This window comes from Asterias rubens, chromosome 13, assembly GCF_902459465.1.
Source record: "Asterias rubens chromosome 13, eAstRub1.3, whole genome shotgun sequence".
Lineage (NCBI taxonomy): Eukaryota > Metazoa > Echinodermata > Asteroidea > Forcipulatida > Asteriidae > Asterias > Asterias rubens.
In genome coordinates this window covers 5,901,690-6,045,868 of record NC_047074.1, presented here as the reverse complement: position 1 = coordinate 6,045,868, position 144,179 = coordinate 5,901,690, and the positions used below count along the sequence as shown (strand labels likewise).

General features: G+C 40.2%; 2 protein-coding genes and 1 pseudogene across 2 annotated transcripts; 1 reads left to right on the top strand and 2 right to left on the bottom strand.

Moving 5' to 3' along the window:
- Positions 1 to 31,242: 31,242 nt before the first annotated feature.
- On the top strand, positions 31,243 to 73,746 carry LOC117298659 (NADPH-dependent methylglyoxal reductase GRE2-like). The gene is made up of 5 exons (XM_033781975.1): positions 31,243 to 32,696; positions 41,789 to 41,923; positions 51,093 to 51,299; positions 72,844 to 72,921; positions 73,604 to 73,746. Exons 1-5 carry the CDS (start codon positions 32,450 to 32,452, stop codon positions 73,744 to 73,746), a joined length of 810 nt encoding a protein of 269 aa, XP_033637866.1. The 5' UTR covers positions 31,243 to 32,449.
- On the bottom strand, positions 52,818 to 55,012 carry LOC117298504 (annotated as a pseudogene).
- Positions 73,747 to 98,284: 24,538 nt separating the features above from the next.
- Positions 98,285 to 102,319, bottom strand: LOC117298657 (uncharacterized protein K02A2.6-like). Its single transcript, XM_033781974.1, has one exon. It carries the CDS (start codon positions 102,317 to 102,319, stop codon positions 98,285 to 98,287), a length of 4,035 nt encoding a protein of 1,344 aa, XP_033637865.1.
- Positions 102,320 to 144,179: the final 41,860 nt, after the last annotated feature.

The following is a 144,179-nucleotide window of genomic DNA, read 5'->3' as shown; positions in this document are numbered from 1 at the left end:
CAACGGCAACGCCATGTAGAGTACATTCTTCGTAACACGTCTTCGGCTTCCCTCTCGTCTGGTGAGCTCCCCTCATCACTAGAGCTTTGACTATCCTCTGAAGTGCCTCCCTGAAATGCATTTTCCTCATCTACATGTACATGTATACTGTGGTTTTCCCAATACTCGCTGCTATCGGACATTTTCGCTGTTGATTTTTTTTGGGTTGAAAAAATGCAGCCTATAGTGTCCGATGTTATTCCGCATTCAATGTATATAAAAATGCACGCACACGATCGACCCGATATACTTTGTACAGAGCTTCGGTACGTGGTGTTACGTCACACACGTAGTATGAATGGTTCATGGGTCACCGGCTTTTGCCAAAACTGAGTTTTTCTGGGTCGGAGTACGGCGTTCGATTTGTGTTTTTTTTGCATGAAGGGAAAGGTTTTATTGAATACTACTAAAATATCAGTCCTTATTTTACATTTCTTGAACAAAAATAGCAATAGGCTATAATCAATAATCCATTCTAATACATCTAAAGTATTTTGAATCTACATGTACTCTATTTTGGTAGTCAGTTGTCCTGATTTCCCTCTAACCTTCCTGTATTTAAATCTTAACACCCCTTCATGTATGCCTCTCATCCTTCAAGGTTGCTATATATATGCAATATCAGATGCAATGTTGTATTTAACACAAATCATTAATTGTTATATGATACTGAAAATGTTCTGCCTTACAACATGTACAATGTACATGTACAATGTAAGGGAACCATAATCTTACAAGCCTTGCTTCTCTATGGGTCCCTAAACAGTTTCATGAGTGTCCATATTCATATAATTAATCTCATTAAACAAATATTTGTTTCTTAATTTCCAACTTACATTGCCTTTGATTTGATTTTGATTGTGGTTTTGATACTGTGGGAAATAAACTGATTGATTGATTGATTGATTGATTGATTGATAATTGATACACTATGCATATTTTTTGCAGGAGTGTTGGTCACTGGTGCGTCGGGTTATATAGCATCACATGTTGTACTTCAGCTACTTCAATCTGGACACAAAGTAAAGGGAACAGTGAGGAGTCTTCACAATGAAAGTAAAGTGAAGCATTTGAAGAATCTTTGTATTGATTCCACGTATCCATTGGAGCTTGTTGAGGCTGACTTGACAAACGAACAAAGTTGGATAAGGTACAGTGGCTATTGTATGGTTTTTACACATGTACCGTAATTTTCTGATTATAAACCGCGGTTTATACATTGAGTTTGACATTTTTTTAGCTCCTGCGGTTTATTTGCCGGGCGGCTTGCATGTATGCCGACATATTAATATTGAAGAAGAAAAAAACAGCTTACATTTTTTTTTAAAACTTCTTAAAACAAATAAAAAACAGACAGGAAAAATCATACACCGGCGCGCCAAACTCACTCTGAAAATTCTTTAAAAGAAATTATTGCTACACGGGACGACTCCACCAACCTTGTCTGCCGTTACAAGGCCGTGTCTCGATTTTATTCCTAGATGAATGGGTCACAAGAAGTCCTATTTATACTCTATAATAAATCCATCTGTCCAACAAGACCGTTTTGTCCATATTTATGAACACTTTGAACGTCAAAATGATGTTAGTCCAGCGACTCTTCAAATTGGAAATAATTGTAATCCTCGGACCCATGAGATAATCCGTGATGTGTCACGATATAGTGGGGTCGTGCGCAAGGCAACATCATGTGTACGAGGATAGCTGCAAAAGAAATATAGTCAGGTTGCCCCGCCACACAGAGAAAAAACACATGCTAAGTGTCATTGCCAAATTGCTTACTTCTGGGTACCGACTGCCATGTACAGATGGGTGCATGTTTTTTGGGAGATTCTTTTTTATTTAGAGCAGACTTTGAAACGATCGTCGGATGGTCGGACTCGTCTGCCAACTGCTACACCATTCAAGCGGCCCATGGATGTAAGCAAATCGGGGGATTTGGAGAATAAACTTGTTTGACTGTTTTAACAGAAACAAAAACACACGTTGACACAAGGTAGGACCCCACTTTCGCATGGCACGTCCCCTCTCATTGTGCGCTCCTGACTGCGGTTTATTTGCCTGGGCAGTTTATGCGGCGACACTTAAATATTTTGTTCTATATTTTGGGGAAGTGCGGTTTATTCCCTGGGGGATTTATAACCCGAAAATTACGGTAGGCAGTTTTTGGTTAACATAACCCGAGTTAGTCCCACCAGTGACTATTGACCGTTTTGATTTCCCTTGAGAAAAGCAGTAGTACATGTGCCCTCTAGGCCTTTAATGTCATACTGTCACTTTTGTTCGGTTTTTGAAAAAGACCAAATGTGATGTTTGTTAGTTTATCTTGAGGGATGCAGTTTATAAAACATTTCAAAATTCTGGAGGGTAGGAAAAATCTGTTCAACCTGCTTGGCTTTGTTATCCCATCTTTTGCAGTGTTCCATGAGCCTTTGTGAGGTATGGCGGACGTGATAGGAGTGTACTGTTTGGTTTGGGTGTATGTACACAAACTTACCCAATTCTGGATGTGTTGTAGCATTGTCTCCGCCATATCTCAAAAAGGCTTATGGAGAGGCTCTACCTTGTTTCTTGAACAGTTTATAGACAAAGTTCTGTCAGTTTTTCCCCTTTTCCTCTCAGTCCTACAATGTATCTTTCCTTCTATCTCTTCTCATCAGTTAGTCTAGACCATACCATTTATTAATACTTGCACTTGACCCTCCCTGGATCATTATTAGCTGTTCCGACCTACCTACCGTCGGAACAGGTATTGTTTTCGTCTAGATTTTTATTAGCTGCTCCGACGTAGTGGTCGGAACAGCTATTGAAATCGTCAAGATTTGTATTTGTTATCCCTATTATTATTATTATTATTATTTGTTTCCATCCAAAACCCATAGGTTTAACCAGGGCATTTTGTTAAAGGCCAAAAGTCATACTTGGCTTAGTATAAAAGAGTCAGAACCTATATCATATTAATGCTTAGGTTTTGAAGTTACAGTTAAATGTAATTACAACTGTAGCTTAAAATAATTAGCTGCATGTAATTAACTAAGTTATAATGGCATGAATATTTAATTAGCCTATTTTTAAATCACCATATCTCAAAAAGTATACGTCCGATCGTCATACTCTTTCCGTTTTTATACTTATTGGGTACTGTATAACAATATGAGGGCCTTAAAATCCGGACGGTGTCACTGTGACGTCATGTATTGCACGTTTTGTGTCTATGCACAAACACAATGGCTCTTCAAATTTCAACATTTAAATGGTCAAAAACACAATCTTCAAAATAATTTATCTGTTTGTTTCTTAAATTTGATATTCTGTGTTAAAAAATATACTGATTCTAAAAATAATGGTTTCCGTCCATTAAAACCAATCAAGGTACGTCTTTAATCAAAAAAATAAATTAAAATATTGACGTCATGGGTACAACGTACATGTACATGTAGTACTTCTGATGGATACAGTCACTAGAGTGCATGCAGTAAATTTCATAGGGTTGTTATACTTTCTCATGGTTGGTCCAATACAGTGAGGACCTGTTTGGATTTAGGACTTACTTGAGGGGAGTCTACGACGCTGTCCTGATGTTGGCATCCTTGTATTTGTTTTCTAACCGCGTTCTGGACATTATACTTTGTACAGACTCCATTTGATTTGTACACAACCAGTAGGCATACATTGGAATCCTACGATGGTCCAGGGTTTTCGTTAAAACGAATGTACATTCTAATAGGGTTTTTGTAAAAAGGCATTGGATTGGGGTAAGTTACACACCATCGTGTACCTTTGAAATTTGCTGGTACGAAAAACATAATTTTGATACCGTGACGTCATCACGTGTTAATTTATGCTAATTAGAAGCTTTGATGAGTTTTTCTTTGCAGCACTATATCTCAAGAAGTGTACGGCCGATTTCAATTTTTTTTTCAGTAATAGACTCCTTAGGCATGATCGATTTGCCTTGGATAACCGTGACCCCGATTTGACCTCCACTTCTGGGTCAACCGGTAGTGGGACCTTATTTCAAGAACTACACAACCGATTTTCAAAAAATTCTTTAGTTATAGACTCCTTAGGTCTTAAAATTTGTTGGGAAAAACCGTGACCTCATTTTGACCTCTTCTTCCAGGTCAACCGGAAGTGGGACCTTATTTCAAGAACTACACAACCGATTTTCAAACTTTTTTCAGTTATAGACTCCTTAAGCATTAAAAATTAACTTTGAAAACCGTGACCCCATATTAGACATTCGCATTGCTAGCCGTGACCCCATGTTGACCTTTACTTCTAGGTCAACCGGAAGTGGGACCATATCTCATGAACTACACAACCGATTGTCAATCTTTTTCAGTTTTAGACTCCTTTATATTTATAGGCATTAAAAATAAATTTAAAAAAAACGTGACCCCAACTTGACCTCTACTTCCGGGTCTACATCTTAGGACCATATCTTAAGAACTATACAACCGATTTTCAAACTTTTTTCAGTTATAGACTCCTTAGGCATTAAAAATAAACTTTGAAAACCATGACCCCAAGTTGACCTCTTCTTCCGGGTCAACCGGAAGTGGGACCGTATCTCAAGAACTTCATTGTTTCCGCCTAAAACCCTATAGCGTTTGTACAACGTTTTTGTTTAGGCCCCGTCTGCTAAAGTACAAGGATAAAAGAGTTAAATCATATATCAAATTGAAGCTTAGAACATAAACTTTACTCTAATAAAAAAGTGTTAAAATTCTTAACGTGGTCTTCATTAGAATTTTTAATTTGTATACTTGGTGCAGTCACTTTCATGTTATTGTGAAATATTCTCTTTGATAATACAACAAAGTACTCTACGAGTTGTTGACTTCTTGAGAGGAGGCTATACTATTTTTTTTCCTACCCGCGTTCTGGACCCATTACTGTGTACACGCACAAAGTACGAAGGTTTACGATTTTCATTAGAACGTGCGTTAAATTTTTCCTTGTTTTTCTAACCGTGTTCTGGACCCATTACTTTGCATGTACAAAGTACGAAGGTTTAGGGTTTTTGTTAAAACGAACGTGCGTTATTAGATAGGGGTTTTTGACGACGTCGTCGTCAAAAACCCCTAAAGCCAAAGGCATCTAAAACATGTCAACCCTACTTTATAGTTATATAGGCGTTAGCATTTCATATTTAGTGACAATGGTCGCTAAATAGGAATGATAGAATAGGAATTATTCCGCCGGATCATCCCCATCCCATGCTCTGTTGGCGCACGCACGACGTACGGATGCTGAAGACTACATGTATGTATAGATGTGTAAAACCCATAGATTCATGTTGTGCCGTGATAGCCTAGCGGTTATCGGTCATGGCATCACATTTCAGGATTGCGAGTTCGGACGTCTGTCCGAAATAAAATAAAAATTTATCCCCCAAAACTAATGTGTAGGGTTTTCGTTTAACGAACGTGCGTATATAAATAGGGGTTTTTGACGACGACGACATACCATGATGTCCACAGAATTACACTAAACTTCAACAGTTTGAAGATAATGATAGTTGAAAGCTTCCCTTAAAATATTACTTGCTGTGGTGTTGTAGTTTTCGAGAAATTAGTGACAAAACTGTCAACGTATGACTGGGACCGAGTTGGTTTGGGACCGAGTTGACCGGGTTCGTTTTTGAGAAATGAGTGAAAAAACTGTCAACGTATGACTGGGACCGAGTTGGTTTGGGACTGAGTTGGTTTGGGACCGAGTTGACCGGGTTCGTTTCAGGCGACGAGCGTGGACGACGAAAATAGAACGCCGGGTATTTGGAATCATTTACGGGTGAAGTCACCTTGTTTGTGCCGGGGACCATTTGCCTAAACTAATTCAAGTATTTCGCTTTCTTTTCGGAAATTATACCATGACATACAAAAACTCTTTGGCAGGAATACAAAAGCAGCGATTTTATTAAGCTGACGTTTCTCTTGTGGTTGAGTGGGTCATTTGTATAGAGCTGCTTATAATAAATAGGCAAAAATTTTGCTTTATAAAAATGCAGAAATTGAGCAGAATACCTGGATTCACGACTTGTACAAAATGAGGAATGGTATTGGCTGTGTTTAGCTACTTTTTGTGTTTTAAAAGCTATATGTAGTTTGGTCTGGTCCTGTGCCAATGACTTTTTAAAGGAAGAAACGCAGCGTTTACGTAATCAGGGAATTGTGCTTACGCTAAGCGTAATTAACAGCTTAGCAGGGCATGTGTTCTTGAGCGTCACAATTCGCAACCACAAAATAACTACAGTTGACTAATTGTGCTAAATTCCTGTGAAACTGTCACTACAAAAACAGTGACTTAAAAATTTGATTTGCATTCACAGGACAACCGTGCTTTATAATTAGTTGTGCAAAAGTAGGCCGGGGCGACTAGTGTGCTTAAGTGTTAAAGTCGCGACTTCAAATTATTAGAGAGGTTTCGCAAGCGTGCGGATACAGATACAGATACGGATATGATAACCGTAACCGTTTACATCAGCCATGTGTTGAATTTTGTTTCACAAACTATAGGTATGTTTCACTTGAGTGCGCTCGCATTCATCATGAGTGTTTTTCTGACAAATGTATGACCGATTAGAGACCCTGTGTTTTATACACTACATTTTCTCATATTTTTGCTTGCAAATGACTAAACAAATTCTATCTATATCAAGCACGATGTGGAAGCTATTCCGTGGGAAATATTTTTGATCGAGGACAAAAATACAACTAAAAATCTGCAAAACAGTATCCATTTATCTACGACGTGTATAAGCTCCCGTATCCTGTACGAACGTATATGCAAAATACGATAGTCGCGTATACGCATCACACGAACACACAAAGTTTTGACGTATCGGTACGATTACTACTGTTTTTCTGTACTCCATTATAATCGTGCCCACACGTTGACTACAAAACTAGTCCCGACTACCTGTTTGGTGAAACAGTTGTGTTGCTTACTACTAATCGCAACATAATTAATGTTGCGCTTGCAGCACATTGCGGCACACATCTTGAGAATCCGTAATTTATCTCGATAAGTGTCGTAGTTGGGTTTGAGGTGCGACTAGTCGAGAAGTAAATTTCACTAGTCACCTAGGCCTATCATGATGGGAACTTGCATACTAAAAAATCCTGTGCGAATGGGCCCAATATGCTCTGCTCTGGAAGCAAATATTCAGTGCTAAGCAGAAGCAGTGTTTTCTGCGCTTACGTCAAGCGAAATAGACTACTAAGCAGGGATTTGTTTTGTTTGTGTGCTTCCAAGCTCGCACTTTGTATTCCGTGTTTGCACAGTAAGCAGAAAATGGTGATCATAAGCGCAGAGTTTGGTGGCCGTTAAGAGTTAAGCGAAATCCACTCGTGCTAAATCAAACATCAAACCACTGACCAAATACAAGGATTTTATCCTTAATGTAGTTTTTTGTGACATGACATTGGACTCTTAAATTACTGCATTAAACTCAAGAAACCAACAAATCAAACAATCCTGAGTCAAATATTAGTTTTATTTACATTTATTAAACTTTTTAACTGAACTTTTTGAGATAAACAATTCAACTGAACATTTTGACTAGTAATAACATCTCCTCTAGTATACAGACCACTCATATTACATACCGTCCTCTAGTGACAGTAAAAAATATTTAATGGAAGACAACAATAGCAAATTTGTAAACTCTTTTTGTTTCAGCCTATTCCCTTAAACCATAACTTGAAAAGAGTTATATCATATATCAAATTAAAGACTAGGACCTAAGCTTAATTCCTCATGTAATTTTGTTTTTAAATTCTTGATTAATTAACCACATGACCCTCATTTGCATATTTAATAGAGAAATCTTTGTAACACCATATCTCAAGAAGTACCGGGCCGATTTTTAACCTGTTTTTAAACTGAACATTTGAATAGAAAAAAGGAGATGTTGATAGTAAGACCACTCATCTTACATACCGCCCTCTATTGACCAGTAAAAATATTTAATGGAAGAAAACCAAAGCATTAGTTTGTAAACGTTTTTTGTTTAAGCCTTATCTCCCAAACCATTATACGAAAGAGTGCATTTATTATACCAAATTGAAGCTTAGAACATAAGCTTTACTTCAAATGTATTTTTTTGTATTCTTAATTAGTTAACCACGTGACCCTCATTTGCATATTTCATTGGAAAATCTTTGTAGCACAATATCTCAAGAAGTACAGGGCCGATTCTTACCCTGTTTGTAGTTAAAGACTCCTTGGGGATTGGAGATTAATTTGGAAAAACCGTGACCTCAAGTTGACCTCTACTTCCGGGTCAACAGGAAGTGGGACCATATCTCAAGTACTATACAACCGATTTTCAAACTTTTTTCAGTTTTAGACCCCTTAGGCGTTAAAAATAAACTTTGAAAAACCGTGACTTCAAGTTGACCTCTACTTCCGGGTCAACCGGAAGTGGCACCATATCTCAAGTACTATGCAACTGATTTTCAAACTTATTTTAGTTTTAGACCCCTTAGGCGTTATAAATAAACTTTGAAAAACCGTGACCTCAAGTTGACCTCTACTTCCGGGTCAACCGGAAGTGGGACCATATCTCAAGTACTATACAACCGATTTTCAAACTTTTTTCAGTTTTAAACCCCTTATGCATTAAAAATAAACTTTGAAAAACCGTGACCCCATGTTGACCTCTACTTCCGGGTCTACCGGAATTGGGACCATATCTCAAGTACTATACAACCGACTTTCAAACTTTTTTCAGTTTTAGACCCCTTAGGCGTTAAAAATAAACTTTGTAAAACCGTGACCTCAAGTTGACCTCTACTTCTGGGTCAACCGGAAGTGGGACCATATCTTAAGTACTATACAACTGATTTTCAAACTTTCTTTAGTTTTAGACCCCTTAGGCGTTTTAAATAAACTTTAAAAAACCGTGACCTCAAGTTGACCTCTACTTCCGGGTCAACCGGAAGTGGGACCATATCTCAAGAAGTACACGGCCGACTTTTAGACTGTTTGTAGTTATAGACTCCTTGGGGATTAGAGATTAATTTTGAAAAACCGTGACCTCAAGTTGACCTCTACTTTCGGGTCAACCGGATGTGGGACAATATCGATTATTAACTTAAGTTAGAGACTCCTTGGGCATTGGAGATTAGCCTTAGGTTACCGTGACCCCATGTCGACCTCTACTTCCGGGTTAACCAGAAGTGGCACCATAACTCAAGACACTGTTCAACATTTTCAAATTTTTTTTCAGTTATAGACTCCTTGGTAATTTTAGCACATAATCCGAGCAAAAGAACACAGAACAGCTTTGTGTTTGTTCACAAACACCTAATGTCTAGTTATTATTATTCTTTGTTTCTCGCCAAAACCCCATTGCATTTGTACACGTTTTTTCTTTAAGCCTAATCTCCTAAACTATAATACGAAAGAGTGAGTTTATTATACCAAATTGAAGCTTAGAACATAAGCTTTACTTAAAATGTTAAAAAATGTAAAAATTCTTAATTAATTAACCAAGTGACCCTCATTTGCATATTTAATTGGGAAATCTTTGTAGCACCATATCTCAAGAAGTACACGGCCGACTTTTAGACTGTTTGTAGTTATAGAATCCTTGGGGATTGGAGATTAATTTTGAAAAACCATGACCTCAAGTTGACCTCTACTTTCGGGTCAACCGGAAGTATGACCATATCTCAAGTACTATACAACCGATTTTCAAACTTTTTTCAGTTTTAGACCCCTTAGGCATTAAAAATAAACTTTGAAAAACCGTGACCTCAAGTTGACCTCTACATCCGGGTCAACCGGAAGTGGGACCATATCTTAAGTACTATACAACTGATTTTCAAACCTTCTTTAGTTTTAGACCCCTTAGGCGTTTATAAATAAACTTTGAAAAACCGTGAGCTCAAGTTGACCTCTACTTCCGGGTCAACCAGAAGTGGGACCACATCTCAAGAAGTACACGGCCGACTTTTAGACTGTTTGTAGTTATAGAATCCTTGGGGATTGGAGATTAATTTTGAAAAACCATGACCTCAAGTTAACCTCTACTTTCGGGTCAACCGGAAGTATGACCATATCTCAAGTACTATGCAACCGATTTTCAAACTTTTTTTCAGTTTTAGACCCCTTAGGCGTTGAAAATATACTTTGGAAAACCGTGACCTCAAGTTGACATCTACTTCCGGGTCAACCGGATGTGGGACAATATCGATTATTAATTTAAGTTAGAGACTCCTTGGGCATTGGAGATTAGCCTTAGGTTACCGTGACCCCATGTCGACCTCTACTTCCTGGTTAACCAGAAGTGGCACCATAACTCAAGACACTGTTAAACATTTTCAAACTTTTTTTCAGTTATAGACTCCTTGGTAATTTTAGCACATAATCCGAGCAAAAGAACACGGAACAGCTTTGTGTTTGTTCACAAACACCTAATGTCTAGTTATTGTTTTTATTATTATTGTTCTTTGTTTCCGCCTTAAACCCCATTGCATTTGTACACGTTTTTTGTTTAAGCCTAATCTCCCAAACCATAAATTCAAAAGAGTGCAATCATATCAAATTGAAGCTTAGAACATAAGCTTTACTCAAAATGTAAAAAATGTTAAAAAGTTTAATTAATTAATTAATTACGTAATCTTCATTTGAATATAACTGGACGTAGTCGCTTCTTATGTTATTGTTAAATATTCTTTATGGTAAATGCAATACAGTATGTACCTATCATGAGTTGTGACTTCTTGAGAGGAGTCCACTCAAGTCTCTTTTTCTTGATTTTCTATCTGAGTTCTGGACCCATTACTTAGTGTACAACGCAGTCTCTTTTGATTCGTTTTCTAACCGAGTTCTGGACGCATTACTTCATACACGTAAAAAGTGTGAAAGTTTAGTTTTTTCACGTGCGTATAAATAGGGGATTTTGACGACGACGTCATACCATTGTGTCCACAGATTTACACTAAACTTAAACTTAAACTTGAAGATAATGACAGTTGAAAGCTTCCCTTAAAATATTACTTGCTGTGGTGTTATAGTTTTTGAGATGTTAGTGAAAACATTGTCAACGTATTTAGACTCTGGTGGTGTGGATGACGAAGACCGCATGGGATTCAGAATGATCATCAGGTGAAGTCACCTTATCGCGCCGGGGCCCAGTTGCCTATAAACTAATTCCAGTATTTCGCTTTACTTTCGGAAATTAGACCATGACAAACAAAAACTCTTTGACAGGAATACAAAAGCAGAGATTTTATTGTGCTGACGTTTCTCTGGTGGTTGAGTGGCTCAATGTTATAAAGCTGCTTATAAAATAGGCAAAACATTTTGCTTTATAAAAATGCAGAAATTTAGCAGAATACCTGGATTCACAACTTGTACATGAAGAATGGTATTTGCTGTGTTAAGCTGCTTTTTGTGTTTAGTTTGGGCCAATGGCATTAAAAGGAAAGAATCGCAGTGCTTACGTTATCAGGGAATTGTGCTTACGCTAAGCATATTTAACAGCTAAGCACACATGGAATGTGTTCTTGAGTGTAACAATTCGCAACAAAAATTTTGCTACAGTTTATTGTGCTCAACTCCTGCGAAACATTCACTGCAAAAACAGTGACTTAAAAATTTGGGTCTACTTCACTAGCTACTTACCTGCAGAGCGAATACTACAATTGCATTGTTCCCTATGCCGGCAGGCAAAAAGCTAAGAGTTTTACACACAATAGCGCCCTCAAGAGTCCTATCCCCGCCGCCCTGTGACATGCGCACCACGTCGGCGTCATCTTTTTCTCTTAGCCGGCAAAGGCTGCGGACGTAAGTACGTGATTGTCCGTATTGCGGTAGATTTCTTTGCCCCTTTAAGCTAATAAGAGTGTAGTTTAGCAGATATCCGATAGTAGGATAGTCTGTAAGTTGTTGAGAATTTCTAGTAGAGTTGTTGAGAAATTCTAGAGTGAGATTTAATTATGAGTTATAAGAAATCGGGGAGGACAGAGCTTGTCGACGTAGGGGGGACCTACATCCCTCCGAGACAGCTCGAGTCCTCGGGGGATTGCGGCGATGACATTACGTCGCTGCCAAAGCAATCTCCCAGTCAGCCCCTTCAGCCATCGCCTGCTGCCGGGGCTGACGGATCTGTAACCGGCCGAGCGGGGGACCTTACGCTCTCGCCGTCTCCGCCGGGATCCGCCCGACAGAAGGGGAATCGCCCCGGTAAGGCCAAAAAATCGCTTAGTACCGGGGCGACACCCAAGAAGGGACGAGTTGGTAAGCGGGAGTCCCACATGCCGTTTTGTCCGGGCGCTGTGCCCGGACAAAACTCTCAAAAGACCAAATGCGCCCGGACAAAAAATATTGCGCCCGGACAAAACATTTCGAAAAAACACTTCACGACGAACACAAACCACCATTCAATGGACTGTACCACCTACCTTTTTGTGTGCAGCGACTGGTACCCTGTGCATTTTCTCTGTGTCGCAGGGCATCCGGACTACTTTTTTGACAACAGCGTGGTATTTAGAATTGGTTCCAAGTCTGTGATCGTGCGGTCCTGATATATTATTGGATGAATCAGCGCCCTCTCGTGAATAAACATCCGTCATTAGAGTGAGTTAGAGTGTGGTACCAAATCTACGGCGGAATTCTGCGTGGCTGATGCAGATGAATTACCGCACTCTCAGACTTGAAATCAAGTTTACGTGGTATTAGGAGACCGTTCAGAGATTAAAAAATACCCAGACGCAAATTTTCCGGGTCAACTTGAAATGGGACCATATCTCAAGAACTATACAACAAATTTTCAATCTTTTTTTTAGTTATAGACTCCTTAGGCACTAACAATAAACATTGTAAAACCGTGACCCCAAGTTGACCTCTTCTTCCGGGTCAACCGGAAGTGGGACAATATCTCAATTTTCATCAGTTTGAGACTCTTTAAGGCATTTATAATAAACTTAACGAAACCGTGACCCCAGCATTAGTAGTTTGCCAGTCTGATAGGGCACCATCAATACGGACACACTGAGAACGATTAGATCAAAAATCACAGATCCACGGTATAATTGAAGGTCGAACGCCAAGACTAATGAACTTTTCAACAACATATAGGTGATTCACTCTATCAAAAGCTTTAGAGAAATCTGTTGCCATGATAACACCTGACCGATTTAATTTATCAGTTTCCCTACCTACATCATTAAGTAACTTAACTAAACAATGTGTGGTCGAAGAACCCTTTAAGGACCCAAATTGATTATTGTCCAATGAGTTCCCAATGTCATTCATTATCCACTTAACAACAAAGTCCTGAAATATCTTCGCAAAGAAGCACGTGAGAGAGATCGGATGTGTAGTTGAGTAATAGCTGGGGGTTGTGTCTTTGGCACCGGAATCACAATGGCCTTTTTCCATATATCTGGTACAATTCCCGCTCTGAGGGAGCAGTTAAACACTTCAGCAAGGGGGGTACAAAGTTCGTATGCGAATTCCTTGATCAGACGAGGGGGGAAGTTATCTGGACCACCGCTTTTGTTCAAGTTCAGCTTGAGTAGTCCCTTGTACACCTCTTCAGGCGATACCGTGGGGGAAGACTGCGTGAAGGGAGGAACGCAGGTAAGTGATTTATATTCAGCTTAGGAATGTCTTCAGCTGCGGATATAAAACGATGAATAATCTCATTCGCGGCTTCGAAAGGCGTCAACTCGGGTATGGACATCTGCTTACGAGTATTGTGACCAGTCATCTTTTTAATTTGTTGATGCCATTGTCTGGGGTTGGATTTCTTCAAACGGCTGGCGTTCAGTTTATAAAAGCTCTCCTTGGCTCTTTTGATCATCCTGATGACTTTGTTGCGCAAAAATCTACACACTGCAAGACTACCCCGATGGTAGGCTGATTGAAGATTCTTGATAAGTGATTTGAGGTGAGGCGAAAACCAGGGTTTATCATCAATGTGAGCTGATGTTGTTTTGGTTGGGAAGTGGTTGTCAATGGCAACAGAAAGCGTCGTGTAAAAAGCTGATGCCTTGGAATTAGGCGACGTTGCTCTCTTGGTTTCAGACCAATCTTATCAAGTGTGGCTTGACACCTGGTAGGAATGTTTACAACTTGCTTCAAACCGCTAAGACGACATATTACGTTAGTGTCCAACTTGTTAAAATCTCCTAAAATGGCGGCACCAGCCCCAGGGTACTTGGCCAGCAGGTGATCGACTGTAGAAGATATGTGTTCTATCAGGAGTAAATCGTGGGGAGATGCAGGAGGGTGATATACAACACATAATATCAATCCAGTAAGGGGACGTGGAAGGCGCGGGGGATGGGCCCATGCCCATAAAACCTCAAGTTCAGCCGGAACAAAAATGTCAGTCAAACTCCGGATTTGGACGTCGATGCTTGTATATAGTGCCACTCCCCCACCCCTTCTGTTTGGACGGGTTTGCTCTGGAGATTATAATTTGGAATGGCAAAATAATTACTATCGATGCTCTCAGGAAACCAAAATTCAGTGACCGCTGCTATTTCAATGTTTTCAGTTTGGAGCATCAAATTCAGTTTATCAATACGTTGGACTAACGAGCGGGCATTAATCAGGATCAATGAGGGTGTGTTGGCAGGGTTTTGAGGTACAGTGTTGTTGCTGAAATCGGTAGAGGGTCTTACCAAAATTAAGTTCCCAGGATCCTTCACTCGAGGTTCGAGGCGGTCGTGGTGCTTGTGATGATCTCACTGGGTTCACACAACGCCAATACGTCTAGCGCGGCGTATTCCCGCTCGACATCCGCACTTAGTTTTCTTAGTTTTTTTGGACTTGCACAGATCGAGTGATTTCAATGTCATTCATACATTACTAGGTAGATTAAGTTTAGTGTCACCTGGATTTAAGGCAATGAGTTCCGTTCTGCTATACTGAAGATGATTTCCGAGACTTGGGCGTTGTCGGCCATATTTTGTTGGTTGCCGTGTGTGGGTACTGCACAAAAGCTCATTAGCATCTCCTTGCAGGGTACCAGTGGTTAAGTCGTTGATCACCCCTGCTGTTAAGAATGGCATACAGTACATGTGTGTAGCTATACATGGCGACTGAGATCAATTTTCAACTTGAAAATGGCTGTTTGTCACACAATTCGAGGCAAATGTTGGTCCAAAGTGCTACAGTGGCTGAAGCATCCAAGGAATAAACGATATGACGAACATTTAGCAGGAACAAGACATACAAAATACGTTAAGCTCTTGTAACGCCACTGCTTAAAAAGGCTAGTCTTGACGTCAAGGACTTAGAGAACTTTCGCCCGGTATCTAGCCTTTCGTTCCTTGGAAAGGTTATTGAACGTGTTGCCATGAGCCAGCTTCAAGCTTATCTCAAGAAAAATGAACTGTACAACAAATGTCAATATCTGCCTATCGCCAGTTCCACAGTGTTGAGACTACACTGCTTCGGGTAACTAATGATCTGTTATGCGCCGTGGATAATCGGCATCTAAACTTAAAAGACAGTTCCATGGTAGGCTGATTCCCTATTATGCGAATTCATCTGGCACCTTTCACTTATCCATTTGTGTGTTACTGAGTGGTGATATTCACTTAAACCCAGGCCCTGCAAAGCACCCCTGCACGGCATGTTCAAATCCAGTTAAGAGAAATCAGCAGAGGCTCCAGTTTAACACTTGTAATCTTTGGTGCCACGCCAGTTGTGAATCCATCCTGAATGACAATGTGTCCAACCTGCAAACCTGGATGTGCCGCTCATGTATCTCGATTGAGTTGCCTCATTTCTCCAACTCTTTTTTTGAACTTGAGAACCCTCTAAACCTGTCATCTGTTGATTATACGGGGGATACATCAGTTGAGACGTTGCCACCTTCACCAATGTCTTCAACCGTCACGTCTAAGACAAGTATTAATTGTGTATCCATGAATGCTAGGAGTATCAAGAACAAACTTTCCGAGTTGGAAGTCCTGCTTGAGACAAACCATATCCATATCATTGCTATTTCTGAGACATGGCTTGACTCATCAGTCCCTGATGGAACCATCAGTGGGAATCACACCATCTTCCGTAAAGATCGTCACTCAAGAGGTGGTGGGGTTCTTCTTGGCATATCTCCCGACCTTCAACCTAGTACCATCACTCATCCCAGCCTCGATATGGTGGAGTGTGTTTTTGCTACATGTATCGTCAAAGGCGAAAGATGGTTATGTGGTTTTTATTACCGCCCCCCTCATGATGCAACATCACTGGATTGTCTTGAAAATGCCTTGCTCGCCATGAACTTAAGTCAGTATGCTAATATCGCCATAATGGGCAATTTTAATATAAACTGGATGGAAGACCACACTCTTTTGTTTCAGTTGAAAAATTTCACCTCTGCCCATGGACTCCATCAACTCATCAATGATCCTACTCACACCATGCCTAACAATCGTGCTACATGTACATGTACCTTATTGGACTTGGTTTTTACGACGAATCCATCAAAAGTGACTAACATTTCTATTCATGATCCTTTTTCCACATCTGATCATTCCATGATCAGTTTCTGCATTCGCGGGTCTCCACGGGTCATGTCTAGAACAATGAATCAGCATTATCTTTATGCCAAGTGCAACACTGCGTATCTACGTGAGCTGGTAAGACGTTGCCCCTGGGACACAGCTTACTCTGGAGGTGTTGATGCCACATGGAACCAGTTCCTGGACCTTTTTTTTTCTTGCGTCAATGCGAGCATACGATGCAAAGGTCAACGTAAATGCAGGAAATTTTGGGTCACAAGTGACATTCTTAAACTTGTCTCACTGAAACGGAAGTGCTTTCACAGAGTAAGAACATGTACAAATGATGAACTTCGTGAGAACTTGTGGGGTCAATATTGCTCTGTTCGGAACAGATTGAAAAATAAGGTTAAATCTGCTAAAGCTAAGCATATTAATGACTTATTGAATCTTAAGGACAATGGTAAGCGTTTCTGGTCTTACATCCGAAACAAACGTTCTGTTGCTGAGGTAAGGGCATTTAAAATCAATGGTCTCATGTCAACTGACCCTATTGTAATAGCCAATGCTTTCAATGAAAGGTTCACATCCCACTTTACCAAACCCAGCACATGTAACGATATTACTTCACCTACATTGGACATTCCTAACATGGGTTCTGTGTTAATCTCAACTCATGATGTGGTTAAGAAAATAAAGAAAATGCCTGCTGGCAAAGCTGCCGGCCCGGATGGGGTCACTGTTAAAATGTTGAAATTGTGTGTGATGGAGATCGCTCCCTATCTGACAAAGTTTTTCAATTTTTCTCTTGATCAGGGCATTGTGCCGAGTGCTTGGAAAGTTGCCAGTGTTGTCCCTATTCACAAACAGGCTGACAGGAGCGACATTGGCAACTATCGTCCCATTGCCCTCACCTCTGTTTTTTCTAAGCTACTTGAGAGTATTGTTTCTGATAATCTCCGTTCCCATCTGGAATTGAATGGTCTGATATATGATTTTTAGCATGGTTTCAGGCCAGGCCGTTCTTGTGCAACACTCCTTGCTGACACAATAACAGAGTGGTCTGAAACACTGGATCAAGTCAAGTCATGTGTGCATGTTATATCTCTTGATTATAGTAAAGCGTTTGATTGCATTTCTCATAATATTCTTGTAAACAAACTCAGATATTCCTATGGGATCCACGATTGCTTACTTTGCTGGATTAATTCATTCCTCACAGGGAGAAAACAAAGGGTAGTTTTTCACGGATCTGAATCAGGCTGGTCTAATGTCACAACTGGAGTACCACAGGGGTCTGTCTTGGGGCCTTTGCTTTTTAAAATTTATATAAATGACTTACATATGGAGCTGTCTAACTCCCCTCGCCACTATGCTGATGACACTTTTTTGTATAGACAAATTCAGGGAGAAAATGATACTTTGTCCCTCCAGAGAGATCTTGACAAAATAAGTGCCTGGTCCAATAGAAATTTACTCCTTTTGAATCCAGGTAAATGCAAGTTTCTTTCCATCTCTAGAATGCGTCGCTGGTCATACCAGGCTTCATATTCCATAAATAATATGCTTATTCAAGAGGTCACTGAGCTTTAAACTACTAGGTGTACTTGTTCAAAACAATCTCTCCTGGGATGCGCATGTTAATTTTGTCACAGGTAGATCCTATAGAACTTTGAGTTTTATTTGTCATGTTGTGGGAGACTGCAACTCTAAAACACTGCTCACTTTGTACAAGTCTATTGTTTTACCTCTTTTAGATTATTGTTCTCCTGTTTGGCATATTTATCGTGTTAAACACGAGACTCAACTAGTAAAGGTTCAGAGGTATGCCACATGGCTAATGCTTCATCAAAGGAGACAAGAACAACCCTACAATAGCAGGCTTATAGAAACAGGGCTTTCTACCCTAAGTAATAGAAGAGAATATCTGTTATTTGCTTTTGTATGTAAACAATTAGTTGCTCACAATCATACAGGTGCCTTGTCATCCTTTTTATGCAAAATCTTGGTTAATGCTAGACACAAAGATAAACTTGTTTTTCATGATTTATCAGCCCGTACCGATTTGTTTAAATTTTCCATCCCCTGCCGTTTTGCTCGTGGCTGGAGCAACTTGCCTACTGACCTTGTTAACGATTTCATATGTGCCCCCTTACAGGAATTTTTATCTAAGCTCAAAAACCATTTTGATGTATAGACTGGCTTTTTAAAGTTCATGTTTTGCTCGTTTGCCTTTTTTGTTTCTTGATTTGTATCATGTTCTATGCTTTTTAATTATTTTTATAATTGTTCAAATTTTTCCACCCCCTGCAGTTTTGCTCTTAGATAGAGTTACTTGCCTGTTTACAATGTCATTTCATATGTGTCCCCTTATCGGAATTTGGTTATATTGCTCTTTAACCATTTTGATGTATAGACTTGCTTTTTTTACGTATATCATTTTATGTGTGTTTATCTGTGTATGTCTATGCTTGTTTGCCTTTTTAAATTGTTTAGTGTTTTGTATTATCTTCTGTGCTTTTTTATATGCCCCCTCTTGCCTTAATGTATTTTTAGGGTTTTAGGAGACATACGCCTTTTGGCGACAGTTTTTTTTGGTTTTACTTTTATGCTCTCCTGGGCACCCCACTGTTGTTTTACTTTGTTTTCTTAAATATTTTTAATGTATGTACATGTGCTTGTAAATGTGATTGCCCGAATAAATATTATTATTATTATTATTATAATCACGATGAAGCCATCCTTGTTCTATTAGACTTATCCGCGGCATTCGATACGGTGGATCATGATATTTTACTCGACAGACTTCGGTTAAGATACGGTGTCTCTGACTTGGCTCATGACTGGTTTTCGTCATATTTGAAGAATAGAGTGCAGTCCATAACTGTCGACGGTGAGGTCTCCGATCCAACTGGACTTGATTGTGGTGTTCCACAGGGTTCCCTTGTTGGCCCTGAAATGTTTGTGCTTTATTCTGCGCCAATCGAAGACATCATCAGAAAACATGACCTATCAAGTGTTTGTTACGCAGATGACACACAGCTTTATGTCCTGATTCTGCCATCAAATCGCGACAGTGCCAAGACCATAGTTGAGAAATGTATCGAGGATATTCGCAATTGGATGGTTTGTTACAAACTCAAGTTGAATGACTCAAAAACTCATGAAGTTACTTCATGTGACATCGCGATTTGCCAAAAATGTGTCGGATGTTAACATCAACATTGGCAATACCATCATCACTCCATCAGAAAAAGTTTGCGACCTCGGTGTCCTCCTTGATAAGCATCTTACCTTGAGCAACCACGTCAATACTGTGTGCAGGAGTGCATCTTTTGCAATCAGGAGAATTGGCAAACTACGTCGTCATCTTGATAAAGCAAATACTGAAAGGCTTGTCCATGCTTTTGTTTCATCTCGTTTGGATAATTGTAATAGCCTGCTCTATGGACTTCCTGACAAAGAACTCAATAAGCTTCAAGGCATTCACAATATGGCCGCAAGACTCATCACTTTAAGCAGGAAACGGGATCACATCACCCCGATTTTATTCAAGCTTCACTGGTTACCAGTACGTCACAGAATCACCTACAAACTTCTCCTTTGACTTTCAAGGCTCTTACCGGTCAGGCTCCCGCATACATCTCGGAACTCATTTCATTGTATCAACCATGCCGTCCACTTCGTTCCTCATCACTACACCTTCTCCAAGAACAGTCTTCCAACATGGTCTCTTACGGTAGTAGAAGTTTTTCAACGGTTTCACCAAAGCTCTAGAACTCCTTGCCACTTCAACTCCGCACTCCACAAACCACAACTCAATTCATTTCGTGTCTAAAGACTCATCTTTTTAAGACTGCATATGAACTGTGATCAAATACTGTATTTCCATTTTTGCGTTTTTTGTGCTTGGCGATGTCAGTCAATCATTATTTTGGTACTTTTTAACTTTTATTGTTAATGTTAATGTTATTTTATTGTTTGTTAACTTTTAATGTAGCATTAGGTATTTAGATTGTCTATTTTGTTGCTAAAGATTTGTAATGTTTGTTAACAGCGCTTCGATGCCGCTGCTTTTTGCGCTTTATAAATACTGGCTATTTTATTATTAGGGGTTTCGGCCTAACAGCCGAAATGCCTATTGTAATCAAAGAGATTTTTTTAGCTGTTCCGATCCAGTCGGAACAGCTATTGTTTTCGTCGAGATTTTTATTATTTTTATTATTATTATTATTATTCTTTGTTTCCGCCTAAAACCCATAGCAATTGCACACGTTTTTTTGTTTAAACCTAATCTCCTAGACCATAACTTCAAAAGAGTGAAATCATATACCAAATTGAAGCTTAGAACATAAGCTTTACTCTAAATGTAAAAAAAAATAAAAATCTTAATTAATTAGCCACGTAATCTTCATTTGAATATAACTGGATGCAGTCGCTTCCATGTTATTGTTAATTATTCTCTTTGGTAAATGCCATACAGTATGTACCTATCATGAGTTGTGACTTCTTGAGATGAGTCTGCGCGTTTGACTATAACTGGATGCAGTCACTTCCATGTTATTGTTAAACATTCTCTATGGTAAATGACATACAGTATGTAACTATCATGACTTGTGACTTCTTGAGAGGAAGTCTACTCATTCTGTTTTCCTACCATCATTCAGGACCCATAACAATCTAACCGAGTTCCGGGCCCATATACTTTGCACGCGACAAAGTACGAAGGTTTAGGGATTTCGTTCAAACGAACGTACGTAATTGAATAGGGGTTTTTGACAACGACGACACACCATCGTGTCCACAGATTTACACTAAACTTAAACAGTTTGAAGATAATGATTGTTGAAAGCTTCCCTTAAAATATTACTTGCTGTGGTGTTGTAGTTTTTGAGAAATTAGTGAAAAAACTGTCAACGTATGACTGGGACCGAGTTCGTTTGGGACTGAGTTGACCGGGTTCGTTTTTGAGAAATGAGTGAAAAAACTGTCAACGTATGACTGGGACCGAGTTGGTTTGGGACCGAGTTGACCGGGTTCGTTTCAGGCGACGAGCGTGGACGACGAAAATAGAACGCCTGGGATTTGGAATGATTTACGGGTGAAGTCGCCTTGTTTGCGCCGGGGACCATTTGCCTAAACTTATTCAAGTATTTCACTTTCTTTTCGGAAATTATACCATGACATACAAAAACTCTTTGGCAGGAATACAAAAGCAGCGATTTTATTATGCTGACGTTTCTCTTGTGGTTGAGTGGGTCATTTGTATAGAGCTGCTTATAATAAATAGGCAAAACTTGACTAATTGTGATCAATTCCTGTGAAACTGTCACAACAAAAACAGTGACTCAAAAATTTGATTTGCATTCACAGGACAACCGTGCTTTATAATTAGTTGTGCAAAAGTAGGCCGGGGCGACTAGTGTGCTTAAGTGTTATAGTCGCGACTACAAATTATTAGAGATGTTTCGCAAGCGTGCGGATACAGATACAGATACGGATATGATAACCGTAGCCGATCACATCAGCCATGTGTTGAATTTTGTTTCGCAAACTATAGGTATGTTTCATTTGAGTGCGCTCGCATTCATCATGAGTGTTTTTTCTGACATACGTATGACCGATTAGAGACCCCGTGTTTTATACGCTACATTTTCTCATGTTTTTGCTTGCAAATGACTCAACAAATTCCATCTATATCAAGCACGATGTGAAAGCTATTCTGTGAGAAATATTTTTGATCGAGGACAAAAATACAACTAAAAATCTGCAAAACAGTATCCATTTATCTACGACGTGTATAAGCTCCTGTATCCTGTACGAACGTATATGCAAAATACGATAGTCGCGGATACGCGTCACTTGAACACACAAAGTGTTGACGTATCGGTATCTGTATGTTTATCTGTACACTTGCGAAAACCTCTCTATTATTTGAGTCGCGACTACTGTTTTTCTCTTACTCCATTATAATCATGCCCACACGTTGACTACAAAACTAGTCCCGACTACCTGTTTGGTGAAACAGTTGTGTTGCATACTACTAATCGCAACATAATTAATGTTGCGCTTGCAGCACATTGCGGCACAAATCTTGAGAATCCGTAATTTATCTCGACAAGTGTCGTAGTTGGGTTTGAGGTGCGACTAGTCGAGTAGTAAATTTCACTAGTCACCTAGGCCTATCATGATGGGAACTTGCATACTGAAAAATCCTGTGCGAATGGGCCCAATATGCTCTGCTCTGGAAGCAAATATTCAGTGCTAAGCAGAAGCAGTGTTTTCTGCGCTTACGTCAAGCGAAATAGACTACTAAGCAGGGATTTATTTTGTTTGTGTGCTTCCAAGCTCGCACTTTGTATTCCGTGCTTGCACAGTAAGCAGACAATGGTGATCGTAAGCGCAGAGTTTGGTGGCTGTTAAGATTTAAGCGAAATCCACTCGTGCTAAATCAAACATCAAACCACTGACCAAATACAAGGATTTTATCCATGACATTGGACTCTTAAATTACTGCATTAAACTCAAGAAACCAACAAATCAAACAGTCCTGAGTCAAATATTAGTTTTATTTACATTTATTAAACTTTTTAATTGAACTTTTTGAGATAAACATTTCAACTGAACATTTGACTAGTAATAACATCTGCTCTAGTATACAGACCACTCATATTACATACTGCCCTCTAGTGACAGTAACAAATATTTAATGGAAGACAGCAATAGCAATTTTGTAAACGCTTTTTGTTTCAGCCTATTCTCCTAAACCATAACTTGAAAAGAGTTGAATATCATTTATCAAATTAAAGACTAGGACCTAAGCTTAATTCCTCATGTAATTTTGTTTTTAAATTCTTGATTAATTAACCACGTGACCCTCATTTGCATATTTAATTGGGAAATCTTTGTAACCCATATCTCAAGAAGTACTGAGCCGATTTTTAACCTGTTTTAAAACTGAACATTTGACTAGAAAAAAGGAGATGTTGATAGTAAGACCAATCATCTTACATACGCCCTCTATTGACCAGTAAAAATATTTAATGGAAGAAAACCAAAGCTTAGTTTGTAAACATTTTTGTTTAAGCCTTATATCCAAAACCATAATACGAAAGAGTGCGTTTATTATACCACATTGAAGCTTAGAACATAAGCTTTACTTAAAATGTATTTTTTTTATTCTTAATTAGTTAACCACATGACCCTCATTTGCATATTTAATTGGAAAATCTTTGTAGCACAATATCTCAAGAAGTACAGGGCCGATTCTTACCCTGTTTGTAGTTGGGGATTGGAGATTAATTTGGAAAAATCGTGACCTCAAGTTGACCTCTACTTCCGGGTCAACCGGAAGTGGGACCATATCTCAAGTACTATACAACCGATTTTCAAACCTTTTTTAGTCTTAGACCCCTTAGGCGTTAAAATAAACTTTGAAACACCGTGACCCCAAGTTGACCCCTACTTCCCGGTCAACCGGAAGTGGGACCATATCTCAAGTACTATACAACAGATTTTCACCTTTTTTCAGTTTAAGACTCCTATGCATTACAAATAAACTATGAAAAACCATGACCCCAAATTGACCTCTACTTCCGGGTCAACCGGAAGTGGGACCATCTCAACAACTACACAACCGATTATCAAACTTTTTTCAGTTATAGACTCCTTGGGCATTCAAGATTAGTTTGAAACAACTTTGACCCCATAATGACCTTTACTTCCGGGTCATTGCAGATTAGTCTTTGGTTGCTGTGAGCCCATGTTGACCTTTACTTACAGGTCAACCGGGAAGTGTGGCCTTATATCAAGAGCTACAACACTTTTTTGAAACTTTTTTTTCAGTTATAGATTCCTTGGGCAATTAAGCACATAATCCAAGCAAAACAACACGGAACAGCTTCGTGTTTGTTCACAAACACTTAATGTCTAGTTTATTTTTATTATTATTATTCTTATTATTATTAGCTGTTCCGACGTACTGGTCGGAACAGCTATTGTTTTTGTTAAGATTTTTATTAGCTGTTTCCGACCTACCGTCGGAACAGGTTATGTTTTCGTCTAGATTTTTATTGTTTTTATTATTATTCTTTGTTTCCGCCTAAAACCCCATTGCATTTGTACACGTTTTTTGTTTATTCCTAATCTCCCAAACCACAAGGTCAAAAGAGTTAAATCATATATCAAATTGAAGCGTAGAACTTAATCTTAATTCTAAATGTCACAAATCTTAAATTTATTTATTAATTAACCACGTGACCCTCATTTGCATATTTAATTGGGAAATCTTTGTAGCACCATATCTCAAGAAGTTCACGGCAGATTCTTACCCTGTTTGTTGGTATAGACTCCTTGGGGATTGGAGATTAATTTTGTAAAACCGTGACCTCAAGTTGACCTCTACTTCCTGGTTAACCGGCGGAAGTGGGACTATATCTCAAGTACTATACAACCAATTTTCAAACTTTTTTCAGTTTTAGACCCATTGGGCGTTAAAAATCAATTTTGAAAAACCGTGACCTCAAGTTGACCTCTACTTCCGGGTCAACCGGAAGTGGGACCATATCTCAAAAAGTACACGGCCGATTTTTAGACGGTTTGTAAATAAAGACTCCTTGGGGATTGAAGATTAATTTGGAAAAACCGTGACCTCAAGTTGACCTCTACTTCCAGGTCAACCGGAAGTGGAACTATATCTCAAGTACTAAACAACCGATTTTCAAACTTTTTTCAGTTTTAGACCCCTTAGGCGTTAAAGATAAACTTTAAAAACCTTGACCTCAAGTTGACCTCTACTTCCGGGTCAACCGGAAGTGGAACTATATATCAAGTACTATACAACCGATTTTCAAACTTTTTTCAGTTTTAGACCCCTTAGGCGTTAAAGATAAACTTTGAAAACTTGTGACCTCAAGTTGACCTCTACTTCCGGGTTAACAGGAAGTGGGGCCATATCTCAAGAAGTACACGGCATATTTTTAGACTGTTTGTAGTTATAGACTCCTAGGGGATTGGAGATAAGTGCAAAAAAACTTTACCTCAAATTGACCTCTACTTCCGGGTTAACCGGAAGTGGGACCATATCTCAAGTACTATACAACCAATTTTCTAACTTTTTTTCAACTTAAGACCCCTAAGGCGTTGAAAATAAACTTTGTAAAACCGTGGCCTCAAGTTGACCTCTACTTCCGGGTCACCCGGAAGTGGGACCATATCTCAAAAAGTACACAGCCGATTTTTAGACTGTTTGTAGTTATAGACTCCTTGGGGATTGGAGATACATTTTGAAACACTGTGATCTCAAGTTGACCTCTACTTCCGGGTCAACCCAAAGTGTGGCAATATCGATTTTCAAACTGTTTTCAGTTAGAGACTCCTTGGGAATTGGAGAATAGCCTTAGGTTACCATGACCCCATGTCGACCTCTAATTCCGGGTCAACCGGAAGTGGCACCATAACTCAAGACACTATTCAGCATTTTCAAACCTTTTATGTGCATTTTAGCACATAATCCAAGCAAAAGAACACGGAACAGCTTTGTGTTTGTTCACAAACACCTAATGTCTAGTTTGTTATTATTATTATTTGTATCCGTCAAAAGCCCATAGGTTTAACCAGGGCATTTAGTTAAAGCCAAAAGTCATACTTGGCCTAGTATAAAAGAGTCAAAAGCTATACCATATTAAAGCATAGGTTTTGAAGTTACAGTTAAATGTAGTTAGCATAAATTAATTAATTAATTAACTAAGTTATAACGACGTGAATATTTAAATAGCCAATCTTGTGACCACCATATCTCAAAAACTATACGTCCGATCGTAATTTATTTTTCAATTTTATACTTTTTGGGTACTGTTTAACTATTCGATGGCCTTAAATCCCGGATGACGTCATGTTTTGCACGTTTTGTGTCTGTGCACAAACACAATGGCTCTTCAAATGTCAACATTTAAATGGTCAAAAACTTAATAACTTCAAAATAATTTATCTGTTTCTTTCCTAAATTTGATATTTTGTGTTGAAAAATATACTGATTCTAAAAATAATGTTTTCCGTCCATTAAAACCAATCAAGGGACGTCTATCATTAACGAATAAATTAAAATCTTGGCGTCATGGATACAACGTAGTACTTCTGGATGTAGTCACTAAACTGGGTGCAGTGGCTTTCATGTTGCTGTACACTGTCTCTATGGGTGTTTGCAATACAGTGTGGACCTGTTTGGATTGAGGACTTACTTGAGGGGAGTCTGCGATGCTGTCCTGATGTTGGCATCCTTGTATTTTTTTTTCGTTCTGGACATACTCCAATGGATTTGTACACAACCAATAGGCATACATTGGAATCCTATGATGGTTCAGGGTTTTCGTTAACATGAATGTACGTTCTAATAGGGTTTTTGTAAAAGGCATTGGATTGGGGTAAGTTACTTACCATCGTGTACCTTATGAAATTTGTTAGTACGAAAAACACAATTTTAAAACTGTGACGTCATCACGTGATAATTTATGGTAATTAGAAGCTTTAATGAGTTTTTCTTTACAGCACTATATCTCAAGAAGTGAACGGCCTGAATTCAAAGTTTTTTTCAGTAATAGACTCCTTAGGCATGATAGATTTGCATTGGGTAACCGTGACCCCGATTTGACCTCTACTTCCGGGTCAACCGGAAGTGGGACCATATCTCAAGAGTTACACAACCGATTAAATTTTTTCCTTCAGTTATAGACTCCTTAGGCATTCAATTTTGTTGGGGAAAATCCGTGACCCCATTTTGACCGCTTCTTCCTGGTCAACCGGAAGTAGGACCATTTGTCAAGAACTACACAACCGATTTTCAAACTTTTTCAGTTATAGACTACTTAGACATTAAATATTAACTTTGAAAACTGTGACCTTATGTTGATCTTTATTTCCGGGTCAACCGGAAGTGGGATCATTTCTCAAGAACTACACAACCGATTTTCAAACTCTTTCAGTTATAGACTCCTTAGGCATTAAATATTAACTTTGAAAACCATGACCCCCATGTTGACCTTTTCTTCCGGGTCAACGGGAAGTGGGACCTTATTTCAAGAACTACACAACCGATTTTCAATTTTGTTTTGGTTATTAACTCCTTTGACATTGGACATTCACATTGGCTAGCCGTGACCCCATGTTGACCTTTACTTCCAGGTCAACCGGAAGTGGGACCATATCTTAAGAACTACACAACCGATTTTCAATCTTTTTCAGTTTTAGTCTTCTTAGGCATCCAAAATTAAATTAGAACAACCGTGACTCCAATTTGACCTCTATTCCTGGTCAACCGGAAGTGGGACCATATCTTAAGAACTACACAACCGATTTTCAAACTTGTTACTCTTATAGACTCCTCCGGCATTTAAAATAAACTTTGTAAAACCGTGACCCCAAGTTGACTTCTTCCTCCGGGTCAACCGGAAGTGGGACCATATCTCAAGAACTGCACAACCGATTTTCAACTTTTTTCAGTTATAGACTCCTTGGGCATTCAAAATCGAGCTTGAGTTACCGTGACCCAGTATTGACCTTTACTTCCGGGTCAACCGGAAGTTGGATCATATCTCAAGAACTACACTTTTGTAACCGATTTTTTAACATTGGTTAAATTTATTCCAAATAATGACCATGATGCCATGTTGACCTTTAATTCTGGTTTTAAAGCTCATTTCGATTCAGTATCACAATCTCTAGTTTGAGATTGTTCACAATCTCTAGTTATTATTATTTTTTATTACGGCCCTATTCCCATAAGGTTTGTACACAAATTTTTGAATGAAATAATCTTGTACTAAACATTGTCCATCGTTACACATTACACTCCAAATTGTAGCTTATAACTTAACTTAGTTATTTCAATACTTGACGTCACCATTGCGTCATTCTTACCTGTTTTACAGATGTTTTAAAATTTGTTGCGAGCAGACGACTCGTCATTTTCGGTGCCGAGTTGCCATACTATTCCTTAAGTACACGTTAAATAGATTGTGACGCGGCACGAAATTCACATAAATTCCGAACAAATCGACAGATTAATGAAATCCCAAACACGGAAATCAGTCTATAGCTGCATCATTTCCCAATAAATAGTGTTGTTTCATGTTTCCCCCCTTGTGTTGACGATAAGTTTTTCTGGTAGTCTGACTCTTCGTCATGGCGAGTTTTTATTTCCCTCATCCAAATGTGTAAACTAGCGGGATGTCACGCTAAATTGTCGAACCCGCGGATGTTTCGTACTAAGCGATGGAAATCAACCAGCGGTGGGAACGCTCAAGGTGATGTACACCGGTTAACATCACTCATGTATACCCGCCGTGCTGTGCAGCCGTGGTACATTATACCATTACATAATTGTTGCACGCTGTGACGGGGTCCATGGCGTTTTGTACACCTGAGGGGGAAAATGGCACCCGAGGCAAAGCCTAGGGTGCCCTTTGCCACCGAGGGTGTACAAAACCCATGGACCCCAGATACAATGGCAACAAATGTTTTGTTATAACTTTGTATAATTGTTATTCCTCTTCTCAAAGTTCTGTTGTCATCTTAAAACATTATTACGACGGACTATTCATTGTTTAATAAGCAGACGAACAAGAAACAATTCCCTCGAACCCGCGATTGTTTCGTACACAGCGCTGCTGGAAATCGACCAACGTCGGGAACGATCAACCACTTTTCGTGTTTACCCGGCTCGTCAAGCCATGTAACATGTGCTTTTGTTGCGTGTCACATGATTGGTTCTCGACCTATCAAACTTCACAGTTTGTTACCGAGGTATACATGTAACAAGCATATTTGTTGCACGTCACGTGTAGGTTCTCGACCAATCAAACTTCCCAGTTTGTTACTAAGGGAATCAATGTGTGGTGAAGTGGTTTAATCCCAACGAGGCCTGGTTCTTGATAATTTTACCCAGACGAAGTCGAGGTAAATTATCAAGAACCAGGCCTCAGCGGGTTTAAACCACTAGTTGAAAACCGATTCAACACACTTTGATTCCCATTCATAAATACCTTTTCGGTCAAAAAACATCAACACTTTTGGTCAAAAAGTAAAACAAATGCAAAAATTATAATTGTTCAATGATTTTGTTCAACACAACACCCCTCCAGCTATGAAGTGGTAAGGCCCTCCGCCGCCCTCGGGTAAACAACTCCTTATAAGGGAATGCTGTGCGCGTCGCGTGATGTGGCACAACTGTCCCGGCCGTTGCTCTGGACCAGTAGGAATGAAGAAACTGTCTTATAAGCACAGGTGCAAGCTCGCGTGTCACGCCCATGTTTCAACACATTTTACTGGTCATAAACAAAGGTTTATACACACCCACGTGACGCGCTCTCCACCAATAGGAATAGCAAAACTGTGTGAGGTAGTTATGAATGAGGTATAACAATTTTCCATGTTTACCAATTAGAAAACAAAAAACTTGGTTTGTGTATTTGTCGTTGTTAGTGGATTGGTCTTGAGATCCCCCCACCCCCAGAGGTCTGTCGATGTAGGACTATACGCAAAAATAAATTTTATGCCTAAAATTTTTATGCCTAAAACAAAGGCATGTCTGAGCAATATCTCGAGAAGTACATGTCATATAATCCCCAAACTTGGTGTACGGATTGGTCTTTGTTTGTGGAATGGTCTTTGGATCCTCAGCACAACATTGCACAACACTGGCTTAGATTATTTGTGGGGGAAAATTGCACTCTGTTTTACATTTGTCATATTCCCAGAAATGGACTGGCTTGCAGGGCATTTGTGTTTCCAGTCATGCCAGTCACAACTTTTCTTATAAATCCTTGATTTGAAAAATCACAAAACATGTTGGATAAAAAGTGTGAAATGGGGCATTTTAGCCAAACACAGTGATAATCCGTCTTTGTTCACAACATGGTTTGAGAGCAACTTTTCCATTCCTGGTATAGCTTCAGAGGATGCTGCCATCAAACATGTACTTACCATCAGCTTTGCCTCCACCTACAGTGTCAGCGCAAGATGTGTATAAGAAACTCAAAGAACTGAACATTTTTAAGTGCGGTGGACCAGACTGTATTCCGCCCCATTTTATTCATGAATTTGCTTAGGCCTATCAGTTGTGTTTTTCTCTGACTGAAATTTTAAATTGTTCTTTACATGAAGGGGTGGCACCTGATATATGGAAATCTGCTTATAATGTTGTTCCCGTTTCTAAATCCCAACCACTGAATAGAGACAATTTGCGCCCAATATCTCTCACTCGCATGTTCGCTGAGGTTTTTGAAGATTTTATTGTGAAATGGATTATTGAGGACATCAATGACTCCATTGATACTCAGCAGTTTGGTTCACGAGCAGGCCTATCCACAACACATTGTTTGGTGAAAATCATGGATGACATTTTTTAAGGTACTGACAAGTCTCTTTGCTACTGACTTTTCCAAAGCGTTCGATAGAGTCAATCATACCATTCTTGTTCGTAAATTTATTGACTTAGGCATGAGACCATGTATAATCCCTTGGATCTGTTGTTTTTTATCCAATAGAACCCAGGCTGTTAGATTAAATGGAGAAATTTCATCTTGGGAAACTTTAAGGCTGGGGTGCCGCAGGGTACTAAGATACCGGTAGCTCCAATCGCTTTGCTGGTTATGGTAAATGATCTTATTTCTTGTACGCCTGATGTTTCTCACTACAAGTATGACTTGACCTTGTGCCAAAGCTACATGTACATGTACATTTGTATGATAGTGCGCCTCAAACCGCTCTCATGCAGCAGCAACTTGACTGCCTTGACGCATGGTCAGTTGATAATATGATCATGAAACTTAACCCTAGTAAGTGTCAAGTCATGATCTCATGCTTTCATAGAACACAAATGGACGTGCCTGTTTTCCATATTGGTGACTCTGTTATTAAACAAGCTAATTGTATTAAATTATTAGGCATTCTTGTTCAAGAAGACTTGAAGTGGATTGCCCAGGTTGGGAAGTATGTGTACCAAATTCAACATGAAACTTTACTTTCTTCGCATGCTCAATTGTTTTATTCTCCCTCGGGCTGACCTTGTTACCATTTTTTATACAGTATGTCAGGCCCACTCTGAAATATGGCTCCTTTTGTTTGGTTTTGTGGTTTGACTAAATCACAAAGCGAGTGCCTTGAGGGGCTGCAGAGGAAAGCTTTTTGCATTATTCTTTCTACTGACACCGTTAACTCTAAACCATATAGTGAAATCTGCCAGACATTTCAAATTCCACCTGTCATTGCTAGGCTTGAAAAGCTCAGCCTTAATTTTGGGAACACTTTGCTGAACTCCAACATTCACAGTGGATGGCTTCCTCCAAGGAGGAATAATAACTTAAGAAATTCTAACCAGTTGTCTGCTATCAGATGCCGCACTAACCGCTACAAGACTTAAGCACTATTCCATACCTGGTTAACCTCATCAACAAACAATAGCTTGTTTTATTCCTCTTGTCGGGAATTCAACCGCTGTGAATGTCGGCTTTTAAATCACATCTTTATCCAATAGTTTGTTTATTTTTGCTGTCTTTGATTTTTGTTCTTTTTTTTTCTTTAAGTGTTGTTTGACTGGTTAGGGACTGTTCTTTGTTTTTTGTGCAATTTGGGGTCTTTTGCCCTGGTGCTTTTGGGGTCTTGTGTCGTTTGTGCATGTTTTCTGCTTGTTAATCGTTTTACATGTAAATATCTTTTTATTGTATTTACATGTAATAGACTAATAATTGTAAACTTAAGACAGCAATTCAATTTTTTTTACTGCCGGTTTCTTTTTTTAATTTAATATTGTTGAATAAATAAACCATTAATTTTGTTGACTAGTGTTTCAGTGTTTTTATGGGTCCTGAGGTATTTGTAATACTCGCCAACAGTCTACAATGTACTGTTAAAACCTAAAAATCCCTTTAGAACTGTACATGTCTGCTTTGTCATTAAAAATAAAATCAATCATGTATTTTGTGTACCAATTTCTAATCATCAGTGCAGTGAAAGATTGTGATGCTGTTCTCCACCTTGCAAGTCCTTTCCCAACAGAAAATCCAAAAGATGAAAGTGTGTTGATCATTCCAGCTGTAGAGGGGACTCAAAATGTTTTGAAGGCATGTGCCCTGTCTTCCACTGTCAAACGAGTGGTGTTAACAAGTTCAGTTGCATCTATATGTGGTGAGTTTCATACTGATTATGAAAATGAATATTGCTCTTTTAATACTTGAGTTTTCAATTCAATTCAATTCAGTAACGGGTTATTGTTGTCATGGATTATACATGTAATTGTGAAAATTAAAATGTAACACTGATTCATAACCATAGAAAATACACAAAATAATTCTTAGAAAGTACATACTGTGTACATGTGTGTTGTAAAGAAAAGACAAAAACTTAAATCAAGTTTTGAACACAAATGAAAATACTCATGGGCTACACTGTAACTGCAGTACAGCGTTGAAGCCACGCCGGTCTGCACTGGTCGGGTGTAACTGGCACTAGCTTTTGCGGAGCAGCACACAGACTGAGGGCGTAAAATGCCTTTTTTTACATGGTCCTCACTGAGAATTATGTCCCCTGTGAGATTTCACTGACCGAGCCATTGCAGTGCGTATATAATCTGACTTCACAGCCTTCGAACGTGTTATTTGATGCCAGGCACCTGTGTGTATTTGGCATGGGATTACAGACAGTGAATACACACACTGTGCAAAGAAGCTGCCATACTGGAAAAACGACTCATTTACTAAACCTGGGAATACAGGTCATGGTGTGACCTTTGAATCAGAAACACTTTCCAGTGAACGAGGAGGAAACAGCAATGGATCCGGTTGTTGGTTTGACAGACATAACCAAGCTCGAAAACGGATAGGTGTAATGAAAGAACCAACCAAGCTGTAAAGGTTCAAGCCATAACCCTTGCTGCATGCTGCAAATGCCAGTGCACAGAAGCACCACCAGATACGGCAACTTCATGTGGCATACGTACCCTGCCAGGGCTACTGATGCACCATTGTTGAATACAATGGCTTTGCATCTACAACAAATGCAACAACAGTCCATGCAATTGCTTTACAAAGGAATGCAGGATGGATTCAAGCAGCTTGCAAGATCAATGGTGAAACCTACAGTGACAACATCACTGATAGAGCCACCAGGTAAAAATCAGTGCCCATCATGAAAGGTGACATTGCCTAGCTCTGCTTCGCTAGATGGCGACCCAGATCTAAAAGCTCTGATCTAACTTATGTCCTCAAATGAGAACACTGAAGTGCAGTCGCGACTATTTAACCCATCAGATCAAACAGTAAGCAGTTTTAAGTGGTCATTGTGCAAGATTTCAGCGATGGGGATAAAACATGCCCAAAGGTGAAACCTGACCAGGCCAAAATGATAAACACCATGTGGAAAACAAAGATGGCAGATGCCGATGTACTCTTATCCAAAGAATTGCGGTACAATGGTAGGAACTAGAGTAAATTCCACCACTTAACAAGAAGATCTGAAACTGCAGAAAACACGGGGTATTAAGTAAAAGGCCTTGGTGCCTTTGCTGCAAGCTTTCAACATCAAAACAAGATTGACAAAACAGCAGGGGATCCACTGATGTCACTCGTAAGTAAATGCATGTGGATGCAATTGCGAAAATAGAATTAGCTGTTGCAAACAACTTACCAACCAAATGGACCGAGAGTATAAATGCAAAAAATAGTTAATGGCCTGACGTTTCGACCCTAGCAGAGTCTTTCTCGAAGGCTGAATGACAACACAACAAACATGAACAGGTAACTAAGTGAAACATAAGCAGTGAAGTGGAAATGGGTACCACCTAAGGGACCATGGATAAATTATGTCACGGGAACGACCGCGTCGCGACGCGTTCCTTCGCGTGACAAATCGAACAAAAAAAAATCTACGGAGTGGAACGCGTTTTCCTCAACCACCGGGTCTCGAGGAAGACCCACTGTATAACAAAGGAACAATGGTGATGGCCGAAAACCACTGTGTAGTTATAATCGGCTTATCTGGGTAGATAAACCCAAGTTGTTTCCACTGCAATTTACGTCTACTGTCGTTTCAATAAATAAACAACAACCAAATATCCATGTAAATTATAATAATTGTATCTCCGGTCTAGTATATGTTTTTACTAGTTTTTTTCAAGTTACAAAAAGATTAATCCTATGCCCTTTTCATGCAATAAGTCAAAACACAACCGCAGATTAAAAAATATAAAATACTGCGTCTTTGCACGACCGCCATGCAAAATAATCCCCCAAAATACAACAGAATAAAACAAAATCAATAGGAAAAACTTCTTACATTAAACAGTAAAACTATACTCTTTTTTGTACATCCAAGGTATCCAAAATGTTTCATGTTTGAACAATGAAGCCAACACGTTATGTAGTTTTTCTTAAACACGCTAAATATTTCCCAAGGAACTGCTGAAAATTCACCACGTTGTTGACATGCTCAAGATACCAGTGACGGCGCCAATGTTGTATGAGTTTAGCTCGGGCACCAACGCTGGTTAGTTTTGCAATTTTCGGACACCAGATTCTCTCGAAAGTCTTAATCTCAAGGGGGTTGTAACTAATTTCGTAAGCTGTTGCTCAATTTTTCCAACGGAGGGCGGATCTCCCGCTATCACATTGTTTAGGAAAGCCCTCTAGCGTTCACTGTTTCTTGCATTATAGTTCGTTGCACGCAAAGTAACAAGACTACTACTAGGCCTGTATATTGAAAACACTGTATGTGAGTGTGTCGCTGGATAGTGTGTTTGTGTACTACGATGTAATTTTGCGTTGTGTTTTGTGTGATTGCGAGCCGGTCGGCATGATTTCGCGGTACCTTTATGAACGAATCTCGTAAGTGTAATCATCTCGCTAAACACGGGTCCTAATGTAACAATTAGATGTAGATACAAAATAAGTTGGCGATGATTTCAAATTTAAGAATAATAGTCACCACTTCAACTTGTTATGGCAGTAGCATATTATTGTATTGGCTTTGGCAAACTCGAGTGTTGGCTGTACATGGACATAATTATTATCTCCAACCCATTGTCTGGTGTATACCTGAGCTAGACCGCAAACACTAATCCTTAACCCCTTGGTGGCTTACTTACGAGCTGCCTTGTCCATGTAATCTGAACAACAAAAGGCACCAACAATAGAGTTCGATAATGAGGGACCTCAAAAATCAGTGAAGCGCTTAATCCATCTTGGGACAAGCCCATGACAATTTTGGGACAGACTCGTTCTAGAACGAGTCTGACCGCGGGTGGCCGCGTTCTTAATTTATCCATGGTCCCTAAGAACCGTGTTCCTTCCCTTGAAACTTACGCGCAGGTTGTTAGTTCAAAAATTAACTCGAATGATCATTCTACCCACAGGACTCATGACAACCTCCCTAGAGAAGAGCGTGAGGCTCTTAAGACTCTACGAGCACGGAAAGATATCATCATCAAGCCAGCCGACAAGGGCTCTGCTGTTGTTGTCATGGGCCGTCAGCAATACATCGATGAAGCCATGAGACAACTGAATAACCAAACTAATTATAAACCCCTTGACACTGATCCGACAGGCACCTTTTCAAAGGAGATTCAACAAACACTGGACGAAATGCATGACCGTGACAACTTCTCCAAGAAAGCTCACAAGTTTCTCTCCCCGGTCGACTGTAGAACAGCCTTGTTTTACCTCCTTCCAAAGGTACACAAACCAGACAACCCAGGAAGACCCATCATATCTGGCAATGGTTCCCCCACTGAGAACATTTCTCTTTTTGTTGACAGTTTTCTCAAGCCGTTGATGCCGCAGATTCCATCATATATTCATGACACTCCAGATTTCCTCCGCAAAATCGCAGGTATTCAGAAGCAGGTCCAAAACACAGCCATCATCGGCACTTTTGATGTAACCTCTCTATGCACCAACATTCCCCAAGATAAAGGGATTGCTGCCTGATCTTCAGCTCTGGCTAAAAGAGTGGTCACACATCACCCTCCATTTCAGACATTGTATCCCTTATGCAACATGTTCTACCCAAAAAAAACTTTTCATTCATGGGTAAGAATTTCCTACAGGTACAGGACACTGCAATGGGCACACCTATGGCACCATCAATGGCGTGCCTTTTCATGAGCCATCTTGAACAGCGCATGTTGGCATCAGCCCCTTGCCGTCCCTGGGTCTGGTGGCGCTATATCGATGACATCTTTTTCATCTGGACAAGCGATGAAGCAAGCCTCAAAACTTTCTTTAATCACAAATTCCTTCCACAGGACCATCAAATTCACGAGCGAACACTCAACCAAGGATACACACTTTCTGGATGTCAAGGTTCACAAATCTCTTTGTTAAACCCACAGATAAACACCAATACCTACATTCCACTAGCTGTCACACCCGACACAGCAAAACCGGCATAGCCTACAGTCAGTCCCTCAGACTCCGTTGAATCTGTTCTAATGATTCTGATTTTATCCACCACTCACAGGAACTTAAGAAACACCTTGTTTCCAGGGGTCATAGCTCTCTAGCAGTCCATCGAGCTATCCAGAAAGTCAAGGCTCGTTCTAGGGAGTCAGTACTTTCCAAAGGACCCAAGAAACAACAGAGTCCTACGGGGAAAGTTCCTTTTGTTGTCACTTTCCACCCCTCACTTCCTCCCATTCGTAAAACAACCAGTTCTAACCATCATATTCTTCACACATCAGATCGACTTCAACGTGCTGTACAGGAAGAACCCATAATTGCCTACAGACGCCCACCAAGTATCAGGGATCTCATCGCCGAGCAGAAGTCCCTCCCATTAATGATGATGTTAATCCCCTTCTACCACAGGGAACTTTTAGGTGTTCCAACATCTCCAAATGCATCGTCTGTAGACAATACATCAGGGAATCGGACTCCTTCACCAGTAACACCGGCGGTATCACCCATAAGACAAGGGGTCATGTCACCTGCACCACCAGCAATCTCATTTATGTCATATCTTGCAGAGTCTGTGGTGTTCAATATATAGGTGAAACAAGAACTTCACTCAAGAGGCGTTTCTATAGCCACAGATCTACAGTCAAGACCCAAAAGCTAGATACACCTGTAGGTCATCACTTCAATCTTCCTAATCAATCCATTTCTGACATGATTTTACAGGGCATAGAGGCACTAGGCAACCACAGAGAGACTGTCCGTTTGAGTAGGGAGAAACTCTGGGTTAGACGCCTCCAGACCATTCAAACCCCATGGTCTGAACATCCAAGAAGGAAACGACTAATAAACCTTTTGTTGTGCCGTCTCCTTTTTCCCTATAGCCTTTTAGCCTGAGCCTCGTTCACTAATTAATTACTTTTTTACCCCACCTCCCCACCCTTGATGTTGTCCTTTGTGTTTCCATCTTCTTGCTTGTGGTCAAGCCAGTCCCTTCCCTTCACCCCCCACCCTTTTTGTCCCTCTATTCATCGTGTACCCCCTGCTTTTTTCTGTATGCTTTCTAACCCCATTTATGTATTTCCACTTCACTGCTTATGTTTCACTTAGTTACCTGTTCATGTTTGTTGTGTTGTCATTTAGCCTTCGAGAAAGAAACGTCAGGCCATTAACTATTTTTGGGATGCAATTGCCTTTAACTTTGTTATCCTTTTGCGACATAAATGTAACTCAAAAACGCTGTGGCTTAATCAAGCTGGATCTAAACGCACAGTATTTACAAATTTGGGCGGAACACATTGCGATCACCAAATTTCTCTTTGGACATGTTGGAGACAATTTACCAAAGCAACTTATCAAAACAGATGGGACAAAAATTGGCCCCTTTACACAGTTGCACCATACTGGAAACAAGTAGAGACAGAGAGCTGCCAAGAAATAACTATTTGAGAACATCATTCTCCACGGTCTCAAAAGGGGAAAACAACTACAGCCCAGATTGCCATCAGCAGACAAGACCAAGAGGCAACCAGAACAAATGGGCATCTGGGAGGATGTACCCTACTGTCTACCCTACAATACGGTATAACCATACATATTAGTATTATTATTATTATTATGAAGAAGTTTATTTTATGCTATCTACGATACATCCTATAGAGCCGGATCCAGACTATGGATCTGAGGCGCTAAAGGGGTGATATTATTTAATGGACAGAATTCTACGTAGGATGTGGGCTGTGCTGAGGAGTGCTATCTTCTGGACTAAGTTGATGCTAATGCTGCCAGGGACACGCTCGATGAATTTCTCCAGTCCCTTCTTTACTAGTCCTAGAGCTCGGATGACCACTGGTATTGTCTCGGTGTTCATACTCCACATTCTTCTAATCTCGATCTCAAGGTCTTTGTACTGCGACAGCTTCTCGGTAACTTCATAACTTTTGATCTACATGAGGGATTTTTACAATCGATACATCGTCGGAAAGGTCATTAAAAAACTCTGTAAACGCCTCACAGACATGACCCCTTTTTGACCTTGTCTTCTGGTTCAAATCAAATTTATTGTATATTTTCTACAAACGTCCATTTTGTGGTTTTATCTACGACCGTACTGCGTTGATAACACCGGTTCCCGTCTGATCACTGATGTTAAGCAAAATCGGCCCTGGTCAGTACTTGGATGGGAGACCAGTTGGCGTCCAAAATTTGTATTTATTTTTTTATGTTATTTTTTTCTTCTCCTATAAATAGCTTCGTTTTTAGTATGTTTTCAAGACGTTTTCACCCAACATTTCTTTTCCGGTTAGTTAGTCTCTTCTTCAGTCGTCATTATGCATAAGGTCCTCAACCACAAAAGCTGTTTTGACAATCTATACATCATATGAAAGGGCTTTAAGTACGTAGTCTGTTTTCAAGGCGTTGTCAACAAACATTTCCCTTCCGGTTAGTTAGTCTCTTCTCTAGTCGTCATTATGCATAAGTTCCTATGCCCTCAACCACAAAAGCTATTTTGACAATCTTCATCATTTGAAAGGGCTTTACGTACGTAGTCTGTTTTCAAGGCGTACTACAAAAATGGGTATGTTGGTGACCTTCTCTTCACCTTTTGACCTTTTTAAACCGGAAGTGCCTGTAAAATGCTTTGAAAAGGCATCATTTAAAGGCTTTTAGGTTGATATGTACACTTTTTGATGCTTTACCATAAAATTATTACACATCGAGAAAACTGTTTGGTTTTGATTTCTTTGCAATTTCTTTGCTATTAACAACACTTTTTTCATTGATTCAAACACTGACCCAACAATAGCCAAACACCTAGTGTTTGTTTCTACAAACACTATATCTAGTTTTTGTTCGTTTTTGTTTTGTTTTTACTGATACTTCTTCTTCTTGTCTACGTCCCTTGTCCGCTAACAGGAACATCTTTCCAAACATCGTATGAACTTGAAACTTCACACATAGTTAGATATTCCTTTTTCTATAAATGGATATATATTTGTTTGTACTTGTTTTATGCCTCTGAATAAGGTCCGGTTTGGATCGAAAGCTAAGGCCATCTACCCTATTTATAATATGAAAGGACTTTACGTACTTCACAAAAATGGGTATGTTGGTGACCATGTAGGCTAAAGCGATTGCTTGCTTTGATTGATACCTTTTTTTATTGTGACTAGTAAAGTGTACAGCAATTTGGCAATGTTAAAGGCATTTCGACCTCCCATTATTTAGTTAGTCTCCTTCATTCACTCCATCAAAGTGCCGACAAGGTTGACAACATTGGGACGGTGGTTCTGACGGATTTTTCCAAGGCGTTCGATATGATTGATCATACCATCCTCATTGAAAAATTTATCCGCTTGGGAGTCCGTAGATCCATCGTCCCTTGGTTGTGTGACTTTGTCAGCAACCGCGCCCAATGTGTACGATACAACCAAGCACTCTCAGAGTACAAGGTTCTCAGTGGAGCTCTCCCGCAAGGAACTAAACTCGGCCCCATTGGTTTCCAGGTTGTTATTAATGACGCTGCTCATGATTTGGGTGAAAAGATTAAGTGCTGGAAATATGTGGATGACTTGACATTTGCTGAAAATCGTTCCTGCTTCCAGCCTAGTGGGCTGCAAGTAGTTCTTGATGAATTTACTGAATGGACCAACACCAACAAACTCAGCCTGAATCCCTCCAAGTGTCAAGCCATCCAAACATGTTTCAAAACTAAACCCCCACCACATGCCGAGTTGAGCATTGCGGGAGTCCCTCTGAACTTTGTATCTGAGGCAAAGGTCCTAGGAGTCTGGCTACAGAATGACCTACGATGGGATAAAAATATCAATGAAATTTCTAAGAAAGCCAATCAAAAACTGTATATGCTCCGACTGCTTAAGAGGTTTGGATTTAATGATGTTGAACTCATAACAATTTATAAAAGTTATGTGAGGCCTGCTGTTGAATATGCGGATGTTACTTGGTCTTCCTCAATTACTGCTGCCCAGGAGAAGACTCTGGAGCACCTGCAAAAACGTGCATGCAGAACAATTTTGGCACAGCGCTATACTTCGTATGCGGATGCTATGCAGCTTTGCGGGCTTGAGTCTCTTGCTGATAGGAGGGTGAAACATTGTCTCAGCTTGGCCGAAGGACTTGCCAAGTCAGAACGTACATATGATCTTCTCCCTCCTACCAGACGGGAGTCTCACGCCCGCAACCTGCGTAATGCACATCATTATTCACACTTACGCACCAGGACATCACGATTCAAAAACAGCCCAATACCCTATTTCATCAGCTTGCTGAACAAGTAGAATATTTTGCTCTGTGAACAGCTTTTAATAACTTTTTTTTTTTTTTTTTAATTAGTGCCACCACCTCTAATCTGTGCTAGATTATTACTCACTTTTTGATTATTAATAAAACTGTCCGTGCTTACTTTTTACCAGTTATCTAAATAGGGCCTTTATATTCCTTGTGAGCAGCTTTTTAATTTGTTCCTTTTTTCAATGATTTGTGTTGTTTTTATATTGTAAATTATCATGCAATTTGGCCTTCGGGTCACAATGTGATAATGTGAATAAAATATACCAATATACCAATATACATACTTGTGAAACAACCCCTTTCACACATCCGAACACCTAGAGTTTGTTTTACAAACTCTAAATTTCTAGTAATTGAATAATTTCACCCACTGCACGAGAAACTTCAGCTCATGGGGGCCACTTATCCAGCAATCGCTCCAAATCAAGGAGGTTTCAGAAGCCCCTGTGGCTTTAATGGAAGCATCCTGGGGGGATGGAAAGGCTTACTTAATGTTTTTATTATTTATAATTGTTCCCTTAGATTTTTCAAAAGATTTTGAAGGAGATGCAAATGAATCAAACTGGCCAGATGTAGATTCACTGGATCCGTACTCCAAAAGTAAGATGCTGGCAGAGAAAGAAGCCTGGAACTTTATGGACAAAATGGAAACTAGGGGTTAGTATGTTATTGGGCTGTTTATCCACAGGTAATTTTAGACCCAGGTACTAATGGTAAATAACGGTGGGAAACCCGTGTACACAAGGTTAAGCCTGGAAGTACAATTGTAAACAAAACATGCCCTGGCTGGACGTTCACAAATGTATTAGCACACATAAGAACAAATAACAGTTTCATAAATCTGTGGTCTGCAATTCCTTCATGATTGGAATGTGACAATACATGTAATACATTTTAAGATTGATATATTCATATTCATCAGTTTCTAATTACTAAGGAAGATTAAGTGCATACTTAATCAGGTTTATGGAACGCGGGAACCATGCGTGCATCCCTTACAGTTTGTTTATAAACAAACAGTACACAAAGTGCAGCTTGGCTTTTACAACGCGATCCCTGAGTAGACAGGGTCATGTTGAGTCGGCAGGGTCACGGTGTGGCAAGTGTTCATTGGGTCTAGCGGACCGCGCCACTACGTCATCGCCTCTGATTGGAGGAAAGTTCCCTACATAGCAACAGCATTGGCTGTGCGCTAAACTTTGTCTTTAGCTTCGCCATTACAACAAAACACACAACACGCCGTTCAGGCTGCTTGTTGTTTTTCCAACACCCATCGCCACCCCTCCACAACGGCCTGGCCTTTTCTCTTTGTTGATTTTCTCCATTTCTATGGGTTTGAGATGTCCGTTTGTTTTTGTTTTGCGTGTTTCCCCTCAAAAACAGTATATTTAATTATATATGCAATTCAGTGTAGCCACTTGTTTATTATACTGAGTTCTATAGTTTTGGTAGTTGTTATGGTGTGTAATATGTTTATTTCATATTCATGTTTGGAGAACTAGGCTCACACCAGAGTTTAAATTTAATTGTTTTAGATGATATGCATTTACTGTTTGCTAACAATTGTTTGGACAAAACATTTGAAAGTTGTCAGTTTAAAAATTAATGTTATAAACAGATAAATAAACAGGACTCGTATACCCAGAAGAAGTAATGGTGTGAAACAACATAATTTCATTCTAGCGTTTGGTTCCGTAGGGCCATAAACAAAAGTAAACACTTAGCTGATGTAAAACAAAAAGGTACATGTACCTTCTTCGACTTCCCACTAGCTGGAAAAATTGTTTGGTTTGCGTCATGTTTTAGAATAACTGTTCTCTTCTTGTCAATGTGTGGTGTATTCCAAAAATGAAGCACGACGGCTCAAAGTGTTTGCTGCACAGCGCTGTGAAATAGACGTCGGAACGACCACTTTCGCAGCCAACTACTGCCTATACTTAGGATCTGCAATTGTTTTGCTGCTGGTCGGCATTGCTGGAAAAATACAAGAAAAAAACTTGTTTCGAAATATATAAACTCACGACTTGGACTTACATGTACTTGCACGTATGTTTACTCTACACATTTCAAGCAAATTGAGGGGGGGGGGGGTGGGGTCGATGTTCGATCGAGGCAAAGTCTGCCTCGATTTACGTCACAAAAGGGTATGGGCGGAGTCGCCCCCCACAACAACTTTTTTAAGCATATAAATCATGACAAACAATTACCAAAAAATTTGTCTACTTAACTCTACTTACCTGTAGAGCGAATACTACAATTGCATTGTTCCCTATGCCGGCAGGCAATTAGCTAAGAGTTTTACTCACAATAGCACCCTCAATAGTCCTTTTCCCTACGCACTGTGACATGCGCACCACGTCGGCGTCCATTTTTATCTTAGCAGGCAGAGGTAGCGGACGTGGATTTTTACTGGCCATAAAATCGGTAAGTTTTTAGCTGCCTTTTGCTTGATAAAGTGAAGTAAGCGGCTATCCAGTAAGAGGATAGCGCGTAGAGTTGTGAATTATCTTGAGTGTTTTCTAGTGAAATTATGAGTTCATATAAAAAATCGGGGAGGACAGGGCTTGTCGCCGCCGGAGGGACCTACATCCCTCCGAGACGGCCCGAGTCCTCAGGGGATTGCGCCAGTGACACTACGTCATCGCGTAGTTGGTCCCGCCATGGCAAATGCCACAAGGAAGGGGACCGATTTCAAGGGAGGAATTCTTGGAGGCATTCCACACCCTCGCGGCCTCAATTATGGCCGACGCGAGGGTGGTGGACAAGGTCCGTCTGACTTGGTCACCCAACAGGTGCCCCACAGTCAACACGGCCATGGTTGGCTTGCACCGACCAGCGGGGACTCTCACACACGACAAGCCATGCTTATTAGGACTCCCCTCCCCCGATATGATGATGGCTGCCCATCATTGCTTGGACACAAGCTATGCTCTGAAATTTACGAAAATAGCGACCCTGGCAACAATGGCACGCCGCACCAATGTACTGGACTTATTTTTTCTGCCGTCAGCCGGGGCCCGTAAATGCCTGGACGACCTCCTGCTCACTGGGGGGGACTTGTTCGTTGGTCAGTTCCAGATGTCCATGGAGGCTGAAGTAAAACGCCTTAAAGCTACAGATAAGATAACTCTGAAGAAGCCTCACACCCTCATTCCCCGTCGCCGCCCACAAAAGGTGGCCTGTGGCTGCGCTGATAACACGGCTGGCTCTCGATACCCACAACCCCAATCTGACCAACCACCTGCCCAGTCGGGCCGTGGTTTTCGAGCGCCTGCTACTTATTGTAGAGCTCAGTATAGTCCTTAGCGTCTCCATGCGGAAATGCTTCGGACGGATGAACTTGTTGAGAAGTTTAGAATCGGGCGCCACACGCCAGCCTCCTTCTTGGGAGTCAGGAAGAAGGTTGACATGAAACCCGGTTGTTGCCTCCCCAGTTGTTTGGTCCTAAGTTGTTGCCTACCCAATGTTTGCCTCTCCCTCCAGTGCCGCCCCAGTTGTTGACTCCCCTGATGTTGCCTCTTCTGATGTTGCCTTGCCTGTTGTTGTCTCTACTGCTGTTGCCTCCTTTGCTGTTGCCCCCCCTGATTGTCTCCCCTGTTGTTGCCTCCCATTGCCTACCCTGTTGTTGCCTCCCATATTTTTGCTTCTTCTGATTTTCTCCCCTGTTGTTGCCTCCCGTGCCCTACCCTGTTGTTGCCTCCCCTATTTTTGCCTCCCCTATTTTTGCCTCCCTATTTTTGCCAAGCGGTTGGCTTGTGCGTAAAGCGCTCGCCTCTCACCAAGGTGACCCCGGTTCGATTTCCAGCCAGGGCCATATGTGAGTTGAGTTGTGCGTTTGGTTCTCTGTTGTGCCACGAGGGTTTTCCAGACTATTTGGTTTTCCTCCCTCGGGAAAAATCAAATACTTTCGATCTTGGCTGTGCTCCGTGGTCAATATGGGTTGATGTGGCTGGCAGCTGAAGGCGCCCTTGCATGCCTGCTTCTCGAACATGTTGCATGTTGTAGCCGCGTCCTTCGCAATTCAGCTCTATAGCTGCGAGTAAGGATGATTAGCCCCCAAATTATTATTATTAGGCACGCCGTGTGTCCTACGCCCCTGTAAACATCTGATAGCTTGCGTATACCCACCGTCTACTCGGTGCGAGCCTATGCAATTGTAGTATTCACTCTACAGGTAAGTAAATTGAAGAACATGTAGACCCCACCCCACAGTAGTGTGGGGGGTCTACGATTGAATACTTACCTGTAGAGCAGGTGCGTAAAAAGAATGTCACAGGGTATCGGGGATAAGACTCTTGAAAAAGCCAATACATCGCATGCTATTGTGGGTGCTATCTTGTCCAACTAAGGTGTTCAGGATTACCAATTCGTTATATCACTCTTATGTCGCACAAGGGTTGTTTGTTTTTTAACTTTGCAGTTTGAAAGCTCACAAAAATGCTCTTAAATTTTAGCAAGGGACCCTGGCTACATTTTGGCTATGTGGAAAGGGCTTAAATGGTTGTCTTATCTCTGTACTTCAGCCATTTTGTAATCCAGCTGTTTTATCCCCATGCCTTTGAAGTGTCCCATTTTTAAGTCACAAAACCACACATCTTCATATACATGAAGCCCTACGATTGCCGTAAGCAATTATTCTTTATTGTTTATTGCAACAAATATCGTAGCAGACAATGAAAATTATAATATTTTAAATCATATAAATAAATAAAAATGCCTAAAGGAACACGTTGCCTTGGATTGGTCGAGTTGGTCTTTGAAAAGCGTTTGTTTTGTAACCGTTTTTTATAAAATGCATATGATTAGAAATTGTTGTAAAAGTAGAATACAATGATCCACACAAATATGCCTCGAAATTGCACGGTTTTCCTTTTACCTCGTCGACTAACACGGTCAGTTCATAACTGTTCATCACAGCAGTTCATGAACCAAGTTCATGAACTGTCCATTCATTCATTCAAAGCCATTATACACTTTCGGTACAGACAAAAAGAAAAAAGTTCACAGCTAGATTTACAAATAATTTACAGGGTTTACAGAAGGTAATGGTGAAAGACTTCTCTTGAAATATTGTTCCATGAAATGCTTTACTTTTTGAGAAAACATTAAAACAATATCAATTCCGATAGCGAGAATTACGGATTTATTTTAAACACATGTCATTTCACGGCGAAAAGTGCGGAAACAAGAGTGGGTTTTCCCGTTATTTTCTCCCATCTCCGATGACCAATTGAGCTTAAATTTTCTAAGGTTTGTTATTTTATATATAAGTTGTGATACACAAAGTGTGGGACTTGGACAATACTGTTTACCGAAAGTGTATAATGGCTTTAACGAACATTTAGTGGACTTTCATGAATTTCATGAAACTTCATGAAAGTCCATTAAAACTTTGTTTGCAGTTAATGAACTTCATAAACTCACTTGCAGATCAACAGGTTAGGTAACACCATGAATGTATGGTTGATTGTAAACGAGGTTCAGCATTACTTTTTTTTAATATAAATTAAGATGAACAGTGATGAACTTTCATGAACTTCATGACCTTCATGACCTCATTACATATTCATAATAGAAATAAAATCAACTAATTCCAGGGTTTTTATGTATAAAAATGGGTAATTCATATGATAACCAAATCTTAGGTTAAAATTTGATGGCACAAAAATATAAGGCTTTCATTGTTCTATATTATTTAACTGTAAGAAGTAAAAATTTTTAATTTAAAAAAGAAGAAGTAATAAATGGACCTTTCCCGCCATGACTAAAAACGAATACGAACAGGGGCACTTACATTTGTAAATAGGAAACCGGGTGTTACTACATGTATAGCAAAGCCGCGCATACAACAATAGTAAGTTTGCATAGTGTGATAATTGTTAAGGTGTATATTCAGATAGGATCTGTATACAATATGTATTGAAATGTAATTAGGAAATAACAGTGCGAGTACCCAGTCTTCACTGTGTGGTAATGAACGGGTTGGAGGCGAGGTCCGTTAACAGGGCCAGCCACCAACCAAGGTCATTACCACGCAGTGAAGACCGGGTACGAACACTGTTATTCCCATTAATAAATACCTTTTTTAGCGAATTAAAAGGCTAAAATTGTCAAAATTCTGTGACTTTTCTCTCGGCGGTGACTTCCAGACATGTTCAGGGGCCATATTTGAGCTTTTGATGGTTCCCATCTCTTTCGTGCGTTAATCACATTACTGATCTTTGAGACCAGTGACTCTTTGAAATAATGATCTGTTCAGCGCCTTCACTGGGGTCAAAGGAGGCAAATGATTGGACGATCGCTGTTCCTTGTGCATTAAAACACGCGCATGAGCTCGGCGTCAGTTTATACACGCGCACATGTTATACGCGCACACTTAAAATTGATACATTTTCAGCGCGCGTACACGTAAGTGCGCGAAGTTGCAATTAAACTAACAGGGATATAAATAAGCATGCGATACAGTGCAACGCGCAAGGTTTACACAATGTATGCTGATTTAGTGGCCACTTATTCGCTATTTTCCAAAGCCGGTCTTTATACCACCGTTAACACTCTCACACGTGACCGGGTTTTGACCAATCAGAGACTTGAAACCGTCCAAGGTATTTATTAATGACTATTAATAAGGGAATCAATGTGTGGTGAAGAGGTTTTCAAGTAGTGGTTTAATCCCAACGAGGCCTGGTTCTTGATAATTTTACCGAGACGAATCAAGAATTGACATTTAAATTCTTCATGAACATTTCATGAATAAAATGTTAATGAAAAATTAATGAAAATTGTTCATTAAAAGTTCATCAACCAATTGTTCCATTTGTTGTTCAAGAACATTCATGAACTGTTCAGGAACATCATGAAAATTGTGATGGCCAGTTCATGAACTGATGTCAATGAACAAACATGAACTGTTCATTAATAATAATTATAATATATAATAACCGTATTTATAACACGCCTTTTGCCAAAGGATACAAAGCGCCAGGTATTATTACTGCAAGGAGTGGGGCGAATTTTGAGATATAAGACCTAATCCTTAAGCACCATGTAATGGTTTACAAGGTGCTGTGGCGCAATATGCTGCCAATCCAGCCAGGAACACAGGGGCGAACCCCTTCTCTTTTCGATAAGTGCACTGGGTTCTTTTACATGCGTTTACACAACACATGGGACCAACGGCCTTACGTCCCATCCGAAGGACGAAGCAATGGTTATGTGTCTTGCTTAAGGACACAAGGTCACGGCTGGGGATTCGAACCCACACTCTGCTGATCAGAAACACCACAGTTTGAATTCGGTACTCTTAACCGCTTGGCCACGACACTTCCACGTGGATATTCATGAACAGTTCATGATCATCTCACAAGGAGGCAATGTAGGCGATTGTCCCATTGCCCCCATGCCCGGGGTTATTTGCCTTTTTTGCCCCTTACCAAAGAGAAAATGCCTTATTCAGTGCCCTTGCACTAACAAAAAAAACCAAAGCATTAGCAGGCCTGAAATAAGGGGATAAAAGGGTAGTGACAAGTTTTTAAATGGCCGCTCAAGACCGGCAGGGTCAGTGCCAGGGCCTTTATTGCACGGCAACGAACCTGCAAGGTTTTAACAGATGTTTTAAGAACGAGTCACTAGTCTTATATTCCCATTCATAAATGCCCTTTTGTTAAAAACATTAAAAAATATACACTTTTGACAACTTTGACAATCAATATGATGTCATCAAAATGGCGCCCATTTTGAAATGACGTCAGCGGAAGTGAAAGCAACTTCAAATTGCTTGAGTAAACCATTTTCTTAAAATAGTGTATTAACCCCTGGGCCCGAGGCACTATTGACTGACACCTTAATTTAAAAACTAAATCAAAACTACAGTTTGTTATACATTTTGCCTTGTGCGCCGTGCCAATAACCTCAAAGGGATGATCGGGATGTCGCACGTCGGAATTTAGAAAGCGGGTGATCGGACGTGTGAAATTTTCAAAATGGGAAAAAAAAAAAAAAAAATTTCATCCAAAACCATTTTCATGAATTAGTGATTAGCGGTTCTGTCGTTAAGACTTTTGTTTGTAATAAAATCATCGAGATTCAACGATCAGTTGAGCACCAAACAATTTATTTATCAACAAACTTTGCCCCGCATCGCGCACGCCCTCAATGGGCAAAAGTCGACATGTTTGAATATGCTTCGAGACTGTACATTGTACCATTCTGTACATGCGTGCGGCACACTGTTTGTCAATTCTTTCTCAGTTTGTGAATGTGCGTATTATGTTGGAGTCTATCAATGGCCAATCACAGCGTGCGGACTGTGTATGCACTGTGCATGCAATGGGTATTTCCGTGCTAGCGGCGACGTCGATGGGTGTGCAATGGTGTGTGTGCATGGATGCACTCGGCATACGAACCATGTGGTCATGTGTACATCGTGTTTTAACGTTTGTTTACAATCGCATTTCTGATGCTGTAAATTTGAAGTCGGTTTTGGCTTGTCAGGAACTTGTTTGATCTTATTAAGGCGCCTTGTCAAAACCTCCAAGCCGTTCCATTCCGCGTGCATTCTGCAGGAGTCCACGATTGGTAACAAAAGAACCTGTAGCAACCGGGCAAGTCCACGGCCACGACAGCTCATTTACATGTCAATAAACATGAATATTTCGGTGGCTCCGCGGAGTGACCGGTCAGCCATTGTGAGGTCCAGCTTATTAGCTGACTGGGGGAACCGTGGAGGAACGTAGGTGGTTAACAATGGTTTTACCTTTGCAGATTAAAAAGCGAAGTAAGGGTGGATGTAAAAGCCATTTCCTCCAATGTGTGATTTTTAATGTACATGACCAAAACATGTGAATTCTAGAAATGGTTTTCTTTATTCCCGGCTTCGACTGACAAAATTTTCAGGCTATACGTGCAAGCTCCGTTCCAAGTGGGCGTCAGAGTAGAGCAGTGACAGGGGACAATTTTAAAACAGTTTTCTTTTGCAGCAATCATGATGAGCATAAAACTACCTACTTATTGTACATGAGTGCGTTTTGGCGACCCCAACCAAAAACTGTTTCGGTTGTTGGTCGTTGGTTCTGCTGTTCAGACTGAACGATAACCGAGTTGTGAGCTCAGAAATTAGTAGCAAATATGTGGCCTGTCGACAATTGGAGTTTAATATGTACCGTGTAGATGTTTTTAACATAAATAAACAACTGTTTGTTCTCACATGACCGTCCTTCCGTGGACTATCCGAGGTCTTAGCAACGGCGGTATTTGTTGTCCAGTCCGCGGCTTGTTGGCGGAGGAACGCTCGGGAGGTTTGGACAAGGCGCCTAAATGCAGTCTAAAAATAGTCTCTTTGCCCTTTTTTGGGCAGGGCGGCCAATAATTTTAGCAGGGCGGCCAATTCTTAAGCAGGACAACCTAAATTTTAGGAGGGCGGCCCGCCCTCCCAATTTACGTGTGTAGAGAGCGCTGTTACTTATAGCTATAAATTGCGTTTCGTGTGATTATCGTGCGCCCGACACGTGGAAGCCAGCCGGTTATAAAAAGCTACAGCTGGTCATTATCAAACGTTTAAACACCCCCACGTGACGCGCTCTACACCAATAGGAGTAGCGAAATTGTCTTGGGTATTTATGATTTGAGCATAGGCTTAGTACATGTGTTCAAATAGCACAAAGATTTCTACACACTGTAAGCTGTTTGTTCGGTACATGTGTATTTTTTATCTTACAATCCTTAAACCTTAATTTTTTTATGGTGGTTCAATAGTTTATAGTTACAGGGAAATCTGCAAATTTTAAATAATTATGCTTTTTTTCTCTTCAACTTTTCACTCTTGCAGGTGAAAAAACATTTGATCTTGTGGTGATAAATCCTGGCTTTGTGTTAGGACCAGTTTTGTCTGGAAGCAGCTGTACTAGCATGGAAGTAATCAAAAGGCTAATGTGTAGAGACCCACCTCTGATCCCAAAGATGAATTTTTCTGTTGTTGATGTTCGGGATGTAGCATCAGCTCATATTGCGGCGATGAAACTCCCTGAGGCGAATGGTAGGCATATACATGTATTTCCATCACATTTGATATAATAAGGGAATCAATTGTGGTGAAGTGGTTTTCAACTAGTGGTTTAAACCTAACGAGGCCTGGTTCTTGATAATTTTACCGAGACGAAGTCGAGGTAAATGATCACGAACCAGGCCTCAGCGGGTTTAAACCACTACTTGAAAACCGATTCAAACACTTTTATTCCCATTCATAAATACCTTTTCAGTCAAAAAACATCAACACTTTTTGTCAAAAAGTAAAATAAATGCAAAAGTAATAATTGTTCAATGATTTCTTTCAACACAACACCCCTCCTATAAAATGGTAAGGCCCTCTGCCGCCCTCGGGTAAACAACTCCTTATAAGGGAATGCTGTGCGCGTCGCGCGTATCGCGTGATGTGGCACGCTGTCCGGGCCGTTGCTCTCGACCAATATGAATGAAGAAACTGTCTTATAAGCACAGGTGCAAGCAGGCCCATGTCACGCCCACTTTTCAACACTTTTTACTGGTCATAAACAAAGGTTTATACACACGACGCGCTTTCCACCAATAGGAATAGCGAAACTGTCTGAGGTATTTATGAATACAAGATAAATTTAGCAAGACTAGTGTTTAAATTATTAAGAGCATTGAACTTATGTAGTGTAGTGAAATTCATTCATACTTGAATATCATTCAATAAGCCATCTAAGAGTTAAGTTTTAATAATGTCTGGTACAATGACTTGCTTAAATTTGAATTCCTCAGACTATTGAGACAGTTGCTACGCCACGTGATTAGGGGCAAGCTGTTGTATAGCAACCTCCAGGATGAGCAAACCCTGGTATATTGTGTCATACACATCCATTCAGAATTGTGTATTGGTGTTCTCCGTCTCTTACGTAAGTATGCAAAAGCTTGTTCCGTGTCACGTGGTGTAGCAACTTTCTCGATAGTCTGGAATTCAAATGTAAGCAGTGCATCTTAACTAAGCGAGTCATTGTACCAGACATTATTTTAGTCTAACTCACAAATGGCTTATTACTTGATAATGCATACTTGAATTTGTTTTTTTAAAGGCAACATTGTTTACATAATGTTTCCCTCAGGTTGCCTGGCAAAACTATGCTTATGTCACCCTTAAATCAATCGGCATTCGTTTATTCTATGATGTATGGCAATATGGCAGCATACACAAATATACATGTAATGCTGTTCCACACACTGATTGGCTAGTTGCAACTTTGTAACATATAAAGGACTACAAATGTACATGTACACACAGGTCGACTACACCGATACATGTGTACACTGCAGATTGAGGACTTACTTTTCATACTATCCAATGGAGGACATTGCCAAGAGTCGAATGGTACCTATCGATGTGAGGACATAACACATGAATCCTTTTTCTTGCGGTTCACTAATGTGAATGTGTATACTGGCCTTCTAGGAAATTTTTTGGGGGATGGTACATGTATTTTCTTGTTCTTGGGGGGGGGGGGGGGGGCAGGCCAAAGGTCTAGACTAATCATTTTGCTGTGCCTACAGAGTCACTCTAGGTTATGACTGTACTTTGGTGGTGCATGAGACCTTAAATTTGTTTAAGTGTCGTCGTGTTTCTACAAAAGCCCTTAATGTTTCTCCAAGTTCTGGTCTGCAATGCGACAGGACAGGACAATTCAATGTCACGTTTTCTTGGAATCTTCTTCAGCAAAATGAATCTCTGCAAGCCCTCGGTTACGTCTTTCTTTTCCTGGGCAGTCCAGGGGCGTCGCTTGAATTGTCGACGCTTGACTTGTCGAGCTTTTGGAGCTGGATCTGTTTGGGTTGGTGGCCTTCCTACAACACACAGGAAAGAAGAGGTAAATTAGGAAACATAATCAAATGGGGCCTATACATAACCTAAAAATGTTCATTTTACCGATGTGACATTTACTCCTCAAGTAAATCAATAAGCAATTTAGCACAAAAGAATGCGATAAAGGTACCTGCAGAAAATGCCTGAGAAGAAGCAGCCATCTTGTTTCATCCTACCGTACAAAATGAGTTGCCGAGATGGGCTAATCTAGACTAATCACTTGACTGTGCCTACAGAGTGACTCTAGGTGATGACTGTACTTTGGTGGTGCATGACACCTTAAATTTGTTGAGAGCAAACGGAGTCTGGCATCTTATCGCATTTTTGTCTAGGGGGGTAAACAGGGAATAGGACCAGCATATGCAAGAGACCTACAAGAGATATAGGCAGTCACAAATATTAGAAACTTACTGGCATCAACACTGTCCTCCAAAGCTGGGTCACGCGAGTCACCTGAATCACTGCTGTCCTCATCGCTGGTGAAGCCTTCTGCAATAAAAAGAAATGAAACTTCTACAGTTAGTTTTGATTGGTTTCTGGCACACAAATAAAAATGTGGGCCAATCCGTTGGGTTGTGTGTGTGGGGTTTGGGGTGTACAGTGAATGATGTTCAAGGGGGGGGGGGGGTGTTAGGTGATGACGGCCACAAGCCGAGTTATCAGGCCCCAAAAACAAAGAGCAATTTTTACATTTAGGTATGATTGCTTTTTGGCGCACACACCTAAACATGTTGGCCAATCCATTGGGGTGGGTGGGGGGGGGGGAGGTTGTACAGTGAATGAATGTTATGGGGGGGGGGGTTACCACAGTTTGAATTAATTTGGAAAGACAAATTAAAAAAGGGTTTGTTTACCTCCAGTAACATGCAACTCCTCCAAAGATTTGCCTCTCTCCAAGCTCAGGAAAAGTCTAGACAGTTTGGTAACCCTCTGGACAGTGTCTGGCAACTGGTAGTACTCACGATGACCCATGAAGTCTGCAAGTGTTTCAAGCTGATGTTCATTCAAGGCCAGAATTTGTGAAACAGTCGCTACATGTTTATGAAGCTTTGTAGACCGCATGCTATCAACATTCTCAAGGCCCGCCTCATTTGCATATGCTCGTAGACAGTCGCTTCCTCGTATATGACCTGAGCCTCCGTAACAACTTCGTGCGAATAAGAACATATTGTCTTGTGCCACTCCAGCTGCATTTCTATTTGCGACCAGAGCCTTTAACCATGCCATCACATCAGTACCAAGAAGCACAGGAACAGTTCTGCCCCTCTTACCAACTATTTCAATGACTTGGAACATTTTACAGAGGTGCCGTTCAAGATCAGTCATCACGCAATCACCATTCACAATGGCTGCACTACTGCGCTTGTGAAAATCTTCCAGTTTCATTTTGGATACTTCCCCCTGTCGTCTGTGGTTGAAGATAATGAGATGGCACAGTGTGACTTCATTCAATTTCTTCCAAGCTGGTGTAATTTCATGGCCCTTAGCAGAGTGTAGGAGCTGCACTTCCCTGTTGCCAGTTTCATGAAGGAACGATAAGATTTTCACCACATCTGCATTTGTGGGGAGATCAGCACGTTTGTTGCGCTTTCCTTGGTACAGTGTTCTGTGGGCATGGGTTGACACAAGTTCTGGCCACTTAATTTCACATAACTGCCTAAACTGTTCGGCCTGTTCCGCTTTTTGCCTAAGATTAAACTCTAAAGCACTTGCTTGCAGTATGAGTGCACATCTCTTGATGGAATGTCCAATCTTGAGTGCTAGAGATGGAACGTGATACATCTGTTTTCCTTCACTGAAGCCGGCGACATCATGAACAGCCTTGACGATATCATTCAGATGGCGGGGATGCACGAATACTTCCAGTGATGCATTTGGTTGTTGGGTGTTTTGTCTCAGTTTATAACAAGACGACCAAGTTCTCGTAGTTTGTTCCGAATGTAGCCATGTTGTGTAACATCGTGGCCAAGTCTAAGGTATTCACGTTTGGCAACTTCCAGAATCAAAGAATCATTCTTGACAATCAGACCAACATTGTCTCGCCTCATAGAACTAAGAACCTTGTTCAACTGGAAAGATACACCAGCAGGGGGTGGTTTTAACAAATCACTCGTTAGCTACTCGCCCCCTAACACGACCTATCCTACTGCTACCATCAGTCTGTGCAGGGAGCACAGGCTTAAGTGGGCACTGATGACGCCAAAGATCAAGACGCACGTAATAGCCATAACAATGTATGCATGGTCCATATGCGTGTGGAGATGCCTCATGATTTGGTCTGTATACTATAATAAGGACACCCTTTCCCTCTTTACGGATTTTGCAATTGTGTCTGTGATTACCAATATTGCGGATGTATAACAGAAGTTTCTTGCGGGCACTAACGTCGGTCTCTGATGCTATCTCTACAACTTCCTTCTCCTCTTTGTGACGCGACTGAAGATGACGGGGTAACTTGGCCTGAGGCTCATCACAGTAAAAGCAATAGTGTTTTTTGTCTCATTTCCTTTGTCCACATGACTGCATGACTGTTACGGCACACTTCTCACTAGAATCATTTGTTTCACATTCTACAGCTTCATTGCTTTGGTGAAGCTCGGCAGTTTCTAAAATAGCTTGTGGGTCATAGTCATTCCAGGAACTGGTGTTGGGGTTGACAGACCTTGAAGGATCAGACTGAAAAATAGCTTGTGGGTCATCGTCATCCCTGCAATTGGTGTTTGGGTTGACAGACCTTGAAGGATCAGACTGGAAAATAGCTTGTGGGTCATCGTCATTCCAGGAACTGGTGTTGGGGTTGACAGACCTTGAAGGATCAGACTGAAAAATAGCTTGTGGGTCATCGTCATCCCTGCAATTGGTGTTTGGGTTGACAGACCTTGAAGGATCAGACTGGAAAATAGCTTGTGGGTCATCGTCATTCCAGGAACTGGTGTTGGGGTTGACAGACCTTGAAGGATCAGACTGAAAAACAGCTTGTGGGTCATCGTCATCCCTGCAATTGGTGTTGGGGTTGACAGACCTTGAAGTATCGGACTGAAAACCTTATGTTTGATGGGCCAGCTAGCAAGGAAAAGATAAATGACATAATTAACACCACTGAAATATGATTAGGATTATGACACCAATTAAATATATACGGTTGAGTGGATCAGCGTGCCCTTAAATTGATAGGCAAATAAGACATTACCACTAAGCTAGTCAGAACTTGTAGGAACACGTTGCCTTGGATCGATCGAGTTGGTCTATGAAAAGCGTTTGAAACCGTTTGTTATGAAATGCATATGGTTAGAAAGATTTTTTAAAAGTAGAATATAATGATCCACACAAGTATCACTCAAAATTGCACGGTTTTCATTTTACGTTGCGAACGAACATGGTCGTGTTCCTTTAAAGCATCCTTTCAAACAGTATATCTCATTGGGGGGGGGGGGGGTGGCACGAATTGGTAATTATGCAGCTTTTACTATAAAGCGAGTCGTTTGCCGTAAACAGCAAGTGGTTTTGCACTCTGTTACATTTAGAGAGGACATTTGTTTGCCTCAACACGTTAACCTTGGAAAAACGTCTCAATTGTACAGAACATAATTTATTATGAAGAAACATAGCATGTTATTAAATTCATATCGATGGAATTAATACATGACATCATCATTTACTCACCTGGTGCTCAAATAAGGAGCGTGTGATGCCATCATCATTGTAACGCACACAGTACTTGATTAGTGACTTCCCTGAAAAATGAAAGGCAAGCGGTTTATTAATTTGTATTTCATTTGGGGGGGGGGAAACATACAACTTTGTGCTATCTTTGAAACGTGCTCTTCACGTGATGGGGATCACAATAAGGGTGTGGAACTGTAATTTCGTGTGTCCACAGTACAAAAGTAATGATATTTGTTTAAATACCTTTGGTTATGGAGGTGATTACAGCTGGATACCATGACGTGTCTGGAGGCCACAGTGCCATTACGCTGTCCCCTTCTTCATATACTAGAAAGAAGACATACAAATTATGTAACATATACGTTATTCATCGAACAAAAGTCGATCGTTTTACTGGAACATGTCATAAGGGTCGCACTAAATACCGACAACTCACGACCCCTCACGACAACAATTTTTAAGTGCACTTTAACAGAATATTTTAACATAAGTCAACCATTAAATATATGCACAAGAGTCATATGCACCCAAATCACTTTCAAACTGTTGAAAAAATTGTATTTGTACAATGTAACTGTAGAAAAGGTGTTTTTGACCCCGAATTTAGTAACGAACGGCAATATCCGCCATGTTGTCTTTCAACGCACTCGGACGATTCTATTATACCGCAGGTGTGATACAATATGCAAGATGAGTATTTACTCTTGTTAAAAATGTCTTTCATGGAGTTTAAAATAATATTATATTTCAGTTTCCCCTTTTAACTTCGAATTCCAGAGTGGCGGCTTAGTTAACAAGAAAGAAAAAATCAGCAGCTAAAACCAAAACGAAAAAATACAACTCAGCCCTCAGAAATTACCTCGCCCCCTGCGGTGTAATAGAATCGTCCAAGTACGTCGAAAGACAAAATGGCGAATATTTCCGTTTGTTAGTAAGTTCGGGGTAAAAAACACCTTTTTTACAGTTACAAATACAATTTATTCAACAGTTTGAAAGTGATTTCGATGCATATGACTCTTGTGCACATATTTAATGGTTGAATTACGTTTAAATGTTCTGTTAAAGTGCATTTAAAAATAGTTGTCGTGAGGGGTCGTGAGTTGTCCATATTTAGTGCGACCGTGTCATAGCACCCTCACCCAAAAATTAACCCAAATATTAATAGTTGCTTCTAGTAGAGTATCGTCACCCGTTAATCGTTTGACCGGTTAGGGATGGTTTTTTCTATTCTGAATCAGTAGCAAACCAATGTATTTACTCAGGTACGAGTTTACTTGGGTATCAGTACACCCGGATACGAATTGACTTGGCTACGAATGAACTTGGGTTAGTATTGACTCGGGTACGATTTGACTTGGGTACGAATTGAATTTGGTTCGAATGAACTTGTGGAATTCCAACTGGGGTCCTTATTATTAGGGGTTATTTCTTAATCACATGCATAAACATAAATTGGTAGTAGTCCAGTCATACTGCAGCTGGACCTGCAAAAGAATTTATTTCAACTGTTATGGGGTCTATAGACACCCAAGTTTAACATATCAAAAGTCCTCCAAAATCCAAGTGGGGGAAAGCCGTCAAATTTGCATAATTATGTTAATCAGTTTCCGCCATTAGCTGAAAATGAAAAAACATGCACATCTTGACAACAAAGAGGGCTAGCATGCTCAAAATGGTGTCTATACCCATGTTTTCATGGTCAAGGAGTCCAATGAAGAAAGGAATAACCTTTAAAAAGTGACAAAAAGTCTTCAAATTTGCATAATTGTGTTGATTAGTTTCCGCCATTAGCTGAAAATGAAAAAACATGCATATCTTGACAACAAAGAGGGCTAGCATGCTCAAAATGGTGTCTATACCCATGTTTTCATGGTCAAGGAGTCCAAGAAGAAAGGAATAACCTTTAAAAAGTGACAAAAAGTCTTCAAATTTGCATAATTGTGTTGATTAGTTTCCGCCATTAGCTGAAAATGAAAAAACATGCATATCTTGACAACAAAGAGGGCTAGCATGCTCAAAATGGTGTCTATACCCATGTTTTCATGGTCAAGACGTCCAATGAAGAAAGGAATAACCTTTTAAAAGTGTTGGAAAGCTTTCAAATTTCCAAAATTATGTTAATAATTAGTTTCCGCTATAAATTGGCTGAAAATGAAAAAAGGCATATCTTTAAAACAAAGAAGGCTAACATGCTTAAAATGGTGTCTATACCCATGTTTTCATGGTCAAGGAGTTCAATGAAAAAAATGAATAACCTTTCAAAAGTGTTGGAAAGCCTTCAAATTTGCAAAGTTATGTTAATTAGTTTCTTCCATTGGTGGAAAAACATGCATATCTTTCATTAGGTGCAGGTGGCAAGTCAGTTTTCACTGGCAACAGGTTCTGTTTGACCATTGCCAATTCAGTTGAGCGAGAGGTTGTCTTCAGCCGATGCACTCTCGGAAAAACTCTGATGAACGTGTTTCATCATTCGTCAGCTGATATACGAATGTTAGTCTCCTCCTGCCCTTGCTGTTGTTTCCATCCATGGGTTCCCAAAGAATAAGGGTGCCATCAGCTAGCTCTGGATGGCGGACAGAGTGGCCAGTCAGCCTCATCCTTTGTTCCCTGATTGACAGATGATTGACGATGCCCTTAGTAGGGCATTGTAGGGCTTGGAGTTGGGCATACGGTCCTCTTAAATATAGTGCACATCAAGGGCCATCCGTGTATACAATTCTTGTTTAGACGCCGTCTAGTGCTCTTTCTTGATTGGCTATCAGAGTCCATGTCTTGACTCGATACAGAAGTACAGACTCAACTGTAGCAACGAACAGCGACTCTTGATGATATCGTTGAGACCAGCTCTCCTCCTGCCCTTGCTGTTGTTTCCATCCATGGGTTCCCAAAGAATAAGGGTGCCAACAGCTAGCTCTGGATGGCGGACAGAGTGGCCAGTCAGCCTCATCCTTCGTTCCCTGATTGACAGATGATTGACGATGCCCTTGGTAGGGCATCGTAGGGCTTGGAGTTGGGCATACGGTCCTCTTAAATATAGTGCACATCAAGGGCCATCCGTGTATACCATTCTTGTTTAGACGCCGTCTAGTGCTCTTTCTTGATTGGCTATCAGAGTCCATGTCTTGACTCGATACAGAAGTACAGACTCAACTGTAGCAATGAACAGCGACTCTTGATGATATCGTTGTGACCAGCTCTCCACAGATGCTCTTGCCAGGAAGGGCCTTCCGTGCCACAGCTCTCCTCACTCTTTCTCACTCTCGGTTGATCATATGAGAAAGCCAAGGTATTTAAGCTCTTCAATGACCTCTAGGGGAGCTCTAGGGTCTGCCCACTGAGTTGATTTATCAACTCAGTGGGCAGACCGTCTATAGCGTTGTCTTCTTCGAGTTGAGCTGCAGGCCAACTCGGCTGCACTAGAGCTAACCAGTTGCAAGCAGTTTTTGTGCCTCATCCACTGTGTCTGAGAGGAGAGATGTCGTCAGCATAGTCAAGGCCTGTAATCACTACAGTTGGCACTCTCCTTCTCCAGCGCTCGGCAAGCATAGAGCTTAGCTCTTCCTCCCTGCCATTGATAGCATACCTCAAAGCAATCCATGACGAGCACGAACACGAATAATGCTAGTGTGTCCCCCTGCAGAGCTCCAGCGGTGATTTCAAAGAGGTACATGTATGTGGTACCATCTGGGGTGACCACCTTAGCCCACAAATTTTTGTAGCTTGCAGTAATTGCCTTTTCTGTACTCCATGCTCGAAGGATCTCAATGAGCTTGCGTCGGTGTACAGTGTCATTGGCTTTCTTGAAGTCGATGAAGGTAATGACGCATGACATGTTCTTGTCACTGACTCCGACCTTTATTTGCCTTAGGGCAAGGATCTGCCCAGTTGTGGTTCTCTTTGGACGGAAACCATGAGTCAGGATCAGACAGTTGTATGTCTTCATGACAAGATAAGACAGAATGATCCCCGGTATAGTTATCTGGTGTAGAGAGGTGGCCCGATTTGGGTAGTGGTATGATGTTAAGAGTTCAAACCAACTCATCGTGGGTAGACCTCCCAACTTGTTGGCTTTGTTCCAGTGGGACATCATGAGTAGCTCGTGTGCCCAACCACAATCCAGTCGATTTAAGTCATCGTTCCCCCCCCCCCCTCATTCTTGAATTTGGTAGTAACTTCGCGTACTGTGGAACTTTGCAGATGCCTCAGTAGGTGCCAACTTGCTAGCCTCATCATATTTCGAGCTCTGTCAGTCTGTTAAAGTCTCGTCACTGAAGTTCTTCAATCGCAGTTTATTAAGAACGGTGTTTTGATCTCTGCTGTAGAGAAATGCAGTGCCTTTTCAGCAGCATGGATGATCTTCCTTTGGGCTTTCCACCATGAAAATATCAGCCACTTTTGACAGTCATGCCCAACAGCGATCCATGCGACGAACAACACCCTTCCAGGAAGTATTTGTTGATATATACAAATATATTTGAGGTGGCACGGTTGGCTTGTGCGTAAAGCGCTCGCCTCTCACCAAGGTGACCCCGGTTCCATTCCCGGTCGGTGCCATATGTGAGTTGTGTTGCGTTGGTTCTGACGGCTTTCCGCCACTTGGATTTTGGAGGACTTTTGATATCTTAAACTTGGGTGTTTATGGAACCCATAATCGTTGAAATCAATTCTGGTGCAATTTTTTCCAGGTCAAGCCAGTATTTCTGATAGATTGACTGGACTATAACATTATAGTCCAGTCAATTTAACTATGTGTTTGTTGAAAAGTTTAAGGAATCGTTAACTGGTCAAACGACTGTATATAGTGATGTAGTCAGTACAGTAAGGATTACATGGAAATTCATTTACACTCGGATCACTCACCATTTCTTGTATTCTCTCGAGAACTGCCATGGGTCAAATGGTTGACTCTAGGGTCCTGGTGGATGCAATGCACTCAACGTTTATGATGCGTGTCCATGACAGCTGCAACCGGCCACGCTACCTGACTCAAATCGAATAAGCTAACCGTCATGCATAAATGAGTTCAGAATTAGAAATGGCCGCCTCTACTACCTACATGAAGGAAACTTCATACCAACAGAGGGCGATGTAACCATCCAAGAGTGCTAACCGGCAACAGAATGGTGTTAACTCACACATACTCCTCTCATAAATGACGTAAACCGAGGATTAGTCCCAAAAGCTTAGATATCTCAGTGGCGTCCAAACTGGCTATAATGCTGCATTTATCACAATTTTTCAAAGCGAGGACGTCCTCGCTGTGCTAAAAGACCTTGATGTGCGAGTGTGTATTCACATAGAAGAGCTCGGTTTCCAGCGTTGACAAGTACACACACACAGGTCGACTACAATGTTCACACAAGTCGGCTACATGAACATCGACTACACACATTCTCAAATATGCATCCATGTGGTGACATCTTTCCATTGTCCCTGTAGGCCTACTTAAGATTTTTCCTTAGACTTAGTACAAAAAGTTTCTTATGAGCAACCCGGTCTTTAGAATCACCCTATATTGAGTCCTTTTATTTTTCCCTTTTTTGTTTTTCCCTTGTCTCCAGAAGGTACCGAATATGAGAGCAGGGCGACTGCACACACAGGTCGACTAACACTATACATTATACACATAGGTCGACTACAATTGAATCCTACTCTTACTACTGTGGATTTTTTCCAAGTGTTGACTGATGCCTATTTTTTTAACAACACCATAGTTATTTTCAGGAGTACGTAAACAATTTGGACAGTCTTAGCTCTGGTTCAGCATCAACCTAAAAAGTCAGTCGCCAACTGTTTTGTTTTATCTTAAGGGTCAATCTAAGCACAACTTACACAGTAGTTCAACTACTTCTGATCTAAATTCAAGTGTGCTTTATGATGACTTCATCACTTGCCAAAATGTTTGAAAACTTCAAAATTATCATGTGAATTGTAATGAATTGTTGCATTGATACAATGAATTGTTACAATAAACAATTCAGTGGAATGATCTAAGACAACAACATTTCCAACTTAAGACCCCAGTATGACAAGTCTTGTTTCTTTCAGTCAAAACTGGAAGTTGAAGTAAAATATTGTTTCTACATATGTTCATGGGTCATTTTGTGTCATTCAACAATTTTTTTTTTAATCAACAAATGAACCGTGCTTCAGTCTTCAGTGGGTTTCTCCTTCTTGCAACCTTGAAGGCTAAAGTACGAGGTTGGTGGCCAATGTATCAGCCAGCAAGAACTCAAGGTGCCAATAGTAAGCAAAAACTTAATGGATGTGCCAAATAAAATAAAAATGTTTTCGATACAAATATGTGCTGGTGCTGGTGCTAGTGAAACAAGCAACTTAGACTTAATAGACTTCTTAGGCTTGGTGGTGGACGCATCTCCCTGATGGCTAGAAGAGCTGCCGACTTGAATGTTTCCATCAATGAAGCATTCACTGCTGAAGCAGGTAGTTGCATGGTTCCAAATACGGATTGCTTTAGGGTAGTATGAGTATCTGATGAGGCATCAACATTTGAGGAGTGTTGTTGTAGTTGTGTATAGGCTGCGACATGAAGTTGATTACAGGAAATATGGTGGTAACTGGATGAGAACAAGGTTGAACTGTATTTAGTAAAACATGGTGGCTTGGTTTTGTAGACGCCTGGTGTGAAGGGTGTCCCATTCAAAACATTGAACCAGTGGTGTAACTGGAGTACCTACCAACAAGGTTCTCAAGGCGCTGAGTATATCCAAACTTTCAGACAGATAGGTAATTGCAGTGATAAATTCTGAGACCCAATAATTTAGCACCTTATGTACATGTATAAGGGTTTACAAGGTGCTACGGCGTAACCAGCAGCCACAGCCAGGAACACCGGGGGCGAACCCCTTCTCTTTTCGATAAGAGCACTGGGTTCTTTTAAATGCGTTACACAACACATGGGACCAACGGCTTTACGTCCCATCCGAAGGACGAAGCAATGGTTAAGGACACAAGTGTCATGGCTGGGGATTTTAACCCAGACACCGCCTTTGCCTACCCAGATACAGCCTGTTGCCAACCCAGATACAGCCTGTTGCCTACCCAGATATAGCCTGTTGCCTACCCAGATACAGCTTGTTGCCTACCCAGATACAGCTTGTTGCTTACCCAGATACAGTCCGTTGCCTACCCAGATACAGCCTGTTGCCTACCCAGATACAGCCTGTTGCCTACCCAGATACAGCTTGTTGCTTACCCAGATACAGTCCGTTGCCTACCCAGATACAGCCTTTGCCTTTGCCTTATACCCAGATACAGCCTGTTGCCTACCCAGATACAGCCTGTTGCCTATCCAGATACAGCCTGTTGCCTACCCAGATACAGCCTGTTGCCTAACCAGATACAGCCTGTTGTATACCCAGATACAGCCTTTGCCTACCCAGATACAGCCTGTTGCCTTCCCAGATACAGCCTGTTACCTACAATGTATCCAGATACAGCCTCTTGCCTACCCAGATACAGCCTCTTGCCTATAACCAGATACAGCCTCTTGCCTACCCAGATACAACCTTTCCTACCTATCTTTCAGCGCTGCTTCTTCTGTATACTTGAACCCGCTTTCTTAGCTCACCGGACATGTCACTACCACCGTTCTTTAGATATTGCACCGTGATCCAATCTACCTTGCATCTCTCAGCGATCTTTATCTGTCTCTTTCTTTCCCTGACTAGGGCTTCCGCTTCTTGAGTTGCCTCTATCGCCATCTCAGTGTCAGCTAGCATTCTTAAGCAGACAGATCTGCGTTGCCTATGCTCAACTCTTTTGTGTCTAGCTTGTTTTTGATATCCTTTAAATTTACTGTTTCTTTCACATTTTGGAGACTGTCAATTTTGTGGTTGAAATATACTTTAGACCTGTCGAACAGAACCTCAGGATTAAACTTGCTGGCTGACGTTGTCTGTTCTTTTGGCATTGTAGCCCTATCTGCCTGCCTATATCTCAAAACGTATGAGCACAAAGCAGTAATGCGTTGGCCTGAACTAATTTGATGGATCGGAACATACACAAGCGACACCTCTCAGTGATTCTGCACTGAAGAATACAATTGCATTGATATATATTCAACGCATTATGTAAAGGGTCACACCCTGTGATCCACCCTGTGATCCGGTCATCCAAGCGAAACAAACTAAATGTCTCAGCGTCAGACCGTTAATGCCGTAATGCTCTAACTTCACTGCCAATCTATGGTGGGTAACTTTGTCAAAGGCCTTTGCTAAAATCAAGCAATATAAGGTCTGTCTTCAGACAGTGTTGATGCACATTCATGGGTGGAACTGATATTAAGTTTAGTGAAAGTAGATAGTTTTTCCCTCTGAAACCATGTTGGTTGTCCAGTAAGATGTCATTCTGGGATGAGTGACTACATGCGGCTGAGGACTACATGCTCCATGATCTTGCAGGACAGGCAGGTAAGCGAGATAGATCTGTATTCCGGGAGTCAATCTTTGGTCCTTTCTTATACAGTGCTGTGACTATAGCGCTTTACTCAAGTCGTCCAAGATGCTCAGGTAATAAGATTTGAAGGTTTAACTGATTTGACAACTGAGTCAAAAGATGTTTGAAAATTTATATGTCAAAAGAATTGGAGGTTCTGATGTTGGGCAGGCTGTCACACAATGATGATGATGTAGAGTTGGACATACATGTACTGTACACTGTACAACAACCCCAGTAGATCATGCAGTTTTTATGATACCAGATGTTAATTTGACGTTTTACCAGGGTTCAGCATTCTTGCCAGGCATTAAATAGCGTGCCGGGCCGACAGTCTATCAAAAAGTTTTGACACTCTTTAGATCTGCCAAGACGCTATCGATATGCTATAAAAAACATTTTCACGATGCACATTGTCACAAGCCTTCCTAAACGCGCAGCAACAATAAATTTTACGGGCTGTTTGCCTACCCAAAGTGACGACAGAAAAACTCACACGGTAGAATTGTAAGTACAATTAAATAAATTTAATAAATAAACAATGCAAAATAATAAACATATACATGATCAATTCTGTTTCATCCCTCACAACCCCCATAAATCAAGGCTACATTACTGATGTTTGACCCCGTAGTATTTGTTACGGCTAAGGTTATTAATAACACAAGGCTTTAACAGCACAATTGGTCACACAATCAAAGGGAAATGCACTTGTCTTTGTTCTTGTTATAACCAAAACACAATAATAAAAGTATTGGCTCGGCAGACCCGTTAATTGTTGGTAAGGATACAAGCTTAACCAAAACCTCGGTCCCACAACAAATAATGGTAGCACAATAATAATTATAAATTACTGAAATACCATCACCACAGTATCTTAGTTATAGTTCATTTCAATATTCAGTTCATCTTGATCCAAAAGATACTTGCGAGGTTCGCTGTCTGTCTTCAAATTATCACACAACACATATGTAGCACACAGGCACAGTTCACAGGGTGGTGGTAGCCCGACTACTCGGTCGCATCTAGCGCCCTCAACGGTAGTGGCTCCAAGGGGTGTCCTCTGTCTCAGGCAACCCGATTACCAATCCCCACTTAAAAGACGTCTAAGAAAAGAGAACAAGAATATACCATACCCAGTTACTTAGCCCTAGCTTTATAAACACCTAAAATCTTGTGAAACACACTATGTTCATCCACAGAAATAAATGCAGCAAAACTTATCTCAAAATGCCAAATCCATTGGTCTACATCGGGTGTTGCCCCTCCGTTTTACAGTACATGCAATTATATTAAATCACAACCTTATGTACATGTACATAATAACACAATGAAATAAATCAACTTACGGTTTCTCATCCGTTGATGATCGCAGAAGCAAAACCAGAACAAAACTTGGGCAAAATCAAACCCACATCACGCAGCAATACAAAACACACATTTCCACACTCCACTCTTACACCCTATTAGTACCCCCATATTACATAATGCAAGAAAAGAGGGGTATAATGACCTGTGAAACCACGGCTAAAGTACCAAATAAAAGCAACAGATTACAAGGAGTAGTGAACAATCTATCCACTAGTGTAGACACTCTGATCTAAGAGAGGGGTATAAGAAACTCTATCAATAGCGAATAGGAGGTCATTGTAACACACATTCACAGCGTAGCTTCCTGTCACTCAACAGCGTCGAAAAAGCATTCGAAAGTTACCACATCGTTGACAATAGCAGCATGCAGCATGAACCCCACACACGCATGGTATGGAAAGCGGCGAATTCACATGTGTTTTCGTTCATAAGATATTTGGGTACCAATCTCAACCTACAACCCCATAAACCATCGCACTCAGGATTTGCCTACCTGACGTTGCAATATTATACCGCATTTGTTCTGAACAGTTGCTTGAAATGGAACGGAAACTGGTTCCACAGCTTTTTTAAGGCTTCACGTGTGATTACGGATGCAGCGGCAAACGGCAAACATTCCCTGATGTGATGATTTTTTTTCTGCAAGTGTTGTATTGTAGAGTTTGTTTGAAACATCGCGATCGCTGCATGCTACTTTTGTTTGCTCCTCTGGGGTGTTTCTTTTCTGTTCGAAAGTTGGAGAATAGTCTCATCTATAAAATAGCACAGCTAGTCAGTTAGCTAGCTAAGCAAAGATCAATGACTCATGTTTTTTATTTTTCATCTGAAATCGGTTTTGAAAAAAATTGCTGTTTTCTCCCTATTTAAAACCTCAACGGAATTTATTTGTCCACCAGTTTTTTTTGCCCAGTGGAAATAATAAATGGTAAGGTCTTTTGTTGATGTTTTTTTTTCAAACATCGATTACAACTTGCCTTTGACCTGTGTTATAGTTTTTAAGATATAATGTTAGTGTTATTATTCATTCATTATCTTTACAAAAATTGAACAACTTATAATACAAATATACAAACAATACAAATACTAAGAAAAATTTCAGATTTTGTTATTAATGCCCCTTCCCTATAGTTTGCTGTTGTCTAGACCCTGCCAGGGGTGATGATAATGTCACCTGCTACTCCTAAGATTGTGAATATTTACATATGAAGGGTTACAACTGGAAGCACCAAGCATGATTGCAGTAGACATGAACATGTATCCGATACGCTGTAAATTTGGGGAGTTTGGGGAATTGTGTAGCATACTGGGTGTACATGTAGATCTGGGATGAATACTTTCATTGTTGATGAGATAAAATTGGCTCAATTGCTGTACAAAATTATGATAAGTTAACGGTAAAGAAACATAAATGCCTCCTCAAGATGACCAGGCTGAAGGAGGTGTGAAGTTTTTTAAAAAAAATCTAAAAATGGTAGTGTTGACAACCATTATATGTAAATCATATTAAGGTTTTTTTATAGATATTTTTTAACTTGCAACCAATGGTGGCATTAGCAGAAGTCTGAACATTCGCTACTGCAGGGTATTTTTGTTACAAAATCATCCTTTTTATTCATAATCTCAGTATTTTCATGTAGATGTTATATACATGTACATTGTAATTAAATACTTGTTTATTTCAATAAGCAACGTGACATTTACTATTGGGGTCACAGTTGGAGATGCTATACATGTATGTACATGTACATGTAATTGTGTTGATAATTTAGTGTTTTGTACCAGTGTTAGTATGTTTGAAAATTCTGTATTAATTTCTGGCCTAAAAAGTTAGAAATTGTCTTGTTAAAAATACTTCATTGATAACAAACTTGGTGTTTTTTTAACCTTGACATAATGAATGCTGAAAACACATGCATCAACAGTCTATCCGCAAACCATGCGTATTAATGAGCTTTGGTTATATTTTATCTGCAGTGTTTGGTGTGGTTTTTCATGCGTGACCTCGGTTTGAATATATAATAAGTCCAAAGGGCTTCTGAAATTCTGTCTTTTTCGGTGTTATCTGAAAAGTATTGACAGAAATAATGTAGCAGTACATGTACATTGAAATAAAGAGCATATCTGTCGCTTTGTATGAAAACAATTTTAATAAGAGAAATTTTTACGTAAAAAATGGCTTCAAAAAGAAAGAAAACAAGTCACAAAAACACGGCAAATTTTCCCAATATGAATGTCGGCAACAGTCCCCAATTAGTATTGGATAGATTATTTCATATTCTTCCTGGAAATGTTAAAAGCCAGACTGGATCCTACCTAGTCCAGTCAGGATACAGCGATTTCCACCGGTCGTCCAAAACCCACGTTACGAAACCATTAAACAGCATGGTTTTCCTGCACGGTGATTGGCTTACGATGACATCATCCCTTGATGTCTGATGGCTTGCTGTTTTTCGTTGGAATGGTTCCCCGACCACCAAGCCAGCGTTAGTCAATAACAAAAGAGCCTGTCTACTATATATGAGCTGAATGAGGGTAATCTCATTCAGCTATGGTAGAAATTTGAGTTGCACGGATTTTGTTCATACATAACGACAGATATGGTCTTCATTTCAATGTATTGCTACATTATTTCTGTCAATACTTTTCAGAAAAGGCTGAAAATTACAGATTTCCAGAAGCCCTTTTGACTAATTATATATTCACACAGAGGTCACGCACGAAAAAAGATGCATAATTTGCAGATAAAATGAAAGGAAATTTGGTGACCTGCGGGTAGACTGTCAAACTCTACATATAACCACATTTTGGAAGAAATATTTTAATGAAAAAGGACTTGACTGTTAATTAAATGCCATTTATCATGTTCAGTTTGGTTTTGTCTCAACAGATCAACATATGAAACAAACATGATTATTTTATCACCCTTAAAGGGAAGGTACATGTACACGTTTGGTAATTGTCAAAGACCAGTCTCCTCACTTGGTGTATCCCATCATGTAACCATAAAATAACAAGCCTGTGAACATTTGGGCTCAATTGGTCATCGAAGTTGCGAGCAAATGATGAAAGAAAAAACACCCTTGTTGGACGAAATTGTGTGCTTTCAGATAAGAATAAAAGACTTCTAGCTAGAAGTCTTTTATTATTTTAGTGAGAAATTACCTCTTTCTCAAAAACTACGTTAATTTAGAGGGAGTCGTTTCCCACGTTGTTTTATACCATCAACAGCTCTCCAATGCTTGTTACCGAGTCAGTTTTTAAGTTATTATTTGTTTTGAGTAATTACCAAACATGTACCTTCCCTTTAAAACTTCAAACTGTTGCTGGTAGTACACATTTTCTATACATTTTGTAATGATGGTCAATGGGAGACTTTTGAGCCACTTTTTAAGCAGCAGTAATGGCCCTTTTTACGGCTCTGAGCATGCAAGTACATGTCCAGTATTGTGCACGTAAGTCGAGCACTGGCACTTCTGGCAAGAACTGTTAAAAAAGACCATCCAAAAGTCTCTCATTGATAAAAAACAAATACAAATGACACATTTCATTCTAGGATGTATTTTACTTTAAGTTTACTGGGTTTTTAGCTGTTTCGTAGAGAAGCGCAGCGAAACAGCTCTTGTTTTTGTTAAAGTTTTTTTTTATAGCTGTTTCGTAGCGCAGAGAAACAGCTATTGTTTTTGTTCGATTTTTGATTAGAATTAGAGTGCCGATTTGCAATGTTCCTAAAGAGCAATTAGTGCAAGGAGGGTTGTAAAAGAAATTTGTCATGATGACGTCATCACCGGTCACGTGACGTCATCTTAAGGGTGTTTTATTTAAATGTGTGAAAATCTATATCAAATCAATCACAAGAGACCGTAGATTTCTGTTTACGGGATTGGGTAGGGAAAAATTGGGTCTTCATTTTATTTTGTGTGCATGACCTCACATGACCTCTACTTCCGGTCGAAACGGGCCAAAAACGAAAGTGCCATGTAACTAAAAAAATAGGCTGGATTGGTCATAACTACTTTGATGCAAAGAGAATTTCAAATTAAGTGGAGAAAATAATTTGAAAATTTTATTAACGAAACAGCTCTGCATTTGTGCACAAACGCAATTATGTCTAGTTTATTATTATTTTTTTAAATTTTATTTGTCATCTTCAGAAATAATTTGTATACATGTAAGTGCTGTTTTGCAATGTTCCCAAAGAGCAATTGCAATGAAATTTTTGGTGATGATAGGTATTGGTGCAATGATCATTACGAAACAAGGATGTCATTATGACATTATCAGAAGTCACGTGACGTCATCTTAAAGGTGTTGTGTTTTAAATGTTTAAAAATTTATAACAAATCAGCCACAAGAGACCGTAGGTTTCTGTTTGCGGGATTTGGTAGGGATAAATTAGGTCTTCATTTTGTTTCGTGTGCGTGACCTCACATGACCTCTACTTCCGGTCGAAACCGAAAGTGGCCCTCTAATTCAACATTGGCAAAAGATATGAAGTTGCTTTTGACGATGTTAGTACCTGGCAAGGGTAGGCAGTTCAAAACAATTACCAATGATGTCACAAAATGCAACAGCGCCCTCTAGCGGCAGGTTAAAAACTCGTCAAAATGGACTTTTTGAAGATGTGTGTGGTGTAGTTTTTTGTAATCACTTCAAATTTTACACACTTGTTAACTGTCAGGCAGCCAACATTTGTGTGAAGTTTCAGATCAATGACGTCATCGGGGGTCACGTGACGCGGCCTTAAAGGTGCACTTTTTGAACTAATATAACTCCCTAAGTAATTATGCGATCATGTTGAAACTTGGTAGGTTGTTGAATATTGACAAGTTCTTTTGAAATCTGAAATGGCGTCATAATGACTTCATCACATGATTTGTTATGATTTTTTTTATTTGTTGCACCTTTAAGTCATAAATTGCTATCTGGACATGGTATAATCCAAACTATTTGTTTAAATATGCTGGATTAGTCAAACTGCTTTGATGCCAAGAGAATTTCAAATTCAGTTGAGAAATTTTGAAATGTTTTTGATTTTTTAAATTTTTTGACCTTTTCAAAATGTACATAGATTTACATTAAACTTACAGGGTTTGAAGATAATGATAGTGGAAAGCTTCCCTTCAAATCTTACTTAATACTGAGGTGATGTAGTTTTTGAGAAATGAGTAAAACAATGTCATGAAAATATGTTTGTAAACGATTAAATCAGTTTTCGTCTTATGAGACCAAAATTATTTTCATGACATTGTTTTACTCATTTCCCCAAAACTACAGCACCTCAGCACGTAATATTTTCAGGGAAGCTGTCTACTAGGCCTGGGCGAATTATTCAAATATCCGGTTAATGGCGAGTAGGTTTTCCTATCCGTAACCGCGAATGCCTTTTTTTTCTTAACTGGATATCCGCATAGGGCGCGAATACCTAGTTATAAACCGGATAGTTCTGTAATTACAACCGAGTAACCGGATATTCTTTTAATATCCGAATATCCGCAGACGTCGGGCGACAACTGATAGGAATGTTTTGTCTGAATCCTTATGAAACTTCTATTAAGACAGCATAAAACAGCATAAATTAAGTATTTAACTATGCTCACCTCCGTGAAGAGTTAAAACAAAGACATTTCTGACGTAATTTGTTCAAAGATTACGAAAGTTTTCCTTCACGTAGAGTCGATCAAAAGAAAAAGCAAATCGCCATCTTTAAATTAGATCCGGTTATTTTTATGAATGAACCGAGTGACACTGTCTAAAACTAATATCAATCCGCCCATACGAACAGCGCTCTCTAGCGGCAAAAAAAAAATATTATTATTTTTTTTTTTTAAATAGCGCCCTCTAGCGGTGAAAAAAAACTATTGGAATATCCGGTTAATTTCGGATAGTTGGCCAGCGGTATCGGAATATCAAAATTTAACTATTCGCCCAGCACTACTTCCTACTATCATTATTTTCAAACTGTGCAAGTTTATTGTAAATCTGTGGACATTGTGTTTTTTTGTCCTACAAAAGTTACATAGACCCTTTAAGTCATAAATTTGGACACGGTGTAATCCAATTTTTTTATTTTTTTATGCCACATTGGGCAAATTGCTTTGAATACACAACAAATTTCAAACTCAGTTGAGAAATTTCAAAACATTTTGACGAAACAGCTATGCATTTGTGCACAAATGCAATCATGTCTAATTTTTTTTTTTTTTTTTTTCAGGTCGATACATAACAACAGCAGGCAATATGTCGATGAAAGAAATGTCAGCAGCTCTTCGTGAAGAATTTAAAGAGCAAGGTACCTGTAATCCAATTGAGCAAGTTGTTTCAGTAGAAAGACGTTTACATTACAAGTACATTGTGCAAGTGCACCTTGTAATCTGAGTTATTTGCCATCAGGGTAACCTACATGTAAATGACCTTTAACTCATCATCTTTGTTTAGTCTAATTGCAGACTTTGTTCTGGTGTCATATTACTAGTGGCATTCTGATTTAAACTGGTTGCATCCACTATGACTGTCATAGGAGTTTGGGACCTTCAAATTTTCAAACATGCTGCTTTCCAAAATGACAGAAGAGGGATGCCCTTGTCAATTGCGCCGCATTTACAATCAATCCAGAAAGGTGGACTAAGATCCGGCATTCTTATCACAACAACAATCTAGATCTGGTGTCATGTTGACACCAGTGCCTGATCCAGCTACATGTATAATCCCATTTTTGATCAACATCAACATGTAGACACTCCGATCCATGGCGTGTCCTGGCCGAGCGGATAATAAGAGCACCAAACTCTAGCTCTGATGTTTTAGTTCTGTAGAGTGTGGGTACGAGTTGTGGTAGTGACAATTTGAATTTGTTGATTGTCATAACATTTTGAGCAGATGAACTGTTCTCTTTTACTTTTTATATCAATATCCAAAGTATAAATTTAACATGAGTTATCTTTTATTAATAAGTTTTATATTTTTTTTCCAAGGTTATCATCCTCCTGGAACGGGAGTGCCCCATTTTCTGTTTAAGCTTGTTGCCTTGTTTGACACTGGAGCTAAAAGGATTGCTCCATTTTGGGGGAAGAAAATTGTCTTTAACAACTCAAAGGTAAGAAGTGTCCATGTTTAAATAAGGGAATCAATGTGTGGTGAAGAGGTTGTCAACTAGTGGTATAAACCAGCACCGAGGCCTGGACTTGATCATTTTACCGAGACGAAGTCGAGGTAAATTATCAAGAACCAGGCCTCGGCAGGTTTAAACCACTAGTTGAAAACCGATTCAACACACCTTGATTCCCATTCATATACCTTTTCGGTCAAAAAACATCAACACTTTTTGGTCAATGGTTTCTTTCAACATAACACCCCTCCAGCTTTGAAATGGTAAGGCCCTCGGAGATGCAGTGCGCGTTTTGCGTGATGTTGCACAACTGTTTCAGCCGTTGCTCTCGACCAATAGGAAAGAAGAAAATGTCTTATACGAACAGGTGCAAGCTCGTGGTCACGCCCATGTTTCAACACTTTTTACTGGTGTTATATCATCCGTTCAAACAACCCCTCGTGATGCCCATTTGCCAATCAGAATGGATAAACTGTCTTAGGTATTATTAATCGACTTTTAGTACACTATTTTATTTTATGTTAATTTGATGGCATTGCTTCAATCCATGTCAGTGAAAACTCTGTAATGTCTTTTACTTTTAGTTAAAATGTAGAACTTCAGATCTTGTCGGACAAGTATGAGGTTTAAAAACACTGAAAACACTGCTTGGTACAGGATCTATGTTTCCTTACTTTTGCTGCGAAGGTTAAAGGCAGTAGAAGTGGTAACAAATCAACTAGCATCAGCTGTAGCTTTCTATTTGAGTGCAGCCCTGATACTTCGGCTTTTAAGGGGCAAGGTAGTTTTGCCTTGACTTTTTGAAAAAATTAAAGGGCACCAAGGCAATTTTCAGAACTTTCAAAGGGCATCAAGGCAATCGTGAAAAAGTTGCGACGGGCACCAAGGCAATATGAAAAAAAACCACAAAGTTCTACAAGTTGCCTGTACAAATATTTTTTCCATTTTGAGGGCTAGTTTTTCATTAACTCGTACAGTTTATTTAGTAGGCTTTAAATACTGGCATATTTTGATTAAGATTAGGATCCTCCTGCTTCAAATTTACCCAAAACTCATTAAGGGAAAGGATTTATCTAATTCAATAACTAAGTTTGAATGCAATAATTTTATGCATCCGTTGAAAAAAAAGAAAAAACAAAAAAAACATGAAAGTGAAGTTTGCGGAATTGCTATTTTAGACAATCTTATCCCCAAATTTATGCACTTAAAAATACATATGTTTTCATCAACAACCATTTCTATGGATTTGTGATTTGAGGATCAGTTTTTAAAAACTGTTTTTGCAATGAAATCTTTGTGTTCAACGATTGGTCGACAGCGACGCTCTATGAAAAACAACTACAGCGTGTGTTATTTGCGCATAAGTATCATAACTGGTGCATGGAAGGTTGTGTTTTGTGTTTGCATATCACAACTGGTGCATGGATGATTGTGTGTTGAGTTTTAACGTCATACACGTGGTGTAATGGAGCTGACTGTGTCATGCTTTTTGGTGTGCAGCTTTTGTGTCGATCAGGGTGAGTCTGTGGGTTTACATCACTGCAGTTGTGTTGTGGTGATTTACAGACATTGCGATGGTTGTTTCTTTGGCTTATTTTCTCTGTCATTTTTAGAGATTTCAGAGATAAATGTCTAACTTGGACATCGTTGAATATAATTTTTGGATTTTTGAAGGGTTTTGCGGCAACTGCCGTCGTGAAGTATCATGGCTGTGTGTGTGCAACTAATCCTGTGTACATTAGGTCTTCATTTTCTTGGTTGACAATGAACATCGTGGCGGTTAAAAAATAACGTGAACAGGGTTGGATCCAGAACGCAACCCTGCCTCACCCCATGCATCACATTGAATTCTTCACTAGTTCTTCACTTTATTCTTCCGCAAGCTGAGACGCTTGCCTTCATGCCATCATGAAAATTTGTAAACCGACTGATGTTTTTGTCTAGACAGTCGAATTTGGAGAGCATGCCCACTGAAGCAGACGGCTTACAGTGTCGAATGCCTTTTAAAAAGTCTACAAATGTTTTTTGTTTTAAACATATATTGCTGGCTCGTTTTGTTTTGCACATTTTTCGCCTTGAGCTGTCGCATGGTGAAAATCATGTCAGTAGTACCTCTGGCAGCTCTGCGACCCTGCAACCCTGGTAGGACCTCTTCAGCAATTGGTTGTTGTGTTGCAATTGTTCCCGCTCTCTTGGCTAGAATGCATCCTTGAAGGCTTGAGGCAACTCAATGGGCCGTATAAATAAAAACTATCATTTGCTTTTACTAGCCTTTTAATTAAATCATTAAAAATAAAAAGTAAGCCTTCATTTGCTAGTAATAATTGGTCAAACTAGTACAAGTAAATGCAATTGCTTGAGGGACTCTTGTTATTGAGATGTAAATAAAACCAACCTTTTATTCAGCATTTACTTGTAGTTTTACAAGATACTGGGCCGTATAAAGGCCACAGCATTAACAAAAGGTCGATAAGTTTAAGATCAGGCTTAAATCTCTATAAATAACCTTTTAGTGGCAAAACACCATTTACTTGGACGAATAAGTAAATGTTCAGAAAAAAGCACAATAGCAGGGTATTCAGGAGTATAACAATAGCGGGCATGGACTCGCAGATCAATAGCGACTAACTGAAAAGCAGGCGGCAGTTTCCACTTATAGTCAAGTTTTTGATGGCGGCAGTGGCTATGATGAGGAAACAGCCAGCCTCTCCTCGCCAGAGCTCCAGAGAAGTCATCTCTTGATTTTACCACCAGAATCCTGCTAGACCATTCTGAAGCAATATTTCACTCAGTTTATTGCTGAAACTTTGGATTTAGTTTTCACATCTCTACTGTGCTTTGGATTTAGTTTTCACATTTCTACTGTGCTGTAGCATTTACTGAATTGCAGACATCTTGGACTGTTCATCTTAACCCCAACTCACTCAAGCCCGCACACAAAAGAGGGATTAATCTCAGTGCATTCATCAGCCACTCTCTCCCTGGATAGTCAGCACAATGGAGCTCTTTCATCTGCTTCTGATCAGTCTTTTCAGTGGGATTTGTATAGCAACTAATGAACTCCAATGTACAGCACTGCCTATAATACATGCACTCAATACAGGCTAAGCAGCAGCCATTTTATTTGACTATAGGGTACTCTGGATCCAGGATACGCCTCTACAGCAAAGCCAGCTGTGTTGAAACTTTCCAGATTCAACTTCTAGTTGCCAAGGATATCAACCCAAACCCTGGACCTGACACCTGCCTCCAGTCAAAGGACCCCATGTTGTGCATGCTTTGCTCATAACCAACCTCGGCTCACCGGAGACCAACTTCTGAGCCTTAACTCAAAGCAGCATCGCTTACTCCTTCAACATGGTTGCACATCAGATCACTAGGAATAAACCGACAGCTGCCAACCAAGAGAGGATCCAAGGGAGGTGTTCACAAGGTCAGACCATCAACACACACGCTAACTCTGCCACCATCCCAGCAATGCAACTTCGCCTTATGGAATTCTCGCTCCATAAATCAGAAAACTCATACTCTCTGTGATACTATGATCCATCGACATTTGTGCAATCACAGAAACATGGCTTACCGGAGACCAAAAAGACAACTACGCCTTAGCTGACATCCAAAACACGCTCCTTGACTACAAGGTATTCCACTCTGCTAGACAACTCAGAAGAGGCGGTGGAATCCTCATATGCCTAAGGAAGTCATGAGAGAAGCAAAACCACTCAGAAGGCGTGCTGAACGTTGTATGATGAAATCTGATTTGGAGGTGCATTGTGGAAACTCTATGGAAACAGCACTTGTTCGAGTCTGCAACGACCTGCTTCTCACAATTGATAGAGGCCTCGAAGCAATTGTTGTCCTTTTAGACTACTCATCGGCATTCAACACCAACCACAAAGTTGCCTTGGAGAGGCTCAAGCATTCTTATGGCATAGATGATCTGGCTCTCCAGCTACTCAGCTCTTACTTTGAAGGATGGACTCAATTTGTAAAGGTGAATGACTCCTTCTCAAGACCATCTCCACTATCGTCTGGAGTACCACAAGGTTCAGTCATGGGACCGCTGGAATTCATCCTCTACACTGGCCCTCTGGGTGGCATCATCAGGGCACATCAAGATGTTCACCACGCAGTATATGCTGACGACACACAGCTTTACGTCATACTCAAGCAGAGTGAGCACACTGCGTCTTTGAAGCAGCTATCAGACTGTGTTAATACTCATCTAAGACTGAAGTACTCCATGTCACCTCACAGTTCCGAACAGCACAACCTATTGCACACATCTCTGTTGTCCACGACAACATCACCCCATCAAAGACGGTTAGAGATCTTGGAGTCGCCCTTGACCACCAATTAACCCTTCAACAACACATCAAGAACACATGTCGCTCCGCTGCCTGTGGAATTCACAAGATCGGAAAGCTTAGACTCTACTTGGACCAAAGTACCACTGACTGACTGGTTCATGCTTTCACTACATCTCACCTCGATTGCTGCAACAGTCTCTACCTCAACCTTCCTCAATCCCACATTGCTCCCCTCCAACGTATACAGAATTGAGCAGCTCGTCTAGTTTCTCGCACAAAGAAATCAGACCACATCACTCCTGTTCTGCGCTCTTTACACTGGCTCCCTGTGTCTCAAAGGATCCAATTTAAAGTTCTCACTCTTGCCTACAAAGTTAAACATGGTCTAGCCCCTAACTTTATCTCAGAATTACTTATCCCCAAAAACAACCTACATCTCGTGTTCTCCAATCATCATCTACCGCCAGTCTACCCGCAGGTCGATCACTAACTTTCTTTGTGATTTATCTGCAGAGTATGCATCGTTTTTCGTGCGTGACCTCTGTGTGAATATTTTAATAGTCAAAAGGGCTTCTGGAATTCGGTCATTTTCAGCTTTTTCTGAAAAGTCTCAACCAAAATAATATACCAGTAAATTGAAACGAAGAGCATCTGTCGTTATGTATAAAAAAAAATTGACGCAACTCAAATTTTTAAAAGAGAAATTTGTACGTAAAAAATGGTTCAAAAACAGAGAAACAAGTCACAAAAACACGGCAAACTTTCCCGTTATGAATGTCGGCAACAGTCCCCAAATAGTATGTATGGAAATGTTAAAAGCAAGACCGGATCATACCTAGTCCGGTCAGGATACAGTGGTTTCCACCGTTAATCCAAACCTCCCATTACAAAAAAATCAACTATTAGACACCATGGTTTTCCTGCACGGGTGATTGGCTGACGATGACATCATCGGCGAATATGGCAGCAAGCTGTTTTTTGTTGGTATGGTAAAAGCGCCTGTCTAATGAGCTGAGTGAGGATCAGCTCATTCATCCCATGGTATAGATGGGCTCTTTTGTTATTGACTAACGCTGCCTTTGTCTGGTCGGAGCACCATACCAATGAAAAACAACATGCTGCCATATTAGTCGGTGATGTCATCATCAGCCAATCACCCGTGCAGGAAAACCATGCTGTGCTGTCTAATACTTGATTTTTTCGTAAAGGGAGTTTTTGATTAATGGTGGAAATCGCTGTATCCTGACTGGACTAGGTACGATCCGGTCTTGCTTTTAACATTTTCAGGAAGTATATGAAATAATCTATCCATATACACTAATTGGGGACTGTTGCTGACATTCATTACAGGAAAATTTGCCGTGTTTTTGTGACTTGTTTTCTTCCTTTTTGAAGCAATTTTTTCTGTACAAATTTCTCTTTTTAAAACTTGAGTTGCAACGATTTTTTTGCGTACAAAAACGACAGATATGCTCTTCATTTCAATATACTTCCACATTATTTCTGTCAATACTTTTCAGATAAGGCCAAAAAAAGACTGAGTTTTAGAAGCCCTTTGGACTAATTAAATTCAAACCGAGGTCACGCATGAAAAATCACGCCAACTCATGCAGATAAATCACAAAGGAAACTTATTATATCGAGTGACCTGTGGGTAGACTGACTGCCCACCTGGAATTCAACTTTGGTCATATCCCCCGCACTCGCTTTGGAAACCTCGTGTTCTTCTTTCCCTGCGAACCTTCTCCAGCAATTTTAAACAAAAGTAAAGCTTGTACAAACTTAAAACTTACTATGTACATACATGTAGGCAATAGTGAGTAGATGAAACCGCCACTTTTTGTGAATGATGACGTCATTGATGACGTCATGGCAAGGTTTTTAAAGTTGAAAAACGTCATTTGCTTTTCGCTGTATCTCAACGAATATGAATGCTATGATGTTCATACTTGGGCATCAGATAGATAAAGACTTGGACAACATTTGAAAAGTTAACGCCAAAATCGTATGACCTTAACTTCCGGTCTTTACCCTGGGTCAAAGTTCGCCTTTGCATTTTTTTATCAAAAAACAACTTTTGAGCTTTAAAGCAAAAGTAAAGCTTGTACAAACTTAAAACTTACTTTGTACATAGGCACTAGTGCGTAGATGAAACTGCCACTTTTTTGGATTGATGACTTCATTGATGACGTCATGACAGGGTTTTTAATTTTGAAAAATGACCATTTGCTTGTTGCTGTATCTCAACGAATAGAAAAGCTATGATGTTCATATTTCAGCATCGGATAGATAAAGACTTGGACAACATTTGAAAAGTTAACGCCAAAATCGTACGACCTTAACTTCCGGTCGTTACCCTGGGTCAAAGTTCGCCTTCGCATTTTTTCATCAAAAAACAACTTTTGAGCTTTAAAACAAAAGTAAAGCTTGTACAAACTTAAAACTTACTATGTACATAGGTAATAGTGACTAGATGAAACCGCCACTTTTTTGGAATGATGACGTCATTGATGACGTCATGACAGGGTTTTTAATGTTCAAAAATGATCATTTGCTTGTTGCTGTATCTCAACAAATATAAAAGCTATGATGTTCATACTTGGGCATCGGATAGATAAAGACTTGGACAACATTTGAAAAGTTTACGCTAAAATCGTACAACCTTAACTTCCGGGTCGTTACCCTGGGTCAAATTTCGCCTGTGTGTTTTTTTCATAAAAAAAATTACTTTTGAGCTTATCTACGGCATAAGTCAAGATTGAGATCAATTTGAACCTTGAAACTCAATAGATAGTTGAACCTTAGTATTTTTAAGACAACACAGGCCTAATCACGTCATAATGACGTCATCAGGTATTAAATGACAATAAAACCATGTTTAAAATGTGTAAAAATCATATGGCGCGAACGTTTTGGGGGGAATCCCAACAGAGCTCTCGTTTGTCCAACAAAAGAGGGCGCTGTTGATTATCAAATCTGTGTACATCATCCCGTGCAGGGGTAGCTAATTGTAAAAGGGTTTCCATAAATTGCAAATTCAAACCTAAAGTCAATCTCACATGAAAATATTGCATTTGTGAAGAAAAAAGGAGTCGTTAAAAACTGTGACACAAGTTTAACTATAAAAATTAACGACACGTTGTAGAAAAATTCATCTTTATGGTTCAATGTTTTTGAACTACGTCATCACGTTACGCCCAACCGAACACCGTATTTTTGTAATTAACAAAAATTCTATGTCTAGTTTATTATTATTATTATAAGGGAAAAATAACCATTTAATACTTTAAAGTAATTGATACAGGATGTTAGTAAAAGGTCGTTTTTATTTATATGTCTATAAGTGAAAGGTAGTTCAGCGAGCATTTTCTTAAAGCCATTATACACCTTCGGAACAGAAAAAAAATAAAAGTTCACAGATTTACAAATAACTTACAAGGTTAACAGAAGGTAATGGTGAAAGACTTCTCTTGAAATATTATTCCATGAAATACTTTTCTTTTTGAGAAAACATTAAGACAATTATCAATTCTCGATATCGAGAATTACAGATTTATTTTAAACACATGTCACGACACGGCGAAACATGCGGAAACGAGGGTGGGTTTTCCCGTTATTTTCTCCTGACTCCGATGACCGATTGAGCCTAAATTTTCACAGGTTTGTTATTTTATATACAATTTGTGATACACGAAGTGTGGGCCTTTGGACAATATTGTTTACCGAAAGTGTCCAATGGCTTTAAAACTCCAAGTAATTGCCTTTACTTACTAGTCCCACCATTTACTTATCCAAGTCAAGTAAAAAGTTAGTCAAGTAAAAGATTATTTATAGAGATTTGAGCAAATGCTCATGCCTGATCTACTACTTATCAGTCTTCTTGCTAATGCTGGACCTTGATAAGTAATTGCTAGTTTTTATTTCTACGGCCCATTGTGTTACCAGAATTACATGTACTTCAGCTTAATCCAAAGGGCCATATTGAGAGACGTAGACTTCAACTGCGATACGGTCCAGTCCTGCAGCTTTGTTGTTAGACAAATCATTGATTGCTCTTTCTACTTTGTCTAGGGATGATATATGTAGATCAGCAAGCTCTTGTCAAAAGGTACGCTTGTGTATTGCTGCCAGAATAGAGTGATCTTGTGTTAAGCAGCTGCAAGTATCGCTTTTTGGATATACATGTAGTGGTGGGATTGCTGAGGTGGGCAGCGTTTGCTTCTGGTATTGTGGCCGAGCTACACCAAACTCAAGCTCTTGTGCTTCTGTTTGGCAAAGTGTGGGTTTGAATCTTGGTTGCAACCACCTAGGGGTAAATGGGTACTACATGTATGAGGCCAGAGATTGTCCTTGTGATTGATTAAGCCGAGTAGCTCATATTAATGTTGCACAGGCTGTATACGCCCCAGGGAGCTGAGATGGTTTAAGGAATAAATTAAGGCCAAGTGACCAGGGGTAATAATGTTGGAAGCGCTTTGAGATGCCTTTCAGGTGTGAAAAACGCTATTTAAAAAATTGTTATTATTGACGACCTACAGAGCAGTGCGAGCCTATGTCTGTCCGGTCGTCCGCATTCAGTTTAAGTCTTTGAGTTGAGATGTTTTTGTTATGTACAAACAAGCCCAGGTGAGATTGATGTGTATAATTGCCAGTCATTTTTGGTAACTTTTAGCTATTTTTTCAAATTCCATTTTTTTTTTTAAAGACCAAACAAAATGCTCCCCACCAACCTCCTACATTTGAAACATCATGCAGTCCGTGCACACCGTGCGAGATAATTTTTTCAGATTTCATTGGCAGTCCCGCGGCGCTCTCGGACCCTTCGAGATTTCACGTGACAGCGCGAGAACTCGGAGAGGATGTGCAAAACTGGCTACAGGTCCCAGCAAGACGGCAGTGTTGGGTCAAACATGGAGTGGTAAGTTTCTTAAACATTTTCTTTGTAAAATAAACCCATTTTTACCAGTTTTTAGAGACCAATTACATGTGAATCTTTGTCTGAAATGTGGTTAAAGTTTTACACTTTTTGTTGATAAGCTTTACACTTAGGGTGCCCCCGACTGTTTCGAGCACGATTGAGACAAACGGAGTCCATATTCTGATAGACGAAGGATCGTTCTTTCGTTTGGTACCACATACACTTCTGCAGGTTTAGCCGTCATTGTTTTTTTCAGTGCCAAAAATTTTGCAAAAATCATTATTTGTGCCGTTTCGTTTTAGCTTATGTGACATCATCATCAAATGTCGGGGGGGGGGGAAGGCCTTGTGTTTTTACTTGTTCTTACGACACCATTTACTTTGTCATGTTTGTTGATGATCTTTGTGACAAAAAATTATGAAATGATGTCATGAAATTGAAAAATATTAAAAACAGTACTTTTTTAAAAGCAACATATGAACAATTACAAAACATTGTGGTTTTAATTATCGGTGGAACATGATAAACATGGATTCATTATTATGGGTTTTCTTTGCACTGCGGGTACTTTGATGATGACTTCCTTGTCTTCAGGTCATGCTTGGGTGTTTGTTGATACTTTGTGAATTGTTGCTTTCATATTATTATTAATAAGACTAGTCTATTTTTGTATGACTAGCCTGACAACATGACAATGCAAAACCTAAGAATATTTTTGGTTAATTAACTTAATATGAAATATCTCTACTCACAATGTTGTGAAAATACTTATTAATAAATTAAAAAATGAGTTCAAATTTTTATAAATCCATTAATTTTGTGTTTCATATTGTGTTTCATTCATATTACGTGGTTATTTTCATCATCGTAATATTTGAGACGGTCTTTGTTTAAGTCTTAACATACGTTAGGCTTTTGTCAAACATGTCATGATATAAATTTCACACAGACGAATTTGAACTATTTCAGTGGTGCATGTAGTCCACATCAGTCCTCTGTCTGTATATCTTAAAAGTGTTAGTCTGTTTTGGAAGCTGTACTCTTGCCTTTAATGTCAGCGACCTTCGTCTTTCTCTATGGTAATAGTAGTACCAAGTGGTGAATAAAGTGGAAAGACTTTAAGACCGTGCAGCAATAAACTAGTTTATTGCTCCATGGTAAGACATGGGGTGAGGAAAAAGAACAACATGATCACAAAAACACTGGTGTTAGCACTAGCAGTCAACAAGGGCAGTCAAGCATAACAAAGGGTGGTGGAAGAGTATAGTGTAAACAGGATGGTCCCTATTCAGCCTTTTATCCAGAGAGTGTCGGGATTATCTTTTGTTCTGCTGTTTACCAGTCCACCCTAGTTTAGAATAACCTTCCTCAAGCCACCAACATGGTGAGAAATAAGGGAGATTTATTTTTATAGAGCTATTCATTCCCTTTTTTTCTTGCAACTTTGTTTTGTATAGGATGCTTGTTTATTTTTAATAACTTCTGTAAATTGGGCATAATTTTTAAATCTTTGTATTTATAACTTTCCATTACAGGCCCAGCTCTCTGGAGGACCTGCCATGGTTTAAAGTCGAGATAGTTGGAGAGTCCATCACCAGATAATCTGTCACATATTATGAACAGTGATTGGTTTAGACCAAATGTGTCAACTATACCCGGTGGCAGAATTTTGTGTATAAGAGACACGATTAAACATTTATCTTCAACACCACCACATGTGGTAGTTCTGCACGTGGGAACAAATGATCTCTGGGATGAATTTTTGGACCCATTCATTCATAAGTTTGACTATCTTTTCAAATCTACCCGTGAAAGATACCCAGTTGCAAAGATCAGTTAGTGGACTTTTGCCACGACATGATAGTGATGCAGTGAATGGTAAAGTTACAACGTACAACATTCACCTTAAGTAGGATTTGAAACTTTGCATGGTGGAAGTAAGATATAGAAAAGTTTGCGGTAACACCATGTAAAAACAATCTCTAAATGAGTTGGGGTGGTTCTGAAAAGAACCGTTGGATTAACTCGACGTTTCGATCAGTATGCTCTGATCGTCTTTTCACCTTGCAAAACTTTGCAAACATTTCAGAGATTGTAAGTTTGTGGATGTTGGCGAGGATGTCAGTAGGCGAGAATTTTTCGCTACAGATGGCCTTCATTTAAATTTTGAAGGAAATGAGCGATTTGCCTCTGTCCTACAGTCCCCTGTTGAATCTATGATTATCCGGGTCATTCCAGGGGCTCCTGGGAAGCGATTCATCCCTCCAGAACTTTTACGGTTAACTGTAAAAAAAAAGCTCAGGAAGTCAACTGTCAATTCGTCAAGTTCTCTCAAACCGCCAGAAACAGCATCACCATCACCATCCCTCTCGAAACCAGTGAGAACTTCGCCTCCCAAACCGCAAGAACCAGCATCACCATTACCATCCCTCTCGAAACCAGTGAGAACTTCGCCAGTGAGAACTTCGCCTCCCAAACTGCCAGAACCAGCATCACCATTACCATCCCTCTCGAAACCAGTGAGAACTTCGCCAGTGAGAACTTCGCCTCCCAAACCGCCAGAACCAGCATCACCATTACCATCCCTCTCGAAACCAGTGAGAACTTCGCCAGTGAGAACTTCGCCTCCCAAACCGCCAGAACCAGCATCACCATTACCATCCCTCTCGAAACCAGTGAGAACTTCGCCAGTGAGAACTTCGCCTCCCAAACCGCCAGAACCAGCATCACCATCACCATCCCGCGAGAATTTTTCGCTACAGATGGCCTTCATTTAAATTTTGAAGGAAATGAGCGATTTGCCTCTGTCCTACAGTCCCCTGTTGAATCTATGATTATCCGGGTCATTCCAGGGGCTCCTGGGAAGCGATTCATCCCTCCAGAACTTTTACGGTTAACTGTAAAAAAAAAGCTCAGGAAGTCAACTGTCAATTCGTCAAGTTCTCTCAAACCGCCAGAAACAGCATCACCATCACCATCCCTCTCGAAACCAGTGAGAACTTCGCCTCCCAAACCGCCAGAACCAGCATCACCATTACCATCCCTCTCGAAACCAGTGAGAACTTCGCCTCCCAAACCGCCAGAACCAGCATCACCATCACCATCCCTCTCGAAACCAGTGAGAACTTCGCCTCCCAAACCGCCAGAACCAGCATCACCATCACCATCCCTCTCGAAACCAGTGAGAATTTCGCCTCCCAAACCGCCAGAACCAGCATCACCATTACCATCCCTCTCGAAACCAGTGAGAACTTCGCCAGTGAGAACTTCGCCTCCCAAACCGCCAGAACCAGCATCACTATTACCATCCCTCTCGAAACCAGTGAGAACTTCGCCAGTGAGAACTTCGCCTCCCAAACCGCCAGAACCAGCATCACCATTACCATCCCTCTCGAAACCAGTGAGAACTTCGCCAGTGAGAACTTCGCCTCCCAAACCGCCAGAACCAGCATCACCATTACCATCCCTCTCGAAACCAGTGAGAACTTCGCCAGTGAGAACTTCGCCTCCCAAACCGCCAGAACCAGCATCACCATCACCATCCCTCTCGAAACCAGTGAGAACTTCGCCTCCCAAACTGCCAGAACCAGCATCACCATTACCATCCCTCTCGAAACCAGTGAGAACTTCGCCTCCCAAACCGCCAGAACCAGCATCACCATCACCATCCCTCTCGAAACCAGTGAGAACTTCGCCAGTGAGAACTTCGCCTCCCAAACCGCCAGAACCAGCATCACCATTACCATCCCTCTCGAAACCAGTGAGAACTTCGCCAGTGAGAACTTCGCCTCCCAAACCGCCAGAACCAGCATCACCATCACCATCCCTCTCGAAACCAGTGAGAACTTCGCCTCCCAAACCGCCAGAACCAGCATCACCATCACCATCCCTCTCGAAACCAGTGAGAACTTCGCCTCCCAAACAGCCAGAACCAGCATCACCATCACCATCCCTCTCGAAACCAGTGAGAACTTCGCCTCCCAAACCGCCAGAACCAGCATCACCATTACCATCCCTCTCGAAACCAGTGAGAACTTCGCCTCCCAAACCGCCAGAACCAGCATCACCATCACCATCCCTCTCGAAACCAGTGAGAACTTCGCCTCCCAAACCGCCAGAACCAGCATCACCATCACCATCCCTCTCGAAACCAGTGAGAACTTCGCCTCCCAAACAGCCAGAACCAGCATCACCATCACCATCCCTCTCGAAACCAGTGAGAACTTCGCCTCCCAAACCGCAAGAACCAGCATCACCATTACCATCCCTCTCGAAACCAGTGAGAACTTCGCCTCCCAAATCAGCATCATCAACAGCACTGCGACAAGCCACACCATTGTTTCCCAAACCAGCTAAACGGTCAAAGCGAAGAACAATTACAGTCCTGGATGATGGGTTTTTGCAGGTTTGGTCGAAACTTCCAGCACTGCGTCCCAACAGCCGCAGCCATTGCCACTTCCCCTTCATGTTTCTTCTGCCCTGCTGAAAAATGTCCATTGCAAAGTTGTCTCAAGCATCCGGCTGCCTCAACCAGCTACACAATACGTGACAAGAAAGCAAGAAGGCAAGAAGAAGAGGCGTCAGCAGCAGCGGACCAAAAAGGAGAGGCAGCGAAGAAATGGAAGATCCAGCTTCTGCAATTGGTTGTTGCAGCAGGGGTAAATACAGGACCAGGGGGATCCAAACGTAAAAAGTTGGCTCCTCGTGGAAAACAACGATGTTGGCCTTGTGCACGGTGTGGAAGGCAAAGCCTTACATACTTTCATTTACAAATTATGCACAATAAAAAAATCAAAATGTGGTTTAAATTCGACACATCAATTTCAGATGCTGATTGCATTTGTAAAGCTTGTAAAACCTCGGTCTCTAAAAAGCTAATCAACCCCAAATACACCCCCCAAAAAACGAGGAAAAAACAGAGGTCAATGTGTGAACTGAATAATTATGATAAGTGCTCTTCACTTTCTTCTCACAGTATGCAGTGCAATACACAAGATGTTGCTTCTTGTTTTACTGTTGAGTGCAATATGGATAGTCCACACACATTTTCACTATGCAAGTATCCTTACAACTTACTTTGGAAACAAAGATTTGAAAATAAATGTGCTGCTTGTCATGTGACAATACAACAGTCGAGCAAGAAGTATCTATGTAATTCTTTAGGTGTAGGACAACCCGCTGCATCTGAAATTTTACTTAGAATACTTGGAGAAAGAAATTTAGCACTCGCGGGTTATCCGTGTTTCACATGTTACACCCTTGTTTCTGGAGAGGTATCTTCAACATTGTCTGTAGAAGAATTGAGAAAATCTATCAATGAATGCTCTTCTACAGATGTACATGTAACAAAAGAAGATCAAATCATTGAACAATGCTTGTTAAAAGTGTATGATCATATCATTAATGCATCTTTTGATAGTGTTGCAGTGCTTTTAATTGACATTGTAGTGACTTATTACTATTTATATTAGTCATGCAACAGCCGTTTATTTTGGTACAGAAAACATGTACATTGTATATATTTGCTACATGCAACAGCAGTTGACTTTTTCCATGTGCTTCAGCTTTTTGCATGGGCAACGCCATCGTGTTTTATGAAGTCAACAGATGAACATGCATCATTTTTTTGCTCCACCTTCGGTTTGATAACTTCAGTTAAGTTTCATTAAAGGGTATTCAGGAAAACCCTATCTGAACATTTCTAACACTGTATACTACATATCTCCGCTCCGAGTATTTTGAGGACGGATTCCGGCACCTTTTTCTGTGGAAAAGCGGAACAATTCTAAGTTCCAATTCGTGCAGTGTGATTCTAAATTTTTGGAGTACGTGCGCTACATTTGTACACAAGTGGCTCTACCACGTTGACCATCGCCGTGATTGATTCTTGGAAGAGTGGATGGTCATCTTATCAGTACTTTTAAGTAAGTAAATAGACAGTGTTTGAATTTACTTCATTGGTGACCCAGACGTGATTTTTTGAGAACCAACCTTGTTTCCGAGGAACATTTGCTTGTGTGTGAATTACATATTGTGTACTATATTAATAATCAACTATGGCCTCTAAGAAGCCTGATGATGAGGCAATTCCCGTGGCGGCACCAACCCCACTTGCTGCTGTGAGTCTAAAGCTGCCCCCTTTTTGGCACAACGATCCAACATTGTGGTTCGCTCAGGTGGAGGCACAATTCCAAACTAGGGGGATCACCACCCAAGCGACCAAGTTTTCCTACATTGTGGCCTCCCTTCCACCAGAGGTCGCACAGGAAGTCCGAGACCTGCTTATTGACCCTCCTCAGGCACACCCATTCGACGTGCTGCGCTTGGAGTTGATTCGCCGGACATCTGTCTCAGAACAAAAAAAGCTTCACCAGCTGCTCATTGCTGAAGAGCTGGGTGACAAAAAACCGTCACAGCTACTACGGAGAATGAAACAACTCTTAGGCGACAACATGTTGGAGGACCGCATATTAAAGCAACTTTTTCTTCAACGCCTGCCCTCTAATGTTTAGCTCATCCTGGCCTCTTCAAGCGACACAGTCCCGATCGCACAGCTTGCCGACCTGGCCGATAAAATTGTTGAAGTTGCTCTACCCGTGGGGCCAGCCATGTCAACTTTGGTCGCCCCGCATTCCGCACCACCGCCCCCAGTTGACATCAAGCCTCCTTCTTCGGATATGCAGCACCTGCAGGCACAGGTCCAGCAGTTAACCCTACAAGTTTCTAAACTGACGTCGCACATGTTGGGAGCTGTCCATCAGTCTCGTTCTTCCAGAGACAGAAGTCGTGACGACGCACACCAGAGAGCCCCCAGCCGCGGCAGCAGTGCCCAACGCCACTCCGCAGGGGAATGCTGGTACCATTGGCGATTTGGTTCGCTTGCCCGCAAGTGCATCCCTCCTTGCAATTTCCAGCCTGAAACCTCTCCTCAGGGAAACGAGTCCACCAGCCGTTAGAGGCGACCAACGCAACTGGTGCACATGAGAGTCGTCTGTTTTTTATCACTGATCATATAACTGGTACACGCTATTTAGTTGATACTGGAGCTGAGGTCAGCGTTTTACCCTCGACCGCAAGGGATACATGTAAATCTAACACATTGATTCTCCAAGCAGCCAATCACACGCCAATTGCCACTTTTGGTGAACGATCACTAACGCTCAATTTGGGTTTAAGGCGAACATACCGCTGGATTTTTATAGTGTCGGCTGTATCTACACCCATCCTAGGCGCTGATTTTTTACGGCACTATGGACTGCTTGTTGATGTTAAAGGTCACAGACTCATTGACACCACCACCAATCTTTCGGTGAAGACCGTTGCCACGGCAACCCCATCAATTTGTCCAATGTTTGCTGAGTCTAATATTTCTGCTCGTTTCGAGACCATACTTCACCGACATGCGGACATCACCAGACCGGTTTACAAAGCATCATCGGTTAAACATACCACGACTCACCACATTGACACCCGCGGACAACCAGTTTCAGCTCGCCCGCGTCGACTGGCTCCAGACCGTTACATAATCGCCAAGCACGAATTTGAGCACATGTGTGAGTTGGGCATTGTTTGTCCGTCTAGCAGTAATTGGTCATCACCTTTGCACATGGTCCCCAAGAAGACACCAGGAGATTGGAGACCATGTGGAGACTACCGTGCTCTTAACCAGCACACAGTTCCAGACTGCTACCCTATACCACACTTGCAAGACCACACGGCAGGACTCCACGGCAAAAAGGTATTTTCAAAACTGGACCTCGTCCGCGCTTACCACCAAATACCTGTCCATCCTGACGACATCCACAAAACTGCCATCACCACACCTTTTGGATTGTTTGAGTTTGTGCGCATGCCTTTTGGGCTACGGAATGCTGCACAGACATTTCAACGCTTCATCGACGAAGTCCTTCGTGGGTTGCATTTTGTCTACGCCTGCATTGACGATTTGCTCGTTGCTAGTGATACAGCGGAAGAGCACGAACAACACCTTGAAATTTTGTTTTCTCGTTTGTCTCAGTATGGCGTCATCATCAACCCAATCAAGTGTGAATTTGGTGTCTCCTCACTCACGTTTCTCGGTCATGTCATCAATGCCCACGGCATCAAGCCACTCGCCGACAAGGTTTCAGTGATCCAGGATTTTCCAGTGCCCGACTCACTACGCAAACTCAGGGAATTCTTAGGACTTGTCAATTTCTATCGTCGTTTTATCCCTCACTGCGCTGACATCATACAACCACTCACCGACCTTCTCAAAACCAAGATGAAGAACCAAGCTATTACACTTCACAGCGCAGCACTAACTGCTTTCAACGCCGTCAAGACTGCTTTGGCTCACGCAACTCTTCTTGTTCACCCCCGGTCAACTGCGCCTATTTGCCTCATGGTGGATGCTTCTGAGGCAGCCGTCGGTGGAGTCTTACAGCAACTTGTCAATGACGTATGGGAACCAATCTCCTTTTTCTCTAAGCGTTTGCAGCCAGCCGAAACTCGGTATAGTAATGTACTTTCGGACGAGAGTTGTTGGCCGTGTACTTAGGAATTCGCCATTTTCGACACAGTGTGGAAGGGAGACAGTTCTGTATTTACACTGACCACAAACCATTGACTCATGCCTTCACTGCCAAACCGGACCGCTACTCCCCTCGAGAGATACGCCATTTGGACTACGTATCGCAGTATACAACAGATATCCGCCACATCAGTGGTGTAGCCAATACAGTTGCAGATGCCTTATCTCGTCTTGAGCTAAACTCGCTTACTGGTACTACGTCCTCCCAGATAGATTTCAGAGAGATCTCCGAGGCTCAGCAGGATGACACAGAGCTTACGACATTACAGTCCACGACTACATCTTTGCGATTTAAATCAATTCCCCTACCAGCTTCCGACAGTACTATATTATGTGATGTATCTACTGGCACAGCTCGTCCTTACATCCCAGAGACATTTCGTCGAGCCATTTTCGACTCCCTCCACAATTTGTCACACCCAGGCATCAGTGCTACACAGCGTTTAATTACTGCACGTTTTGTGTGGCCCGGCATCAATAAGGACGTGCGGCTTTGGGCCAAGACTTGTCTTGCTTGTCAACGGACAAAAATACACCGTCACACCAAGTCGCCACTGGGAACCTTTTCTACACCAGACGCCCGCTTCAGCCATGTGCACATCGACTTAGTAGGCCCTCTCCCACCATCCGAGGGCAACATGTATCTCTTAACATGCGTCGACCGCTTCACGCGTTGGCCGGAGGCAGTTCCTATACCGGACATCTCAGCCGAGACTGTTGCAAAAGCTTTTGTGTCACGATGGGTAGCAGTTTTTGGAGCACCAGCTACAGTTACTACCGATCGTGGTCGACAGTTCGAGTCGACCCTTTTTCAGTCGCTCTCTAATATCCTCGGCTGTAAGCGAACTCGCACTACATCTTACCATCCAGCTGCAAATGGTCTAGTCGAACGGCTACATCGTCAACTTAAAGCCTCGCTTAAAGCGCACAACAACCAACGCTGGACCGAAACACTTCCCATAGTTTTGCTAGGTATTCGTACCGCGGTTAAAGCAGATATTGGCTGTTCTGCAGCAGAACTTGTTTTTGGAACGACCGTAACACTACCAGGACAGTTTGTAGCACCCAGTATGAGCCCTACTGACTGGGACCCTAGCGACTACGTTCAACGCCTTCGCCGACACATGACACATGTTCAACCTACTCCACCTCGACCGCAACATAAAACCACGCATATCCCGCCAGCACTGTCGACATGCACTCATGTTTTCGTTCGAGTGGATGCTGTGAAGAAGCCTCTTCAGCCTCCTTACAACGGACCATATCGTGTCATCAAGCGAACTGCAAAGTTTTTCTTCCTTGAGATCAATGGTAAACAGGACAGCGTCAGCATCGATCGGTTAAAGGCAGCTTTCTTAGAACCGTTGGTTGTCATTCCAAAAGACGCCCCACCTCCGCGGCCTACACCATTACAACCACCTAAACCTACAGCAACACTACCAACAGTGGATGAACGACCACAGCCCCGCACAACACGCTCTGGGAGACATGTTCACTGGCCGTCACGCTATGTCCAGTTTTTAGATTTTGGCTGAACTTCACCTTATATTCTTTGTTTATCATCATCGACCTCTGATACAATCATCGATCTAGGAGGGGGCGAATGTAGTGACTTATTACTATTTATATTAGTCATGCAACAGCCGTTTATTTTGGTACAGAAAACATGTACTTTGTATATATTTGCTACATGCAACAGCAGTTGACTTTTTCCATGTGCTTCAGCTTTTTGCATGGGCAACGCCATCTTGTTTTATGAAGTCAACAGATGAACATGCATCATTTTTTTGCTCCACCTTCGGTTTGATAACTTCAGTTAAGTTTCATTAAGGGGTATTCAGGAAAACCCTATCTGAACATTTCTAACACTGTATACTACATATCTCCGCTCCGAGTATTTTGAGGACGGATTCCGGCACCTTTTTCTGTGGAAAAGCGGAACAATTCTAAGTTCCAATTGGTGCAGTGTGATTCTAAATTTTTGGAGTACGTGCGCTACATTTGTACACAAGTGGCTCTACCACGTTGACCATCGCCGTGATTGATTCTTGGAAGAGTGGATGGTCATCTTATCAGTACTTTTAAGTAAGTAAATAGACAGTGTTTGAATTTACTTCAACATGTATGATTTATTTACTGAAAATATTAACATGTCTCTTGAAAAACATAAAGAATGCAATTTTGATTTAGACTACTGCTTACGTACAGCCCGATGGCTTTTAACATCAATCATGGGTAAATTTGGTCAACTGCTTACAGTTCATCGATTGGATGCACGGCGGTCAAGCACACTCCTTATGTATACACATTTAGATTTAAAGAAGGCTTTACATCAAGCACTTGCTAAAACCTGTTTGCTCAGATCTACAAAAGACAAAGAATCAGCTTCAACTCCATTCACTATCACTGATGCTGGTTCTAACTTTAACCTGTCATTGCAGCACGTCATTCCAGAAATATCAGACAGACTGAAACTACAATCAAAGCCAATATCTGAATACTACAAACAAAATCCTATGGCTGTTGTTCATTTTAAGTATGATGAATTGCTTGAATTGATAGACCCTGCAATGTTTAATTTCATATGTTCTATTACTACGAATGATAAAGAGCAAAGGCGTGCAAGCATTTCAGATTTGTTGACAAGTTCGATTTCTTCAGCAGTTAGTGACCATGATAAGCGTCAGCGATACAGACGTTTAAATATTATTTTGATATTGCATTTCATTCTGAATGAGAGCAATAATTATCCATTCCATATTTTAACTGCTAACTGCATCCGACGCTTATCAAATTCAACCAAACTTAACCAGGCTGGCCTATGTGTTTCCAGAGACACATTGGATAGGTTTCTTGAAGAAGCCAAGGAAAGTAAATCTGTCCAAAACAAACTGTCCATTTTACACCCATCTGCATTCACAATACTTTCTGTTGATAATGTAGATGTTCTTGCATCCTATGCAGCTGTCACCTCCAAAGGTTTGGCAAGAAGTTGGCATGGGACATCTATAATGGCTCAACAAACAAAGCCGTCAGAAATGTTGTCTCGTTTTGACAAACTCTCTGGTAACACATCAGACTTTTCTGTCATTGATATATTTGGGGATGGAGCTTGTTTCTTTCCCTGTCTTGCAGTATATGGTGACATGCAATTGTTAAGATGTACTAGAAATTCAGTTGGACTTCCAGTTGAACAAAAATATCATGATCGAGAAAATTTCACAACATCTTTAATTAGACAAGGAGTGTGTGACACGTTAGAATCTAATAAGGGTATTTTTGAATTGTTACCGGATGCTGAAAGGCAACATCTTCTTGAAATAGATAACAAGGACTCCTATTTAGATTTCACTGCTCGTATTAGAGACAATAGAAAAGCAGGTACTTATGCAGGTCAGATTTGTGCAGCATCTTATGTCACAAAAACTGCAATTAAACTACATCAAAAAATTGGCGATGAGTTTAAAAAAATTGCAAATTATCCAGTCGGTAAATCCAAGCTGCCGAATGACTATCACGTATGTATCTTGTATACGCCAGGTTTAGTTTCTCTTTGTGGGCATTACAATCTTCTGTTTTAAATGACTGTTGTAGTCCTAAAGATATTGTGACTCTTATCACTGATGAGGCAATATCATCGGGCAATATTTTTGCTGACTGGCGATTTCCCAATTCTAAAGATGTGGGTACGCAGTTAAGTCTTCTGCATTATTTCAGCAGTGGTAGTGTAATTCTCTCAGACTTTTTGCCTGATGTACATGAACCGGGTGAAAGTAGTGCAGAAGCTCAAGCACATGAAACAACTGATGCAAACACACGTGTAAAACAAGTTACACATTTGCCAGACCCAGTACCAAAAACACACAAGCCAAGTGTTAGGAGAAAAACTAATGAAGAGTTTTCAGAGATGGAAATTCCTCAACCTTCTGATCTTGAGGCTCCTTTCTATAAGACTTTCATTTTCCAACAGTTATCCTTTGATATATTTAGCCCTTCAAACTCTGAAAAAGAGGCAACTATAGGCTTTGAAAAGCAACTTTTCAAGTACATAATGGAACGTTACCCAAGCATCATTGAGATGTCACATCAAAGTATACCAGGCCTTAAATGTCATTTGTCATTGTACGGCAATCCAAACTGTGAGCAGTCGAAGTTCAGCTATTTGTATGTTTTAAATGAGAAGGCAGACTCTGCCGATACATTGAAAAAAATGGTTGGATTGCTGTACAAGTCTTTTGAAGTAGGCAAGAAGGTAAATCATTTAGTAATTGCTGGTGACGGTGCCATTGTTAAGATATTAACTGATATCAAATATGAGTATATACTCATATTTGGCAGTTCTCTTGGTTGGGTAATACCGTATCTTGGAGACTGGCATCTTTTGAACAATTTTCAAGAGGTACTAATGAAAATTTACTGGGATGCTGGCCTTAAGGATGTGGCCAAGATCACACATAAGCAGGGCACACTGTTGCGGCTCCAAACTTGTGGCAGCTTTAAAATGACGCACAGATTTTTCATGCAAGTGTATGAGGCTTTATACGCTTGTCAGTTTCATTCCTTCCTTCAATACAGAATAGAACATCCAAACTCAGATTTGTTTCCAGAATCAAATGACACTATTTTGTCTTCTTTGCATCACCTTCTGTCCTTATCACTTGGTAGCAATGGATTTCAAAGTTTTGTTGAAAGCAAAAAACAAGCTGAAATTCCTTTGTTTTCACCTTTATGGGAGGAGTTTGAATTATTTTGTTCAGAAATGAGCAAGAAATTTGAAACTTTTCGTTTTGGGCACAAGTTCCTGAGAGAGGATTGCTTTGGTTCTGTTCAATTGTTTCTCGCCATCCGTAATGGGGACTGGAAGAACAGGGTAGCTGCTTTGAAAAATATTGTTCAGCTTTTCCATGCATTTGATAGACAGAACTACTTGCGTCTTATTCCTATCCATTTAAGTCGGATGTATGCTTTGCCTAAACCTGTACTCGATCATTTTGAAAGTGGTGCATTTGTTTCTAGCATTAGGGGTTTTTCATTTTCAAATGTCGCGGTTGATGAAGCCCATGAAATGCTCATTAATAAAGATTGTAAAAATGCATTATCACACAGTCTCCCAACTGATATGCACAAAGTTTCGCAGACACTAGAATTTCAATCAGAATTAATTAAAAATTTCCAGAGCTTGGCGAAGTTAAGAGCAAAGTGCAGCGTGATCTCTCACAAGTTGTATTTTGTCAAGCTACTTGAGAGTGGGATTTTTTATTTTGATCAGTCACCTAGTCTGTTTCAAGCTTTCACTAAGTCAGTTGCTTCAAAGGTGGAGCAGAATAATCTTCTCACATAAAGAGACATTGGACGCGAGTCTCTTAAAGCCATTGGACCCTTTCGGTAAACAGTGTTGTCCAAGGCCCACACTTTGTGTACCACAACTTCTTTATCAAATAACAAACCTGTGAAAATTTAGGCTCAATCGGTCATCGGAGTCGGGAGATAACAACGGAAAAACCCACCCTTGTTTTCGCGCGCTTCGCCGTGTCATGACATGTGTTTAAAATAAATCCGTAATTCTCGTTAACGAGAATTTATATTGTTTTGCTGTTTTCTTAAAAAGTAAAGCATTTCATGAACTAATACATGTATTTCAAGAGAAGTCTTTCACCATTGCCTTCTGTAAACCCTGTAAGTTATTTGTAAATCTGTGAACTTTTATTTTTTTTTCTGAACCGAAAGGGTCCAATGGCTCAACATATTAAAGGATGCAAGTGTTAAAAAACCAAAAATTAGAAAACACAATTTGCAAACCTTCACTAAGAAGAAGCTAACCAAGCGAACCATAAATTGTATTGAAAAGGAGAAGCGGCTGATCACCATGTGTTACAAACGTACAATAGCATACTCTGAAGAAACACAGTTACCTGTTGGGAAGTTGTGTGAATTTCTGGAGATTCCGAGAGCTATTTGTACACCTAATGGAATGCCGTATAAAGGTTAAAAATCGGTGATATATGATTTATTCAATAAGCGTTACTTATTCTTTGTCCCATTCACCTGGTGCTAGCATTAATAGCTGAGAAGGCATGAATATTATCTACACTTCACCATTAAGCTACCAGAAAACATTTTCTGAGTATGCCGACATGCTGGCTTCACGTTGGATTACAAAATATTTCAATAAAGGGTACCATGAAGTCAGAATTTTATTTGACCAAGTAAGAACACAGGGGTTGTCCCCAAAGCTTCTTGAAAGAAGTAGAAGAGATGGAGATCCACAAAGAGAAAGTGAACATTACGATGAAATTCATAATAATACTATGCTTCCAAAGACTAAGTGGATTGAATTTCTTAAGAACAGGATGTAGTAACTTCAATTACTGACTTTAACTCACTGGATTAGGTTAACGAACCATGTGTACATGACTTTAATAAACAACAAGATGGATGCCAACACAACTACAAAACACCCTTTCTACAACCAGTCAATAGAGGGCGCTAACACAATAATCAACTACAGGTTATCACAACTCCTCCTCCTTTAGATAATACTTAACACAACAACTTTAAGGAAATAACAACCTGAACACTAGAACATTCAATCCAAGAGAATTAGTTTCAGAACCAACTTCCACAGGTCTGTAGGAAAACATGCATTAACCTACATGTATTGGCTGGTTCCATTGTTACATGAGGAACTATTATTAATCAACAACTGTTTCAATGGTAACAAAAGAAGAACTGTGTTTTTTAGAGTCACAGATCTGGAAATCCATAGAGTTCAGGTTTGGTGCGAACGCGTGTGGATCTGCGAAGTTCAATGTCTGGTTCTGTGTTCTGTGAGCCAGTCTGCTCTGCTGGCATTGGACTTGGCTCTTCCACTGATGGTGTACTGTCAATCTGTACAAGTGGTTGTTCACCAACCATTTCCTCCCTCTCCGATGAAGGAATGGGCCAATTTGGCTCCAAACTGGGTGTGGTTGACACATATCGAAAACGCATTTGATCAATATGGCGCCTCCACACACGACCATCCTCAAGTCGGACTGTGTACATAAGATGGCCACACAATGATACTACACGCCCTGCCATCCATCTAGGGCCAGGCGCATAATTATGCACATAAACGGTGTCGTTCACATGAAACGAGCGAGGTTTTGCGTGTTTATCATGATGTTCCTTCTGTGCACATTGCTTGTTGGTTACTCGACGTCGTAGATCCGGACGGACCAAATCAAGTCTTGTCTGCGGTCGACGATTCATCAACAATTGAGCTGGGGAAATTCCTGTCGTGGCATGTGGCGTGGTGCGATATGTGAACAAGAATCGTGACAACTTTGTCTCAACAGTACCCTCATTCATACGTCTCATTGCGGCCTTAAAAGACTGAACTGCACGCTCAGCCAACCCATTGGATGATGGGTGGAATGGCGCGGACCGGACATGTTTAATGCCATTCCTTCTCAAGAATTCCTGAAACTCTGCACTGGTGAAATTACTGCCATTATCGGAAACAATAATATCTGGCAATCCATGTGTCGCGAAGGTCTGACGCAGCTTCTCTACTGTAGCCAGTGACGTTGCACTATGCATAGCATGTATATCTAGCCATTTGCTATGTGCATCAACAATTATGAGAAACATTCGTCCCATAAATGGACCTGCATAATCCACGTGAAGGCGTGACCATGGACGCTGGGGCCACTCCCATGGGTGCAGTGGTGCAACTGGTGGTGATTGACGTGAGGTTTGGCATGGCGAACACTGTTTGACTTTACTCTCTATGTCTTTGTCCATGCAGGGCCACCATACATAACTGCGACCCAACGATTTCATGCACGACACTCCAGGGTGCGATTCATGTAACTCCTCCACAAGACGCTGGCGACCCTGTGGGGGGATGACAACACGTGACCCCCACATTATGCAGCCGTCTTGGATGCTTAATTCTGTTTTACGACAGATGTATGGCTGCAATGCTGAATTTGCACATTCTGCTGGCCAACCATTCATCACAAATGATCGCACCTGTGACAATACCGGGTCTCGGCCTGTCCAGAGGCGTATTTTCTCTGGGCTGACTGGTGTTGACTCCATGTGATCCATGACCATGACATAATCCGCTGGAACTGGTACATGCGAAGGTGTATGGGGTAATGGTAATCTGCTCAGTGCATCGGCATTACCATTTAATGACCCTGGTTTGTAGACCAACTGGTAATCATAAGCGGAAAGTGTAAGTGCCCACCGCTGAATTCTGGATGATGCCATGGGGGGTATCATTCGCCCTTCACCTAATAAACCGAGCAACGGCTTATGATCAGTAGATATCACAAACTTCCTACCGTACACATACTGATGGAACTTTTTTACTCCAAAGACCATTGCTAATCCTTCCTTGTCTAGTTGCGAATAATTACGCTCTGGTGGAGACAGGGAACGTGATGCATACGCAATTGGATGTTCTGTTCCATCGGCCATTCGGTTGGCCAGCACTGCACCCACACCATATGGACTAGCATCACATGATAGCACTAACTCCTTCTCTGGGTTGTAATGCACCAGAACTTGAGCTGAAACTAACAATTCCTTAGATTCACGGAAGGCTTTATCCTGGGCTGTGTCCCATGACCAGCGGGTGTCCTTCCTCAACAAACAGTGCAAAGGGGCTATGAGCGACGACAAGTTGGGCAAAAACTTTGCGTAGTAGTTGAGAATACCCAGGTAGGATTTTAACTCAGTTACATTACGGGGGACTGGCGCATCCTTTATCGCTTGCACCTTCTCCATTGTGGGATGCAAGCCTGTTGCATTTATCCGATGTCCAAGGTAAACTACCTCTGGTGCGAAGAACTTACATTTCTCTTGTTTCAGTCGGAGGCCTGCACTTTGTAGTCTGGTAAGTACTCGATCAAGATTAGCAATGTGCTCTGATTCAGATTTACCTGTAACAAGGATATCATCGAGAAATGCCACTGCTTGGGGAATGTCAGCTAACAAACTTTCAATGGTCCGTTGGAAAATGGCGGGTGCAGCTGAAATTCCAAAAGGCATTCTCGTATACTGGAACAGTCCACGGTGAGTGTTAATTGTCGCAAGTTCACGCGATGGTTCATCGAGCACAAGTTGCAAGTAAGCATGACTGAGATCGAGCTTGCTAAATGTCTGACCACCAGACATTGCAGCGAACAATTCCTCCACTCGAGGGACGGGGTATGAGTCAACATTAGCAGCCTGATTTACTGTGGCCTTGTAATCTCCACAGATTCTGATTTGCCCATTTTCTTTAATCACTGGAACAATGGGTGCTGCCCAACGCGAGAATGTTACTGGTTCAATGACACCACTCTTTTGGAGCCTATCGAGTTCATCTTCCACTTGTTTTTTCATGGAGAAGGGCACGGTTCTCGCCTTACAGAACTTGGGCTTTGCATCTGTTTTGATATTTATTTTTACAGGTTGTCCTTTTAGTTTACCCAAGTCATCCCGAAATAACTCTTCATAATGATTCATAATCTCAGCAGTCGAATCAGTGTGCCTGACATGGTGAATTTCTTGCCACGCTAACTTAAGATGGCGCAGCCAATCTCGTCCGAGAAGATTTGGTCCTTGACCCGACACAATGAGAAGTGAGAGTTGAGTCTTCTGATCATTGTGTTCTACTGTAACTGAACACGTACCAACCACAGGTATTTTCTGGCCCGTATAAGTTCGTAACTCGACGTGTTCCCCGGTACGAAGTGAAGGTTTCTTGTGCTTAAATATGGAGTCATAAGTGGTCTCACTCATAATGGAGACAGAAGCACCAGTGTCAATTTCCATTGAGACCTTACATTTGTTTATCAGTACATTTGCGATAAGCGGTGGCTCTTTGTTTTGTGCCGAGGTTTTATACATTGTATAGTTAGCTTCTGCATTCACAGGGTTTTCGAAGTCAGGTTCCATGCAGTACGCTTTATCCGTGTGAACTTTTGACGCTACTGGGGTGTGAGACGATTTACCACCCCGACAAACTTTGGCTAGATGTCCCTGTTTTCCACAGTTGTGACAAATGTACGAACGTACCCTGCAATCAATTGCAGAGTGATCCGTGCGTCCACATCGATAACATTTAGTGAAGTGTGTACCTTGTTTGTGGGGCTGTGCTTGTTGTGGATATGGCCTTGTTTGGTTAGGCCCCCTGGTGCTGGTACTACTAGCAACTTTATTGGCTTGCTGCAGGGGTCCAGCGGCCACTGGTACGGGTAAAGACTCGAGGTTTCTTTGAAGGTCTTTGGCATTCTTCATGGCTAGCTCCATGGCTTGTGAAATTTCCCACGCTTTCTTGAATTTAAGGGAGGGCTCTGATAACAGCCTTCGTTGCACTCGCTCATCCTTTAAGCCACATACTAAGCGATCACGCAACATATCCTCTAGTGTAGACCCATACTCACAGTGTCGTGCGAGACGGCGTAATTCAGCAACAAATTCTGCAGTTGTCTCTCCTTGTTGCTGAATGCGTGTGTTAAACTTATATCGCTGAACGATTACCGAGGGAAGTGGGTTGAAATGATCCTTAGCAATCGATATTAGTTCATCAAAAGTCTTTTCTCCTGGTTTCTCTGGTGCTACAAGGCTTGATATCAACTTATATGTGTCAGCACCACAAACACTTAACAAAATAGCTCTCTGCTTACCAGCATCCTCTACATCGTTTGCTTCAAAAAACTGCTTCAATCGTTCCACATACAGAGGCCATGCTTCACTGTCCTTTTCATCTTGAAATTCACCAATATTCCCAAAGGTATTCATACTGAGATTTCTTCTGGATGTTCTCCCTGTTTAGCAGGATCCCATCCTCGTCGCCAAAATGTAGTAACTTCAATTACTGACTTTAACTCACTGGATTAGGTTAACGAACCATGTGTACATGACTTTAATAAACAACAAGATGGATGCCAACACAACTACAAAACACCCTTTCTACAACCAGTCAATAGAGGGCGCTAACACAATAATCAACTACAGGTTATCACACAGGACAAACAAACAACTCTTGTGTAATTACTTGTCTGAAAGATTTATTCATATTGTGCCTTCTTTGCTGTGCAATCGAGTGCAGAAATTTTTCACATCTGGTGGCTTTAAACCTGATTCAGGTTTCTCAGGAATTGAAGTCACCAAAGACAGACAGTCACACCATATAGTTCACAATCATAAAGAATCTGATACCCAGATTTGGCTTCATGTTAAAGATTCTTCATGTTCAATCACTCATGTTTATTCAACTGATCGTGACATTGCCAGATTGGTCTACCATTGCAAATAATTGAAAAAAATGTGATCATTCAATACAGGGCCAAGCCAGGAGATGTAAAATTCCCTTCATCTTAAAAAATTAAAGGATTGTCTTGAGAGATCCTGATCTGGCTGCTCTTGTTGATAGAGGCTTAAATGTGTCAAAAATAATTCAAGTCGTGTTTATTTGCAGTGGTTGTGATTTTGTATCGTACTTTGTTCGTTTAGGAAAGCAACCATTTTTCAATACCTTTTTCCAATATGCTGCATTTATATGTGGGTTGTTTATTGAAAATGCTGAGGGTACACTTTCCAATACTAATCTCGATGAAGACAGTGATTTTGGCTGGTTGGCATTTTATCCTTTTATTGGATGTGTTTACTTCACAGCTCATCGCAGTTGTCTCAATAAATACATATCTCCCATTGAACTATTTCAGACTTTACATTTTCCAACCAAGTCTGAGTGTCATAAACAATTTTTGGAGATTATCAGAAAGGCTACTTGGAAGGGGACATATAAGGATGAGTTGCTTCCTTCTGATAGTGCTCTGCAATTCCATTGGCTCAGATCATGCTTGGTGAGCACAGTGTGGGGTCTCGCTCTTGAACCTGTGTTTATGTACCCAAATGTCTCTGAATATGGGTGGAATCGGTTGCATGCAGATGATGACACTTTGTCTTTTGAGGTTTTGTGGGACACTGAAACAAATATACAGAGAATCAGAACAAGTGTCAAATTCCTCACCAGGGGTTGCTCATGCTCAAAAAGCAAATGTAAGTCTAGGGTGTGTAAATGCAGAAAAGCAGATCGCCAATGTGGTCCAGGATGTACATGTAAAGATTGTGAAAATGTTGTAGTTGCTACTGTACATGACATTGAAAACACAACTTTAGAGCAAAGTTGTATCAGTGTCAATCAAGATGTGCCTCTTATTGAAGAGCATAATATTAATGATTTAAATGTTGATTTCTTTTAACGAGTGCGATATAATGCAGAATGTTGTATGCATCAACTTTGACGAAGAAAGTGACTCTGAAGGTTGACCAAGTAAATTTAGCAAGTTGTATTTTGTATGTGGTGGTGTTTAAAATAGTTCAGCAATTTTAAAATCCACTCTTCATACTGTATCCATTCCATTAAAATCATACTTCCGTCCTAATTTCTTTATTCCTGTATGTACAAAATATTATTTAGGTCATGTGTTTTTATAAGAGATGGGTGACAAATTATTGTTAACATTCCACTTGATATCATATCTGGTATAACTGCATTATTTTATCAGATTTAATGCACATTAATGCTCATGTACTTCTTTTAACTCATGAGCAAAACTTGTATTTATGTCATAGTTTATTTATTTATTTACATTTTTCCAAGGCACTTGTGCCATTGCATATTCATCTATTTTTATTATGCCATGATAACTCAGCCATTTTTATAAACTGAACAAAACTTATATTTATGTTTATTTTGTTTATACCAAGGCACTCGCCACAGTGTTCATTTATTTGTATATTGCAATAGTCATTCTTGTATTTTTGTTAACCGAACAAAACTGTTAGTTATGTTGATTTTATATGCACATGTACCAGGCACTTGCCACAGTTTTTTTTTATTGTTTAATGCAGTGATCAGTCATGTAGTTTTGTAAACTTATCAAAAAGGTATATTTGTGTTAACTTTATTTGTACCAATTAAAGGCACATGCCATGGTGTTCTTCATGGCATGTGCCATGGTGTTCTTCCTCCATGGTTTTTGGTATCAAATGACTACTCAGGTATTTTTGTTAACTGAACCAAAACTTTTATTTCTGGGTTATTTTATTTGTACCAAGGCACTTGCCCCAGTGTGTATTTATTAGGTGTTCGGGCAATAGCCCGAACAACTCTTTGATTTTGTTCGTTTTTTTAGGTGTTCAGGCAACAGCCCGAACAACTCTTTGATTTTGTTCGTTTTTTTTTTTTTTTTTTTTTTTTTTGGTTTTTCTTATTCTTCTCGCTGTCGATTGTCCGCAAGAAAAAGCATAGATGCGAAGCTTGCATTAAGTTAAAACTTTGCACACAGGTAGACAATAGCCAGTAGATTATTATTTCAAAAAATCATAACTTTTGATCTACATGAGGGATTTTTACAATCAATACATCATCGGAAAGGGCATTAACAACTCCGTAAACGCCTCACAGACATAACCCCATTTTGATTTTGTCTTCTGGCTCAAAAGAGAGGTTGAAAATTTCAAAATTCACGCCTAAAGAACAACGTAAATCCCCCGTTGGTATGTGCATAAACATTACACTTAGGCATACACACAACGTGTAGTGTATTAGCTGTGCGGGAGAGTCACGCTCCAGTGATCATCCATAGAGCGCGAAAAAGCTTCATGTAGAATAGTCTTCGTTCATGGCGTTTAACCTTTTGACCTTGTCTTCTGGTTCAAATCAAATTTATTGTACATTATCTACGACCGTACTGCGTTGATAACACCGGTTCCCGTCCGATCACTGAAGTTATGCAAAATCGGGGTTGGTCAGTACTTGGATGGGAGACCAATTGGCGACCAAATTTTGTATTATTTATTTTTTTATTTTATTTTTTCTTCTCCTATAAATAGCTTCGTTTTTAGTCTATTTTCAAGGCGTTTTCAACTAACATTTCTTTTCCGGTTAGTTAGTCTCTTCTTCAGTCGTCATTATGCATAAGGCTCCAACCACAAAAGCTATTTTGACAATGTATACATCATATGAAAGGGCTTTAAGTACGTAGTCTGTTTTCAAGGCGTTTTCAACAAACATTTCCCTTCCGGTTAGTTAGTCTCTTCTCCAGTCGTCATTATGCATAAATTCCTATGCCCTCAACCACAACAGCTATTTTGACAATCTACATCATATGAAAGGGCCTCACGTACTTCACAAAAATGGGTATGTTGGTGGCCTTCTCTTGACCTTTTGACCTTTTTAAACCGGAAGTGCCTGTAAAATGCTTTGAAAGGGCATTATTTAAAGGCTTTTAGGTTGAAATGTACACTTTTTGATGCTTTACCATAAAAATTATTACTCATCGAGAAAACTGTTTGGTTTTTATTTCTTTGCAATTTGACGAGCTATCAACAACACTTTTTTCATTGATTCAAACACTGACCCAACAATAGCCGAACACCTAGTGTTTGTTTCTACAAACACTATATCTAGTTTGTATTTGTATTATTTTGTGATCACTCTGGTATTTTTGTTTACTCTGCAACACTTATTTTGTTTTCATTTTACTTAAAATGTTTAATTATTATTATTTAATTTAAAGCAATAGCCTATGTCCGCCAAGTGTTATGTAGCACGTTCCTTAAGGTGCATAGAAATGCAATATCATTATTTTGTTATACTTTTAAATGTCATGCATGTATGCAGCTGAGAAAAACTTTAAAATAAATATTTTGTACTATTTACAAAAGAAAAAGAAGAAAAGAACAGTGTCATTTGGTTTCTTCTTGTGTTTTTTATTCTTGTATATTTAATATATTTTATTTGGAGCTAACTACAATTCCCAGCTTTTAAGTGAGATTTCACAGTCAATAGATAGGCAGGGTCATGAATTGAACTTTCATTCATTGGAAAAAGTAAAACGCACTAAAAAAAATGCTTAAAAATAAAAGATTAAGTATTATTTTTTTTAAATAAAATAAATAAATTATAGTTCAGGAAAAAAACAAACGAGACGGATTTCATTTTAAAACTGTCAAATATTTGTGTTCATAGCATTGGATTGGAAAACCGCATTATTTATCCCTGAACTAGCAATTAACCGTTGCGTTTATGCCAGTTTGCTATACATAACTGAAGCTAAACCGGGCTAAACACCGTACCAACGAATAATAGTCGGGCACCGCTTTGTTGTCAACACAAGCCCCCCTGATTGCATGACATGAGCAAGGAATCGTGCCAAACCAATTAGGGTGCCTTGCATTTTGTTACGTAGAAGCTGATTAGTCAGTTGGCACGCTCGATGCACACTCTGACCAATCACGTTCGAGCTCACATTAGACCAACGAGTAATGGCGGATTTTATTTTACCGATAATGTTCGAACTGACGGCGACGGATACTTAGGCCGTGTCCTAAACGGCGACTTCGGCTACAGCTACGGCTAGGACGCGCGCGTCTGCCTATTCTTCAACACTGACAGACGCGCTGATCTAGACGTAGCTGTAGCCGAAGTTGTCGTTTCGGACACGGCCTTAGGCAGGGTTCCCCCGACTGTTTCAAGTGTATTCAGGAACAACGACAGTAGCGGTTGGGTAGATGAATAATGTACCTAAACACACATGATTAAGGTTTGTCAGCACGTTTTCGTTCAATGCTACAAAAGGGACTTTTTCGAAGACCGTTATTTTTGTACAACGATGATAAATTCACCCATGATGTGTGTTACTACAATTAAGCATTTCTCTTTCATACTAGAACGTTTTTAGATTTTTACATGGCTGGGTTTTAACGATATGATTTTTTGAAAACATGTGCCCTCCAAGCTCATTATATATGCAAAACTGTGACTTTTATGAATACGCTGCAAATGAAAAAAAAGACCTTTCCCGAACGGTGCGCACGGACTGCATGTATTAATTAGTTCATTGTACCATACCATATTGCTCAATTTTTACACTCATCATGTATTTGAAAAAAAAAAAAAGCACGTAGAGCCGAAGCTCCGCCCCACGCAGGTTCGACATTTGATCCTGTGAATTTCGCTCCGGTTCTGGTAATTTTTTGTCCATTTTTCTTCGAAATATTTCCTCAATGGTGTTTTGTTTTGAGTATGATGGCAGGCTGCATTATTGCGGATTAAGTTCGTACCCTCAGAATTTGTGTCATGATTTTTGAAAGTGGTAAAAATGGGGCAAATCTGGTGACTAGCTGTCAAAATTGTACGTGTTGGCCCAGATCAACCGTTTCCGCTCGAAACAATCTCGTAACCCTCCGGCCTGGCGGCCGTCGGGAGGAGGGTTACGTTATCGCAACTAGTAACAGCCCTGCAACTGTCATGGCTAATGGAAAATATCACCCATTCTGGCTGGTTATAGATGCAGCTGGGTACGACATAACATGACCAAGCTCAAGAATCTGACATTGATGGGCGATTGAATTGGACTGATTGCGGTATTGACAACTATGACAACAACTAATGATTGATGGATCAAAGTGGAAGACATACAAACTGCTTATTGATTATACGTAATGCATTATTTACTACAATACACAATTTGGGAAGAGCATATATTATCTCAAGTTTTGACTTTTTTCTTAAAATTTTACAAATTTTGGCAGCCATTTTATTAGCAGCCATTATGGTGGCCATCTGTATACCCGACTAGTGACAGCTAGTTATACCCGACTAATTACAGCTGTGGAGCTTGATGTATTAACATTCCATTACCAACCGGACAACATTTAATTTTGCTAAAAAGTGCAAACAGTTGTGTGGCGACCTTTGCTGCTCCAAGCTGTGTGTATGAAACCAGAATATATTTACGTACATACAATGAGAAGATCAGCCAATGTGAGTCACAACCAGACCATTGCTGTGCACCAGGGCCCAATTTCATGGCTCTGCTTACCGTAAGCACATAATCGGCGCTTACGGAAGCAAGGAATTCTGTGCTTACGGCAAGCGTATATCACGGGTTAGCAGCGAATTTGGGCTTCTGCGCGTGCGTACTAGGCATTCTACGCTTATATAAGGCTAGCGCAGAAATTCGGCGCTTGCACGTAAGCGGAGAATCGCGATCGTAAGTGCAGAATTTGGCGGTAAGCAGAGCCATGAAATTGGGCCCAGGTCGCGTGCAGGCGGCAGAAAATAACCCCAAAGAAACCGGAAGAAACAACACGTCCAGGTACGTCACAATTTTTGGCAATATGTTTGCTTCCACCATCGGTTAAAGGTGCTCGTGTTTCTAGCTGGAAGCGTTTATGTTGCGGGTGTTTTTTTGCCGCAATTCTTTTTTTTCTTCAAATTCATGATGAGTGTAAACATTGAGCAATATGGTAGGAACAATGAACTAATTAATACATGATGTTTCAAATGTAGAAGGTTGGTGGGGAGCATTTTGTTTGGTCTTTAAAAAAAAAACCATGGCATTTTAAAACATAGCTAAAAAATATCGAAAATGACTGGCAATTATACACAACAATCTCACCTGGGCTTGTTTGTACATACCAACAACAACTCAACTCAAAGACTTAAACTGAATGCGGACGGCCGGACAGACATAGGCTCGCACTGGCTCTGCAGGTCGCCAATAATAACAATTTTTTAAAAAGCGTTTTTCACACCTGAAAGGCATCTCAAAGCGCTTCCAACATTATTACACCTGCAGCCGATTTCACGAAAGTGTGCGTAACTTGCGCCATGTTGTAAAGTTACGCCACATAACTGTTGCGGGAGTGACCCCCTAAGAAACTTTAATTAATATTCTTTATCCCCGATGCAAATTTAACATCTCTTATATCATTTCGGTACCCACTGCCAAAACATAGGATTCGAACTGCCTCTAGCTACCAGGCAACCTCGATAGTCTAGTTGGTAAGACCATGGAGGAAGGAAGAGACGGAGCTCGAACGAACCGCAAAACCGCAGAGTAACAAAAGAATACCCTGACAATGCCCCTGTCTGACCAGTGGAAAAAGATAGAAGATCTCCAGCTGGACGGCCGATTAACGAGCAGGATTAGATCTCTTTGTACAGAACATGCGGTACCGCCGCTCTGCACCGTTGCCTTCGTGTAAAGTTGAATCATTGGAGACAAGAATTGTGAATATACACATTTTCATTTACCGTTTGTGGTGTTTCACTGAAACATCATGACATATTTTTTCATTTTTTGCGACTTTCCTGTCACTAGCGGTGGTTCAAAATTTGGGTATTAGCACACGAGGGTGGTTGGTATTCAATTGTGTTTTTCGATTTGGTGAGCACAAGTGTACACAAGTTTTATCAGGTCTCAAAAAAGTTGTTTTTCTGTATTATATCCATACGACATACGACACCATGGTTGAGTGAAGAACCAAGTGCGCACGCGCAAACTCATATATGCCAGGTCGCCCATTGTCTGTATAAGGTATGTCAGTGATTACGAGGTGTTGTTAAACGATCGCGGTGCCGCAGGTTCGACTTTTGAAGTCCCTTCGTTCGAGCTCCTTCTCTTCCTTCCTCTATGGTAAGACACTGCTCTAGAATTGCAAGGGTCGTGGGTTCGAATCCCGCCTGAGTAAATTAATGCCTGTGATTTTTTTTCACAGGATTCGGGAAAGTACTGAGTATACAGTGCTGACACACATCGGTGTATGGGTAAAAAACAAAATTAATATTCTTTATCCCCGATGCAAATTTAACATCTCTTATATCGTTGCGATACCCACTGCCAAAACATAGGATTCGAACTGCCTCTAGCTACTGGGAACCTAGGTAGTCTAGTTGGTAAGACACTGCTCTAGAATTGCAAGGGTCTTGGGTTCGAATCCCACCCTAGTAAATTAAAGGAACACGTTGCCTTGGATCGGTCAAGTTGGTCTTTGAAAAGCGTTTGTAACCGTATAAAAATCCATATTGTTGGAAAGATGTTTTAAAAGTAGAATACAATGATCCAAACAAACACGCTCGAAATTGCACGGTTTTCCCTTTACCTCGTCGACGAACACACGTCAGCCATTTATGGGAGTCAAATTTTTGACTCCCATAAATGGCCGACTGTGTTAGTTCGCAGTAAGTAAAATGAAAACCACGCAATTTCGAGGCAAATTTGTGTGGATCATTGTATTCTACTTTTAAAACATCTTTCCAACCATATGCAATTTATAACAAACGGTTATAACTCGTCTGATCCAAGGCAACGTGTTCCTTTAATGCCTGTGATATTTTTTCACAGGACTTGAGAAAGTACCGAGTATACAGTGCTAACACACATCGGTGTATGGGTAAAAAACAAAATTAATAACCCAAGAAACTTATTACATGTCAACAACAACACTCAAACGTGAAGAGTATTGATGTCGTGTCTACTGTTCCTAAACAACAGCAAATCCTTTCAACTACACGTAAATTAAATTAAATGAAAACCATTCTCTCCAAATATTTTGTGAAATTCTTTTGAAATGTTTTGAAGACAAACTGTAACTACCATTATTTGTCATCTTCTGACAGCTAAATTTAGTTAATATCTTCATATCTTGATCAGTTTTATAATACAACTAATTTGTTTGTGTATTGTTTTGGTGCGTGGGGTATGGGTCTTGAATTATGTAACGGTGGTTACTGAAAGATAAATAAAATAATAAGCCTTGTAGTATTTTGCTGCAATCGACTTGTCTGTCTTGTATGAAAGTATTTGATTTGTTTTGATATGGGAGGGTAAAGTTTTTAATGGAAACAAAATTGATTGATTTGAATGTTGTTCGGAACCTATAGGCTAAGTTCATAATGGCAATTAAAATTATGAGTGATGAAAGTGTTTACTGGAATTGTATTTATGGTGGCAATTCAAACCAACAGTCACTGGTTTCGAGAATCCCGAAAATCATGGCTGATATAATGTATTTATTTCCTTAAAAAACGTACTTGAAACCATTGACTGATTGATGTGTTTTTGTCTTGTTTCTGCTTAAAGAAAGAATAAAATATATTTCGGAAAACACTGTCTCGTTGTCGCTGCCCAAGGAATAGCGTAAGCTAACCTACGCAAAACACGGTGAATGGCAGTTTTTTAACTTGCGCAATAAAATACTGACTTGCGCCATGAAAATCGAGGGCGTAAGTTGCAACATTTTTGTAGCGCCACTTTTAGGCTTGCGCTACTTATAGCTTGGCGTAACTTTCGTGAAACCGGTGGAACTCGACAATAATTTGTGCCGAAACTTATGCCATAAATGTTGAGCAAGGGGAGGGTAGGTGTCTGTCGGGCCGCGCCCAATGAAGCAAAACATTTTGTCTGGCGGCTGATATTGTCCTGTGTTTAGAAATAGTGCATTAGGCCTATTGGTAATTTCAACTTGGTTCTAGGTCGTTCCTCCGATGTTTAACCCCGGGGGTGGGGGTGTCTGGCAGGCCCAATGCAGCCAAATTATGAATCAAGGGCCACAACTTAAATAGCATACACCTTCAGCCACACAGCTGGTGTCGTTATTAAATTACGGGCTCTTAATGTTTGAAAAGAATACCACCTCGACGCACGGTGTCGGCCGGGGGCGGAGCTCCAAAAGGGGGAGATTTTAGCATATTTTAAGAGGCTGTATCTCGGGAACGGTATGGACTGGAGTATGGATTTAATTTTTGGCTTGTGTTCATATTAGCCATAGTGGAACAGTTACACAAAGTTCCATGTAAATCTGAGCTAATTTGACAACTGGTCAGTTTCAACCCATAATAGGTTTGTACACTAAATATTTGGGGGAGGGGTGTCTGGCAGGCCTAATGCAGCAGAAAATTTGTCTGGCGCTTGATATTTTTTACTTAGTATCATGGTAATGACCATTTCCACTTGGTTTCATGTGGTACCTAGAATCTTTGATTCAGCCTATTATTTTGCCTCTTTGTTGGGGGTCCATGCGCCATACGCAGCAGGGGGCCCCCGGCAGACATCCATATCTGACTTTGTCAGGTTATCCACTAAACGTTCCTGTACTCAAATATTGGTACCTCGTTCCTTTAACCAAAGTGCTCTGGGCTGCCGGTCTAGAAGCACAAGAGCTTGAGTTTGGTGCTGTTATACACTCGGCCACGACAGAGTGAAGCCTTGCACCACTACATGTATATCCAAAAAGCGAGGCCTGGGGCCGATTTCACAAAGGTCTCAAATTGATCGCAACTTCAAATCAATCGTAGTTGCTAAGTAAAGTGTGATGTCACAATACAAATCTCTATGGTGATACTGAAAATTTGTCTTGCGATGAATTTTATTGCTTTGTGAAATCGGCCCCTGGTTCTTGATAATTTACTCGACTTCGTCTTGGTAAAATTATCAAGAACCAGGCCTCGTTGGGTTTAAACAACTAGTTGAAACCTCTTCACCACACATTGATTCCCTTATTTATGCGCAATACAATTCATACATATTTCCAAACACGATTGGCATGCAAATCCTAAGTGTACACATTTTAACAATGGGTTATATTTTGGTTTTCTTCATTTTAATAGTGTAATCCTATTGTGTCTCTCAGACCTTTTAACAATGGTGTGCTCGTACATGTTTAGGCTCTCAAAAAGCCTTACATATATCTTTATGTGTATCCTTATTTAGATGAAGTGTGATTTGAAGATAGAGCCTCACCCATTACAGCAGACAGTAGTAGACATGGCATATAGCATGATAGAAGGAGGGTTTCTGAAAAAAACCCACCAGTATAAAGGTAAGGATGTCATTAATAACAAATCAACACATGAAGAGGAGAAAGACAATGAAGTAACCCAGCAAGTAACAGATGACAGTTACAAACAGGGTGATAAATAATGCTCGGGCTAGACACATTGGGCCGTATGAATAAAAACTAGCATTTGCTTTTACTAGCCTTTTACTTAAATCGTTATATGAACAAAAGTAAGCCTTTACTTGCTAGTAATTGGTCGAACAAGTACATGTAAGTAAAAGCAAGTGCTTAAGGGACTCTTCTTATTGAGATGTAAATAAAACACCTTTTACTATTGTCCTGTAGCATTCACTTGTAGTTTTACAAGATACTGGGCCGTATAAAGGCCAGCATTGATGTCAATAAGTAAAAGATCAGGCATGAGCATTTGCTCAAATCTCTGTAAATAACCTTTTACTGGATTAAACACCATTTACTTGAACGGATTAGTAAATGGTCAGAGAAAAGCACAATAGTGGGGTATTCAGGAGTATAACAATAGCGGGCATGGACGATCGTAGATCAATAGCGATTAACTGAAATGCAGGCAGCAGTTTATGATGGCGGCAGTGGCTATGATGAGGAAACGGCCATCCTCTCCACGCCAGAGCTCCAGAGATCGGTATTTTTAGAGCAATTAAAGTAAACTTATAGTTGGATCATTAGGCCAAGGGGAAAATAATCCTTTAAAACTGACATACCGAGCCATATGCAACACGGTTGTTTAGGTAAACGTTCAAGCTCCTCATGCAGTAGCTTGAAAACTACAAGTAATTGCTAAAGGATGTTAGCAGAAGGTCGTTTTTATTTATATGATAAAGGTAATCCCGCGAGTATTTACTTAAAACTCTAAGTATTTGCCTTAACTTCCTAGTCCGACAATTTACTTATCAAAGCCAAGTAAAAAGTTAATCAAGTAAAAGATTATTTATAGAGATTTGAGCAAATGCTCATGCGTGATCTTTTCCTTATCGGTCTTTTGCTAATGCTGGAAATTTTACTTGATTAGTAATTGCTGGTTTTTATTTATACGGCCCATTGAAAGTACTATCCTAGTAATTTGACAGGGAATGCATGTCTGGTCTTGTTCCGCATCATGGATGGCTTGAAGGACCTGCAGGTGAACACCAACTATGCTTGATTGGCTACCAATAATTGGCCACAAAATAGATCAAGGAATTTATTGAAAATGTTTAATATCAGTATGGTTTCACAATGCTTGATTGGCGATCAATTTGGCCACAAAATATATAAAGGAATTTATTGAAAATGTATAATATCAGTATGGTTGAACAATGCTTGATTGGCTACCAATAATTGGCCACTAAATAGATCAAGGAATTTATTGAAAATAATTATCAGTATGGTTGAACAATGCTTGATTGGCTACCAATAATTGGCCACTAAATGCATGTAGATCAAGGAATTTATTGAAAATGTATAATTACCAGTGTAATCACTGTTCCTATGTTCATTATTATTATTGTCTAGTAACAATAACTACTGGCACATTGTTTTGTGTATGGATTTTTTTTAACTTTTCAGTATGTATTAGATATATGAACATAACTGACCGGATATGAACATAACTGACCGGTTGGAAGGTTGCTTTTTGACTGAAATCAACTATGCACAGGAAAGCGATTGTTAAATACAGTGATCTGGTTTTAATAAAGCTCAACAATGTAAGTGGTTTCGGCCAAGGTGCCCCGAAGGGTTTAGGGTGTTCAGGGTGTTCATGTGGTTCTGGGATTGCAGCCCTTGCTAAGGATTTTAAATTAACCATATATTTTGTACAAAGACCAGTTTGGCTCTAACTTTCTCTTTGGTTTGAATGCATATTTTTGGCGAGGGCATTTAAAGATTTACATTTACATTACAAGTGGCGCATGACTGGTCTAGAAGTTCATCACCAGCTTTATATTGAACAAAACAGAACAGTCAATTGCAGGATAGAGGAAGCTAAAAAGCAGCATATTTCGGAAAAGCTGCAATCTGCTTCTGATACAAAGACTGTGTTTAAAATTGTTAATGGGCTCTTGAATAATACAAGTAAAGTGTTACCCGCATATGAGTGTGCACAAGATTTAAGTAATGACTTTGCAGTGTATTGCCAAGAGAAGGTTGCTAACATTTATTCTAGTATGAAACATGTTCAATCAAGTGTAACAGGTGGTAATTCCCACAATGTTTGTGTAGCATGTAAACTACCTGAATTCAGTCAAGTGTCTGAAGAAGATGTTATTAAGCTTGTTAACAAAGCTGCCACAAAAAGTTGTATATTGGATCCTGTACCCACTTGGTTTCTTAAAGATAATGTTTCCATATTTCTACCGGTTTTAACACGCATCATAAATAAGTCTCTCACTACACTCATTTTCCCAAGTATTCTAAAGCATACTGTACTCAACCCTCTCATTAAGAAGCGATCGCTGAATCCAGACGAACTCAAGAACTATCGTCCTGTCGCTAACATCAAGTTCTTATCTAAGCTGATAGAGAAACATGTGGTCAACAACATCAATAATCACATTGTTAAAAACAGTTTGGGTGAGGAATTTCAGTCAGCTTATTTTGTGTCTCATAGTACTGAAACCACACTACTGAAAGTCAAAAGTGATACCATGGGCATGATCCACAATCAGAAGGGCGTGTTCCTGGTGCTTTTAGACCTAAGTGCCGCATTCTGCGTAACATTACACGTATAAGAAGGTTTCTAGACGTTGACACATGTAGTAGTGTTACAAGGTCTCTTGTTCTTTCACGATTGGACTATGGCAACGCACTTTTACCATGTTTACTTGGAGCAAACACAACTCAAATTAATAGACTTCAACATCTTCAGAATTGGGATGCCAAACTAATATTTTGTGCATCTAAACATGATCATGCAACTCCTTTTCTCAAAAAGCTACATTGGCTCCCGGTGAAAGAGCGCATTCAATTCAAAATATTGGTGCATGTGTATAAATGCTTAAATGGACTTGCACCACAGCATATTGTAACGAACTGAAACTGTACGCCCCGCCGGTGCGTTGGAGTGGCCCCGCCGGATCTTTGAGGACAACGCTCCACGGCAGCTGGCTTGAACTTTTGGTGAACTGTTCTGTGATTGGACGAACTATCGATGATGTACAACATTGTATAACATAATTATAAGAGATTATCCAGGTGCGCGGACCGGATGTGGTGTTTTGGCGCCTTTTCTATACAATGTATTGTGTATGATTAAGATGTGTAGACAGACCAAATGTTGAGTTCAGTGAGTAAGCATGGAATAAGTTGTTCTTCTCGAAGTATTAAATAAATCAGTGTGTTTCATATTGAACGGAATTTGAGTTCGTTTGTTTTCTGTCTGCGTTTGGCTACAGAGCAAACAAGAACCCTGGCAGTACGTTACAATATCTTGCATTTTGTTTTTCTTTATTCAAACCATGGCTGGGCTTCGCTCAGCATCAGACAAAACCCGTCTGGCTGAAAATAAACAAAGCAGCAAATCTCTTCAATCCGCTGGATATAAATCATTTTTCTTAGCCGCTCCAGGACTGTGGAACCATCTTCCCATCACAATACGCACCTCAATTTCACTCCCTATTTTCAAGAAAGCACTTAAAAAACATCTTTTTCCTTGGTGTCTGGTTATTGCTTTATTGTTCTTTTGTTGTATTATCTGCATTGCTATTGATTGTCTAAAGCGCTGTGGTCTAAATGAAATGGCGCTATATATAAAAATCCATTTTATTGTATTGTATTGTATATTATATTTTTTGTTCAAGTAGGATCTCGTGGACATGGTATTTGAAGATGCATGTAGTCCGAACAATAGTGAGTTTGCTTAAAAGATATATATTCGTTAGTGCAGTAGGTCTACTATTTTGAAAATAAATTTATTTAATTTAACAAGGCCTTTATAATATATTTTGATACTTCATAATGTAATGCATTAAAACCCACATTTTAACTATTGCTGTTACTTGATAGCAACAAAAAGAAAGTATAGTTTTTATGTTTGTGTAACTGTTATTACCATCTTACTGATATATTATAATCATGAAAATAGATGAGTAATTTTAAAGCTGAAATTTTATTTGAACTTACTAATTTGGTTAGTTGTCCATTCAACTACTATATTCATCTAACGGCCCCCCCCCCCCCCCCCCCCCAATCCAACAATGCACAGATTGGGTAGGTACGGGTAACATGAATGGGGCGCCATTTGTCATCTATTCTATTGTTCGGCATTTTTAAGACCTATTATTGGTTTATAGCAATAGTAATTAGATGTAAACCATAATAAGTGTTGCCAGATCTTGTTTATGTTTTCATACCTGTCAATTATTTGTTGTTTATAAGTTTATGGTTTTACAAACCATGAATATGCAATAAACATTTACAAATCATGGTTTATAAACCATGAAGATTTAGGCATCTTAAAAACATGGTTTATAAACCATAAAAATGAAAGCATGAAAATCATGGTTTACAAATAAGGGAATAAAAGGGTAGCGACGATTTCTTTCAGGGCCGTTTATAACCGGCAGGGTCGTTGCCGTGTGATAAAGGCCCGAGCCACTGGCGAGGGCCTTTATCACACGGCAACGACCCTGCAAGGTTTGAAACGGCTGTTAAAGAACGATTCACTACTCTTTTATTCCCATTCATAAATGTCCCCTTTGGTTAAAAGGTGTAATAAAGTAAGAAACTCAGTAAAACATGTACGACGTCCGTGTGTTGCATTGTTATGACTGAGGCGCGTATAGTCTTGGTGCAACACATTCTCAATTTCCTTTCACACACAGCGCGCGACCAACTCACTGACAACACCCACATCGCCCGTAACAAGAAACGTCTTGCACCAAGACTAGTGGGGAGTATCCGCTCGCAACCGGTTACTGGTTACTGGTCATTATCAAAGGTTTAAACACCCCCATGTGACGCGCTCTCCACCAATAGAAACAGCTTAACTGTCTGAGGTATTTATAAATCATGGTTTATACATGTTTGTACACCATAAAAAACTGTGCACTCACAACTCGTTGTTTATAAACCATCAAAAACTGTGCACTCACAAATCATTGTTTATAAACGAGTCACTACTCTTTTATTCCCATTCATCAATTCAATTTAATTCAAATTCATTTAAAAAAACTTCAGTCATCCTTTGCATGCAATTACAACAGTAGACCAGCTCCATATAAAAATATTAAGAGAAATATACAATATACAATAATTTAAAAATATAAAGATTACTTGACAAAATAACAAAGCAGATATGTACAAATGGTTCAAACCACAACAATTATATACAAGTGAATACATATAAAAAAACATAAATTGAACGTACAATATTAAGAACCACAAAACAAATAAAACGTAAACAGTGGCGAACCAGACCTCCAAATAGTTGACATCCCGCACACGAAAACAGTTGAAATCAAGCGCAAAACGTCAACCATTCAGAAGTCTGGTTGCCACTGGAACGAAAGAGAACTTCCTTCCTTCTATTTGTTTTGCAAAGGGGAAGTCTAAGACGTCGTCCTGAAGGAGGGAATTGAAACAATTGTTTGAGTACATGACTATCACTGGTTAAAATCGATTGTGCTTTCCTAAGTACCTGTTGCTCACAGAACTGGGTAAGATCTCTCTGTGGCTCTCCGATAATTTTAGACCCAAGTCTGACGATTCTTCTCAAACTGTTTTTGTTCTTTACACTTACATGTAAGTTAAAATACCAGGAAATGAATGAAAAACACAACACACTTTCAATGAACGAATGATAAAAAAGACTAATATAAGGATAGTTGTGTCAACAGAGAAGGTCTTTAGATTTCGGGGAAAATATAACCGTTGATGACATTTTTTAACAACTAAATTGGTGTTCTCGTCCCATCTGAGTTTGTCATCAAAAAAAGTGCCCAGGTATTTGTATTTATCAACAATTTCTACTGCTTGATCGTGAACAATTGTTGTACTTGTAGGGACATCTACACTCTTTTTTCCTAAAATCCACAATAAGTTCTTTGGTTTTCTGAACATTCAATTCCAAGTAAGAGTCATCACACCAATCAACAACTTCTTTGAGAGCATCACCATGACTATTTTCTGGGCCAGTAAGGAGTGAAATCAGAGCACTATCATCAGCAAATTTAACTATCAATCTATCGTCATGGCTACTTCTACAGTTGTCTACAGGTGTACAAAATCCAAAAGTGGTGACAACACACAACCTTGCGGTGAACCTGCGCTAGTGAATATTTCATTAGAAAGTTTACCATTAACACAAACGCTTTGGGAACGACAAGAAAGAAAGTCAATTATCCAAGCAGTGAGTCACTAAGATGAAAGTCAGTGATAAGCTTTTGGGCTAAAATGTAAGGTTGCATTAAATTGAAAGGTGATGAAAGGCCTGCAAAAAGAATATGGCTTCTCCAGATGAGTGTACAGTTTATTTTACATGAATAGCTTGGCATCATCAACACTACGTTAGACCTGGTAAGCAAACTGTACAGGTTCTAACTGATGTTCTGTAAAAGATAAAACGGTAGACCTTATAATTTTCTCAAAAGTTTTCATTACAAGTGAAGTAAGTGCATAATAGGTCTAAAGTCATTCAGTTCTTTGGGCTTGTATAAATGACTTTTGATATAGAAGAGATTGGTTAAAAGGCGTAATCAAGTAAGAAACTATGTAAAACTTATCCATTTCTTATCCAACTTATCCGACGTGCTTGAGCTCTGTATGTACATGTACATGTATGTACATGTATGTATGGCGTCCCATGTGTTGCATTGTTATGACTGAGACACCTATTTCCGACAGTTTTCGGCTCCGTTCGTGCACGTATAGTCTTGGTGCAACACATTCTTGTTTTCCTTTCACACACAGCGCAGCCAACTCACCGACAGCACCCGCATCGCCCGTAACAAAAAGAAACGTCTTGCACCAAGACTAGTGCGCGTATCCGCTCACAACCTGTTTATCACGTGACACACTCTACACCAATAGGAACAGCTAAACTTTCTGAAGTATTTATGAATATCAGTATAAACCACCAGGGAAACTGACTGGGTAAATTTTGAAATGGTTTTGGGGGTTGAACAAAGAATTGACTAGAGTGGGATTCAAACCAACGACCTCCGGATTAACGTGCCGGCGCTCTACCAACTGAGCTATCTATCCCTATGCTGGCGGTGTCCCTATTTTGTCAATATCTTTGTTCGGGGGTGCCAGTCAGAAGCCATACAACCGTTAACTGCCGTGTAGCCAGGGATCACACCCAAAATTACGATACAACTTGGGAAGCGGCAGCCTGGGGATCACCTTAAGGGAATGCGACTTTTTGTTTCAGATATCAGTATAAACCACCTGTAAGGGAAACTGACTGGGTAAATTTTGAAATGGTTTTGGGGTTGAACAAAAAATTGACTAGAGTGGGTTTCGAACCAACGACCTCCGGATTAACAGGCCGGCCCTCTACCAACTGAGCTATTTAGCCCTAATGTTGGCGGGGTCCCTATTTTGTCAATATCTTTATTATTTATGAATAATATATTTAAAAAAAGGTTGCATCCCCTTTTTGGTGATCCTTTGGTTGCCTCTACCCAGGGTGTGTTTGAGGGCGCTGTTCAGTTTGTGGTTGAATCCTTTGGTTGCACACAATACTTGAGGCTAAATATTAAAAACAATTCAAACAAATTGTTACACCCGTCGTAAGCCAGAAGGTTTACTCCGAGGTGCGCATTAATTTGAAGAATTCTGTATTGAAAAGGATGAAAACGGAAAACACAGTAAGTAGGGCTTCACGGTTTTAATTGTCTAGTACACTCACTGAGCATCACATCCAATATATTTTTGAAACTTCACAAAAATTACTTGAACATTAAAATAGAACATGTCAAAATTCCGTCAATAATGACCTAAATCTCTGCCTGAAATATCCATCCTATAGTGTTCTTTGCATTAAGCAAAACTCCACTCTGTGTCAATAAACACATATCACTAGGCTCAAACTTGATAATAATTAAAACACTTGGACTGCCTCTACTAAATAAAACTAAGCATGTTTCAAACCATCAAGGCTTTCCACACTATCTTGGCTAAATACTCTACCAGTGACCAAGGCCTCAAGAGTTTAAAACTAACGACCTTTAATCTCCCATTCTCACTGAGAGTCTAGAGTTATTGTTCCCTCATACTCTGGTCCTTGTGTACACATGTATATTTACATGATAGCATCTATACTATTAAAAGCGTAACCGTGGATTGAAATTAGAAGGTCCAGTGGCATGGCATCCTTGTGGAAATCAACACGGTTGTGTGTGTGGATTTCAACACGTTTTTGTGGTTTCAGACGTCGGGTTGCAAGTCTACAAAACCCTGACCCAAACTCCCACTTACGAGTCATTTGATTGGAGGAAGTTTGGGCGGTGACCGTGTGTCAACCACTGGTCGATGTTGTTACCAGACTTCCTAGAAATCTTTCTGACAGGTGACTCATTGGACAGTGTTCCGCAGATGGTTCTCCGGATTGGTTCACTCATTGCCCCTTGCTCGCCCACCCGCCATTTGATCCGCCCTTTTTGGTGGGGTTACTTTCGTGTTGTACTAAGCATGGTTCTCCGGATCGGTTCTTTCATTGCCGCGCAGGGTCGAAGAGGCTGGGTGCCAGGACAAAACCGAAACAAATTTGCATTGAATGAAGTAAGTCACCGTGCTGTAAGCGTGTGAAATCGAGCCAAGCCGCCTTACATTCTGGTCAGTGTATGAGTGATGGAGACAGGCCACCTGTTGCTTGGTGAAGGAGGTCACCGTGTAATCACTTTAGGTTGAAAGTGGGTTGCGACCTTGTACTTCCAATAAATCTAAAAAGAGGCCGATGCCCTTACCCTCTCCCCTCTCCCCCCACCCCCGAAAAAGCGGTGGTTAAAAAAAAGTAGATAGATTTGTGGCACACAGCATGTTCCGAAAACTCGCTTTATTTAGTGCTACAACAACGCTATGTATTGTGGGATGTGACGCTCCATAAATCGCGATCAATAAGTAAAGGGTCCAAGATTCTAAAATCGTAGAGTTATTGGAAGTAAAGCAACAAATAATTCAACAAAGCAAAGCTGTTTACTTTCTTCCTTTTCCAGTCGGATTAAACTCTGATATTGGCTGAGACTATTCGAGCCTTTTTAGTCGGATATCTCCTCTGCTATTTAGTACCAATGATTATTGTTGAGGAGGATACTGTTGGTGCGTAGACGAGCAAACTGAGTCAGAGAATGACTTTTATCAGAGTAAGAGTAACTTTTATTAGTATACATGGTCTCTTATACACAAGTAGTAAACAAGGTCACTTGAGGGCGCTATTAACTTTGTCTAAGTCCTCAACTCAACATCCTCCCTTTTTTTTTTTAAACTGGAACAGGTTGCATGAAACCTTTTGTAGCCAAAACAAAAACATTTTTCCTTGTCTTGACTCAAGTTAAAAAACAAAATTTGTTTCAATAACAAATCCAAATTTCTTGCTTTTCTTTTTCCTTTCGAAAAGTTGTTTTTGCTTTTTTTTTTTTACGCTAACAAAAAAAAAAAATCTTGCTTTGCTTGCTTATGAAAAGTTATTTCAAAATAAAATATTCAAAAAGCTGAAATAAAATGATGTTTAAATCTGAGTCCCTACATGTCTTTTCCATATGAACTTCGTGTAGCAGTCCAAATCTTAGACAGTTCAGTTTTAAACAGTTCAAATCGTAAACAGTTCGGTGTCAAACAGTCCAAATATAAACAGTTCAGTTTTGCACATAGTCTTTCAGATATCCTGGTTCCTTACGGATTCTGTCACTTTTGCGGATTGTCTGTTCGGGAATGGGTGGTGTTGTGTGAGGTTTGGGTCCTTGATCAGTGTTCGACGTTGGGTTGACTTTGTAATGGGGGTCAAATCGCGGGTTTTGGCGAGGTATTGGCCTAGTCCCAGAGCTCGTGTGTGGCATCCATGGTGGTGATGTGTGTTTTGGCATTGCCACCTCAGTAGGACGAATTTGCACTCGGTTTCGACGATACATGCCATTGTTTTGTCCCTCAATCATATAGGTGCGATCACCCACAACTTCAACAACTTTGCCAAGGATCCAGAGGTCATGTTCCTTAAGCTCAAAATAAACTGTTTGGCCGGGATGCAGTTGCGGTAGATCATGAGCTCTGCGATCGTGGTATTGCTTCACAGCATTTCTGCATTTTGCTTTTCGTCTCACGACTTCCGGTTCACGGTAATCCTTCTGAAAACGTGGAAGCATGGGGTTTATAGCCAAAAATCATCTCAGCTGGGCTCTTGCCAGTATCTTCACGGGGGGTATTGCCCTGTTCCAACAATGCGATGTTTGGATCAGTCCCATCTTTGCATACTTTCATGATCAGGTGTTTGGCTACTTTCACTGCTGCCTCGGCTTTCCAATTAGCACTGTGATGTCCCGGGGAGGATCGAACATGAATAATTCCCCAGTCCTTTAAGAAATTCTGGAATTCTCCTGATGTGAATTGCGAACCAGAGTCCGTTGTGAGCACAGTAGGAATACCAAATCGAGCAAACTGCTTTTTGTACACAGATTTCAACTTGGTAGTAGTGGTTGTTTGCAAGTGATCAACTTCAATGAAGTTAGAGTAGTAGTCAACAGTTGCTAAGTACTGTCGGCCTTTTGCTTCAAACATGTATGTCAAAGATATCACTTGCAATTTTGTCCCATGGGCCATTGCCATCATCTTGTGGCTTAAGTGTCTCCCTCGGGTTACGAGGTCGCAGCTCTTGACAGGGTTCACAATCACATGTATCCACGAGCTGCTTGATGTCTTTGGCAATGTTGGGCCGAAAAACGAGGGATCGTGCTCGGCGTATCATACTGTTGTAGCCCATGTGAGCGGAGTGCAATCTCTTCATAATGTCACTCCTCAGACATTGTGGAATGACGATAGATTCACCTTTAAGGATAACTCCATCCTCTGAGTACATCCCTGATATCGTAGTAAGGACGCGCTTCATTTGGTACTTGGCACTTTGCATCGGGCCATCCATCAAGAATGAGTGATCACAGAGTTTTTAATGACACGTCCCTGGATGTAGCTTCCCTGACCTCTTGCAGTCTGACATCGGATATGTTAGGAAAGAAGATGATTTTCATAATGCGTGGTCGGAGGTCAGGTGAGTCAATATAGGCATGGCTTAGGGTGTCAGCAATGATGAGCTCTAACCCCTTGAGAAAATGAAAATCCATATCATAACGATGGACTCTCATCATGAGGGCTTGTAGTCGTTTAGGAGCCTGACTGAGTGGCTTTCTCATGATAGATGCAAGTGGCTTATGATCATTCTGGACTGTTACCTTGGTGCCATAGGTATACTGATCAAAACGCTCAAGCCCAAAAACTACAGCCAATAGGTATTTCTCTATTTGTGCCCAGTTCCGTTCAGTAGTAGTGAGTGTACGAGATGCGTACTCTACAGGTTTCCCATCCTGTAGCAGAACAGCTCCAATGCCATCCTTGCTGCTGTCTACTTGGAGTACAATGTCTTTATTTGTGTCGAAGTATGCAAGTACTGGAGTGGCAGACAGCTTTTGTTTCACAGTTTCCAGTGCATTGTCACAAACAGTAGACCAATTCCACTCGGTGTCCTTTCTAGTAAGGGCTCTGATCGGCTCTAGATCGGCAGCAAGGTTGGGTAGGAATTTAGCCATATACTGCACCATTCCACATAAACGTTTCACCCCTTGGATGTCTGTTGGGTGCGGCATATGTAGTACGGCCTCCACTTTGGACTTGTCAACCTTCACACCTTGATGCGTGAAGAGGTGACCATGAAACTGGATTTCAGACTTTCCAATTTCCTTTTTGGCCTCATTTAGCATGATGTGCTGTTCTTTGCACCTCTGGTACAACTTTGCAAGTTTCACATCATTGTCATTGTCTTGGACGGCTTCACTTTCTGTGCGTCCACATCCAGTAATGATGATGTCATCAGCAATCGTGAATGCGCCATCAAGTCCACTCAGTGCATCCATGAGTTTGCGCAGAAAGATTTCGCTGCTTACCTTCAGTCCGAAAGGCAATCTGACCCAGCGAAAACGTTCAAATGGAGTGATCATTGTTGTAAGTTTACTGGATTCCTCATCCAGTCTAACATGCCAAAAAGCTTCCTTTACATCAAGTTTACTGAAAACTTTAGCATCATGTAGCATTGGCAGAACATCATCAACAGTAGGCAACTTATAATGTTCTCTCATGAGTGCTTCATTGAGTCAATGCAAATGCGTAGTTTTCCATTCGATTTTCGGACAACAGCCATTTGACTTACCCACTGGGTAGGTTTGGTGACAGGGATGAGTACACCGCGTTCTACAAGATTGTTCAGTTCTGTGTGAACGTCTCCTCTGAGTGCAAATGGTAATTTGCGACAAGGCAATGTTCGAGGCTTCAGTGTCGGATCGACTTGTAGTTTAGCCAATCCAAGATCACCCAGAGGCTGATTTTTTTGGCTGGTTATGCCCGCAATGAATCGATCTTTGTTCACAGTTATCAGGCGCATGTCAGTCACTGTTTTCAAACCTAGCAAGCAGTTCAGATCATTGGGCACCACAATAAAATCAGCAGTGTGTTGTTCTCCAGTCCGAACATTAGTTATGGGGATGATCGCTACCCCTAGAGGCTTGACTTTTGTGCTGTTCCACATTACTAGCCTCCTTTTAGTAGGCTGAACTTGTTCCTTATGAACAAATCTCTGACAGATAGTGTTGACGTCTGCACCTGTATCCATTTGAAAGCGAATATGGCAGCCATTTACTCCTAATTTGGCTGTTCGAATTTTTCGCTTTTCACTGTTTACATTTGCGAGTTATGCATCATATTCTTCTTCAGAGTCAGAATAACAATCTGCATTGTCATTCACAGTGTATACCTTTGTTTTCTTGCACTTGGCCTTGAAGTGATTTTTGCCTGTTGCAATTGGTACATGTTTTGCCCCAGGCTGGACAGTCAGTCTTTTTCATCACGTGAGTTAAACCACAGTAATTACACTCACACTTTTGAGGCTCAGTAGAGTAGGTCTTTCTGTTGTCAGAGGTTGGCTGATCTTTAGCAGCAGCTTTCCGTGGTGCCTGCTCTGTAGTAGTTCTTTGTTGCGATCCACTGACTTTCTTTATTGAGGGAACATCCCTCGACTCGGGCCTCAATATTTTGCCTTGTGTGTTGGCATTCTCAGCTGCCTTGCAAATATTGATACACAGATCCAGAGTTAGTGTGGGCTCGCGTAGTAATAGCTTTTGTGTTTCAGCTGTTCACGGATTCCAAGCACAATGCGATCTCTTAGGATAGAATCTTGCGAGTCCATGTGATAATTGCAAGTTTTCATTAGGCTGCGAACTGCTGCAATGAAGGATTCAAATGATTCTCCCTCTTTTTGCTCCCTTTTATCAAACAGGAACCTTTCGTAGGTCTCATTTACTTCACCGACTGCAAAAGAGTCAAACTTTGCAAGAATTTCATCGGTAGTACGAACATCTTCGTGTCGAACTGAAACCCATTATAGATTTTCAGTCCTGTATCAGCAAGTGTATGAAGCAACAGTGCAACTTGGTAAGCTTGATCATGAGTAGCAGGCTTTGTGATCACAGCATAGTTCATCCACTTTTGCTTGAAAAGTCTCCAACTTTCTGAGAGGTGCCTCACAGTCCAAAAGTCTGGCGGCTATGGTGGTTTTATTCCACTAACTGGAGGTGCTGTAGCCATGTTGACACTAGTTATGAGCGTAGATAACGTTTGAGAACGTAGTATTGATCGTTGAACTTGATAGTTACACTGAAACAGTGGAGATCACATGTGATATGAAACGTGTATACAATACCGTACGTTAGTCTGGAAATTGGCATCGGCGGATTTCCAGACCGTGCAATTGTTCAGTCCGTTACATGAAAAGTGGAGGTAGTCTGTAAATTGACGTCAGCGGATTTTCCAGACTGGGCAACTTAGTCCTTTACTTATAAAGTGACCTCCACCGCTGCCACCATGTTGCGTAGACGAGCAAACTGAGTCAGAGTGTGACTTTTATCAGATTCAGAGTAACTTTTATTAGAGAGAAACAACAAGTACATGTAACATCAAACATGGTCTCTTATACACAAGTAGTAAACAAGGTCGCTTGAGGGCGCTGTTAACTTTGTCTAAGTCCTTAACTCAACAATTATACCAGCCTCTTACGAGCCATTGGTCGAGTAGCTCGGCACGGCTATATTGACGGTGACTATGGATTTGTTCGTGGAGGTACCTGATTTGTTGAGAAATTACCACTAATGCCAAATTCATCAGGTTATAAAAATGTTTTTGTCTGATTTGCTCTTTGACAAAGACCTCCTGATTGGTAGGCAATGTGGAGACACTTGACTATTATACGCGAGCACGTGAAAATAGCAGTGCGTTATACTTTAGTCGACTAGGTAATTACCATTACATTCGGCTTAGCGGGGAAATACTTGTGCAGTTGAGTTAACAAAATTACTACAATAACAATAACAGAGCCGATTAAATTAAAACTATGCTCAAAAGTCGGCGACAAAATAATCCACATTTATGCAGATAATAAGTTTACTTTGTATTCATCCAGGATATATTGACATGGTCTCATACGCCTCTTTATGTTTATATCCTTTATATTATTATGTACTTCATATATTTCAATCTTTAGCATATAATAATACCAAAAAAGGTAGACACACAAATGAACAACTATCTTGTGACAACCAATTACACCCCTAACACTACCATTTTTCTTACACTAATCAACAGTTTACAAAAAGAATGAAATGAAGAGATAAAAAAATAATAATAATAATGGGCTTACAACACTACATCCACAACTAAACTTTAACATCGATACCAAGAAACATACATTATATCAATAATTCGCTCCCTTGTGGGGAATTACCAAACTGTACACCAAAACATCAACAACAAAACAAGTCGAAATAATTACACTTAAAAGAAGTTTAAAGGGCATGGACAAAAAGAAACAAATGGCAAAACACAGATATAAAAAAAATGGAGACAACAATAAAAGTAAATACAAATAAAGACTCAAAGAAAAAACAATCCAAATAACAAAAGTGTAGAATCTTATAAATGTTATGAATCTTTGGAGCTTAAGATCCTCATTCATTCTAAATGCAATTCCCAATCCAACTATACAAAGTGATTTATAACCTCTGTCCCTCCGAATACGTCTCTCTTAATATGTATGCATAAGGTACGTCGTCAATCTAACTGTAATGCCTCCTGCTGGCATTTAGAGAGAGAGAGGGACTCAGCTTGTATCATGAACTTTGGTAGTTTTAATCACGTTAACACTTGGCTGCCATCTTGATGGAAAGGTACATGAGTAGGGGCTAGACTCTAGAGGGCGCTAGTCCTGTATGTATACATGTGTGAATGTGACACTAACCCAAAACAGAGCTATGGGCGCAGCCACTGCAAGTAGTGGCGAACGTGCGCCATAGCCGGCCGTATAAACACCCTCACCCACATTACATTTCAAAACATTTGTGTAAAGGAGCTTCATCTAGTGGGGTGCCGCGCGTGTACAGTGCTTAAACTGAACTCATAAAAGATTAGAAAATACTCTTGTTTTTCCTCTAGAGTAGAAATAAGCATATTTGGAACAGTCATAACACACTTTTCTCAGTATCAATAATTTCCATGGAATGTAAGCTATCAGAAACTCAAGTTAATTTATAAAATCACACAGAGGAAAATGAACTAAAATCTGAACTAATTTTACACACTTTGGAACTTGTCATGTTTTAGACAACCTTTGGTTACATGTAAAATTCTACACACACACATGTACTAGTTAATGGATGGTGAAAGTGAAAGTTATGGCAAAGTTTGAGGGCATAAATCTTTCCTATCACTTAGTTAAAAACCATAAAAAATTCTTCCATAGCAATCTACATTTTATGAACTTATTAAATTATGGAAAGGAAAATCTACATACCTGTATTGAAAAGGATGAAAACGGAAAACACAGTAAGTAGGGCTTCACGGTTTTAATTGTCTGGTACACTGAGCATCACATCCAATATGACATGGGATGGCGTGGCATGGCTGCATGCTGTGTGTGTGGTGCACATGGTGATCCCATAATACTTACTCACTTGGGTTATTTCCAGGCTTCTGATTGGTTAAAAGTTTGGCTGTTGATGAAACAAAGGGGCGCTGTCAAGCAGCTGTTGAATACACCGATCCAGTAAGCCCCGCCTAGGGGAGCATTTAGGCATGAGACCTCTACAAAATGTTATAGTCCCCAAGCCTCTTGAAAAATCAATTAAATACATTTTCAGACCACTAAACTTAATATTTCTTTTCAATTTTTGGCACCGGAGTCAGTTGTTCAGAATTTTAGCCAATAAGAAGGAAAAAAAAGCCGGCAAATTGTTTTTCTTCCAAAAACGACTTGCCACCATTTTTCATAAGCACTCCTCAATTTTTGAAGCCCAAAGTGACGAAATTCCTCGAAAGTTGAAACCCAGAACCCCAGGTTGTGATAGATTCTTATAATTAAAAATAATGGGTTTACAAAAAATGATAGTTAGCTTGGAGGAATCACCCCCTTTGCAGTGGATAGTCAAAAGGGAACCTGTAGGGTTGCATGATCACTCGACAATAACCAAGCCTCATATCTTGTTAACACCTGCAAATCAAATATCTTGGGGTCATTGCTTTTAAGGAATGCTTCAATTGGTTACACACAATCATGTACATGTAGCACCTTTTCTAGCAAGACTGATTGTGTGACTGTTTATCGTTTGGATTGGCCTAGCTCCAACCATAGAGCAAGTAAACTTTAGAGCAAAAATACATTTTCCCAATATTAAATTGGGCCTCGACTTTAGGTATGCTATTTTCAGCACTACTAGGTTTTTTCAAGACGTCCTCTGACAAATGATGTAGGGGACCAATCCAGGCGCGCACCGAGGGCGCCACTTCCACTGCGCCACTGCTGCGATGTACATGTGCCTTTTTTGTGCACAGAGACATGTTCCTTTTCACTCTTTATGGTAATTAAATTTTTTCCTCAACGACACAATTTCCTTGCCAACCAGGACATCATGATATACTATTGTAGATCACTGACCACAATTATTTGCAACATAATAGGAAACGAATCATCTTGAAAAAGGTGCTTGTCTAAGCGAGTTACAGGCACTGATCCAGGGGCGTGGGGCGTGGGGCGCAGGGAAGAAAAGAAATTGAGAGAGAAAAAAAAAAAGAGAAAAAGGGAAGGGGGCAGGCAAAATGAACTACATACCTGTGTATTTTTTATCGAAAAAAATATTACTAACCCTTTATAGGCCTATACCTGGTACACTGTTCATTGTGGACCACTTTTATTTCATTTACAGACTGTCTGATGAGGAATGTAACGTGAATATTTTAACATATTGGTAATTGTATTGATCAGTGCACTGAAAATGATGTGGGCCTCTTACAAAATGAACTTAAACAAATGGATCTGCCACAGGTGGGAACGCTGATTTCTTTTGTTCCTGTGAATTTTGTCCTTGTTTGTATTTTTTTTTCTTTAAAAAATTTCTATGGGTAAACCTGATTTTAAATTAACAAGTCGGTACGTCATCTCAATAGAAAACTTATGTTCCTCTCTCTCTCTCTCTCTGCATCCGTTTACAATCCTTTATTGAGTGCGATCGTTTAGCTTCCCTGTGTCGACCCCGGTGTGTTGCGTTTTTTTGTTTTCAGGACGAACGTGGGTAATTATCTGTACACATTCGTCCTGGGAAAAAAACATGTCACACAATGGGGATGACCCAGGGAAGCTAAACGAACGCACCCGTTTAATTATTATTATTATTATTATTTAAATCATGTACTCAAAAATCCCTGCTAAAAATGCTTGGATTAGCGCTGAATTCACTGATTCCGAAAGCGCCAAGTTCTTTGCTAACGATAAGCAGAGCCATGAAATCTGGCCCTGCGCATGCCTGGCGGCAATTTTGTCCTAATTTTGTTAAGGATTCCTTTTTTTATCCCAGCACTACGAAAACAGTGGCAATTTCATAGTACGCATATATAGAAGAAAAAAAATGCTGCCTAGGGATGGCGCGGCCTTTCATTCTGGAAAAAAAAACATGCCCCCCCCCACTTGGAAAACCCTGGATCCGCCCCTGTCGCCCCCTAGCAAAGTCGCCCCCTGACATTGTCGCCCCCAGCCAATGTCGCCCCTAGCAAAGTCGCCCCAGAAAATAATTAAGGATTCTTTCGGTAATATTATGGGTTAATTATTATATGGTTGTCCGGGTCCCTAACCCGGCTAACCAAAACAATAACTAGGTTAGGGTTAGGGTTAGGGTTAGGGTAATAATTCCATCAATCTGGCAGCTTTTCATAAGCACTCTGTAGGCTTAGTGCATTACCCAACGTTGATCAGGACTTGTTGATGACCTAAACCTTAGAATTTGCCCCACCCCGGCCCCGCCCCAATCATATTTCTTGACATTGCATAAAACAAAGTTTTGTGATCACTGAACAGCGCCTCTTTTTTGAAAGTCACATTTTTAAAATTCCTCTGCACATCAAGAAAGTCATTTTGTGCTGTCTTAATTTTTATTGGTTCTCAGAATATTTCCCTTTTGGTTGTGATTGGGCTATCATTATGGTTTGCATGTCTGCTGGGGCGAAACACTTTGGTGTTGTGTGACACTTCTGCACCAAACATGGTAATTTTTTCAAAAACAAGAAAAGTGCATTTTGAAGATATCCCTTTAGTTTGAATTGATAAAACACAAAAAGGAGCATGATTAATAAACAATCTGGCACTGTTTCATGCTCTTTAAAGTAACAAGTACAACATTTTTGTTTTTAAGCCATGCTTTGCCACTTAGAGTTCTTGTTTTGTCATGACTACTTTACCTAGTTGTACAGGTATGATTCACATTGCAAGAAGAGAAGTAGTGCGATGAGCATTCTTTACAAGTTGTCTATACATGGCCTTATAACAGTCTCCTTGGTCCCCTACCTGCTACCAAACTTAACATTTTCATCCCCATCAGAACAAACAGGCTCTAAATAAAAGTGCGCAAAAACTGTCTCCAAAGTATCTAAATGGTCATTCACCTGCTTTAGCCTTCTGTAAGCAGTTCCCCCATCCATGGTGGGGTTCCTTTCAATTGTACTGTTGCAAACAATAACAGAGTTGGTTTATTTAACGTGATAAACAATTCAGCAGGTAATGTTTGACAATGTTTTTTGTTGATCGTTCTCAGGGACATATATAACAAAATTGAATTAGTAAGATAGTGAATGGAAAAAATAATCAAACTAGGATGAATAAACTTTTGTCACTGTAATTGCATCTTACTAATTGTTTATTATCTCTATCTCTATGAAAAGTTTTACATTTGGTAACAGGCAGGGACCAAGGAGACTAGGCCCTGTATTAAAGACAACTTGTAAAGAATGCATTGCACTCTACTTGCAATGGGAATCATACCTGTACAATAGGTAAAGTAGCCAAATCAAGAACTCTCAGTGGCAAAGCATTGGTTATGGCTTGTTGGATACCATTATGTTTAAATAAAAACTTTGTATTCAATACTCAAAGGGCATGGAAACAGTGCCAGATTTTTACAAGCATGTATTGTTTTTGAAAAAAATTACTATACTTGAGGCAGGTAGTGTCACAACAGGATAAAATAAACCCAAGTGTTTCTCCCCAGAAGACATGAAAACACCAATAATCGCCCCAATCACAACCGAAAGGGAACACGCAGCCTATTAACAGAGTGCTTAGGAAAAGCTGCAAGATTGATAGAATTATTACTTTTTAATGTTATAAATACAATATGAAGAAAAAACAATTCATGCATTTTTTCACGTTTTTGGGAAAAAAGTCTATTTTTGAGACAGTACTGTTACATCAGGATACACTTGCCCAAGTTTTGAGGGCAAAAAATATGGTAAAAATGTTGATTTTGCAAGTTCGAAAAACATACTTTAATGCACGTTCTAAAAATAGCACAAGGGTGAAATTTATAGCAATAGATTTTTGTCTCAAGTAAATCCAAGGATGATACTTTGTAGAAATGTAAAAGGTTTTATGAAATATTGGTGTTTTTTGGTGGGGTGGAGTTGTAAATATTAAAGGAACACGTTGCCTTGGATCGGACAAGTTGGTCACTAAAAAGCGTTTGAAACCGTTTGTTATGAAATATATATGGTTAGAAAGATGTTTTAAAAGTAGAATATAATGATCCACACAAGTATCACTCAAAATTGCACGTTTTCTTTTTACGTCGCGAACTATCACGGTCGGCCATTTATGGGAGTCAACATTTTGACTCCCATAAATGGCCGACCGTGTTATTGGACGAGGTAATAAGAAAACCACGCAATTTCGAGGCATATTTGTGTAGATCATTGTATTCTACTTTTACATCATTTTTCTAACCATATGCATTTTTATAACAAACGCTTTTCAAAGACCAACTCGACCGATCCAAGGCAACGTGTTCCTTTAACTAAAAAACAGTTTTTCAGACCCCCAAATCGGCCTAAAGTGGCCTAAACACAAATGAACTGCTACCATGGCAACATGTTATGTAATGATTTGAAATGTAAATTTTGTTTATTTGGACCCCAAGTCCCTACCATCCACAAAGAATAAGAAAAATATTATTTTTTTTCCCACCATGGACACATATATGTCATTATTATTTAAAAAGACCCTTAAAAAGCATTTTTTCGGAAAAAGTCTACCCGTGAGGCAGTTCTGTCATAACAGGATACAATTGCCCAAGCTTTTCTCACCATATGAAAAGACCAATGTTGGCCCTAATCACAACCGAAAGGAACATTTTTTGAGACCCCTGTCAAGTTGACATTTTGGGGTAAAAAAATAGGGTAAAAATGGCGTTTTTGCAAATTCTAAAAACATACTCTAATACATGATGCAAAAATAGCACAAGGGTGATATTTAAAGCAATAAATTTTGTTCTCAAGGAAGGCCAAGGATGATACTTTGTATCGTAGGAGGTCCTCTTTTCGAGGTGTCCCTAAAATCGTGGCAAATCTTCCTCTCTGTGCGCGATGTAAACAGTCCCTAGATAAATATTGTGTGGTTTTATTTGCCAAGCAAAGAGTCTCCTCTCCCTTGACCAAAACTTAGAAACGCGTAAGGCTCCACTGGTTATTTGCACTTGTAAACGCAAAAAGTTTGGTATTTCACAATTCATGATGATCAAATCATTGTGACTGAATATTTTGCTGAGCATTCTGGGAAAAAAATACAGAGGCTTATAAGGAAGCCATGTGCCTTATATCATTTTCTAATATTTTGGGAGATTTTTATTTTTTAACCCTCATATCAATATTATTAATATTAAAATTTAAACATCAGCTTGTTGTCGGACTCTGTTATAAATTGCATATTATGACACAATTTTTATTAGTCCGACGAAGAATTCTTACTTTAGTTAACAGTCCGATGAAGATTATTTTATTTAGTTTAAGTTGTCCAACGAGGATCGAGTCATTGTTTCAACTTTCACCTCCTGTGTGGGTGTTAGTTTTTCTTAGTTTTATAATTCTGAGAAACATTTGTTTATAGTGCCACATCCTTGAGAGGAGTGGCCAGAGTCACTGTCCAGGAACTCCTTGACCATAAGACATAGCAGTTGGTTGCCCCCAAATCCTTGAATTGTGCCCGGATTTGATTGTCTTTAGCTGCCCACACGTTTTCTTAAGAACTTAGGCCACTAATTCTTTTCTCATTGGTCAAGCCCAATCAGAATGTTATTGTTTTAATATTTCTGGCCAATCATAGTTTAACTTTCCTGTCCGAGTGCGTGACCAGCTTGGTATATCCTGGCTCGTTTTCCTCTGGATCCTCAGAGCGAAAATCGGAAGAAAGACTTCTTGAAAGTGTTTAGATAGTTACACTTTGCGTAGATTTTGTTTGGAACATTTGTTACTTCCCTACGTACGTTCCTTAATCCCCTTCTTGCATCTTTACCACATGCTCTGTTGATACTGGTAAGCTTTGATTATTTCTTTCATATTGTATAAGATTTATCACTTGTGCATTTGCCGTTTGAAAGATTTTTTCGACAAGGTAGTTGGAGTAAGACTCAAGATGGATGGTACAGTTCAATATGAGTTTAAACCATTATGTTGATTGTTCGACCAATGCTGCTAAGATGTACAAATTCCTTGAGTGTTTTATTGTGTAATCCTTTTTGTTGTTTATCATGTGTACGGAAAAGCTTTAGGAGTTCCGTCTATTTAATCGTATATTCCTCTTACTTTCTATTGCCGATATGATTTAGTTGTATATTGCATTTATTGCTAGTTAGCAGTTAGATTTTACACTCAGTGCTATTCTTTTGCCGTTCGATACGTTTTACTGTTTGATAGAACCTATTTGGTTTATCGAAACACCTGTTACTTTATATACCGTGATTTCACTCATAGCGCCTTCCACATTTGATCATTATGTGATTGAACTATTTCTGATTAGTATTTATGATATACTGTTATTGGTATGTTCCTACATTTTTGCTAAGCAATACCATGGCAATACGTAACTTTAGTTGTGCTGGACAAGCATTGTCCTTAGATAACCCCTTTTCACACTTGAAGATGTCCGAGCACATTCCTTTCCATTTAAGTAGGCTAGACGACTGTTGCTGTTACGCACGTAAACAGTTGTGACCTTTGATCTGGATTGACCACTATCGTGTTGTACACATGCACGCACAGAAGTTTCTTATCGTTCCCTTATGTTTAAGTTTCATGAAGGTTATCAGTATGCACTGGAAGAGTGTTCGTTTTATATTTTGTTGTATGTTCTTTATATTTGTATAAGTCATAGTTGAATTAGTTTATGATGAGTTAAGACTTTTAATAGAGCGAAAATCGGCCTAATGCAAGGAAGACTTCTTGAAAGTGTTTAGATAGTTACACTTTGCGTAGATTTTGTTTGGAACATTTGTTACTTCCCTAAGTACGTTCCTGAATCCCCTTCTTGCATCTTTACCACGTGCTCTGTTGATACAGACTAGCCCACAGGCCTCGCTTGGGAAGTTGACCCGGTTCAACTTTTCGCCAGTCCCGCTCTCCGAAACCCCCCTTCATCTTCTTCCTGGAATTCGTCAGAGTCACTTCTTGGACTTCGGAGCCAATCTGATGTCGACCTCCCAAGACAGAGTCTCTGCCAAGTCCAGTTGAAGCGCGGAACCAGCTAAGACCTATTATATATCTTTGTGTATTTTTGTTGCCATTAAAAACATGCTTCAGTTTTTCTTATTGTTGTTTCCTTTTTCAAACCTGCGATTGTTAATACTTCCTCAGACTCATATATTGTTGAGTATTTTTACTTGTTGTGTCACCTTGGTGAATTGCCGTTCATGCAAATACCATTTCGCACAGTTGTGAACCGTTGATAATGCTGAAGGAGTTAATATGATTTTGAACCATTGCCTTATTGATTGTTTTTATAACTGAATGTATTGTGTTGTATTTGTTGAATCCTTGATATTGAGATATTGAGAACATTTTCATAATAATAACTATAATTGAGAGAGAAGAGAATCTAACTAAATTGCTGTCTGTTGTGTTTTCTTTCTTAGCAAACATTCCGATATTCTTAATCGAACCACGTCGTAGGCTCTTGATTATTTAAAAGAGGTAAAAAAACCTGTGACATTGTTAATTCACATGCCACTGTGTATTTGTACGCTTTGTTATAAATGTCATAATACGGTAGAGCTTGAAGTACAGTTTCAATGCTGTTTAGCATGGGGTTCTTATTTAGTGTACTAAAAACGACTTCCGAAGCACACGAGACAAGTTCAGGTAGATTCAGTATATTGATGATTTTATTGACGACTCACTCTCATTTATAACACAGTTCAAAAGACAGACCCGCAAAAGACAGACTCGCAAAAGACAAACTTGCGAAAGACAGACTCGCAAAAGACAAACTTGCGAAAGACAAACTTGCGAAAGACAGACCCCTGAATAGATTTAAAGTATAAAACAAGGGTTTAATACACACATAATAATAAAGAACTCGTGCACAATACATCACACTGCAGCCAGTACAAAGGTCAAACTATAGTTTAGACATAAGATACATGTAGTAGTGTTTTTACTACTAAGGAATTTGTCCTTGTCTTTCCAGTGGTCCATTGACTGGAAAAAGCAGACATAAACACACACAGCCTTGGGGCATGTGTAGCCATGGCAACAACATTAGAACTAAGGTGCACAGTGTAGTGTGTTGACACTTTTAGGGGCACAGTTGTGATAATAATAACACTATTCTGACCACAGACTAAAAGAAACAAGTCTCTTAAATTTAACTGTAGATGATTTAGAAAACACTCTGGATTACCGAAAAATGCATACAATTAAGACAAGAATAATCAAATACATAAACAAAACAAGCCACAAGCTAACCTGAACACGTCCAGCATCAACTTTAAACTCCTTTCTACATCACGTAAACTCTTATCGGCACCATGCCCGGGCTGATACGCTACAAGCTATAGTTTATAATAAACAAGGAACATCTTATTAGTTAAACACAACACTGACACATCTAATTCAACTGACTTCAGAACAGATTAATATTTGGCATTTTCACTGAAATGAAACTCAAAACATCAACTTATTCCGGATGCAAGAACATAATACATTTTCAGGATTTAACTATAAAGAAAGGTTCTTTTGAAACATACTCAAAAAGATAAGTGCTCCGACTGTAAAACCAATACCATGAAATCATTGACTTGTAAAATGATGTTAAACCTTAAACTTTGTGAATCAGTTAGACATAACAGATTAAAACAATAAATGATCACAACTACAGTTTTACATTAACTTAAATACCAAAGATCAAAACTCACCCCGAGATGTGGCTGTGACGAAGACTGTCTCTAAGCTTTTACCAATTGATGCAAAACACTCATCAGTTCAGAATGACTTTTTAGCCCTCTGTGCGACAGGTTATATACCCTAAAAATCTGCTGGTCAGCGACACCAGACCAATCTCTGATTGGTCTATAGCTGAAGAGTACTGAATATTTATGATACCTAGGGAAGTCTCAAATGCTACCATTGGTCAATTCACATAGTATTTTCCAGAAGATCACCCATTCTGGGGTTGTGCAATTCGAGATTTTACCAACTGAGAGAAACTTTCCAGACCCTCATTTCAACCTTAAAAACTGATTGCCTCATTACACAATGACACCAAACTATGTACCCCAACTCCCAAAATAACTGTCAATGCTGTGGGAAAAGATCCTTGAAACAATGAGACCAATAGTATTTGTGAAGGGCTCTGGTAACTATTCCAATCATCACCCATGATTACCAGTTTGCTAAAAGCCCTTTATTGTGTTCATATAGTCACTGTGACTCCACAGGGCCCGGTGTAAACAAACCATCTGCCCAGACATCAAAGAGTCAGAACTTCTATAAAACATATTAAAGGAGGGCAATTCTATTTCCCGACATAAATATTAAGAAGAAAACACTTAAAAAAATAAAATAAAAATCAGATTTGAAAGCCAGTAATTATTTACACTTTTTATTATGTTTTAATTTCTTGAATTTTTCTTTGGTAATTTTGGTAAAGTTACCATGGTAATTTTTAAAATTTAATAAAAAAATATTTTGAATAAAATGAAGACAACTGCTGGCTATAGAGTCATACGCAGAGGCTCAAAGAACACTTGTAGTCACTGCAGATGTTTTTTCCATGTATTGTCAAGAAAACAGGAAAAACTCAAAACAAATGGGGCCAGTTGAAGTCATCGAAGATCGGTGTGTGGTGTGAACATTTCAATGTCCATCAAGTTTTTATAATATATGTTTGCATACTTCATATTAACAGATGAAGATAACTAGCGCATCGGTTGATATATGGCATCATTATTTTTTTCTTAATTCAAAGAAAAAGGCATAAGTGGAGGATAGTGATACAGTATATACAAGATTTTTTGAAAAAATTTTGCATTTAGGTAGGGTGGAGTTGTAAATATGAGCTAAAACCAGTTTTTCAGACCCCCCAAAATCGGCCTAAAATGGCCAAAAACGAAATGAGCTGTAACCATGGCAACGGGCTATATATGGAAAATGCAATCTTGTTTACTTGCACCATGGAGGTAGAATGCTTGCACCTCAATTAGGCCCTCCACCCACAAAGTATAAAGAAAATCATTTTTTGACCGTGAGCAAACATGTCAATTATTTGGGGCAATTATTTACCTGAACTGACTTAATTATTTTCCGAACAACATCTGGGGGCGAGTTTGCTAGGGGGCGACATTGGCTGTCCACCGGTGGACACTAATATTCTAAAAGGTTTGGGGTTCATTGGTACACACCAATACGTATCCGAAGGAAATAATCCGTGTCCCGTGTCATTGCTAAACTTCACCTAGTCCCAACTAAAACGTTTGGGGGCTCATCGATTTGTCCGGGAGCCCAGCAGGGTTTATTGAAAATATTGAGTGCAAAAGGTTTGAGGTGTGGGATGTGCAGGGCCCCCCGTGGGAACCTTAAAATGTGAATTATCACCCCAAAAGTCCATTTAAATGAAATGTTAAGTGCAAGCAAAATTTCTTCATAGATTGAAATGCCATGGTCCACTGACTATGAATTCCGTACTTAAGAAAGTAAATAATGGTGCCAAGTGTAATAATAATAATAATAATAATAATAATAATAATAATAATAAGACTTGTAATGCGCACATATCCACCCTGCTGGGTGTTCAAGGCGCAGTAAAACCAAAAACAAAACAAAAACAAAACACAACACAAAGAAAAAAAAAAAAAGAAGAAAAAACAGACACAACAAAATTAGTCATTGAAAAACCTGAGACATAAGATAAGTTTTGAGAAGAGACTTGAATTTTGCAGTACAAAGACAAGATCGAAGATTAAGTGGTAGAGAGTTCCAGATGCGTGGCGCGGCTGAAGAAAAAGACCTGTCACCCCATGAGTGTCGAGACATTGGGTTCAATGAGGAGAAGCACAGAACTTGATCGAAGATTCCTTGATGGAGTGTAAACTTGAAGCAGTTCAGAAATATACATGTAGTGGGGAGCCTTGCCATTAAGAGCTTTGTGGACAATGAGCATCAGCTTGAAGATGATTCGTTGAGAGATAGGGAGCCAGTGTAGTTGTTTCAGAATGGGGGTGATAGAACAGGATTTTCTAGACAGTGTCACAATGCGGGCAGCAGTATTTTGGAGCCGTTGAAGTCTGGAAATCTGGTTGTTAGGAAGACTGTAGAGAAGAGCATTGCCGTTGTCAAGACGAGAAGTAACAAATGCGTGAATGACCTTTTCAGTCGCACTTTTGTCCAAGTACTAGCGAATCTTACCTATATTCCTGATGTGATATGATGATAAACGAACAATGTTGTTGATGTGTGGCTGAAGTGTCATTGATGAATCAAAAATAACCCCTAAGTTCTGAGCTTTCAGCGAGGGAGCTATCCGAGCATCACCGATGGAGATGTATGGCACTGAAACCTTAGTTAACTGTTGACGTGACCCAAATAGAAGGAACTCTGTCTTATCATCATTTAACTTCAGGAAGTTTTGTTGTGTCCAACGTCGAATCTCTTGGATGCATTTCTCAAGTCTTGCAATAGATGCATTGGCGTTTTCTTGAGAAGATTTAAACGTGATGTATAGCTGAGTGTCGTCTGCGTACACATGGTAATTCAGATTAAATTTCAGGATGATGTCACGAATCGGTAAAGTGTATTGCGTAAACCACTGCGGGCCGAGTACCGACCCCTGTGGCACAGAGTAGTTAAAAACAACAGGGTTGGATATCGCGGTGCCAATACATACATGCTGACTTCTATTGTAGAGATACGATTTGCACCATGCTAGGGCTGTGTCCTCTATGCCAAGGTGATTCTGGAGCCGAGAGAGAAGGATGTTGTGATCGACAGTGTCAAAAGCAGCACTCAAGTCTAGCAGGACTAGTGCTGTAAGGTTACCATTGTCCATTGCATAGAGAATATCGTTGCTCACACGGACTAGTGCAGCCTCGGTCCCATGGAAAGGCTTGTATGCTGACTGGAACACGTCGGACAGGTTGAAAGTATGAATGTGATCAGAAATACGTGATGAAACTACTCGTTCAATGACTTTTCCAAGATATTTTAAGTTTGCAACCGGTCTGTAGTTTTTGAATATCTCCTTGTCCAGGTTTGGTTTCTTGATGAGCGGCCTGATGTAGGAAACTTTGAGGCTATCGGGGAAACAACCGGAACTGAGGGATTCGTTTACAAGCTTAGTGATGTAGGGTACAAAAATATTGATGTTTTGCTTTATCATGGATGTTGACACTGGATCCAGCTCACAGGATTTTGAAGGAGATTTCATAATAACCCTTTGAATCTCAGCAACAGTCGCAGGCTCAAACACAGATAGTCTACACTCTGGTTGAAGTTGTGGCAATGTCTGCGGCACGTTGTAAGGGACTGATGAAAATGATGAGCGGATGTCTGAAATCTTGGTGACAAAGAATTTCTGGAACTCATTTGCCAAGTCCTGGTCATTGTAAGTGGATGGAAGGACAGGGGCTTTGGGTTTGAGCAACAACTTACCAATTATCTTGAAAAGCTTCTTTTGATCTCCTGAGGATTCTTGTACTGAGATGAATAATGGATGATCTTTGCCTGGTTGATCAAATTCCTAACTACTTTACATTGGTTGCGATATTCTTGTCGTTGAATTGCCAATTTGCAATTTTTCCGCCACTTCCGCTCCAGTTGACGACAGATCTTTCTCGCTGTACGAATATCACCATTGAACCAGGAGACTTCAGTTCGGACCTTGACTGATCTCGTTTTCCAAGGTGCGTATTTATCCAAGATGTCACTGACTGTACTCTCATATTGGCTGACATAGGAATCCAAGCAGTCGTGATCAACTTCTAGATTTGCTAAATGGGAGCCTATATGTCACAGAACACTACGGTAGGATTCACATGTTTCCATTGACGGCTCTTTATAGTAACGGTTGGGACTTTGGGCTTGCACAGACTCAAGTTACACATGACTGCATAATGGTCTGATAATCCAGGTAGAATAACAAAGTTTGAGACAATTGGTGGGGAGATTTCACGAGTTATGACAAGGTCTAGGCAAGGTCTAGTCTAAGACCAAAAGCCTGAAGTAGATGCTTAAACTGGTTTGCATTGGTGTTGTGGATGTCATCAACATGAATGTTAAAGTCGCCTGTGATGATGATTTCCGATGGATGAAGCAGATATTCCAAAATCAAATTCTCAAACTCCCTTAGAAAACTTGAGAAAGTCACATGTTGGCCGTTTGAATCTCTTTCAGGTCTGTATACAATGACAAGGCGGACAGATTTAGAGTTTCCAGAAACTTCAGCATGAAGAGATTCAAAAGTTGTGTACTGGACGTCATTACTTTTCACAGAGACGGATAAAGTAGATCTGTACAGTATTGCAACTCCTCCACCAGTCTTGTGAGGTCTTGGATGTGATGAAAGTAGTAGCCTGCAGGGGTACACTGACGACATGTTAAGTTGTCGTCTGGTCTCAGCCATGTTTCTGAAACGGCAACAAGGTCCAGATCTTTTTGCAGAACAAAATCAGCAAAATCGTCATACTTGTTACAGATGGACTGTGTGTTTATAACACAAAGGCTGAGTTGAGATTCGGCTGGAGTCACTGGTACTGGAACAGATGGGAGTGTAACTTCGGGTACGGGGGGTTTATGGACAGTTCTACGGCGACCAGCTTTTTTACCACGATGTGTAGGTCGGTAAACAGTGCTGGGATTTACAAAAAGGCCAAGGTTCTGTAATGATAATGTACAGGAAGGCAGCAGAGTTGTAGCACGTGTGGATGGGGCATAACGGAGACTGAGAAGCTTGTTTCGTGAGTAGGAATTTGCAGAGTTTGGACTAGCTTCTGCTGAGTTTGAGTTATTGACACCTTCAGGGCCGGGATTTACAGCAATGTCACCAAAAATCACAATTTCCAAATGAGAAGTTGCTGGGGAGTTGTCATAGTAAGAAACAGGGCATTTCAGATATCTTCGATGGTGGATGAGGCCTAGATGTGTCTTTGGCAGGATGCAAGCACCAGACACAATTGATGCTGATGGAACAAAGCTGACCACAGATGAGTTAGTACAGTACAATGGTCTAGCAAGCAGGGAGAGAATGAAAAGGATACTTACCTCCATTGTCCCCAGATGGGCGAACAATGTCCATGGACTAGGTGGATGACTGCACAGGATGCAGCCACCTAAGTGTGTGTTAGCTTAATACACCAGAATTCTCAACTGAGACAGTGAACAATTCCAAACGAAAAACACTATTTCCACAATTCAGATGACTCCAGGATACACAGAAAAGGTCCTGTAGATTCCAGGTGTAGTAACAAATCCAGTTGTATAAAAATAAGAACACAAATTGAGCAATATACTAAGAAATTAGCAAACAAACACAGAGTTGATTTGAGTGGCTGCTGTCAGGCGCTCAGTCAAATCATAGTGTACTTAAGAAGGCCCTTAATTAGTGCTAATTAGACGTTTCAATGAAAATTTGAGTGCAACGATGGAATATGTGTCAAAGAGTTCCTTAGACTGTGCTGACTCAAAATCAACTGCTTAAGAAAATTTTAAGTGGTGCCATCTTTGCTTAAGAAAGGGTCAAATGTCAACAAAGGTCAACAAAGGTCAAAGGTCAATATATTGAAAATGATGATTGCAAGCAAAATTTCTTCGTAGATTGAAATGCCATGGTGTACTGAAAGAGATTTCAATATTTATGAAAGTGAATGATGGTGCCAAGTGTTATCCCCCCCCCACACTTCAAGACGGATTGACGCCCCTGGGGCTCATCCACGCCCCTGGGGCTCAACGAGGCCGGATCCGGCCT

Coding starts and splice junctions, on each gene's coding strand:
- LOC117298659 (XM_033781975.1), top strand. CDS start 32,450: ATGTCTGCTTTGTCATTAAAAATAAAATCAATCATGTATTTTGTGTAC. Junction 32,697..41,788: donor TTCAGTTGCATCTATATGTG/GTGAGTTTCATA, acceptor TTGTTCCCTTAG/ATTTTTCAAAAGATTTTGAA. Junction 41,924..51,092: donor GGACAAAATGGAAACTAGGG/GTTAGTATGTTA, acceptor TCACTCTTGCAG/GTGAAAAAACATTTGATCTT.
- LOC117298657 (XM_033781974.1), bottom strand. CDS start 102,319: ATGAATACCTTTGGGAATATTGGTGAATTTCAAGATGAAAAGGACAGT.